The 122,601-nt window shown below is 43.2% G+C and overlaps 40 protein-coding genes across 40 annotated transcripts; 20 read left to right on the top strand and 20 right to left on the bottom strand.

Annotated features, from left to right (window-relative positions):
* Positions 1–3,412: 3,412 nt before the first annotated feature.
* Bfra_011338 (uncharacterized protein) lies at positions 3,413–3,781 on the top strand (the record flags this gene model as incomplete). The annotated part of the gene is made up of 2 exons (XM_037341666.1): positions 3,413–3,464; positions 3,564–3,781. 2 exons carry the CDS (start codon positions 3,413–3,415, stop codon positions 3,779–3,781), a joined length of 270 nt encoding a protein of 89 aa, XP_037188478.1.
* A 2,662-nt stretch (positions 3,782–6,443) lies between these two features.
* On the bottom strand, positions 6,444–8,213 carry Bfra_011337 (putative glucoamylase protein; the record flags this gene model as incomplete). Its single annotated transcript, XM_037341665.1, has 3 exons — positions 6,444–7,870; positions 7,927–8,135; positions 8,191–8,213. 3 exons carry the CDS (start codon positions 8,211–8,213, stop codon positions 6,444–6,446), a joined length of 1,659 nt encoding a protein of 552 aa, XP_037188477.1.
* Positions 8,214–9,548: 1,335 nt separating this feature from the next.
* Bfra_011336 (putative cytochrome p450 protein) lies at positions 9,549–11,331 on the bottom strand (the record flags this gene model as incomplete). Its single annotated transcript, XM_037341664.1, has 4 exons — positions 9,549–9,692; positions 9,755–10,331; positions 10,379–11,003; positions 11,058–11,331. The coding sequence occupies 4 exons, from the start codon at positions 11,329–11,331 to the stop codon at positions 9,549–9,551; spliced, it is 1,620 nt and encodes a 539-aa protein (XP_037188476.1).
* Positions 11,332–13,758: 2,427 nt separating this feature from the next.
* Bfra_011335 (putative 15-hydroxyprostaglandin dehydrogenase (nad(+)) protein) lies at positions 13,759–15,243 on the top strand (the record flags this gene model as incomplete). Its single annotated transcript, XM_037341663.1, has 2 exons — positions 13,759–14,291; positions 14,352–15,243. 2 exons carry the CDS (start codon positions 13,759–13,761, stop codon positions 15,241–15,243), a joined length of 1,425 nt encoding a protein of 474 aa, XP_037188475.1.
* A 4,363-nt stretch (positions 15,244–19,606) lies between these two features.
* On the bottom strand, positions 19,607–20,335 carry Bfra_011334 (uncharacterized protein; the record flags this gene model as incomplete). Its single annotated transcript, XM_037341662.1, has 1 exon — positions 19,607–20,335. The coding sequence occupies one exon, from the start codon at positions 20,333–20,335 to the stop codon at positions 19,607–19,609; it is 729 nt and encodes a 242-aa protein (XP_037188474.1).
* Positions 20,336–20,875: 540 nt separating this feature from the next.
* On the bottom strand, positions 20,876–21,577 carry Bfra_011333 (putative 54s ribosomal protein l24 protein; the record flags this gene model as incomplete). The annotated part of the gene is made up of 1 exon (XM_037341661.1): positions 20,876–21,577. The coding sequence occupies one exon, from the start codon at positions 21,575–21,577 to the stop codon at positions 20,876–20,878; it is 702 nt and encodes a 233-aa protein (XP_037188473.1).
* Positions 21,578–22,313: 736 nt separating this feature from the next.
* On the bottom strand, positions 22,314–23,003 carry Bfra_011332 (uncharacterized protein; the record flags this gene model as incomplete). Its single annotated transcript, XM_037341660.1, has 1 exon — positions 22,314–23,003. One exon carries the CDS (start codon positions 23,001–23,003, stop codon positions 22,314–22,316), a length of 690 nt encoding a protein of 229 aa, XP_037188472.1.
* Positions 23,004–23,343: 340 nt separating this feature from the next.
* Positions 23,344–24,078, top strand: Bfra_011331 (uncharacterized protein; the record flags this gene model as incomplete). The annotated part of the gene is made up of 1 exon (XM_037341659.1): positions 23,344–24,078. The coding sequence occupies one exon, from the start codon at positions 23,344–23,346 to the stop codon at positions 24,076–24,078; it is 735 nt and encodes a 244-aa protein (XP_037188471.1).
* Positions 24,079–25,334: 1,256 nt separating this feature from the next.
* Bfra_011330 (putative vacuolar morphogenesis protein) lies at positions 25,335–28,586 on the top strand (the record flags this gene model as incomplete). Its single annotated transcript, XM_037341658.1, has 4 exons — positions 25,335–25,416; positions 25,463–27,802; positions 27,855–27,963; positions 28,013–28,586. The coding sequence occupies 4 exons, from the start codon at positions 25,335–25,337 to the stop codon at positions 28,584–28,586; spliced, it is 3,105 nt and encodes a 1,034-aa protein (XP_037188470.1).
* Positions 28,587–28,689: 103 nt separating this feature from the next.
* Positions 28,690–29,049, bottom strand: Bfra_011329 (putative gon7 family protein; the record flags this gene model as incomplete). The annotated part of the gene is made up of 1 exon (XM_037341657.1): positions 28,690–29,049. The coding sequence occupies one exon, from the start codon at positions 29,047–29,049 to the stop codon at positions 28,690–28,692; it is 360 nt and encodes a 119-aa protein (XP_037188469.1).
* A 582-nt stretch (positions 29,050–29,631) lies between these two features.
* Bfra_011328 (uncharacterized protein) lies at positions 29,632–32,331 on the top strand (the record flags this gene model as incomplete). Its single annotated transcript, XM_037341656.1, has 3 exons — positions 29,632–30,622; positions 30,682–31,306; positions 31,359–32,331. The coding sequence occupies 3 exons, from the start codon at positions 29,632–29,634 to the stop codon at positions 32,329–32,331; spliced, it is 2,589 nt and encodes an 862-aa protein (XP_037188468.1).
* A 2,450-nt stretch (positions 32,332–34,781) lies between these two features.
* On the bottom strand, positions 34,782–37,392 carry Bfra_011327 (putative topoisomerase ii-associated protein pat1 protein; the record flags this gene model as incomplete). The annotated part of the gene is made up of 5 exons (XM_037341655.1): positions 34,782–35,234; positions 35,283–35,597; positions 35,653–36,636; positions 36,691–36,965; positions 37,086–37,392. The coding sequence occupies 5 exons, from the start codon at positions 37,390–37,392 to the stop codon at positions 34,782–34,784; spliced, it is 2,334 nt and encodes a 777-aa protein (XP_037188467.1).
* A 3,496-nt stretch (positions 37,393–40,888) lies between these two features.
* Bfra_011326 (putative l-aminoadipate-semialdehyde dehydrogenase large subunit protein) lies at positions 40,889–44,386 on the bottom strand (the record flags this gene model as incomplete). The annotated part of the gene is made up of 1 exon (XM_037341654.1): positions 40,889–44,386. The coding sequence occupies one exon, from the start codon at positions 44,384–44,386 to the stop codon at positions 40,889–40,891; it is 3,498 nt and encodes a 1,165-aa protein (XP_037188466.1).
* Positions 44,387–44,442: 56 nt separating this feature from the next.
* Positions 44,443–44,830, bottom strand: Bfra_011325 (uncharacterized protein; the record flags this gene model as incomplete). Its single annotated transcript, XM_037341653.1, has 3 exons — positions 44,443–44,458; positions 44,612–44,772; positions 44,825–44,830. The coding sequence occupies 3 exons, from the start codon at positions 44,828–44,830 to the stop codon at positions 44,443–44,445; spliced, it is 183 nt and encodes a 60-aa protein (XP_037188465.1).
* A 718-nt stretch (positions 44,831–45,548) lies between these two features.
* Bfra_011324 (uncharacterized protein) lies at positions 45,549–47,408 on the top strand (the record flags this gene model as incomplete). Its single annotated transcript, XM_037341652.1, has 1 exon — positions 45,549–47,408. One exon carries the CDS (start codon positions 45,549–45,551, stop codon positions 47,406–47,408), a length of 1,860 nt encoding a protein of 619 aa, XP_037188464.1.
* Positions 47,409–47,994: 586 nt separating this feature from the next.
* On the bottom strand, positions 47,995–48,668 carry Bfra_011323 (uncharacterized protein; the record flags this gene model as incomplete). Its single annotated transcript, XM_037341651.1, has 2 exons — positions 47,995–48,060; positions 48,129–48,668. The coding sequence occupies 2 exons, from the start codon at positions 48,666–48,668 to the stop codon at positions 47,995–47,997; spliced, it is 606 nt and encodes a 201-aa protein (XP_037188463.1).
* Positions 48,669–50,352: 1,684 nt separating this feature from the next.
* On the top strand, positions 50,353–51,589 carry Bfra_011322 (putative short-chain dehydrogenase reductase family protein). Its single transcript, XM_037341650.1, has 4 exons — positions 50,353–50,464; positions 50,575–51,013; positions 51,075–51,218; positions 51,271–51,589. Exons 1-4 carry the CDS (start codon positions 50,434–50,436, stop codon positions 51,554–51,556), a joined length of 900 nt encoding a protein of 299 aa, XP_037188462.1. The 5' UTR covers positions 50,353–50,433; the 3' UTR covers positions 51,557–51,589.
* A 565-nt stretch (positions 51,590–52,154) lies between these two features.
* On the bottom strand, positions 52,155–54,002 carry Bfra_011321 (putative 6-phosphogluconate dehydrogenase protein; the record flags this gene model as incomplete). The annotated part of the gene is made up of 3 exons (XM_037341649.1): positions 52,155–52,961; positions 53,021–53,704; positions 53,937–54,002. The coding sequence occupies 3 exons, from the start codon at positions 54,000–54,002 to the stop codon at positions 52,155–52,157; spliced, it is 1,557 nt and encodes a 518-aa protein (XP_037188461.1).
* A 913-nt stretch (positions 54,003–54,915) lies between these two features.
* On the top strand, positions 54,916–56,090 carry Bfra_011320 (putative galactose-proton symport protein). Its single transcript, XM_037341648.1, has 3 exons — positions 54,916–55,240; positions 55,310–55,432; positions 55,493–56,090. Exons 1-3 carry the CDS (start codon positions 55,100–55,102, stop codon positions 55,901–55,903), a joined length of 675 nt encoding a protein of 224 aa, XP_037188460.1. The 5' UTR covers positions 54,916–55,099; the 3' UTR covers positions 55,904–56,090.
* An 80-nt stretch (positions 56,091–56,170) lies between these two features.
* Bfra_011319 (uncharacterized protein) lies at positions 56,171–56,666 on the top strand (the record flags this gene model as incomplete). The annotated part of the gene is given in 3 exon segments (XM_037341647.1): positions 56,171–56,180; positions 56,199–56,284; positions 56,319–56,666. 3 exon segments carry the CDS (start codon positions 56,171–56,173, stop codon positions 56,664–56,666), a joined length of 444 nt encoding a protein of 147 aa, XP_037188459.1.
* Positions 56,667–57,159: 493 nt separating this feature from the next.
* On the bottom strand, positions 57,160–59,423 carry Bfra_011318 (uncharacterized protein; the record flags this gene model as incomplete). The annotated part of the gene is made up of 3 exons (XM_037341646.1): positions 57,160–58,295; positions 58,354–59,088; positions 59,318–59,423. 3 exons carry the CDS (start codon positions 59,421–59,423, stop codon positions 57,160–57,162), a joined length of 1,977 nt encoding a protein of 658 aa, XP_037188458.1.
* A 3,556-nt stretch (positions 59,424–62,979) lies between these two features.
* Bfra_011317 (uncharacterized protein) lies at positions 62,980–63,273 on the bottom strand (the record flags this gene model as incomplete). The annotated part of the gene is made up of 3 exons (XM_037341645.1): positions 62,980–63,128; positions 63,177–63,217; positions 63,251–63,273. 3 exons carry the CDS (start codon positions 63,271–63,273, stop codon positions 62,980–62,982), a joined length of 213 nt encoding a protein of 70 aa, XP_037188457.1.
* A 1,232-nt stretch (positions 63,274–64,505) lies between these two features.
* On the top strand, positions 64,506–65,737 carry Bfra_011316 (putative delta-aminolevulinic acid dehydratase protein; the record flags this gene model as incomplete). Its single annotated transcript, XM_037341644.1, has 2 exons — positions 64,506–64,775; positions 64,829–65,737. The coding sequence occupies 2 exons, from the start codon at positions 64,506–64,508 to the stop codon at positions 65,735–65,737; spliced, it is 1,179 nt and encodes a 392-aa protein (XP_037188456.1).
* A 495-nt stretch (positions 65,738–66,232) lies between these two features.
* Bfra_011315 (putative malonyl -acyl carrier protein transacylase protein) lies at positions 66,233–67,580 on the top strand (the record flags this gene model as incomplete). The annotated part of the gene is made up of 2 exons (XM_037341643.1): positions 66,233–66,422; positions 66,490–67,580. The coding sequence occupies 2 exons, from the start codon at positions 66,233–66,235 to the stop codon at positions 67,578–67,580; spliced, it is 1,281 nt and encodes a 426-aa protein (XP_037188455.1).
* A 514-nt stretch (positions 67,581–68,094) lies between these two features.
* Positions 68,095–68,908, top strand: Bfra_011314 (putative trafficking protein particle complex subunit 2-like; the record flags this gene model as incomplete). The annotated part of the gene is made up of 3 exons (XM_037341642.1): positions 68,095–68,142; positions 68,229–68,630; positions 68,741–68,908. The coding sequence occupies 3 exons, from the start codon at positions 68,095–68,097 to the stop codon at positions 68,906–68,908; spliced, it is 618 nt and encodes a 205-aa protein (XP_037188454.1).
* Positions 68,909–70,778: 1,870 nt separating this feature from the next.
* Bfra_011313 (putative dienelactone hydrolase protein) lies at positions 70,779–71,888 on the bottom strand (the record flags this gene model as incomplete). The annotated part of the gene is made up of 3 exons (XM_037341641.1): positions 70,779–71,617; positions 71,686–71,713; positions 71,763–71,888. 3 exons carry the CDS (start codon positions 71,886–71,888, stop codon positions 70,779–70,781), a joined length of 993 nt encoding a protein of 330 aa, XP_037188453.1.
* Positions 71,889–72,215: 327 nt separating this feature from the next.
* On the top strand, positions 72,216–74,274 carry Bfra_011312 (putative replication factor-a protein 1 protein; the record flags this gene model as incomplete). The annotated part of the gene is made up of 5 exons (XM_037341640.1): positions 72,216–72,256; positions 72,307–72,470; positions 72,535–72,625; positions 72,679–74,118; positions 74,181–74,274. The coding sequence occupies 5 exons, from the start codon at positions 72,216–72,218 to the stop codon at positions 74,272–74,274; spliced, it is 1,830 nt and encodes a 609-aa protein (XP_037188452.1).
* Positions 74,275–74,768: 494 nt separating this feature from the next.
* On the bottom strand, positions 74,769–76,360 carry Bfra_011311 (putative cop9 signalosome complex subunit 3 protein; the record flags this gene model as incomplete). The annotated part of the gene is made up of 3 exons (XM_037341639.1): positions 74,769–75,863; positions 75,920–76,138; positions 76,190–76,360. 3 exons carry the CDS (start codon positions 76,358–76,360, stop codon positions 74,769–74,771), a joined length of 1,485 nt encoding a protein of 494 aa, XP_037188451.1.
* Positions 76,361–76,865: 505 nt separating this feature from the next.
* Positions 76,866–78,317, top strand: Bfra_011310 (putative gamma-glutamyl phosphate reductase protein; the record flags this gene model as incomplete). Its single annotated transcript, XM_037341638.1, has 3 exons — positions 76,866–77,166; positions 77,218–77,379; positions 77,431–78,317. 3 exons carry the CDS (start codon positions 76,866–76,868, stop codon positions 78,315–78,317), a joined length of 1,350 nt encoding a protein of 449 aa, XP_037188450.1.
* Positions 78,318–79,175: 858 nt separating this feature from the next.
* On the top strand, positions 79,176–79,964 carry Bfra_011309 (uncharacterized protein; the record flags this gene model as incomplete). The annotated part of the gene is made up of 2 exons (XM_037341637.1): positions 79,176–79,227; positions 79,345–79,964. The coding sequence occupies 2 exons, from the start codon at positions 79,176–79,178 to the stop codon at positions 79,962–79,964; spliced, it is 672 nt and encodes a 223-aa protein (XP_037188449.1).
* Positions 79,965–84,745: 4,781 nt separating this feature from the next.
* Positions 84,746–87,468, bottom strand: Bfra_011308 (putative apses transcription factor protein; the record flags this gene model as incomplete). Its single annotated transcript, XM_037341636.1, has 4 exons — positions 84,746–86,114; positions 86,168–86,300; positions 86,348–87,201; positions 87,419–87,468. The coding sequence occupies 4 exons, from the start codon at positions 87,466–87,468 to the stop codon at positions 84,746–84,748; spliced, it is 2,406 nt and encodes an 801-aa protein (XP_037188448.1).
* Positions 87,469–92,687: 5,219 nt separating this feature from the next.
* Positions 92,688–93,209, bottom strand: Bfra_011307 (uncharacterized protein; the record flags this gene model as incomplete). The annotated part of the gene is made up of 3 exons (XM_037341635.1): positions 92,688–92,873; positions 92,967–92,980; positions 93,002–93,209. The coding sequence occupies 3 exons, from the start codon at positions 93,207–93,209 to the stop codon at positions 92,688–92,690; spliced, it is 408 nt and encodes a 135-aa protein (XP_037188447.1).
* An 853-nt stretch (positions 93,210–94,062) lies between these two features.
* Bfra_011306 (uncharacterized protein) lies at positions 94,063–94,420 on the top strand (the record flags this gene model as incomplete). Its single annotated transcript, XM_037341634.1, has 2 exons — positions 94,063–94,260; positions 94,412–94,420. 2 exons carry the CDS (start codon positions 94,063–94,065, stop codon positions 94,418–94,420), a joined length of 207 nt encoding a protein of 68 aa, XP_037188446.1.
* A 6,276-nt stretch (positions 94,421–100,696) lies between these two features.
* Positions 100,697–101,630, top strand: Bfra_011305 (putative brca1 c terminus domain-containing protein; the record flags this gene model as incomplete). The annotated part of the gene is made up of 3 exons (XM_037341633.1): positions 100,697–101,012; positions 101,092–101,440; positions 101,501–101,630. The coding sequence occupies 3 exons, from the start codon at positions 100,697–100,699 to the stop codon at positions 101,628–101,630; spliced, it is 795 nt and encodes a 264-aa protein (XP_037188445.1).
* A 926-nt stretch (positions 101,631–102,556) lies between these two features.
* Bfra_011304 (uncharacterized protein) lies at positions 102,557–104,866 on the top strand (the record flags this gene model as incomplete). The annotated part of the gene is made up of 1 exon (XM_037341632.1): positions 102,557–104,866. The coding sequence occupies one exon, from the start codon at positions 102,557–102,559 to the stop codon at positions 104,864–104,866; it is 2,310 nt and encodes a 769-aa protein (XP_037188444.1).
* Positions 104,867–108,243: 3,377 nt separating this feature from the next.
* Bfra_011303 (putative translation initiation factor protein) lies at positions 108,244–108,744 on the top strand (the record flags this gene model as incomplete). The annotated part of the gene is made up of 1 exon (XM_037341631.1): positions 108,244–108,744. The coding sequence occupies one exon, from the start codon at positions 108,244–108,246 to the stop codon at positions 108,742–108,744; it is 501 nt and encodes a 166-aa protein (XP_037188443.1).
* A 1,227-nt stretch (positions 108,745–109,971) lies between these two features.
* On the top strand, positions 109,972–110,637 carry Bfra_011302 (uncharacterized protein; the record flags this gene model as incomplete). Its single annotated transcript, XM_037341630.1, has 5 exons — positions 109,972–110,245; positions 110,300–110,319; positions 110,365–110,401; positions 110,464–110,543; positions 110,596–110,637. 5 exons carry the CDS (start codon positions 109,972–109,974, stop codon positions 110,635–110,637), a joined length of 453 nt encoding a protein of 150 aa, XP_037188442.1.
* Positions 110,638–114,778: 4,141 nt separating this feature from the next.
* On the bottom strand, positions 114,779–115,973 carry Bfra_011301 (putative nadh-ubiquinone oxidoreductase protein; the record flags this gene model as incomplete). The annotated part of the gene is made up of 3 exons (XM_037341629.1): positions 114,779–115,368; positions 115,595–115,802; positions 115,931–115,973. The coding sequence occupies 3 exons, from the start codon at positions 115,971–115,973 to the stop codon at positions 114,918–114,920; spliced, it is 702 nt and encodes a 233-aa protein (XP_037188441.1). The 3' UTR covers positions 114,779–114,917.
* A 944-nt stretch (positions 115,974–116,917) lies between these two features.
* On the bottom strand, positions 116,918–118,537 carry Bfra_011300 (putative cholinephosphate cytidylyltransferase protein; the record flags this gene model as incomplete). The annotated part of the gene is made up of 4 exons (XM_037341628.1): positions 116,918–117,118; positions 117,168–117,552; positions 117,602–117,952; positions 118,005–118,537. The coding sequence occupies 4 exons, from the start codon at positions 118,535–118,537 to the stop codon at positions 116,918–116,920; spliced, it is 1,470 nt and encodes a 489-aa protein (XP_037188440.1).
* Positions 118,538–120,312: 1,775 nt separating this feature from the next.
* On the bottom strand, positions 120,313–122,169 carry Bfra_011299 (putative protein phosphatase 2c protein; the record flags this gene model as incomplete). Its single annotated transcript, XM_037341627.1, has 7 exons — positions 120,313–120,653; positions 120,707–120,967; positions 121,021–121,227; positions 121,286–121,370; positions 121,420–121,493; positions 121,546–121,861; positions 122,134–122,169. The coding sequence occupies 7 exons, from the start codon at positions 122,167–122,169 to the stop codon at positions 120,313–120,315; spliced, it is 1,320 nt and encodes a 439-aa protein (XP_037188439.1).
* Between the last annotated feature and the right edge of the window lie 432 nt (positions 122,170–122,601).

Raw genomic sequence — 122,601 nt, 5'->3', positions numbered from 1 at the left:
CCTAAGCTTTATGCGGATTACAGCGTAGAATAGTTTATCCATGCGCCTGTGATATTCTGAGGGGCGTCACAAGTTATGTGATACCACGCTTTCAAATATCAATAGGTCGCGGATACAGCAACCAAGGTACTGGGAGTTTTTGACTGTTCTGAAATCCTATATTTATTGTTCCTAATAAAGAGTTGCTACGTGCTATGCGCGCCTAGGTCACTACAGACTGACTCTTTACTAGCGAAATTATTCAATAATACAGAACCCCAAAAGGGTCTATAGAGAATTACCTTCAAGGCTATGTTGGTCTTGCAACGCTAGTTTATTCATTTAATTTTTAGAGTTGCCACGTGCTATGCGCGCCAAAGGCCTATACAGACTTGCTCCTCAATCATTTGAATCTAACCTTAATTTCAGACTTATAGGCTCGAAGACCTCTAACTGATATCACCTGTAACACTCTAAAGGCTAATACAATAGGCAATTAAACATCACCGTCCTTTCATATTAACACTATAGAGGCTTTATTTTCAGGCTTTACAGTGTGAATGAGGCAGGCATAAGTGCCTATTATGTGTTGAAGCTCTTAGAAGAGTAAGTCTAATTAAAGAATTTTACTTTTCTTTGAGGCTTCAACCCACCCCATTCATATACCCATCGACTCCTTATCTGTAGATTTTCTACACACAATTGATTTTGTCGAAAAAAATAATTTCCGACAAATCATTTTACGTGCAAAATCGCTATTGATATTTTTTTCCCTAACAAAAAGGTTCCGAAAAATCACTCAAAGTGAGTACTTGGAAATTTTCATCAACTTCGTCGTCGCTCTTGATAAATGATACAGAACCCCTATAGGCTATACCTATACACCTAATGAGGCTCACCGGGTGCATTTCGATTATATTATAGGCTTCCACCTAGCCTAAGAGAAGGTCACCGGGAGCTATCGTAGGCTCTCAATGCCTAGAAGTAAGTCTGGAAAAAAGAATGAATCTTGCCAAAAGTCGACTATGCTCGTTGAATGAGGGCTTTCAAATGCTCTAGCTCTTGCAACTCAAGGGTCACTTTATTTTCTAGGCTTCAATAAGCTCTTTTACAGGGTTTCTTGTTTTCATTGCAAAGAGAATGAAAAGGGAATCTTAGCTGTGTATAATTCGTGTAGATTATATATATTATATTAATAAAATTAAAATCTTTCGACTTTTCACATTGTCCCATACAAAAAAGATTTCCGATAAATTATAATGATCACCGGTGAGCTTTTCTCCCGGTGATCTAATGCCATAGCCTGTAGCCAGGTTGTTGACCCTAAAGTTAAGCCTATAAGAAGCTCACCGGGAGTTAAATTAGATCTCTCAAAGCTTATAAGGGCCTATTCTCTATAACTCACGAAGTCCCGGTGAGGTTACCTATATCTTAGTGGTATTAAGATCGCTCCTGACCTAATTCCCTGTAGGAGAGCCTAACCCTGACCCCTAACCAAATTATTTAGAATATATTTTAAGGCTTAGAACTAGTTATTAGGGCCTCTATAGCCTATACTCATAGGGTTTTGATATTAAAACTAATAAAGGCTCACCGGGAGCTCACTGGGAACCGTGAATATATATTAAAATAACCTCACCGGGAACTAATATTTAATTCTACGAGGGTCACCGGGAGGGTACGTGGGGTGTATGAATAGGCTTTCACTCACTGTAAGCTACTCACCGGGAGCAATTTTTCGAAAAATCCACTGTGTTTTCCCCGAAAAATCGAAAATATTCAAAGAGAGAAGAAAAAATAAGAAAAATAGGAAAAATTCCGCCCAAGCCGACGCCCTCCCCCCCGTATCGAGCCCGGGGGTCACCGGGGATGATGTTGGAAACCATGTGTTTGAAACGGTGGCGGTTTTACTCCGCTCTGCCCTTCCCCCTCCCGCGCCCCAATACCCTCATCTTCGCCCCCGCTCTCGTTCTTACTTTCCTACTGCTCATTCCTCGCGCTTCTTTTGCCCCTCACTTTCTCTTCTATCCTCTTGCTTTTTTTCTCATTGCTCAATTCTAATATAGTATATAAAAGCTCTATTCTTACCTCTAATCTTAAAGTTATACTCGATCTCTAAATAAATCTTTAGAGAAACTACGAATGGTACTACACTATACTCATAATAGTATTTCTCGATCAATACACTTTAATCAAAAGGCTTTCGTTTACTTAGCTACAGACAGGACCATCTTATTTACGTTCGTTTAGTTATAAAATAATTGGAACTTTTGAGAAAAGAACTGAATACTAAATTTTTAAGACTGCGAACTACTCATTAGAATTCTAAACCGAAATATAAATACCTTAATAGTATTAACCTCTTTCTATATTTTATAAATAATTATTGTAATACTAATTTCTGAGAATTGCAACTACTTCTCACATACTCATTGACACTATCTTTACAGAAATACCGTATACAATTGGTTATTTAGGGTTTTTTGTTTTCCGATAAATCTTCGCTTCTCATTTTGTTATGGGTCGTGTCACGGTATACTGTCACGCTGAGGTGACCAATGGAACTGAAATTTTGGTTGGTCACGGTACTTTATCACATTACCGTGACCCGGAGCACGATCCTTGAGGCTTTGTCACGGTGTTTGTCACGGTAACCTCACCGTAAGCACAATAATCAAATGAGATAATGAAGCATCTTTCGCGGTGCCTCATAGAGTCTCATAATTTCGATCAACATTATTGATATTGAATCTCTGTCTTTTAATGAATCATGGTCCATAACAAACCTCCGATACACTTATTAACAACTATCGAAGTATTTTGATTGTAGTTGTTACAGCATATTTTACTCGGTTTTACGATCGAAAAAATGAGAACGGTGATAGGTCTCTAATATGCTACAAAGATAATTTCGCTATCATTCACGACTACGCTCTCATAAATACTGTTTGAAAAAGGTCGTAAGCTGTGAATGATACATATAAAACTTCAAAGTATTTCAAGTTTATCGTTACTCTTGTCTATATAATAAATTGGCGCGAGAATGATATGGAATTCTATCTAGGTAGTAACCCAACATGCCAGCATCACTATAATTTCACTATAGATAAGCCTGCTCAATCTCTCCATTTCAACACGCTTTTCATATTCGTCTTGAAATCCCTTCGACAGGAGAGTCTAGCTGTCGTCTTTTGAGGTCTACTACCAAATGTCAAGATATGTTTCTTTCATTACTATAACTTCGTGACACTTATGAGAACTTGAGTCATTATCAATGACTTAAGTTCACACCAACCATATCGTTGAAGTTTTACCTCCCTAACATCGTCCTAAATGAGTCGATCTATCCTCCCACTACATCCCATAGATAACCAGATCTCCCTGCATTCCAATCATCGGAACTTGGTTATAATATCACTGCTTGCCGAGGATCATGCCTGCAGACCACATATTCCTCACCCTCATTGCTGTCAAATACATCCAAGGTATTTCTAATCTATGCGTTTGATACTGAGAGTGATGAGACTCGTAGACCTCGATTGTGACAGGTATAAAATCCTTTCTGCTATGACGTCTTCATCTAGGCGGCGGACCTGGGGCGACGCGAAATCTGAATACTCCAGTTAGCCGTACCTCGGATTTCCTCCGTCTGCTATCTGCGAGCATCATAGCTTTAATTTTATTTGACCACGGTTTCCCCAAGCCGAATTATGCGGGTTTGGAATTCAGAGAAAATGAGGAAATCGTTGAGGGCAAGTTATCGAAACTGGTTAGAAGAGGAACCCGTTCGTTCGGCAGATAATGTATGAATTCGTAGGACAGTATTTTATATTATTGGGTCTAGATCGAAATGGTTAACTCACTGCGAAGAATGGCAGCGCTAATAGGGGAGGGAGGGAAACATGTGTAAGCTACAAGCGTTTGTTGCTCACATATTCAGAAGCTCAGCCAGAAGCATACCATTCGAGCCTTAACTTCTTGAAGACTACTTGTCAGTGCAAGTGAGTTCTCAATGCGAATCAAATACTATTGTTCCAATCCCCGTCGCGACTTCCCCGAACCCGACCGAATCAACTGGTCGTCTAGCTGCGAGTACAGAGATGCCAATGATCATATTATATATTGAGAGTATTTAATGATCGGTAGTTACGTGCCAGGGTTTGCGAAGAAATTGTTGATGTCGCAGATAGCGGACTCTCTGTTGAAGGGTTGTGAAAAGCCAACTGCATTTGAACGCGACTTTTACACGCGCGTCAAATTGTTTCTTTGCGACGATTCGATACGGAGATTGACATGCCAAGATTGGAAAGCATTGAATCTATCGTAATAAAGGTGCCAAAATGATGCAGCAAAGATTCGGGTTTAGTTGAAAGACGACAATTAGTCTCTGTTGTGGTGGTGATGTTGGCCATGGTGGGTAGTGGTGATTGTTGCAACTGAAATGCGGGGTAATTGCCACAGTTGGAAATGCCTCCAACTCATCTTGTGAGTTATTGTACACGGAAGTCATATATTATTGTTGCGACACTGATGTATAGAATAACAAGATAGATCACGTTACATCTCGCTCCCGTATACATATTGCATACATAACATCTCCTTGAAACAAAGTGAGATGAGCCCCTGAAAGTGTAGTGTTCCCTTTTGCACGAAGAGGGTAGATAAAATGCATTATAATAGTTAGCCCTTGCATATGTCTCATTCATACATATGTGTATACCTTGAAAATTCTGTCCTATAGTCGAATACAATTAATGTCCGGAATATTGCCCATCATCAAAAAGCCAGAATTTACGCTCTGGTTGAATTCTCGCAAAGGAATGCGGTCGCTAGGTTACTGTAGACATTTTGATAAAAGGGACTTCTGCATCACTCTTCATCCATTCATAGTTGGTAAATAGCTTTTGAAATTAGGTTCAGTGATTGATGGAAAATAAAGCTTACCTGGCATGCTACGCATCCCAATATACCTAATGTTGCTGTCTTCTATCATGACCTTGCTTATAGTAAGGATGATTTCATAGTTTCTGTGAAATAAGCTGCGTAATTAAGGGTGATTTTGAAGATGATCATATGTTCATGACCAGGATTGGCTCACGGTTGTATCTGAAATTCTTTGGCAATCTACAGCTCCAATGTACAGTCTTGATATTCGCCACAATCTAAGTTTAGATTGCAAGCATCGATTAAGACCTTCTCTGATTTTGTAGGTATTGGAGGTTTTGATTCAAATCATCAATTATACACCCCGAGTTTCTCAGATACTGTAGAAGTATAAGTATAATATATCCCCTATAACATTACACTGAGCTCATGAATTCCTTGAACTGGAAAGTTTCTCGCTTAGCAATAAAATCCTAAGGACAAATATATACCAGAATATGAATGCAATGCTTGTAAGACTATTATTTGATGTAAAGGCCTCGTCTAAGCTTCCTACCCAACCGCAGGTTTTGGATCTGGGAATTTCTTCCTTTTTGATGGATTTCTAGTCAAAATAATCTCATACTGTCCAGTCCGGATACTGCCTGCTCAGCATTTGGCTGTCTCATTGACATAGTCAATCTGCAAAGATTATTCTCACATGTTTCCTCTTCTCCTTTGACCATAGCTACAAGTTTGTGTTGTCACTTACCAACAAAAAAATGCAGACCCAGGATCTTCACATGCAAACCCCAGGTGACTGACTGACTGATCTGATGATCAATAAAGTGACTTGTTAAATCGAATCAGAAATTTTATTCGGTTTGCCACTTCTTTCGAGTATACAACCTTGGCAGCAGAATACTGCTCTCAGTAAAAGTTTCTATTGAACGGGGTTTCTTTTCGTTGCAGACTCTGTCCTGCCAGGGCCAGGAAGAAGAACTTCCTTACACACCATCGCTTCTGGTGATTTCTCACGATTAGAAAAGCAAACAGATCAATCTCAAGACGATTAACAAGAAATTCAGCCAACTATCTAGGTAGGTTGATTTTAATCAGCATCAGAATTCATTTGAAATACGGAAAAAGTGTTCTTACCCTGAGCCTCACGCTGACAATTCCACCGGGGAGAAGTTCATATATAACGCCTCTCCTTCTAATGAAGATGACTTCGTGAAAATAAGCCCCTACCCTGCGGCGTCTCACAACAATTATCACCTCAAAAGAGTCTAAATGAGTATTAGGACTATTATATCATCGATTCAAAAACAAATCGCGTGGCAACGGAAACCATGGTAATGAATGCATACACAGTGTGGCGACATCAATTGGATGGGAGAACCATTCGAGATTAATAATATTTAACGTGTTTCTCATCTTTTACCATTAGTCAATTTACCCATTCATTGGTACACATTATATACATACACATCGCTGGCCATTAAAATCATAACAAATCTGTACAACACTTCCGCGGAGACATCTCATCAAGACTACGGCACTCCCTGCCTGAACCAAGTCTGGTAAATTTCTGTCCCGCACTAAAGTAAAAAGAAACCAATAGGCGTGAGTCTGTTCCCAGCGCTCTTTGATGTCGTCGCACTAGCGGCACTACCAGTCACTGTACCAGTTCCCATTCCCGCGTCACTAGTCGAACCACTTTTCGTTCCAAAAGTTCCCTCTTCATTTTGAGGAAATGCAGTTGCGGATGATGTAGAATAAGTCCCCTTAACCCCACCAGCCGAGCATTTATCCGGCACTCCTTTGGCAATAGCAGATGCAGCTCCCCAACTAGGACCAAAATTTCCCTCTCTGGCTCGTTGCATGGTGAGGAAAGAGGCATAAGACCATGTAAGATCTACTGCACTTAAAGCAGTACCATTTTCGCGAGAAAATTGTTCGGCTAGTGCTCCGTCTTCTGGTGTGTATCTTTCGGCGATCGATACAAAACCATCTGCATAATCTTGCATGGCTTTGATGATATCCTTGAATTGACTCGAATCACTTGCAAATGTACCTGTCTGTATTCCGGGGACTAAGTCTGTGAAAAATTCATGACTAATGTCGGTCACGGTAATGCTTTCTGTGCTGTTATATGTCCATAGAGCATCATAAAGCTGTTCTGCTGCAGCGTATGTGCATATATACCATGGATTTCCTCCTTGGTAAACATCCTCAGCATAACGTCCGATAGCTGCAGCTTGTCCTGTTGATGCATTTGCATTGATAGTATAGATAGAGCGGAAAGAGTCGACCAATATTTTATGGTTTGCAAGAGCGCGGTCTGAACAAGGCTGGAAAGTTGTAGAATCACATCCCACAGCTTGATCAGGGTCAAAGGTATGTATCGAAGTCAAGATTGAATTACAATCCAATCCAGAACGATCATAAGTTGTTGATTGTACTTGGATGTTTGAATCAATGCTAGTTCCATTCCAATAATCCTGTAGCATGCACAGAACCTCGGGGGCTTGCTCCTCGCAGTCGTTACATGATTCTCCGAGGGCAGTGGCGAATTTTGCTCCTTCTACCAATGCTCGATGTTGAACCGCGGTGGTGAAAAAAGATGATCCATTAATTTCTTCCCATAAATCAAAGCCGGAGAAGTTCCAATACTGAGAAACATATGCCAAGTCGTTCCGAACAATTGGCCAGATAATCTCCTTGACCGTATCATTTTGTCCCAAGGTAAGGCGATCGTTACCAAATGAAATCAAAGCTATGGCACGTAAAGCTGGTCCATCACGTTGAGGGCGTCCCCATTCACCTAAAAATGCAGTTTCGTTGGTGTAATATTTTGGTTCTGCCAAACCTGCTCCTGTCGCTAAGTCTCCAGATGGATTCTCGACGGTTTGTAGTTTTGCCTGAGCAGTAACATAATCTTCAATAAGAGTTTGGAGGCTTGAATTGCCAATATCAATAAGATATTTGAAAGTCAAAGCCGAATCACGAGTCCAAGTGTAAAAGTCTAATCGAGATTGGTGTCAGCGTTACCTACCGAGCTTACGGTGTCGGTTGACTCACAATTAGGATCAACTGTACTTGGGCTTGCAACAACAATTCCGGCACTCGCACCCTGAGCTTTGGAACCATCGGGACCGATGTTATTTAGGATACCCTGAAGGGAGATCGGACTTTGAGCCGTCAAATAATTATCAACTGTACCCGTCGTACGTGTAGATAATTTGGGATGTTCAAGGCTTTTGGCCGAAGATAAAACCCCAGCCACAAATCTATTCAAATATCAGCACATTTCAAACGTACCAGGGATGAAAGGATACGACTTACGCAGTAGTTCGTTCCCACAGCATGGTTGTAGAGCAGATAGGATATTTGGAATTTAGGTATTGTAAGCAAGTTGTGGATATCAAATTCTGAAGGATGAGGATTGATTAAAAGCGCGCAACGATTGCCCGCGTGAGCCAATAAAATTTAGGAAAGAAGTTTCGAGTCCACAATTACCACTAATGTTATTGTTAAATGTTGTGGTCGGCGATATTCGATTCAACAAGAGAAGGAGTCAAACAGAAATGAATGTATGGTGAGAGGAAGTACTTGTAATCCTCCACCACAAGACATGCAATTGAGTTTATGTGCCAAAAAGAAAGGCTAATTATTATTTATTCTCGTTGTCATTATTGAAATTATTTGAAATGAAACAAAAGCTGGTGAAATTTGTCGATCTATCCACAAATTAGTCCCATAATGTTACTCCAGATTACCAGATCGACCCCCTGATGCATGCTTTAACCTGATCATAATTAGTATTGATACAGCAATATGATCTCGGAAATTACTCTGCGACTACTCTCTTTTGAAGTCGGTAAGAAGATGTAAATCACCACTTATCTCCTCACTCTCGTCGAATTCTAGTACCGGTGAAGATTTCTGAGATCGATAGAACAAGACATATGGTAAGAAACATCAAGAAATCAATTCTTCCCTCATGTGCGAATCGTGCCACCCAAATATTCCAGGGGGGTATTGAAATCACTTAGCGAATGCTGGGGCAGTTGGAACCCGAGTACTACGCTACATATTCATTACCCGTGCTTCCAACCGAGGGAAGCCTCCACAACTTTCCCCACGGCTCGTGGCACCACTTACTTCATCGACCTCGGGAGTTTTTGTGGATAGCGGAATGTATCTGACCGGTCAAGCTCTTAAAAGCTTGAGTCAATAATCGGATTGCACTCCACGAAGTGCTAGAGAGAAGGAGCATTTATTCTTTATCTTAGCTTTTCAACCAGGTTATGCCGGTTGCCCGTGTTCTGAATCCTTCAACTATATCTCGTACTTGTCACGTCATTAAAATGTTGATGCGGTATCGCCGTTGCATAAATCATACATAAGGTTACTGTGTGGCACAGAACTTAGAATTGGTTCTGAGTAAAAAGGTACGTTTTATTTTGGTGTGGGTGGTATTCATGTCTTGCTAGTTCACATAACGTGCTATTTATAAGGTTGTAATGCAGGAGTTGACATAATCGAGTTAAATAGCCTTACTACTAAGACTGCAAGGGGCTGATAAAGATCCCAGAAAAAACCAATCGTATATGCAACTTCAATCTTAGCTTGACTTCTAATAATCAAAACTTATTTACTCGTACGTTCGTCGTAACTTCTATTCCTTCCCTCTTGTAATCTCACCAAGTGAATCCAGGAATATCCCTTTTTTCAAGCTTCATCCAAATATCATCCCAATAAAACATAGCGCCAACCAGAATACGTTTTGGGGATGGAGTTTCTTTGCTTGAGAGGCACAGTCGTGGATTGAAGGCTCGGAAAAACTGTTTATTGTTAGTAATGGCCCAGACAGGTAACTAACGCGTCAGGAGTCAGGATTACTTACCATCAAAGGAGTCTTCATCAATTCAATCATTGCAAGATCCTTACCCAAACAACTTCGAGTACCATATCCGAAAGTAGCAAGATATTTATCAAAGACTTTGCCAGCTTCTCCATTGTTTTCCAACCATCTTTCAGGTCTGAATTCATCCGCGTCTTTTCCATAGACTGCCGGATCACGATTCGCCATGTAAGCAGTGCTGGTAACTTCAGTTCCAACTGGAATGGTTTTTCCATCGATTACAAGTGGAGCATGATCAGCTTGGACGAGACGAGGGAAGATATTAGGAGCCGATGGACATAAGCGCAAGGATTCTTTGACACAAGCAACGTAGTATGGACAATTCTTGGAAACTTCTGCCGCGGCCGGGACTGGGGTGGATAAGACACCACTGTCGAAAGCGGCGTCAATCTCAGCTACCATTTTAGCGTATACTGTAGGATTGGAAAGAAGGTAGGCCATCATCGCTCCCATGGTCGTTCCGGTAGTATCGGCACCGGCTGTGAACAATAACATACATTCGGCTCGGATGTGATCTTCGGTGAGTGGTTGACCTTGGGCATCGCGAGCCTCATAGAATCTGATTTGTTAGCCTTCTCTAAGACATAAAAGAGAGGGTTGTCATACGATTGTAGCAAGTCAACTCTGCCTTTGTCTTTTCCTCCCTCGGCAAGTTCCTTTTGTCTAGCTTTCATGATTCTGTTCGTCCATCTGATTAAGAACCCCATTCCTCCCTTATCCTTTTCACTAGAGACAAGGAATCGTCCAAGCCAAGTCTTCTTGATGAACTCAACGAAAGGATACATTCTGCCAACAATACCAAAGTAAAAAAATCCTTTATGGAGTTCTTCAATCAAATCATCAACGTCAGTAGCAGTATCCACAAATCCAAAAGCTTCTCCAAATCCAACCAAGCTGATGACATCAAATGCGGCAAAGGTTGCCCACCTCGACATATCAAAAGCTTTGTTTTGTTGAGCAAACATATCATTCAATTTTCTGATCCAAGCAATGATAATGTCGTCAATGAGAGGTTCATTCTTGACCATCTTAGACATCGAGTACGGTCCGGCGATTAATCGACGGAAGTGAGCATGATGCGAATGTTGTTGCATATTGAAGACTGATTCTCCTGGACCAAGTGCACCAGTAACGTACCATTTTGTCTTAACAGCTTGACGATGGTAAATTTGAGGTAGGGAAAGAGCTGATGGGATTAAGAGTTCGGTTGGTGATATTCGAAGAATGTTTGCTATGACTGCATTAGAACTGAAGATTATATGATCGGGTCAAAAGTTGTACACACTATTTTTTTCTTTGAGTAGGCGGTCATAAGTTTCCAATTCGATACCCCTGATGTTCTGATATGTGTGCCAAAGTCTGGTTACTGATCCCCAAAAGGGACCATCAAAATCTTTGAGAGGATGGAAATATCTGTAATAGACAATCTGGTATATGAATGGCACAAGAAAGGCAATGGCAAGACCGCCAGCCAAGTTCGGGCCCGTTAAGTATTGGCCGAATCTAGACGCAGGTGTGTCTATTCCGACAATCTTCGTAGTTCCGTTTAGAGCATCCATTTTGGTTGCTACCGGAGACAATAACAAATTGAGTAGAGTATAACAGTTGAAGAATACACAACTGAATGGAGATAAAGAATCTGTGTCCCTTTTGAAGAGTTGAACATATATATATATATGCGTGTGTGTGTGTGTATGTGTGCTTACAGTCTGGGCCTTCATCAAAATGAACTCGGCTCTTTTCCGCACACTGCTGACTATGCGTTCCAATTCTTTTTCTCTTCCATGCCAACCTCATGCTAGCCGAACCAAGATCTCCGGCCTCGCCAAACCCCACTTATATCTAATATCTCACCAAAATGCCAATAATTGCTGAACAAATAAACAGTAGTTCTGACCAGAGGGGTTTGCGGAATTGTAAACTATGCTCACATCATCCAGCCTGCTTCTTCCGCGGAGGCTCTCTCGATTTTTCAACGGGTGAAATGGTAAGAACCCCCGCAATCCCGTGCTCACGACTCCTTTGGAAACTGGGGGTAAGATCTCGCAACTTGCATCTCCGGATCAGTGATTCATTAGATTTCTGGGGTCATCCTGTTATCGATACTGATTTAGAAGCACTCAAGTTTATATCGAATAAAATTGCAGAAATAGTATATGTCCATTGCCTCTCAGACAGTATGCTGGGGCAGTGCGGAAATATTTTCATGCAATTCCGTGGAGAAGAACGGTGCATCATTCCAATTTATTCTTTCTCTAATAGATTAGAAGGCCTTTGAGCCCTATAGGGCTCAAAAAGGTCGAGTTTTGAACTATAGAAATTTGAAGTTGCACATGAATGGAGTTTGCAGTCAATATTTTAACCCTCAAACCTTAAACTGGTGTAACCAACTTAATTTGCCTTGGGGTGCATTCTGCCACGAGAAAACGTGAAAATCACGACTGAACCAAACGAACGGTGCTGATACAAGCATTTTTAATCAATCCAAGACTGCAAGAAGACATGCACCTGTATCCTCAATTGGCATTGATCATCTCGTAATACCAAAATATAAGGTGACATGCTGAGATGAGATGACGAGAAATTCCATGTAATTGACTCGTCAATAGAGACTAATGCTATCGTAATCCTTCTTATCATTACTCTCCTAATAATTCACGATTTGAACAATGTCCGCGGCAGTACACTCTCACATTGATCCAGCACTGCCGGAAAACGCAATGACTCTTGAGCGTTACGAGGAAATTTCCCGTAATTCCCCCATGAAGCCATCAGTCTAATGCAATGAGCCTCGAGATGTGATCTGCAAGATATAGAACTTTCTGAATGGCAGTGGTAGGTCTCCAATCTCTTATTCCTGACGAGCTGGTTGGACACTGAGATCCTGTCGCCACACTCACGGCATCTAACTTGCAGGAATACGAAAATTGCGAACGGCCTTCATGTCAAATTTCCTGCAATGCCCAGAAGTTTCATCAAATATTGTATCACTAATTATACGATAACCAAGGAATTCGACTCACAAACATCCTATGTGTTCGTCTCAGAGTAGACTATGGTTTGCCAAAAGCTTGAGTAAGTAAACATTCTCCGCGGTCTGCATTTTCCTCTTTAGGTAGTCTGCATTAGGTATCTCCACGGCCGGAATAGATTTCCCTGTTTAATTATGTACGCGCAGGAACAAGACATTATCTCAAAAGTCTTAGTCCATGCATGTGATGGTCAAGTCAACCAAACACAAAACACCCGGATGATTTTCTGAGTGTATTTCGCTGAATGATGCCATACCATAATAAGCGTGTACCGGAGTTAGTATTATATCTCTATTTCGTTCAAAAGTACTATGTAACCGGGCCTTTCTTGATAGGTTCGCTTCATCCTGTAAGGCTATAAACCTTCAAGGTTCATATTGCCCAATTTGGCAGTTTAATAATGAAGAAAAGTGGATACGCTAAATTCCGCACCGTAGTTACGGAAAGCATTTCTGCCATGCGTCTTTAGGATTTCAGGAGAATTAAACTATGGAGACGATTCAAGCGAATTAGCCAGCCGTTTTAGGTAGCATCGGAGTGGGAACGATTTGATACTACATCGCCAAGCATGGTACATCGTAACACTCGATACAGAAGATGTCAGGATAGTGCACTATTCTCCGTAGGAATAGAATGATACTGTGATAGAATTCCATTCATGACGCCTGCTAGCCAAATTGGGTAGAAATTGACATCTTAATGGTAACTCAGTAATGGCGGAATAGGAGTATAGCCTTATGGTATCGGCAATGTGAGAGAGTATTGAGACATCCATAAATATCCCCTTATCCTCCTTCGAAGTAACACTATCCATCCATTCAACAAGCTTCCAACAATCAACATTATCTATAAAGCATTAAGACGTCAGTCATTCACATCTTCTGAACATTAAACATTCTCCTAAACCAATATTCTCGGGTTTCTCATCCCATTCATCCTACAAATCTCTTCAAGATGTCAAACTTAGATTTGATCATAGCAAATACTCATTTATCCATTCTCTATCTATTTCCTGTTGCCATCTTTGGCCTCTTTCTCAATCTTTATCGCAAAGCTATCCTCGGAAGATCAAATCATCAAAAGTCACAAGCTGGTGATGCATATGCGGCTGTGGAAAAGACCACTATTTACGAGCCTCATGCTGCCCAAAACTCACTTCGAGATCTAATTGAGATCGATGGAGCTGGAACATGGCCTCCTACAACTGTATATGGTGATGCTTGGCCAGAAGTCCTTCGACCATTCCACGACATCTATCAAGCTATGGCACCTGCTCTATCAATTGCAGAACTTAGTGGCGATGATGTCAAGAACTTTCAACGATGCTTGGACTTCCGTGTACAGATGAGAACACTTTACAATGATCAAGTCAACATGGAAGAAGTAAAGGCCCTCTTAGATGCAGCAGAAAATGATGAGAGCGTTCTATCACGGGCAGCTTGGAATGGTCTCTTCGCTTGTATTGCCTTGTCCAGACACTCTTTCCGGTGAGTACCAATATTCTTTGTCGCACAAAAAAATGAAATTCTCGCTAACATTTACAAAAGATGGGGAACAATCCCCATAGTCAAACTTGCTCAGGAAGAAAAAGTCGTCGATTTCCCTGCCTGTCTCGACCTCGCATGGCCATACCTTAAGAGACGATACGGTGTCACATCTCAAGGTGGTAATGTCGCAAGTAACTACCTCTGCAACTTTGATGATAAAGATCAAATTGTCTACCCGATCAATCCCACAATGGACGATCTCATTCAATCTGCCGAATATCACTTTGGTCATGTCTTCCCTCACATTGAAAGAGAAGCTCTCCCAATCTACCATATGGTAACTAGAGCTATTCAACAATATTCTAATGGCGACCGCGTTGGCACCCTACAATCGCTCAAAGGAATCAACAAGGAATTGCGCACACCCCTCAAGACCTATTACGAAACCATGCATGAATCCAAGATTTCGCGAAAAGTTTGGATGCATTATGCACAAGGATTTCAAGGCTGGGCTGCAGGTGATATCGACCCTGTCACCGGAGAATATACTGAATACGACGGTCTGTCAGGTAACCAACTGTTATTACCGCAGATCATGGATGCTTTCTTAGGACTTGAGAGATACTTAAACGAGGAAAATACGCAACGCTACATGCCAAACTTACAACGCAAATTCCGTGAAACAATCGCTGAGCATAGCTTCCGTAATGAGGCTAAGACAAAAGGAAATGACGAGATCGAGGAACAAATGAACAACATTGTCAAGCAAATGAGAGTTTTCAGAACAGCGCACAGAGTTAGGGTCAAGCCATACTTGAGTGTACCCGCTCCAGAGCGTATGATCATGACAGCTGGAAAGTCTGTGCTGGAGAAGGGTGATGTTCATGATTACGAGTCTGCTATTGCACCTCTGGATAAGATGTTGAAGGATAGACTATTGGCCACAAAATAGATTAGATTGTGGTATGCTTTTCTCGTTCATTCAACGCCAAGACACAACAGGGTTACTCAAGCTCCAAAGTTACCTGTTCGCCTTACTATTTTCTTTTGTTTGTCGAGGTTGGCAGGGTAGGATGGCGCTTCTTTGGGTTTTTTCTCCTTCTGGATATATGTTAGGGTTAGGGAAATAGACAAAAACATTAATGCGATGATGATTTAAACCTCGAAAATCTGATAGCGGACACAATTGATTGGTGACTCCACTTGGCAATCCTCTGGTCATGGTATTCTCAAGGTACCAGTGGCATTGCACGGAATGAGTAGGTGAGGTATATCTGGCAGTCCTATGATTGGTGACTTCTACCTACAGTCCTGTCGTGGTGCTCTTTTTGAGCAGGCTCAAGGTGACATTGTTCCAAAGAAGCATGCATAACGTTACCATGTGAAAAAGATATCTAGAAGTAGGTATCTTAGATGAGGTTGATATTGAGATACCCCACTTTCATGTGGCACGACTTTGCCGCTCCGCCACATAAAGTAAATCTAGATGTAACCTTCACCCGGGATTCCCAAGTCTTATGTAATCCGCTCCCATCCATTTTTACCATCAAATGTAACTCCGGAAATGAAAAAATCCCAAATCCTATTCTTTTTGGAAACATTCCACTCTTTTTTGCTATACGCCTTTTGATAGGATTCTTTACATGTCAAGCTCGAATTATATGAAATTAATGGTATGAATACCCGGACATACCTACTTCGCCTGTGTAGTACGGCATAATTGATTCATCGTTGTGTGGGGTTGCACGTGTCAACACAAGACACTCTTGTCATCTGTTTGTTACTTCTTGGCAATGACCTGACGGCAGGACGATCGATGCAGAGCTGAACATCATTGGCAGTCTGTTTGAATGGACTTGGCGGGCCCATATGTATGAGCTTAATATCTTACTTTCAAAATCTCGGAATACCTTCAAATGTCCTCAAATCTCAAATTAGAATATCACCGACTACAGTAATCATTGGGTTGTCTTCCCTATTGCTTTGTCTTGCGCTGACAATCAAATCTCACCGAACCACATTGGGGCTCCAAGATTTTATGTTGATTAGCATGCATCTTGGTCTCCGGAGATATTCTTATGGATGCTGATGATGTATGACTAACTTCGTGATATTCGACCACTCTGCTGTATGATTGAGTGAGCTTACTCTAATCTTTGTCTGCTGAGCTGATAAAGGATTACGCATTTCATCAATGCTATAGTCCATTGTTTTGTAACGGCATTTTGACGCGGCATTCAAGACAGGATATTAGTAAGGTATTGCTTTTCACTCAATTCCGTACATCCGGCCTCCAAATTGGGATGGATTTAGCTCATTGTTTCCAGGGTTGAGTTCGAATACAGCTTCTTATGTCAAATCTCTTCTCGTTGGCATCATATTTTCTACCCCCCTTATTCTTATCTGCAGAAATGTAACAAAAAAAGTAAAATATATGAATGATTGGCTGATATCACGACCAGAATTACAAATGTGCAACAGAAGAACTAGAGAAATCCAAGGAATTTGTAGATGCAATAAAAGGAGTAATTTCCCAAATTTAAAATAAAATGTTACTTTGATCCGTGTCAAAACAAGACAGGCTCCCTCTCGATCGAATATCAGCTTTCGGACTTTGAGTGTGTGCATTATTTGATTTTCTCGAGCTTAAACGACATTACTTCAAGTTCACTCACAACGAAATCCAATCCTGCTGCAATGTTACATACATTGAATGAGGCATGGCAATTATAAGTCACTACTCTTCAAACCAGAAATAGTATAAACTGTGGGAAAGCGAGAGTCTTGTTGTTAAGATATGTTGAGCTTGTCGAAGATAGCACATTAGGTGATGAAGTGGGATGAAGTGATTTGGAGGATATGATAATATTGTTGTTGATGGAGATTGATGTAGGGTATGATCTCCTCCTTTTATATATTTGTGCTTGACACTCATCAGAGATGGATGCTAATGCATTCCATCCCATTAACTTGAGCTTTTCTGATTTTACATACTGGCTAACTCTATAACACTGAGTCTTTCAAGCGTATTTTTAGATTTGGGGTTTCTCTGCCGTCTACACCAAATTCGCATGGATAAGAGACACTTTACCTATTCAACATTTATTGTTTCGTTGAGATACAACTGCAACCTCCATCAAGTAGGTCACACACCTGAATTTTGCCGTGTATGGGAAATGACATAGCATGAAAGAGAGTAGTAAGCACCAACTTCACTATAGAGGCCTATGTTAGAGATTCTTTTTACACATACAAAAGATATTTGAGGCAAAATGTTGTATTGATGATTAAATTCACGCGAAGTGAGGTTGCGCCCGGGTGTTACTCTGCTCGAGGTTTGAGGTGTGATATAAAACATTCTTAAATGCCAATATCTGCTGTTGATTAATTTTCCTAATTGAACTTGATAGCGACATCTGTGAATGTCCAACCAAATGTATGACTTGAGGATGTATCATCTTTAGGTGCCTGGCTAAGTAAATGGTCACTCGTCAAGACCTTGGCTTGAACCACATAATACTTCCCAAACAGCTATTGGTAACTGGTGTGACACTTCTCGAAGAAAAAGAAACAGACTAGTGAGACTTCCATCGGATTAAATACCTAAATTATCCGGATTCTCGTGGATGTGGCAGGATTGCCCGAAGTCAATCATGATGAATTGGAATAAGCCCACGTCACACAGCATCATCCGGCAATCCTTAATTCTCCAAGACGTTGTACTAAAGACTTTTTATCCGTAGCTGATTTCAGGTCTACCGACACAGTAAATATAAAGATTTAGTCGTGCCTTTGGTGGCGTACTGCCGTTCGAGGCCCATTGTCTTCTAACGATTGAGATGGGGTAATCAGAAAATGGTAGTTCGACAGTTCTCTGATGCAATTCATGGTAGTCAATTGACGGGCTAGCTATTTAAAGATTTCAGGAAAAGGATAAAGTAAAGATTGAAATTTTCTGTCATTCATCCTTTCACACTACCCTAAACTACCGTTTTCTCCGTTGTCGAATTCCTATACTCTTCCAATCATACATTTCTTGTTATAAAAACCTTTAAGAAGCTTTGAGGAATATCAATCCGTACCAAACTCATCAGAAGAATGGACGAATGACTGCGACGATACACAGTATCTTTAAATGCCACTTTATTAGAGAATGGGAATCAAGATACCAAATGCCGAGAATCATGGCTTAGTCGAAACTCTAGTATCATCCAGCTAAACGGTCTTATTTTCCTATTCTATTTCGCAACTATTCTTAGGATGGTTAAAGATTTCCAGCCCCAGCTTCTCAAAATCCCAATGTAATTCATTGTGAGAAATTTTACATTCTCAGCACTAGCCGTGGGCTTTTCCCACTGACTGATATCAATATAGCTCTTGCCTTGAACGCAATAACATGGCAAGAACAAACATACGCCGAGACCAATGTACACCATGGCCCATCTTTAGGACGCCCTCGACCTGAGATTAATGCAGACTGGCACGAGCTCCTGACTGGTGTGCAGCAATAGACTTTCATAACTTTGATCGCTTGATACTATAAGCGTGTAGACAAGCTAATTTATCTAAAGCTTACAACGTCGAATTAGAACCCGAGATAATGCAACACTCTACCAGTCAAGATGAGGATGTGAAAGTTCCAGATAGCGACAGATATACAGGAACTCTTAACGTTTTTCATGAACTCCACGTTATTGTAAGTTCAAGTCATACCACATTCAACGCTTTTCAACAGATCAACGAAGATTCAAGAATGTCTTTATACCTACAGCTACCCTGAGGTATGCTGGACAGGTCTGAGCAAAAATGAACGGGAAGTAAATCGTATACACAATGATACTATCAACCTCAAATCCTTTTCGGTGATTCATCAACCAGAAACTATGGCAACATTGTCTTGATTTTCTCCGTCAGGCAGCTATGTATCATATGAATGGTCCGAAGGTAGCTTGATGCCAGTGACCAATCAATATATTGATCGGAAGAGATTGGATAACTGAAGTAAAGATAGATGTGTTGATATGATGGAGCCGGAGTGGCTGATGCACCCAACGAAGGGTAGCCTCGAGTTTTCACGAAATGAATTAGGAGTTCATTTTGACATGATTACAATTCCCGCTTATCCTGATAGAGATGGCGACAAAATTTGGTAGTCATATCAGTTCTGAACATCAAGATTGTGAAGTAAGTTTGTGAATAATGAGACCTGCAAAGACTTTCGCAAACTATATATAGACACACAGCCAATCATCAAGAGAGAAGTACGGGTTGAAATCGCCTAACCAGTTCACGTCTTAACTTCGATGTTAGCATTGCTAGACTCCATCAATGCTAACAAACCTCACGTGAACCTTCTCAGTAATCTCCACATTCTGTGGCTCCAAAGCCAACCCATCTACCATAGTCCTCTGATCCGCCCCTACGCCCCTTCTCGGCATCATCGCCGCGTATCCCTTTCTTTTCACTGCCTTAAGATTGGTCCCATTATCTCTAACTTCTGTCGCTGCGATTTTCCTGCCAAGAACCCTCGCATAATCATCCGCTTTACTAATCGCATCTTTGATTGCCTGTTCCCTCCCCATTATCCCAGTGGCCTTTTTTGTCTCCTCGGTCAAAGACCAACTAGCCGAGCGAATCTCTGCGTTGGGCATGATCAATATAGAACTCGCCACTTCAGCGAGCTTCTCAAAGTCTTGAAACGTGACTTCGAAATGTGAAGATGCTTCGTGAACACGAGCCCAAGGTTCGCCGTTAGAATCATAGTCTGGAGGCTGCCAAGAGCGCGTGCGAAGATTAGTCATGGAGTAAATAGTTACTGGAGGCTCTTGACTTGCAGCGTTGGAAGAATTCGAAGATTGTGATGGTTTTGTGGATAATTGCTTGAAGAGAGCTTGAAGATTATTGGATGCTTGGGTGACTGCCTCTGAAACCGATGTTTGTGAGGTGCCTTCCGATGTTACGGCAATGACTAAATTGCCACGTTCAGCTGGGAGTTGCACTTGTGAGGTGCCTTGAATGTGAATTTCGAGTGGTGATGCTGACATTTTGAGGAGCTAGATAATCTAATAGTGGTTGCTGTTAGATACTGGCAATGGCATAATAAGGGACTCCATCTCGCGGCTTTTATATTGGTCGGGGGAGTATCACGTGAAAGTATGACTCCTCGTATGTGGCAAAATGAATCACTGATCCCACAACTTTATGCTGAAGGATGCGGGGAAAGTCTAGTGATATTGACATGACTGTGATAGAGTGAGTCCTGACATGCAACACATGTCGATCTTCACCCTTTCCACTGCAAACTGATGGTCTCGCACTTGTGAGAATCCTATCATTTGTATGTCAATAATTCGATCTGGTAAAAATTAAAGCACATTTTGAACGAATGCCGGACCAGAAGGGAAAGTATCGGGGAGTATTCGCACTCCAAAGCGGTCGTTGTGACTGAGATGAGAACGAAACATCAAAGATTGAACATTGAAAATTTCAGACCCTTTCCGGTGTTATGCATCGTAGTTTTGCTTCGGGTATATACTTATACATGACAGATACTGATACATCCTGATCCTACATGGCCTTCGCGTCTATAAGATTGGCTTTCTCTCCTTGTACTGCTCTTCCGCCATGAAATTTTCCTCCACAATCTCAGATTCAGTAGCTTTTTGCGCCTCTTCATCTATAACGACCTCCTCATTCCTTGCCATAGCTGCATCATATTTCCTGACTTGCTCCATAACCTCTTCCTTCGTGATTCCAAACCCATTCTCATCCAAATGAACCTCTTCCTTCGGCGGCAATCCCATCTTCTCCCTTTGTGCCCTAAATCTCTCCTTGATAGTATCCGTCTGCATAATCCTCCATCTTAATTTCCAACCTCCCATTCCCAATTCCTTTATTCTCTGCGTCTTCTCCCCCAATAAATATTCATCCAATCCTCCCGCTTTATCGATCGTCCTCAGCACCTTTGTAGTTACTCTCAATTTTATTTGTCTCCCTAGACTTGGACTGTAGAGACGCTTCCTCTGCACATTGGGTCGCCAATGCCGTCTGGTCTTAATTTCATTCTTCTCCGAAACTATATTTCCATAACGAATCTTCTGGAGACCGTAAAGACCGAAATTGGATTGTTTGTAGAATTGCGAGGGGCCGTAAGGGTATGGCGGAACGTCTGCGTGCTCGACTGCTAGCCTTTGTTTTGTGGACTTTGCGAAGATGCGAGTAGTGGAGGTGAAGGTTCGTGTGAAAGAGCGGAAAAAGGAGGGGTGGATTGACGGGAGAATGGGCATGGTGGAGGAGGTGACGCGGGGCGCCGAATCTAATCGTGTATAGCGTCGATTCTCAGCTCGTATTGAGGTTGAATAGTCCCTGTGGCTAGGAGTTCATTAATGATTGACTTCGCGATAGAGTTGCAAAATTGCTTCTTCTGGCCGAGTATCAAATCCATCGTTTCGTTTGTCCCTTATCACCATAAATTTTAGTTCCGGATAAGATGTGAGCCTGAGGCCAAATGTTCAAAAATGTAGGTTTTTATTTCTACACGACCTTCATAGAGTTCAAGGCTACAAGAAACCCGACTCAATTCATTCACATGTTGTTTTATTCATTTCCTTCAAAGATTAGATGGTAGTACCTTCTTTGTGTATTTTTGCTTGAACGTATTCAACTCAAACACACGGTATCTTTTGTTTATATTGTATTTGTGTCTCAAGTGGTGATTATCAGATCCATTACTCAATCTCCGTTGATCACACCTTCAAAAATGACAGCCAGATTTTGCCTTGCTACCTTGGTAGCAATGCATTTAAATTCGCCCCAGTTATGAGGCTTCTCGCTGACCATGCTATTCATTCCCTGCCAAATTCGCGCGTTGTCCTATCCGATAGCCAAAAGGAACTCCCCAAGATCAAAATTACAATCTTATTTTTTCTGTCTAGGCAAGTAGACTTTTATTCTGCATGCCGACCAATCTGAAGACTTGCGCCATTATTCGTCTGCCGGGAGTCTTCGCACATCGATCGTTTCTCAATAAATCTCGAGCGTTGACAGTACCCTCGGAATGTTCCACTTGGGGTTCTCGCTGCGCTTGTATTCTTCCAAAATCTCCCGTGCCAGCTGAACCAGAAATTCCTCTCGTCTTCCATCCTTTCTCTGCATATAAATTGGTGAACCTTGTTCATAATCAATCCCTTGACTCGCTCTATATAATCTTTCAAAACAGGGGTTTCTGAAATCATATCCGAAGTCATAGATGAAGTTTTCAAGGGATGGTAACACTCTTGCTATAGTATTTCCGAACGAGTTGGGAAGCGTTTGCAGCCCCTCGTGACTAAGACTGTCTTCGTAGAATACGGCCATGGCGATATTGCGGACATCTTTCATAACTCTGCCCTCTGGTTTATCTCTGATCTGGGTCAAAGCATTTTTGATCCATTTCACCCAGCCTACTTCTACCAAAACTATGTCTATTCTCGGGTCGAAGACCACGATTCCCAGCCTCGGATAGCGGGCCAAATTGCTCTTGTGATATCCGAGATATGTTCTCCGTGAATCACAATTCACGAAGTATAGAGTATGCGGGCTGAATGTTCTGGGACGCCCATATCGTAAATGCTCCACTGGGACAATGTGCCCTTCTTGAGCCTCTAGTGCAAAATTCCATATATGAAGCTGTAACTCGATTGGGAGAAGAGCGAACTGTGGAAAGCTCGACATGATGCAATTGATTGTAGGTTAATTTTGATCGGAGGAAATTGAAGCATGAGAGAACTACCTGATATTTCACACTTTGACAGTTCCTTCCGCAGTAATTACTTATGGCAGTATGTAAACAAATAATGGTCACTCAATCAAAGATTCAACCGAGGGGTAAGAGGCGAAGGCTGAAGCTGACTGCTGCCGATTGCAGCTAATCCCTGTTAGTTTACTACCCCATCAAATCAGACCGACCAGCTTCACATGTATTTTCTTCTTTTGACGTACTTCCTCAAAGATTACAGCACATTCGTTATCAACTCATCTCCACCAAACATTCGCGGGAACAAGGCAACAGAGCATGCAGTTATTTTCCAATCTCCCGATTGAATTGCGCATCAAAATTTGGGAGCACGCTCTTCCTGGCGGGAGAAATATTGAGATCTATCCAACTTTCGTGAGTCGTAAAGAGATCGGATGGAGTGCTGTACATTGTAAATGCTCAGCTCGCTGTCATCGTCTGCCCTCTATAGCCCACGTCAATTCAGAAGCTCGAGCTGTATTTTTCCGCCACTTTGCTACTTGTTTCAACACGTACGTTCAATGGCAGAACGACACTATCCTCATTCAAAGTACATCGGTCATTAAACGCAACCTACCCCTCGATGCAGGCTCAAAGGAAATACAAGCATTAGACAGAATAGTTTCAGAAAGTCCGAGAAGCTCTGAATTGTCGTCCTTTGCCGTCACAGCAAACCGGTCATGGGCTCGTAATGGGTTACCCCACTTTTTGAAAGCATTCCAAATTTCGGAGCCGCAAAGGTCCCTCAACTTTGGAACTGCAATCCCCGAATTGCTACTCGTTGTGGGCTCCCAATTGCGCTACAAGGGGCGAAGAACTAGCTTCGATGGATTGAGATTGGATTTTTTTGATGATGACCCTATGGACCCCAATCAGCAACTGGAAAGACTCATAACAGAGAACGCCATGAGATCATGGCGGGATATATGGGAGAAGGAGGGGGATGGGACGCCACCACCGTTTCGAATGGTAACTTTCCGAAAAGGTGCCCCAAATTGCTTCAAGGACCTGTGATGATCGTCGGTTAAGGCAGGCACAGGTATCATGGCCTCTTATGTTTGACATTGCAGTTTCTCTTGCAAAAGCTGTATGTTAAGAATTTGAAATATCGATGGGGGCCAATAACTCAGTAGAACAAGTACTGTCTGTATCTTCAGCAATGAACGCTGGTATGCACGGGGTAATGATCGCTTATCCCCTCTCACCCTGTATCGTTTGAATGAAAACATAGGTCAATTGATCCCAGATTGTTACTATTGAGATCGAGATAAGCAACATGCTCACCGCGATCCTTAGTTTTTCTTTGCTCAAGCTACCTCGGTGGGTGTTCATTATGTTTACTGGGGTTGGTGAATAGATAAAAACTGCATTACTTGCTACTAAAGAGCAATTCCCACGTTTCCCTTCACATCTATTATCTAAGTGAAATGAATATCACATGAGAATAAAGCACCTGCGTTGAACCAAGTAACCACAAGCGCACAGGGAATTCTTGGGTCTAGCCCTGTGGATAGAGGATTCAGTATCACGGTTCCAATTGAAAGCTTGCTGTTGTGTGAAGCATCGTCACTCGATCAGAGAGAGGTGGTTTTCCTGCTAGGGTCCAGCACCTTATTTGCACACACTCTGATTGAGAAGAGTTCGAAGAAGCGAAGTGCACCTCACATTAGACCATTTGGAATTCCATCACCATCCATGCGCTGTGCCGTTTCGAGATAGGGCGGATTCGTTTGGATTGTTCAGTTGGAGCTGTGGAATTTCAGAGAGGAACAGAACATTCTACAAGGAATTCTAAATTTATTGCCGTACATGAGAGCTTATTAGTAAGTACCCAATCGTAAGAAGCAACCCTGCAGCATGTCTTCGGGCAGATACTGTGGCCCTTAAGCAGTGTTACTGTATAAATCGACATTCAGTGCGCCGTGGTTTGCAACAAACTACTGACAAACTCGTCAATTGTTTCAAGCTCAGTGACCCCAAAAAGTCTAACTCAATATGAGGTGTGGCATTTCAGCTGTGGTGAATCGTAACGTTTGCCTGAAAAAGGATGGCCGAATGGTGTTGGGTTTCCGGCAAAGTCTCGGTAAAACTACCCATCGTCATCTGTACTAGAGAGTTGAGAGGGTACAACACGAAAACAAAACTACATGCGCCAATGGATGAAAGAGCTCACAACCTGAATGGATATATGGAAATAATATGCACTGAAAATCGATGAATGGTGCCCCAGCTACAATTTTCATTTTATCTAAAGCTGGCTGTTAGACGCCATGCTTTCCGCCTTTACAGCTCGACCCATTGTTGAGCTTCGCCAACGAGACAAATCGAAGATCGAGTCCGTACTTGCATTTGGTAGGTCCGCAGCTCGAGCAGAGAGACTTCAACTGATACTTCATAGGCGATAGGTTACTAGTAGGTCTGAATACTGGCAGTTTACGCATATATCAAGTCAACGAAACTCCGGGCAATGTCGGTTTACTTCGAGAAGTCGAGAAGTTCTCTACTCGAGCAATAGAGCAACTCGCACGAATAAAAGAAGCCAACGTTTTGATATCTCTATCCAATTATTATGTGTCGATTCACGATTTACAGACATACGCTTTGCAGGAACAGTTGACGAGGACCAAAAATGCTTCCACTTTCGCCGTTACATCGAATATTGTCAAAGATCCAGCTACGGGGATACCAGAAATTATATCAAGACTTGCGGTAGCTGTCAAACGAAGGTTGTTAGTATGGTCATGGTATCAATCCGAGATATCATCCGAGACGACGGAGATAACGCTCGCAGAATCCATTCGAACCTTGACTTGGGCATCCGCTACCAAGATCATCTGCGGCATGAACTCTGGATATGTCATTGTAGATGTCAACACGCAAGAAGTCGAAGACATTGTTGGACCAGGGGCTATTGGAGGTGCGACCAGCAACCAAGGCGGTAGATTTGGTGGCATGGGCTCTGCAAGCATGGGTTACATGGGCCTCGGAGGCTATATACCTAAGCCATTGGCAACGAAACTGGCAGACGGAGAGATCCTGCTTGCAAAGGATATCAACTCCCTTTTTATTACGTCGGAAGGGAAACCAATGGAAAAAAGACAAATCCCTTGGCAGCCAGCGCCAGACGCTCTTGGGTATTCATATCCGTATATTATTACTCTTCAAGCGCCGTCTAAAGGAATACTTGAGGTTAGGAATCCAGACACCCTATCACTTTTGCAATCAATACCGCTCCCGAATGCAAATCAGCTTCATTTTCCACCTCCGAATATTAGCCTGGCACACGCTGGAAAGGGATTCCATGTGGCTAGCGAGCGATGTATATGGCGAATGGGTGCTACGGATTATGATTCTCAGATTGATGAGCTTGTAGCAAAAGGACGCTATGATGAATCATTGAGTATTCTTAATATGCTTGAAGATGCACTGCTGCATAACAAAACCGAACGGGTACAGCAGGTTGAAGCTCTCAAGTCGAAACTTTACTTTGATCAACAAATTGAGCAAGCTCAGGCTCTATTTAATCAACGCAGATATCGTGCAGCGATCGATATATTTATTGCTATTGAGGCACCTCCAGAACGTGTGATCAAGTTATACCCGAAGGCTATAGCCGGCGATCTCTCAATCGTCGAGGAGAATAACGGGGATATGGAAACAGACAACGACGAATCGAATGGTAGCGCAAACAGCGATTCTGATTCTAAAGAATCATTGAAACCAGCTGCAGTAAAGAAGTTGATCAAAAATCATCAGAAATCCAGCTCAGATACATCATCCGTCAGATCCTTCATGAGGCATGATAATTCAGACAATGACAATGCAAGTATCAAAGCAGTCCCTGTTGAAGATGGCCCGCTTGAGGGGAAAGACCTTATTACAGCGGCCAAGGAGCTAAATGCATTTCTTGTGGATGCGCGAACTAGATTGAAGAAGTTCCTAGATTCTGAGACTGGCAAGATAATCCCTCCTAGAGAAAATGGTCACGGAGGAACACCTGAACCGACGTTTGACTCCCTCTTGGCTGCTCCCGAATCTGAAACTGAAGCTGATCATGATCGGGAGCAAAAGTTGTTGGAAACAGCAAAATTGGTCGATACCACTCTTTTCCGCTCCTATATGCTATCGATGCCCAGTTTGGCGGGACCACTGTTTCGATTGCCGAATTTCTGTGACCCAGATGTGGTTAATGAGAAGCTCTTAGAGACTGGAAGATACAATGATCTTGTTGATTTCTTCCATGGCAAAAAACTGCATCGTCCTGCTCTTGAGCTTCTCAAGAAATTTGGCATGGGAGATGAAGAGAATGAAGAAGCACCAACACTATATGGACCTCAAAGAACTATCGGATATCTACAACACTTACCTCCCGAAATGATTGATTTGATTCTTGAATTTGCTGAATGGCCTCTACGAGCCGATCCCGATCTTGGTATGGAGATATTCCTAGCAGATACAGAGAATGCGGAAACGTTGCCGAGGGAGAGAGTCCTCAATTTCTTGCAGGAAATTGACATCAATCTCGAGATCAGGTATTTGGAGCATGTGATCAATGAACTCAATGATATGACGCCCGATTTTCATAATCGACTCGTTGGTGCATATATGCAAGAATTAAATCAACGTCAGGACAGAGATTCTGAGGAGTGGAAGGATTTGATGGGACGAATGGTATCGTTCTTGCGGTCGAGTAACATATATTCTTGTGGGAGAGCGTTTGGGTTGATAGACAGAGAAGGTTGGTGTCAATTGTCAAAGGTGCAGCGTAAAGTTATTAACATTCACCATAGATTCTCATTTCTACGAAGCTCAGGCTGTGGTCTTAAGTAACATGGGTTCACATAAACAGGCTCTCGAGATATATGTATTCAAGATCAAGGACTTTGAGAAGGCAGAGGAGTGAGTTCTGACACATCCTCGTTGAGATTGCTTATGCTAACATGCTCAGATATTGTAATCGGGTCCATATGAACCAAGAAGCTTCAACCTCATCGCCAATTCCTACCCATCGGGCTACCACATCCGAGTCGGATGACCCACTGCCTTCTATATACCACACCCTTCTTTCTTTATATTTGAAGCCACTACCCCCGTATAAACCGAACTGGCCACCTGCTTTGGAACTTCTATCCAGGCACGGATCCCGTCTGCCCGCATCCTCAACTCTTGATTTGATTCCGGAGAAGCTTCCCGTGGCAGAACTCGAATCATACTTCCGTGGTCGTATACGAGCGGCGAATTCGATTGTTAGTGAATCCCGAATTGTGGCAGGGTTGAGAAAGAGTGAAGTTGTGCGTGCACAAGCAACATTATTACTAGGGGATGGTTTACCAAATGGTCAGGGAGGAAGGAATAGAAGAGTCGTAGTAAGTGATGAGAGAGTATGCGGTGTTTGCCATAAGAGATTGGGAGGAAGTGTTATTGCGGTCTTGCCGGATAGTTCTGTTGTACATTATGGGTGTTTGAGTCGAGCGAATGTGCAACGCCCATCTTCGTCGCGGGGTTCGTGGGGAGGACGATGATATTTAGATTGTGTGAATGGTAACAGCTACATAGCGACGGAGTTTTTGGGGCAATCGGTAATGCAGCATCAAATATCGAATATTATAATCATGAAGAAACACTTCAATCTTCCTCTTCCACAACCTCTTCCCCATAATTGTCTTCTTCCTTGGCTTCATCAATTACCCCACCATGAACCTTTGATCCATCTGCACTTTCAGCTTCTCGTAGTTTATCTTCCTCCATTCGTGCAGTCAATTCCTTATTGATCCTTTCTTGCATTTCCCCTGTAGCTTTCCGTAATGACCCTAAATATGCGGTTCTCTCACTGACTTTGTCTGATGCAGGCGGCGTAGGTAATTCATGGACGTGCTCAAACTTTTCGTTGTTTGGGGAAGAATATGTTGCCAACAGGACTTGGTACGGAGTGTCAGATTCGGCCGCAGAGGCAGAAGTGGTGGTAGTTGTATCTGACATCGCCATTGTTTTTTGTTCCTTTGATTTTTGGGTAGGTATTCGCAGAATCATAAAGTGTTGTGGAGATCTTCTGTGATTCTTTCAATCGCTGTTTTGTTTCTTCAAGTTTTCGGATTTTATCTGGCGCCGGAGACCAGGTTTAGAATCCCCCGCGAAACTCCAAACAAAGTCCAAACTACGATTTTACGGGCTAGAATCAACAAATACGAAAGAGTAAGGAAAGCTTAAGCCTAAGTATTTGTAACATCACTACCCAGCCCGGTATCAGACATGGATTAAACTTGATAAGGTGATATTGATCAAATAATCCTACCGTCGCATTGGTATTCAACCCCATTCTTTAGATCCTTCTTCGATACTCATAACCTCCACAACCAACAACATCATTTTTAGATTCCATCGTCGAATCTACTTCTCTCTTTCATTCCTTCTCCTTTCTTCGTTTTTCGTTCTTCTTTCTTGACTTTCTTGCGGAAATGTTCAAGACACAGCGTTCGTTCGCTACAATTAACGCCCCGCTGTTGTACCCTGAAAGATACGGAAGACTAACGCAAAACATATAAAAGTCCCACTTCCAGCAAGACAACCATGTCACAGTCAACAGGGCCTTCTCTGCCAAGGGCACCAGGGAGCTTCTCTCCAATTGTGCAACAGTCCTCGTCGTCTCAAGGACCCCCACTGCGAAGAATTGAGTCCTCATCATCTGAAGATTTACCTCCACCTCCCTCCCTTGGCAGCAGAGTTCGTCCACAATCGCAGAATGCGCCTGCCCCTCCACGTCCTTTTTACGCCCAATCGACCAAGAGCAACTCAAGCACCACCAGCTTACAGAACTTCTCACGGCCAACACTCGCGCAAGTACGAACTGATATCGGTGGTACACCATTGAGGAATGCGTCGCCTCTTACTGCAATAGCTTCGAAATCATCCATCAGTGATTTTAAAGTTCACGGCCGCAAACATTCACAAACTCAAGGTTCTTTCGAAGCTTATTTACCAACTGCCGCATCATCCAATCTGGGAAGCATGTCGAATCTAAACACTGGACTTTCTGCGAGTCACGTAGCTGCTCAGGCTGCTATGCAACACCAAGGGCAGCATGCGCGCCAAAGGTCCCAGACTGTACCAACTCCTCAATTGGATACTTCATCGAATAGCTCTGGAAGCAGAAGACCTTCCAAGGGACCCATTTCACCACCGCTGTTAAGTTTGACGGAAGCTTCAGCTCCCAGGGATACTAGTTTTGGTGGGCAAGGATATCATAATGGATTACTTGGGGCAGGATCGAGTGTCGCTCAAACAGCTGCCAATGTTGTGTTTCCAAAGTCTTCTGGATCATCGCCAGCATTGACACCCACAGAATTTGAGCAACGAAATCTTGCTCATGTTCAAGCACAAGCACAAGCAAAGGCTCAAGCTCAAGCCCAGTTATTACAAGCGCAAGCGCAGTCACAAGCACAAGCTCAAGCCGAAAAACCTGCCAAAACGGAGAAGTCCAAAGTCAAATTGTTTTCGAGACCTGGAAAGATCGGCATAAGTAAGGATAAAGAAGCGAAATCCGGAGGTCTTCCAAGCCCCAGTATGGTTATTCCTATGTATCCAAGACATTAGTAAAACACTCAGCTAATAGTTGTACAGATGCTTCAGGCGCTCCGAGTATGTACAGCATGGCGAATTCTTCTTCGGCGACGATACGACCAGTCGATACATCACAACCAGAGAAAGAAAAAGACAAGGAGAAACATAAACATCATTTCCTGTCGCGGCAGAAACATAAGCTGAGCAGCAAAGACGATCATCATTTGCCATTGTCATCGGCGGCCTCGAATTCCAAACCCGTAGATCCAAGTGCGCCCAGTAGCTTGTATAACTTCAACCTTCCACCGAGTCCAGGCCCCACTTCTACAAGTTTTGCGAAAAGCATGAGTGGCCTAGATCTAAGACATGGAGGAAGGGCATTAAGAGAAAAGAAAAAAGAAGAGAAAAGCGAGACCTTGAGGGAAGGAGAATTATCATATCAAAATAGTAACGAATGGCCTGGGCCATCTAGTCTTGGTTCAGTAGGTGCATCATCATACTTAGGTCCTGCGGGAGCAGGCTATCCTTCTAGCCTTTATGGAGTTGACACAGCGGATTTGGGGAAGTATGGACTGAATAACATGGGAGCAGACGATGCATGGCCATTTTTGAAAGCAAAACTACTAGTCATATTCGAGGGCGAAGACTTAAGGTTGTGTGTGGAAGATCTCAATCGTCTAGTCACGTAAGTATTTATCAGCCCCTTGAAATTGTCCAATTTTCTAACAACAATCTAGTACCCATATTCAACGCTGTATACAAAAAAGATGCCCAAATCATGTTATAGAGGACTTGCAAGAGTTACTCGAAACAGGCTTCAGATCTCTTGACCAAACTTTGCGCCGAACCCCTGATGAACGCCTCATACCACACCTTGTAGAAATGTGGCTCTTTACTTTCACAACCGTCCTTCCTTACATGCAAGCCGTTTTTCTCCCGCTCGATCTCGAATTTTCTGGCCACGGACCCCTCATGTCACCAGAAGTAGCGCGCGAGACCTGGGGCGTCATCTCTTCATCTCAGTCCAACTCCTCTTCCAATATTCCTGCAGGTCGCGCTCTCGAAGTGCGCAAAATAGTACTTATAGCATACCGCGACACAGTAATCATTCCTCGTTACGAAACACTGAAAGGATTATTCTCTCGCCTCTCCCTCGATTCTATCAGTCTCAGCCTTCCAAACTCGGATATAAGATCCCCAAGTCCAGATAGTCAAGGAAGACCAGGAACAGCCATTAGTTTAGATCCGAGTCATGGATCTTATTCATCTCAAAATACCACGCTTTTAGGAGGCGGAAGTTCAGCGGGTGATAATTCTGGTTCACGTTCTCGAGCAATCTCGAATGTCAGTTATGGATCCGAACATTCTGCAGGTGGAGGTCTTGGTATTTCCGGAATGCCGCCTCCTCCAAGACCATTCACACCAAGTAGTACCCATCCAGCATTGACCTATGGATTGAGTGCGCGAGAAAGAAGACAGGCAAATGTAGAAGATTCGTCTAAGAAACTTACAGAAGCTGTGGGTAGAATGTTACAATGTGTGAGTGTGCTTAGTAGTGTGGGTATACGAGCGGGCAATGATTTAAGTCAGGAGAAGATGGAAGACTTGGGACGGGGTCTTAAGTTGAATTGGCTAGGGAGAGGAAGGACGGGGAGAAATAGGAGGGGGTTGGTGGGTGGGAGAGTGGGGCAACCGGGGGCGAATTTGTGATAAGTTATGAGTGTGCACAAGGAGGGTTTCAAGGCTACCTGGTGTTTGGTTCTCTCCTTTTTGGGTTGGTCATGATTGATGGATTGATGGGTAGGTCGGTATCTAGGTAAATACAGGATTTTTGAATTAGGTGTCTGGTGGGATCATGTCTTCTGGCATTGGAATCGGTCCCGGTATTGGTGGTTATGGGGGGTCACTATTTTAATTGCAATTTTCCATTGCTCTTATGGAAGATGGGTGCGAGACTGCACTCTCTAAATGGTTCGGCTGGCCTGCTTTGTTCATAGTTTGAATGGTGCGATTGAGTCTGGACTGTAAAATATGTTATTGGGAGGATACGATGGAACATGTGTATATATATGTATGAACATGATGAATTGAAAAATGAGAAAAATTGTATAGAAACTGATATTTTGCAGGAATTTGATGGGCTTGAGCGGTGTTTCAATACTTGCCCTTACATTTGCTGTGAATAGGTTGATAGCTTTGGGGATATTGAAAGAGATAAAAACACGCACCACCGGTGTTGTGACGTTCTATCCCCGCTCAGTTCAAAGCGATCTTGTCATCTTGAGCATTGATCATGCAATTGTTAATCCTCAAGCTCCCCCATAACCCCTGAGCCAACCTCAACTCTACTCAACTCCCAAATCCAAACGTTCAAACCATCAAATAACCTCCTCCATCCTTCCTCCCGCTTTCTCTTAACTTGCCTCATCCCGTCTTGCCTTCCCCTCTCCCCTCTCCCTTTTCCCGCACTCCTATCAACTCGCCAACTAAGCAAGCCCCTTCCCTCTCTCGACCCGGTTGTTTCAGAAATCCATACCTCTCAATTCCACTCCTGGAAAGAGTCCAAAAGACATTCAAATAACAACATTTCCTCCTTCATCCCGTTAATTTCTCCCCAACACAGTACCAACCAGCACAAATAATCAAGGGGCGAGCGATATCCGAGCCCGTACCAGGAGGTCCAGGAGAAGCGAGTAAGTGAGTGATAGCGGAAGTACAGCACGGAAGAGCTCGAGCATGCGATCTTTTTCTTCAAGTTTGAGATGCCCTTCTACTCATTTTCATCCAGGGCGCTGAGTGTTGTAGCGGCTTCGCGTTTTTACTCATTCGCATTGATCACATTTTAAATCTACTATGTTAATTTACTGAAATCCGGAAACGACCCGATTTCTCGTCGCCTAGTAGTAAACTTTCTCGTCATGATGTGGAGAATGTGAAGAATCCGTATGAATATACATGAGCAGAGCCTCTCTTATTTGAGAACATCTTGTGGGGCAATCTCAGATTACATGAGGAAGAAGAATATTTCTTGGACATATACCTGCTGAAGCCATCAGTGACTACTGGTAAACTATTCTCATTTGTAGCATGGTTGTCGGTTGAGGAGGGCGGTGGTCTATACTTGTTTAGTCGGATTATTGTGTATGATATTTTAGTGAATATGAGAACTGGAGAGATACTCAGGCTAGTGGCTTTCATGAACAATTTCAATGAGTACCCTCCTTTCAGATATTATTTCATCCAATAGATATCAAACGTAAATCATTTCGTGTTAACTTTGAAGGTATTTTGATTACTTGTTCATTCATCTTTCTAGTGTTTTATCATCACACTATACTATACTCCTTCCGAGTCTGTCATTGCACACTGGTCTCTTGTCTGACTTCTACACCATTTTATCACATTTGAGCTTCATTTCCATTCAATCACCTCGACTCTCTTCTCCGGCTCCACCCCTTTCTCCATCCACATACCACCTTGTTCATCTTTCCGTTTTCCAGCCCTCTCTCCCAGCTCCCCCTTCCAACAATTCACTTCGCTTCCAACCGCCTGCTCAAGTATCCATATTCTCCCACTACCCCCAAAACCCCAAGCCACGGGTATAGCATAGCAAAAAAAACAAAAAAATGCATCGCGACGTTTCCCGCCGCCTCTTGCATAGAAAAACACCCGACCCTCACACTAAAAATGTGAATAGTATACAAGGAATATTACCACCAAAACTAATGACAATCCCATTCCATTCCCATACCGTAGCCCAATATCCCATCCCAAAGAACCAAAATTTCGCCATTCTCCCTTTAGTAAAACGAAGCGTAAAAGAGATTCGGCAACACGCCAAGTACGTATGTAAAAGAGTTATGTAGGAACTGTTCTGTACGCCAACGCTTGTTAATATAGACTTGGTGCATTTCCCCACTGGTGAAAAGGCATGAAAATGAATGATAAATAATATGACAGACTGACAGCTTCCTCATGAAGCTTATGATTGACTGAAAAGCCAGAATGTAGTTTGGATGGTTGATTTATGTTGTCGGATGGAAGTATAGTCTCGGTGAGAATTCGCGAACCTCTGGTGACCACTCTCCTTCTAAAAATGTTCAGAGGTTGATTTGGTTTGATACGATTACAGTATGCTTCGTTGGGCTTTGGCAAATTTTTCAAACGGGATTTCCTTTTTGTCTCTTCGTTATGCGTGGACTAGGTTTGACGTTGTTTTTGCCTGTGCCATTGGCTTGTCCATCTTCTTCGGCCTTGACTGTACTTGGTCTTCTTCGTTTGTTACTCGCATTGGGACTTGTGTTTGCGCTTGGACCACTTGACGTAGTTCCATGCTGACTCTGTTGGAGCTGCATGCCTGGAGCTTGGGCTGGACTACCCATCATATGAGGTGATCCTTCTGGTATTTGTAAGTGTGCAGCTGCAGGAGAGGCACCAATCGGGAAATTAACCATTGCCGGTGTTCGTGGACCCGAGGGGTTTTGAGGACCACCGTTTGCTCCATTGCTATTCACTTGGGCCATGTATGCATCTATGGCTTTGTAGGGCGTAAGTGTTGGGTTTGTTTGCAAATAGCTCATTAAAGGATTCATTTGGGCCAAAACCTCATTCATCTAGGAATGTTAGAAAAATGGCGTGCCTAGGGTTTAGATTGAACATACCTCAAGAAATCGAAACACCATAGGTGTGATTCCAGTGTATTGAGTCAGTTTCGTGTCTGGTAGGTCGAAATCAGGAGGAGGATTTGGTGGAGATTTCATCATCTTTTGTTTCTTTTTGTTCATTTCAGGTGATGGTTTGCCATCAGGTCCATTGTTCATGGATTTCCAATCTTTTACCCAATTGTGAATTGGCCTTGCTCTGTCTATAGCCATGCTACGGGGAACATACTCCTGATGACTACGAGTCTCGAAATCGAGTAGCTCGAGCTTTTGATCCCCATCAAAATGAGCGCGAAGTATGCCATTTGAGACCAGCTAAATTCACTTAGTACAAAAACCTAAAACTTCATGGGATCAAACAATGACTTACGTGAGAGCCATCCTCAAACCAATAGACAAAACTCGAGTTTTGACTTTCAATGTAATGACCATTTAGCGGCAATTCCTTTTCAGTCCCTTTCTCAAAAATCATCTGCATGTTTGTAACACCACTTTCGAAATGGGTATGAAAGTATCTCGGCATCGCAGGTGATGTTATCTCGTACTGTTTCTCACGGACATTATCTTGAGGATTGTATGAATATGTGGAATAGCGTAGAACCCCGCCTCGGGAGAAGAATCTCTCCGCAAAGCTTCCCCAATATGCCAAGTCGTCCTTTTCTTTCATGGACTCGGCATTCAGCCGAGAAACGCCAGTCGCCTCATAAAAGCCTACCGGCTTGACAACCTTGCAAAAACCACCGAGATGGTCACTGAATTGTACCAATCGCATCAGGCATTGTCCCTTTAACTTCTCTCCTTGTCTAGTCTGCTGCTGCTGCTGTTGTTGTAGCATTGCGGCAGCGTGCTGTTGTTGTTGCTGCTGCTGCAGAGCACCCGTTGGTTGCTGAGCTTGGGCTTGCTGGGCTTGAGCTTGCTGGGCTTGAGCTTGTTGAGCTTGAGCCTGAATGGCTGCTTGGATAGCGGCCGGCGGTTGTGCTTGAGGTTGAGGTGTTGAGGCCGATTGAGGTGGCTGATTCTGAACCTGGGATTGGTTTTGGTTCTGTTGTTGGGATACAGCAGCGGCCGCCTGAGCCTGCGCTTGGGCTTGGGCCTGAGCTTGTTGGGCTTGAACCGCTTGAGCCTGAGCATGAGCTTGCTGCTGCTGCTGCTGTTGTTGTTGTTGCTGTTGTTGTTGTTGTTGGTGCTGTTGTTGTTGTTGTTGCTGTTGCTGCTGCTGCTGTTGTTGTTGTTGTTGTTGCGCAATGTGCAGTTGTTGCATTTGCTGGGCAGTCATCTGGGGATGTCCTGCTTGGCCATTCGGTCCATGATTTTGAGCATTTTGTTGATGCATTGCGAGCATCATCTGTTGAGTCTAACACATTAAAGTGTTAGTATATGAGTTGTAGGATTTGTGAATCACCCTTACCTGCTGATGTGCTTGTTGTTGATTAACGTTGTCTTGAGCCATCTGTTGTTGCTGGGCAAGATGTTGTGGTAGATTTACCGGGCGAGCCATTCCGGGGGTACCATGTCGCATTGCGAATTGAGCATTCATTTGATTTGGGTTCATTCCATGCATATTCACGGGCATTCCGTTTGGCATTCCACCACCGCTGTATTGCTGTTGTAGTTGGAGCTGGCGCTGCCTGGCTGCTTGTTGTTGTAACATTTGATGATGCATTAACTGCGGGTTTGCGTTCACTGGAAAGGATCATCGTTAGCATAACGAGGCGCTGAGGATAAGGTGCAGAGCACGACTTTGAAGCATCTATACAAAACACTGGAGAGAAAAGAAAACAGGTGATAGGAGGTCCGACTTACTCATCTGTTGTTGTTGTTGCTGCTGTTGGAACATTGCCGCTTGCGCCTGTTGATTTGGGTTCAAATGTTGTAAAGCATGTGCATTTGGTCCAGCACCAGGTGGCATACCAGCCATCATAGCACCAGCTTGAGTGACTTGAGGACCACCTGGACCAGAAACTCCCATGTGCATTTGTTGAGGCATACCTGGACCTGGTTGTCCTTGCTGACCCTGAGCATGAGGCATTCCCGCCATATGGCCTTGAGGAACGCCCTGATGTTGAAGTCCTGGATATGGTGAGTGTTGTTGTTGCAAACTCGTCATCATCTTGTTTAAGGTCGATTATCCACTGAATGTGGATATCGAACAATACGGATTAAGCAAGTAACATGCGCCTCGAGCCACAATTTCCACCTCCGCCGTTGTTCAATAGAACTATGTCTGCCACGATCTTCTGCTCGATTCACTCCACGGCCGAATGGATTCCTTCAATTGTCTCCTCGAATCTATGTCGTTGTCGTGGGGTGTTGAATACAATGTCGTCGCGAGTAATGAACAAACCAAACCCCGATCGCGCACGATAATCACACTAAAGTGGGTACTCTTTCTGAACCGCGAATGGTGTCGGGATTTCGAAATTCGAAAACAACAATATCACGACGAGTCGAGGTAATTTTGTGCAAATAATTATAGGGAAGTTTGATCGGTTGATGAGTACCCGTAATGAAAGTGCGACGATCAATGGCGTCTGGAAAAAGCCGCCGACAAGGCAAATAAATGATAAAAGATGTCAGGTAAAAGCCGTGTTTTTTGCCCCGTCCTGCCTTCAACCTCGCCGATATGTAATTCTTGGGAGAGACGGTAAATAGAATAATGAACAATGATTAATTAATTACTTTGGAACCACTACTATCTCTGAATGGTAGGGAAGGAGGTGAATTGCGCGAAGTTATAAAATGCAAAAGGAGAATCCGGGGGGATGAATAACCCTATACCTTCTGGGCCTTGCTTTTAGGAATCCTTGTGAAGTTGCGTGTGTGGTGTGGTGGTTGAGATAATTGTGATTCTGTGGTTCAGGTCGAGAAAGAGGACCCTGTCACGATGGGAATTTTGGGGGGGGGATCTAAGAGAAGACTGGTACAAGAAACTCCGATTATGTTATTGTGTGTGTGTACACTCTTCCGTAGCAGCTATGTATGTAGGTGAGGAGGAAGGTCCTAAGTATAGATGTCAGGGTGAGGTGTAGAGACCAGTTACGCAGTATGCTTCTGGTGTGTAGTGTATGACTGGAGGAAAAGGTGGGGAGGAGAAGGCATGACCCAATCATAGAAGAGGAGGATGAGATGGATAGCAAAGGTCACCGTACAGCATTTGTGTATTTTGATAATAGACTGCAAAGTCGAAAAAACACGTGGGATGTCAATGGATTAGGAGGTAGGCATATGAATCAACTATACGTATGTCTCAAGAAGAATCACGAGAAAGCCGATTCGGAGCGATCTCATGGATGATTACTTTGCAGACCTCGGAGCTGAATTTTGAAAAATGTATCAGATCTACTGGCACTTATTATTAGGTACGGGAAGATGAACAACAGCGAGTGGTCTCCGGGGCAAAGTTGATGCCATTGTAAAGTGTAGTAGTCATGTTGCTCTCTGCAGTTCGAGTACTTTGCAGAACAATAATCATTGTCGACCACCTTCGGTCAGTACTTACCTACCGGTATACATTTCACTTCGTCTGCTAACGTATGTCCCCTTGATTTTCCTCTCTTCTCTACGCATCTTTTTCGTTTGATCGCATGTAACCTACTCGATACGTTCAATTGCACATTTGACCGAAACGAGACACCGTACGCAAGAACTTTCTTCCTTTTCTCCTTGATATCAATCAGCTGGTTCCCACGTGCCAGCCGAAGAAAAAAGGTGGCAGGATTACAGCATACGACACTTCTTGTCTAAGCCGAGTGAAGAGTAGCTTCGCGTCATGTGATATGCACGCTAGAGCAATCCTAGTGCCATATCGGACATTCGCTTAAGAAAAGCTTTGACATCTCCAATATAAAAATTTATCTTCGATCGCGAAAGCTTCAAATTTTCTTTCCTCATATAACTTTTTCTATCTTCTATACATGACCTCCAGCAATTTTAAGATCACATCTTCATGATGATTCTCATTATCGCAATGGTCGCACATACATGATGGGCGTCAAACTCACTTAATAATGGTATGTCGGAATCCTTTCTCTTCTCTTTCGCATACCCCTCCAAATCTAATGATGACAATTTCAATCGATACTTCTTTTCCCAAATTAATCGACCATGATTAAAATTACGCTGTTCGAGAGATACCCACGGGTTGATCTTGTTACTTGCCAGTACATGTTGTCTGAAAGATTCTTCTTTCCACCCTACATTTGTTCGTCGTGGTGTCAGGAATGATTCACTGACCACCAAACAGATTTTTTCTCTTTCTAGCTTCCTTTTTTCTACGCGTAACGGATCGACATGCGCCAATGCAACATCAACAATCGCCGCACTCTTCTGCTGCGCAACCATGCGGCTCAAGATTCCGGGATTATGTTGTCATGGTTTAACGGCAATGCTTACAAGCATGCATGATACAATATGATTAATGCCGCAGCAAACCTTTTCGCGACGCAATTGCTATCTCATTTTGACGAACTAACAAACAGCACATTATTCTGCTTACACTCATCAAAGGTTAGTCTTGATCAATTTTTACACTTACACTTTCCCCCACGCTTCACTATGATGAAACACATACCACATTCGCAGTTTTCACTCGAGTCCTCGCCTTAGAACCTAAATAGAGGACAGATGAGGGTATATCTTCCTTGGATGTCTGATCAAAGCAATCAATCTATCATTTTATCACCGCAATATTTTGATGAACCCAAAGCTAACATTGCTTCAAAGACAGGACTCTTCTACACTTTATTGCATCGATTGGAACATTGGCACAGCCCTTGTATATATAGAATACACGAAATAATATAATGTTTATCAGCAATACAATCCGTTTCAATGTGCTCACCATGGCGCATACGCGCATCCTTTACCCTCTGCATCTTATAACACTTCCCAAACACTCTGGCCCTTACCCCCTTTCCCATCGTGGATCGGTTCAACCTGTGGTATAGGCCTATTTTTGGAGGAAGAAGATTGATTTTTCGTCCGATTACTCACCGAGGTATCTTGAATCCTTTCGGGGGTTGTGGATATTTTGGTCCATATCTTTTGGCCGACATACTTTGTTGCTCAGCGCAACTGTTAATAATTGCCATCAATCGCGACCTTCAATAATAAAAATACATAATCTCTGAACCACAACTCTCACTCTGAACTTGCCGTGACCAATTATGTGATGCACCTTGATTGAAAATTCCCTGCGATATAGATTGCTAACTCACCTTTCCATCCTCACCGTCCTCTACCACCAGAACTCGTGTGATGATTCAATTCGGCATTATAAAGTTAGCCCGTATGCTCTATGAACAATGGCGCTGTCATATGATCAAACATTGTCGTACACATCACCACTCTTAATCGAATTTTGCGAACCATAAAATGCGTCCAGGGATGTCGATTTCACTCTGGCCATAATTCCTCTCAGTTGAACTTCACATGAATATACGTATCTCCCCTACATAAGATTTTACTGAGCACAATATAAAGGAAAGGGACGCATTTTGAATACCCCAAAGAGTAGCTCTTCGATTTGTTTTTTGTCTTTATGCTCGCCCCCTATGAAACTGTAACTTCTCATCCATGTGAATGCAGATAGGAATCCAAATCTCCGCTTAAACCAATGCACCTCTTCCTCCAACTCTCAACAATGCAATCTTTTGCTCAGGACTAATTTTCACTTCCGGTAACTTCTTTCCCTTGCCCTCCTCCGGCAAACTCAAGAATCCAATGCCTGCCAAATAAGCAAGATAATTGCCCATGATGTTCTCGTCCAAATAACCACCTGCGCTTAAATCCTCACCCGTGAATTCTGCATCTGCTTTAAGTGACGCAGCGGCATTGACATCATCCATCTCTGGAGCAATGGTGTCAGCTGGAAGATCCGATGTAGCGAAATGGTAAAGAGGCATAAGTGCATGTTGTTCCTTCTCTGGATTGGTGTTTGCGGCGTATTCAACGAGTTTTTGACTCCAGACTGCATATTCGACTTCAGGGGCCTTATAACCATATGTTTCAAGTGTGGATAAGTATTGAGAGAATGTTAGTCTAGGATGACTTGTGACCTGGGCGACACCAAGTGGTGTTTTAGCCGGGTGAAGGGCGCAAGCTATAACGACGCGCGCGACGTGGTTGACAGGGACTTGATTAACTGTGTTGGAGATACGTGGACGGCAGGCGAGCTGAATACAACCTTTCGCCATACGGATTAGGAAGTCATCCGTGTTGGTTACGCCGGAGGTCTTATCACCAGTAATATAACCTGGTCGAACAACTGTGCCGCGGAGACCGCGGGAGCCGGCTGTGCGGACGAGATATTCGGCTACCCATTTTGATTGACCATAGCCTGTTCCGAGACCCTTTGCTGAACCGGAAAGATCGTCTTCTTCGGAGACAGCGACACCGGATCTTGATTGTTGGACGAAGTGGTCTGTGTCAAGGACAGAGGTAGATGAGACGAAGGAGAGACGTTTGGGAATACCAGTTGCGCAAAGGGAAAGAATGTCGAGAGTTCCCTTCACGTTTGCAGGCTTGAGATTTTGATATGGGTAGACCCAATGGACTTGGGCTCCATTATGAATGATAACATTTGCGGTCTCGGAGACAGTCTTCCAGTCTTCCGGGGAGAGACCTAGTTGGGGCTCCCCGAGGTTACCGACGACGCAGGAGATACGTGATGCCCAAGAAGGATCCCAAACTCCGTAGGCTTGGCAAGTTTGAATGACACGATCGAGAGCTGCCTTAGAATCAAGTGCTCGCACGTGAGCAATAACTTTGATAGGCTGAGAGCGGGAGAGGAGATCGCGCATCAGATAGGAACCGAGGAAACCAGTAGCGCCTGTAAGGAAGACGGTAAGAGGTGTGGTTGAAGTGATCTTCTCATCTGCTGAGGGGAATTTTGATGGGAGGGTTTTGGCAAGGGCATGAGCGTCTCCTTCATAATCCTCTGCAACTTCTACTTCTTCCTTCACATCGCCATCAGATGATGATCTACGTGCGATTTCTGCGGCGAATCCTTTCAATGTTGGGTTTCGGAATATGACGCTCATGTTGATGTTAATACCGGTCCACTTTTTATTGACCTTGAAGAGCATTTGTTGCGCCAAGATACTGTGGCCTCCAATATCGAAGAATGAATCATCAGGATTGATTGTTCTTTCATCGATAGTAGGAATCAATGATCCCCAGATGGCTGCAACCTCTTTCTCACTATCTGAAAGCTCGGAATATGCACCAACAGGTCTTGCTGCCTGTAATTGTGCAGCATCTGGAAATGGAAGCGCAGGCTTATCCTTTTTTCCATTTGGATTAAGAGGAAACTTCTCCAAAGGAATGATAACTTCTGGAATGGCGTAGGATGGCAGTTTAGTCTTGAGATACTTCTTGATATCTTCACCGAGAGGCCAAAATCTTCGAAGTCTTCCTTGGATTCCTTCACCACCGGAAGTATCATCCTCGAGACCTAATTGCTCTAACCATTGCGCCCACTTTTGCATATCAGGTACGATATAGCTGACAAGTGTTTGTTCTTCATCCTTATTTCTTCTGACCAATGTGACATTATCCATAACCATGACATGATCTGAGAGGTATTTGTCGATTTCACCAAGTTCGATTCTGAAGCCACGAATCTTGACCTGATCATCTGCACGACCAACACATTCTACGTCGCCAGTTTGAGTATATCGGCCCAAATCACCTGATCGATACATTCGATCTCTTGGACCCTTATAAAATTCTCTCCAAGGTTCTTCAGATAAGGATTTTGCGTTCTTTGCATCTTCCTCGGCCCACTTGGAGTTATCAACAAACCAACTGTCGACAAATTTGGCCTTGTTGAGTTCATCACTTCCAAGATAACCTTCAGCAAGTCCAGCAGCTCGAACGTAAATCTCGCCAATCTCTCCAATTTCACAGATGCGGTTTCGATTTTCGCGATCAACGATGAGTAATTGCACGTCCTTCATTCCCTTGCCAGCTGGAATCACATTTCCCATATTCTCTAAATATTGTGGATCCGAAGCTCGACTTGGGATCTCGTAGTAACTGACTGCACGCTGCGTTTCAGTTGTTCCGTACATGTTCACAATGAACACATTTGGTGCCAATTTCTGAAGTGCCTTACAATCTCTCTTGATCAGAATATCTCCGACGAAAAAGGAGTGATGAAGAGCGGGAAATTCAGCGCTAGCCCCACCCACTAAAATTTGACCCATTGCGGGTGTCAAATGAGTAACGGTGGCACCGTGCTCTCTCATCCATTCAGCCAATCTTTCATGTTGAATATCATCCTTGGATGGAACCAGTAATTGAGCACCAAGGAAGAGAGGTGTGAAGATATCTCTTTGAATAGGATCATGAGCAATTCCACTTAACATTGTGAACTTGTCATTCTTGGACAAGCCAAATCTCTCAGCCATCCAGTCAAAGTAATATGCAAGAGAGTAATGTCTTCCTCGAACGCCCTTGGGACGACCTTCCGAGCCGGAGGTGAATGACAAAGTTGGGGTAGAATCGGGTCCAACAACAACACCAGGACTCTTAGCCTTCAAAGATTGTTGGCCTTGGAAGGCATCCTTCCCTTGATCATCTCCACCGACCAAAGTTCCATCGTCCTTCAACTCGAGACCGGGGATGTAGGTCTTTAAATCCAGATTTTCGGCGATGAAATTGCGTACTTTCTCCGTCAACTCTCCGGCTTCTCTGGTAGCTTTGTCGATAACAACCAAAGCTCTTGGTCTTGCGACATCAAGGTAGATGTTTTGGCGATCAGGAGGATATGAAGGGTCAATAACTGAGAATATAGCACCGGCTTTCAAGATACCCATGACAGTGACAACCAAGTCCACACCACGGTAACTATATGACATGACGACTTCATTTCGTTGAACTCCGCTCTCCACCAAATGATGAGCTAGGATATTTGAAGCTTCGTTGATTTGTCGGTAGGTGAATTCTCTCCTTGGGGAAGTAGCCGAGGAAGTTTCCACAACACAAAGTCTATCAGGATGAGCTTCAGCGTTTGCAGTGAAGATATCTTGAATAGCACCACGGAAAGCAGACCAATGAAGGTCTGATGTTGGATCTGGCAATTCGAAGTTTGTTGATGCCATGTTTGTTAGGTTTTCTGGAATGGTGGGGTTTGGAGGGGTAAAAGTTGCGCAAGATTTTAAACAATGCTTGAACTGTTTAGATATGAGAAGGATTTCAACTACCTACGTCAAATCAAAACAGGCTCCAAGTACCGTTTATATGCGTTTCTATCCTCGAACTTTGTATGGTTGAATCAACGTATTCTTGGGGGAGTTGAATCAGTCGTTGAGAGGTTTCCGTGATACTGTTGGGAGTATGAATCACTGGCAAGTTTTGAGAGAAAATCAATCGATGTATCCGGAAAGTGACAGGATGTGTTTGGGGGGGTGAATTGGGAAGTGGCTTGAGAGAAAAGAGAGAAGAAGAATGGGGAAGAAGGATAGAGATCTCTAAAGATCTTCTTCGGCTTTTATACAAAATTCGATTGTATGGAGAAAAGAATTGGGAGTCACACATACATGCATCCATCAATTTTCTGCCACTGCTCCAACACCGAAAAGTTCAGCCGAAGATCAACCCGCATTTTTCACTTCCCAATATGCCAAGTGCAGAAATCTAATTCCGTCATCGGACCATCACGTGGTCATCGTCAATACGTATTGCGCACCTTTCACCCCTGCCATTGAGATCTTCAAAGGAATGGAGAAAGGAGAAAGGAGAAAAGTTAATCCATCCCTTCGCTGTCCCGATAGAGCCAATCAAATGAGACGCGACCCTTGATTTCTGTGGGGGTACATGTTCCACTTTAATTATTGGTCGGTGGCTCAAAATAGACTTGGACTTGGAACCAAGACACATTATTCTTCTCCTATCTAAAATCATTCGAATGTCAAACATCTCCATTCTCGATTCCCGACAACTTTAATACTTTATTTCAATTTCTGTCCTTTCTCCACACTGTCTTCTTTCTTAACTTCTAACATCCGCAAACTTCACTCCCTTGGCAGGTGAATCTGTCCCAGCTAAGACTTTCCTCCCAAGAAAGTCTAGGATTTGAAGAAAGTCCTTCATTGTACGTACTTGCGTTTGATACCCAGTCGGTATACGTCAGCTCACATAGAAGACAACTTTCATCAATCTTTTCGAGTCCAGACTTATCATTCGATTTTTCAATGCGGTCCTAGAAAGCATTGGTCTTCTTATTTAATAGATAATCTTTTTGTCTCTATTCTCTTTTTCATAATGCCTGTTCAACGAACCTTCTTTGGGACACCCATACCTCATGTCCCTCCTCGTCGCATGGCCGTTCTTCTCGGCACCATTGCAGTTTTCGCTGTTATTACACTAGTATTTACTCTGCCCAACTCGATACCATCCGGCCCATCACTCGGCAGATTTACAGACCATCGCATGTCATTACCCAAACTTCCCAAACAATTGCCTTCACCGAGTATCCTCAATCCATTCCGACAAGCAGCACATGCTCCACCGGTTCAGAAGAATAGTGAATACGGCGAATCGAAATGGCATGCTAATTGGAATTGGCTGAGTCCATTTTCATCATCGGTGACTTTAGACGAAAATCGATCCCTACTACCACCTCTCGTTGAACGTCCAACCATTTATACATACTACGATCATACAATAGAAAAGGACAATGAGTTGAAAGATGCGGAGAATGCACTCTTGGTCACTTGGAGACGGGCATGGTGGGCGCAAGGCTTTAAACCCATTATTTTGAGCCCTGCAGAAGCCATGAACAATCCATTATATCCCGAATTACAACGACTTGAAGTCGAAAATTCCTTGAAAACAGATCTGACGAGATGGTTAGCTTGGGAAAACATGGGAACCGGATTACTTTGCAATTACCTCACGCTTCCAATGGGTCCTTACGAAGACCAAACTCTGAGTTATTTGAGAAGAGGAGTATATCCATTATTGACGAGATATGAAAAAATGGGAAGTGGTATCTTTGCAGGATCCAAGGCGGATATTACAGCAGCTGTCAAAGCGGCTTTAGCAAACCCAAGTTTGAAAGATGCCAAAGATTTTATTAGTGCTGTCCCAACAGATACTTTCAAGATCGATCCTTCTCATGATTCCTTGGCTTTCTATCAGACCAAAACTCTCGAGGAGAAATATCCACAAGTTGCGAAAGAGTATGAAGGGAATAAAGCAGCGGGTATGAAATTATTGAACAATCTGATGATATCTCATCTTCATCAAACATGGCAAAACATCTTTACCAAAGGAATTTCCGTCGTTAAACCGGAACCAGAACATATGTCATATGTTGTTGAACCAGCTTTACAACTCGCTGAATATCTTGCACAATGCCCCGATTCGCCAATGCCAGCATCTTGCCCTCCAAATCGACCAAAGTGCAAGCCATGTGTCGCTTCGTCTCCGATGACAATTACTACCCCTGCTTTCTACCGCAATACATCAGGTCTTTATACTATCGGAACTGTTCCCCATCCTTACACAATGTCTACATTGACCAGCTTCCAAGAAAGTATTGATGTTCCGTGGATCAGACGAGAGTCTCCTCGTGATGCTTGGCTCTCAACACTTACCAAAGAACTTCTCGGTACAGGTGTTTCGGGTACTCCACGAATCATTAAATTTAAAGAGGCAGTCGCTAGTCCTCATGGAACATCCCATTCCCTCTGGCTCACAGCCGAGAAGGAAGTTCCCTCGGATCTAGACTGGCATTTCGGCTTCACCATCCCTCGCAATGCAACCGACACGGGAAAATCAGAAACTCCAGTCCCAGGTCCAGAACGTAGACCAAAACCAGTTCACGATCCAAAAGACGGGCCAATACCCACTGAGGAGGATAAGAATAAGGAAGCACTTTTGTTGGAAAAAGCAAAAGCATTTGGTGGGAGCACTGTAAAGGAGGATTTGAAGATTAGGGGGGCTGTTGAGGCGTGGAACCTAGCCGATACAGAAGCGTGGAGATTTGCGAGGGCTTTTCTAGCGAGATCAAGAGTCGAGAGGTTAAAGTGGGAAGAGGAGGAGAAGAAATATGCTGGTGGTGCGGGGGCTGAGAGGGGAAAAGAGAGTGGATGGGGCAGATGGTTTGACGATAAATAGATGTATCGTTGAGAATTTGAAGGTTTCCGTAGTGGATGGATGTATACAAAGAAAGTCTTTCATGTTTTATGATGCGCTTGAGCGAATCGAAGCGACATGTGCATGTCAATGTTTTTTTTTTTTACGGTACAATGGATAGATGTGGGGATATCACTCGGAGTTTAGGGGTATGCAGAGCATTTGTATACCAATATCATGTCAATATGAATGTCAGTCAGTTCCAGCGTTCACATTAAACGAAATATTTTAATTTTCAGCAAAACATGTTATTTCATTGCAAATCAAATAGACTCGATAATTTTACAGTGATGTGATACTTTATTGATATTCCTTTAGATATAGAATCCCGCTCGCTACGCTAAAACGTTCACTTCAACTTCATTAACAGCAAAAAACTTCCATCTCCTCCACTCCACTCTGGGTATCGCCGTATCCACTTATATCCATATAATACAATCGGTCGTTCGTAATTCGTGATGCATGTATGCGATTATTCATCCATCCATGCGTCCATGCGTGTGAAAAGGTAAAAAGGGTATAGTATAGTACAATGTGATGTAATGTAAGGTAAGAGGGACAAGGTAATTTAATATGCAACAGTGTGATGACTACCCTTTCCATCAGTTCCTCTCATTCTGCGGGTTCCGGCTGCCTGTTTTCATTGTTAGTACATACTCCTTGTGAAAGTAGTAAGAGTGGAGTTATATATGTATATCATACCTTCAAGCCAGGTCTCCTGGTCAAACTTCCTCTCAATTTCAAAAGCGCGCCGCTGATCTTGTCACCGACGCTGGGCTTGCGGTGGTGGTGGTGGACGGGCTGCGCGGTGACGCCGGCGCGACGACGTCCACCCCATGTGCGTTGTTTGCGATGATGGGTGCTGTGAGTGGTGGTGTTTTCGTAGGTGCGACGGTGGGTTTTGGCACCGCGGAGACGGGAGAAGAGGGAGGGTTTGGTGGTGACGGTTGTAGTTGTGTGGGCCATTTTGAGAGTTAGGTCTTGTTTTGGTGTGGTGGTGGTGGGTGTTTGGGGTAGTGTGTGGATTTGTGAAAGAGGTGACGGCTGTGTTTGTGTATATTCTTGCGATATTGGTATCGAAGTAGTAGATTGATTTGGAGTGGTTCGATAGGTTTTGATGAAAGAAGATAGAGTTCTTAATGCAGCTTTATCAGGCAATTGGTCGTCGTTTTTGATTCTTGGTACGATTTGTGTTTGTGAAGATGATGTTAATGGTATGGGAATTGGAACATGAGGGGACATGTCGGATGTTTTTATAGAAAGCGTTTGATGAGCGTAGGAGTTCCTGGATTCAAGGAAAATGTGGGTTGAGGGACTTCAAACTGGGAAAAAGCGTTGCAATCTCGATTTAATTTTGGCAACAGTGGTGAATGGGTGATATTGAGAGAAGTGATCATCTATGTGATGTACATATGACGGCAAAGCAAGTTGTCAATGTAGATAAGGAAATATCCAGGTATCAAGTCGTGGTCGATTTCACGTCATTTTGGAAGGGATTAAAGAAATTCAGGCGAATGAGACGGAAGCAAGTTGTCTCAGGAGGATTATTTTCCGGAATCTTTGTATGAAAGTGGATAAATTAGGTTGGAAATTGCTGGGGAAAGGGTCTTGGCTGACGGTACTTCTGTCCTAGCACTCAAAAGAATTTTCAGGGTCCTAAGGCTCATGAGGTTTAACTTGCCTGGTAGACAGAAATGACAGGATGGTTGATGGTTGATGGTTGATGGTTGATGCCTTTTCGGATTGGGTGAGAATCGAGAGAGAAACTTGATTTGGAGAAGGATTGGGAATGACGTCGGTTGGTTGTGGCGGGTGGCTGTGCTGAGAAACATTTGTGGCTGGTGCTGAACATATTGGGCGAAGGATGCAGGATGATGGAAAAGAAGATTATGAATGGGGAAAAGAGAGCGAGAACCAAGAACCTGAGGAAATAACAATCAAATGTACCAACAGAAACTGGCAGGCAAGATATAGATAGATAGATGCGGATACAGACGCAGATACATATACAAACACAAATACCAATACCAATGAACAACGCAAAGAACTGAGCACAGAATTCGTTATTGAGACTATGTAGATGATAGCAATAATACTTCCATTAGCAGCTCAACATATCTGAACGGCAACCCCAAACCTAGATGCGGACTCATTTCATGACTACATGAGGTAGAGGGACCTACTTAAGTCATTGCATAAGTAGCCATCCAATAGCTGTGGGAGTATAAGATATTTGCCTAAAAGCATGCGGATTTGTACATCGAGTACGGGCTCGGTAGAGAGAGAGATCTTGACATTCGTTTCAATATGCCCCTCTGAACTGTCATGTATCAAAGATGATCATGATCAATCCGTGCAAGATGGAAACGGGGGACATCTGGATCTCTTATACTTCAACAGTAAAAGGTTAAATGGATCGCAATCCAGTAATCAGTCGTCAATTTTAGATGGCATTTCACAATCTCGATGTTCATCCGATTAGCCAAGCCTTCTCGGTAATGCTTCCGGCTCGACCCCCTCGATTACGTAGAAAGGCAAAGTCCGATCGATGTAGGTTAAAGCTCACGCCGACTTTCTGAACCAATGAACTCATGTGCATCTAAATTCTTACCTCACTTACCCATCATGAGCGACTATTCTCGATCCCATAAAACTCCTTACATCATTGATCTCGACTCGAAAGGACCGAAAATCTGTAGGAGCTACCCCTCCATTGAGTATCAAGCATTGATATCATAATGTGCTTAACCAATCGTCCTCTTTTTATATGGAGTGTCTCGGAGCTTTTGGTCCCTATTCTGATCGAGAAATGCATGGTGATCGTCAGATAGCTTTTGGAGAAGGTGCATCATACTGTTGATGGGTATAAGAAAAGATGAAGTTCTGCGTAAACTGGTTGAGGATTCTTTTTCCATAGACAATCATCCTTTAATCACTTTGATACCATCAAATTCAATCATCAAACTCACTCAATCCACCCCATCTAAACACATTCAAACGATTCAATATGTCTGCAAGCAAGGGTCATTTCGAACAGGGTACGTTATGAAGATACCCCCAATTCCCCTCATGCTCGGCTCGACAAACTTCCAATACCCCTCACACCACCGTATCACTTCAACAATGTACTAACAGGAATATCTTACAGGTCATCAACCTCCCGTATCCCACCAATCATCCGCTCCAGGTCAACAAACCGAATTGCCAAAAGAAGCCATCAACGACCAACTCCCCACAGACGATGGAGGCTACCAACCATATCTCGCCGCCGGGAAACTAAAGGGCAAGAAAGCCTTCATCACCGGTGGAGATAGTGGAATTGGTCGTGCCGTTGCCATTTTATATGCTATGGAAGGAGCAGAAAGTTCCATCATCTACACACCTGAAGAAGAAAAAGATGCACAAGAAACCAAGAAGTTGGTTGAGGCCAAAGGAGGAAAGATCCATTTGTTCTCTGCAGATTTGAAGAGCCAACAGGCTTGTAAAAATGTAGTCGAAAAAGCTAAGGAGGCGATGGGAAGAATTAACATTTTGGTCCTGAATCATGGTACTCAGATGATGGTGGAGACTATTGATGAGTTAACTGAGTATGTTTTAACCTCCCCTCCTACTTGGAAAATTTGTACATGATGCTAATGATGGAAATAGAGAGCAATGGATTAACACTTTTGATGTCAACATCCATCCATTCTTCTTCCTTTCCAAATACGTCCTCCCACAAATGTCCCGCGGTGACACAATCATCACCTGCGCTTCCGTAAACCCATACGTCGGTCGTCCAGATCTTCTCGAGTAAGTTTTCCCACTCCTCCTTTCTTCAAGCCCACCACTAACAACTCCCCAGCTATACTTCCACCAAAGGTGCCATCGTAGCCTTCACCCGCGCCCTTTCCAACCAACAAATCAGCAAGGGTATCCGCGTCAACGCCGTCTGTCCCGGTCCCATCTGGACCCCTCTTATCCCCGCAACGATGAACGAGAAAGCACAAAAAGAATTCACATCTCCCATGGGTCGTCCCGGCCAGCCATCAGAATGCGCCACTTGTTTTGTATTCTTGGCGAGTGCGGATAGTAGTTTTATTAGTGGACAGAGTTTGCACCCTAATGGAGGTGTGCAGGTTGGTTCTTAGACGAATGCGAGGCTTGTGGTTAATGAATGAGGGGTTATGATATTAACATAATGAAATATTACTTCTATAAATACTTAATCACCTATTCTATGAAATTCCGTGAAAAATGTCTTATCTCTCGTGTGTAATCCTCAAGATATCTAATCCCATACCCAAATCATCAAGTTGGGCTACACCACCTTTATTCTCGGCAGGCGACCTAGCTTCCTCCCTCTATTTCCAAAATCCAAGTTCTCAACTTCGACTTCATTCACCAACGGCGATATGGCTTGTGAGGAAGTTCAAATAGATTTTGTATCCAATGACTATTTGATAACTGTTTACGGTGTACATGTATGTTATCACGAAGGCTCGGCGAAGCAGGTGATTTGTTATGCAATTCATATTATATCAACACTCAGAAGTCTAAACTTCTAGTAAAATGCTCTCGGATCGATCGTAAATTTCTATCTCGTTTTACAAATTACAGTTTTATATAATGAATTGTGCTCATACCCATAAATTCAAGCCTATAATATTATATCCCCCTTATCCTATCCTATCCTATCTCATCCCATCCTCATTCTTTCACACCTCCCCCTTGCACCTCCCCCACAAGCTAAGCTTTCTTCCACTCAAAATGTCTCCTCCCAGTCTCCGGTTCCCCCACCTCATCATCCAATTTCTTACTATCAAACATGTGTTTCCCAAAATAATCCAACTCCGCCTCGTAGAACTGCGTCGGCAATTCCATGTTCCCGCTGTATTTGAGATACTCCAATGTAGCTGAGATACTCGGCGTGATGGCATTATGTTCTACGCCTTTGAGTACGATGCGCTTAAGGGGTTCAAATCCGGAGGTTAGTTCGGAGACGATGGGAGAGGCGTAGAGAAGGTCTGGGGTTTCTGATTTGGTGGAAGAGGAGGAAGAAGTGTAGATTTGAGAGAGGAGAGAAGAGATGTGGTCGCTTTGAATGATACAGCCCGCGCGCCAGATCTTGACGATATTGCTATAGTCGATATTCCATTTATTCTGACGGTTGGCTTTATCGATGATACTCATGCCTTGGACATAAGACGCCAGACAGGTTGTGTAAACTGCTTTTCTTAAATCCTCTATGATACTTTCTTTCTCCTGCTCATTCTTAAGCGTGATTTTCGAGGGTTTAAATGAATCGTGGAATGCTTCATTGACCTGTTGTCTATGTCCTCGATAGGCTGATACGATGCGGAGATAGTGGGCTGTGGAGAGAGTTGGAGCTGGCACGTGAAGAGAAGTGGCTTGGGTGTTGGACCAGATGCCGGTTCCTTCTGATCCATCGATGTCTTGGACAACTTTGTCTTGGACATCTGCTAGGACATGGTTTCCGGATTTATCTTTTTGTTCGCAGATGTCAGCGCCGATTTTTACGAGGAAGGTGTTTTTCTTTTAATCTCGGTTAGCCGGGAAAATTGACGGAATATAGGATTGAGAACAACACATACCAATTCCCCTTCAGCGGACCACTTTTCAAACACCTTCCCAATATCATCATATTTCATTCCCAGATGTTTATTCATAAAGGTCCACGCTTCGCTAATCGCACTCATCATTCCATGCTCAATTCCATTGTGAATCATTTTCACATAATGTCCCGCACCACCTTCTCCAATTCTCGCTACACACGGTGTTCCATCCTTCGCTTTCGCAGCCATTTTCTCCAATAAAGGCATGACGGTGTTCAAAGCTTGTTCTTGACCTCCGGGACACATACTCGGTCCTCGTCTGGCAGCTTGGTAGCCTCCAGATACACCACATCCTATATAATACACACCTTGTGCGACCAATTTTCCCTGTCTCCGTTGTGTATTATTCCAATTCTCATTCGAGCAATCGATTATTATATCTCCCTTCTCGAGATATGGATGAAGTCCCTCGACGACCGTATCGCCTACTGTTCCATGTGGTAGGGAAAAGAAGATGACTTTTGGAGAAGAGAGGGAGTCACAGAGAGAGTCGTACTCGGTATGTTTGGATAGAGTTCCAGAAGTGATATTTTGGTCTTTGGCGGATTGGATGAGGGAATCAACGGTGGAAGAGGAGGGGTCTTGAACAGAAACTGAGATTCCTTTTTCAGCGAGGAGAAGTGTCATTCCTCCTCCCATGGAGCCGGCTCCTATCATTCCTACCTGTGGACTGTTAGATGCGTTTTGAAGATTGAAACAGGAAGTGACAACTTGCCTTTGTGATTTCCATGGTGACTGGGGTTGCTTCTGTGGCGGGGTGGATATAGTAACTTTGTTGATATGAGAGGTATGAGAGTACAAACCAATAAGTTGAACAGAAATATTTGAGAGAGATATCAAGAAGATACATCAAACTTATCTATCCAATTTCTAATCTAGCTAGAAGACTACCTACATTGAATGGAGGACGCCTACGTAGGATGACAGGACCTCTTCTCCGAAGCACCAAAACGTCACTCATTATGACGTAGACGTGTATTTTATTAAGCCAATTAATATTGAGTAGTCGGGCCTACCTTCTGATGCTTTAGAAAACCAGATGCATCTCGATATCAATGCTCACAAACGATGAGTTGTGTGCTCTTCCTCCTTTGAATACCCAATCGGGAGCCATTGAAATATATATAAAATGCCAAGATCAAGTATGTATGATATGTTTGTTTTATCGACGTCACTTGAGATGAGAGGATGCTTATGTAATACAGTACATACATCCAGCGGTGATCTTGTAACTTACCCCTTCATTTGGGAAACGAGTGCATATGATCAACCCCACTCTTTGGACGGAAATACAACCTACATAATTATCAGCAAATATGGACATCTATACGTATGTATAACCTCGACCTCATTCCCTCCAAATTTACCTTGTTCCCTTCATCACTCTCTAAGCAAATCAGCTCGCAATGTTCCCCATTATTCAAAACACGAATGATCGCCATAGAATTCTCCATCTCTACCGGCAATTCAGAAATACCTCGGTTCACATCTCGAATTTGGCCCCGCGAAAAGGCGGGTACCTGACATCTTTCTCATGCGTATTCTGCGTAGGGCTTTGAAATGTTGATTCACATAAGGTAACCATAAAAGGTAAAGGAACTGCGTTTCTCATAAGGCTGTTTATTACTGGATAGATCAAGTGCTTAGGACTACTTGAGATGTGTCACATATATTTATAAACACGCCAGAAGGTAAAAGATCCTTCTGGCCGATGAGCGAGATGTGGTAAGCTGGGGCTAGTGGTAATGGCAGTGGGAGGTACGGACGAAGCTTTTATGTATAGTAATTTGACAATTGGCATGTGTTAAGATCTTCCTTTCTGTCTTTCTTTCTTCGATTCGATTCCTTCTTCCTCCTTGACAGAAAACAATACCATTCAATCCAACAACAGATTCTCTACAAAGAAAATCTACCCAGTACCTTCCATAGCGATTGAAAGAGAGGAGCAATTGTCCTTCAATAAATCAGCAAGCCCGTCCAAACCCCACCATAAATAACCTCAGAATTCCCCAATCCGGAATTCCTACAAGCCCCTCCAAACCCCTCAAATCCCCAAAGATGGCACCCGTCAAACCCTTTTGGTCTCAGCCTTCTCACCCACATGTTCAAGAAGTCATCTACGGCGAAGATGAAAATGGATATACCACAAAATCCATCTCCAAAGTTTCTCTTCCTCCTTTTGCTGTTTTTGCAAAATTGGTATTTTCCCCCACCAACATAACTACTACCCGAATCCAAGTCTTGAGTAATTGCTAACCACAATCGCAGGAATTTCCACCATGTACCGACGCCCCAGAAGCTACTTATGCCACTGTCCAAACAGACACAAACACCCATTTGAATCTCAATTCGGACTTATTGTATATCAATCATTCTTGTGAACCTTCTCTCGTATGTTTTCTCTTCCCACTCTTCTTCCCTCCCCAGTCCTCCTCTAAATCATCCCCATAGATCTTCGACGTGCAAAACCGCACCATTCTCACCTCCCACACTGGCCTCACTGTAGGCCAAGAACTAACTTTCTTCTACCCTTCCACCGAATGGTCCATGTCCCAGCCATTTCCCTGCAACTGTGCTACTCCCTCTTGCGTAGGAGAGATCAGTGGTGCGGGACAGATGAGCGCTAAAGCCTTAGAGGGAAAATGGTTGAGCGCTCATATTAGACGGGCATTAGAGGAGAAGAGGAATGGGAATGGAATCGGTAACGTGATGAAGAATGGAGAGAAAAATGTCAATGGAAAATTGAACGGCGTTAATGGGAAAATGTCAAATGGAGAAGTTAATGGAGAGGGGGAAATCAATGGAAGACGAGGCGTCACGAGTAGGGAAATGAGCGGAGAGATGGGTGGAGATACTTTGTAGAATATGGGGGGGTGATTGAGAGGAGGTTTCCTTGCGTTCTGGTTTTTGATTTTTGGCTTTTTAGTGTTTTGTCCTTCAACAGGATCATGCGAGTTTGGTATGTTGGGATTTAACATCCTGTTGGTATTGCATCATATTATATCGTCATACAACTTTGTTATTTAGCAAACTACACATTTGATTTTCTTCTGCCTATCTATGTACTGTGATGCAACCCGAGTAAGTGTCCCTCATGAGGATGGAGATACAAAGCCCCAGTTCCACATCATGCCATTCAGTAGCCATATACGATAAGGCGAGCCTAACGAAAATCAAAAACAATATAATGCAAATGTTGTTGAAGTAAACCCTTCCTGTTTGAAAGCCTATTCGTCATCGTTCGTAAGTGAGTGTGGTCCAACTGGTCAGCAAGTAGCCAACCTTGTTGTTCCCAAACCCTATGCCATGTGGTATATCAATTGTCAACGAAGTCTCAGATAAGAAACATATCGTCAACTGTGTACCAGATGCTGTGCGATCAAGTCCCACCTTGAAAGCCGTCAAATATCCACCACGATACCCGCCTAAAGCACTCGTCCCAAATTCCGAAGCACAATCTTTCATAATCCTCCTGCATATTCTCCTATCTCCCCTGCAAATTAAGTATCCATTCAAACATTATCCCCATTCCCAATTGAACAGACCAGATGTGAAAATCGAGCTGACCATTTGTCCACACCATTATCTCACAACCCTGACCAACCTGGCAAGATATGATTTATAAAAAAAGCACCAAAGAAAACATGAAAAGGCAAAAACAAGCTTGTGAACATCGTCCTGAGTCATTGGCACATCCTTTCGTATCGTACAATCAATTATTATCCTCCAACCATATAAGCAAGGTACGGCATTGAGATGAAATTAGAACCAAAGCAAGTCGATCAACTCTGACGATAGCTCATAGAAGCACACAAGTGCTGGTGATTCTGAGCTAAAAGTCGTCTAAGCAAGGCCGTCTACTATGTCAAAAAGAGAAACATCAAGAGCATAAGAAAACAATCGCATAAGTAATGGATCGGGTAATAACAGCACAACTCCGAATCGAGAAAACTGCAAGGAAATCGTAGGGTATCGTAACAACGTGTAGATTGAACCTAGTGAAGGTATAGGAAATCGTAGTCGAATCAGTTCTAGTAATGTCTCATGCCGACATCATACATAGTTTCGTCCCATCTGAAAAATTAAAATCCTTGGTTAGCAAAAGGGAGATAAAATTTTCAAAACTCAATCAGATCACCATTGCCCACATTATCGTAAAATGTCTGGGGTGGAGAAGATTCTTGAACTGACTGTAATTCATCCACATCCATCATCGAGTCATCTTGGTCCATTAGATTTCTAGGCTGAGCAGAAGCTCTTACCTCCAAACCTTCAACGCCAAAGGTTGGGGATGACTGACTCAACGACATTGGCGTAGACAAGAGATTAATTAGAGGCAAAGATGCCGACGCTCTAGATAACACTCGTGGGCTCTGTGACAACTCTTCTGTCTCCGCTTCACATTCATGACTTTGCTCATCTTCGTCGGAAGTAAGCAGTCCTTCCAAGAGCTCCTTATGTTCTTGATCGTCGGTCTTACGCTTTTCCCGTGAAGCAAAAGTTGCTTTGTTGATATCTTTACTATCCTTATGCTTGTGGCTACGGTAGTGAATAGGTTCTGGGTCGGGGAAATATGGAAGACGCCTGCTTAATTCTTCCAATCTTGCCTTGCTGGGAGATGGGTTTTTCTTCCACTTTCGATTGAGAGGAGCAAAGCCTGAATCACTTGTAGATCCGGATAGTGATTGCACAACAGCGACAAAGTTGTTGACTGTCTTCTCTCTTAACAATCCAACGTGCTGAACGAGATTGCGAAGATGCTCAGGCTGGGCCTGATCTTTAGGTTTCATTGGGCTACCTTCTAGCATGCCTTGATAAATTTCGCTATCCTCGGCAAACGTGTTGTGGTCGAGGACAGACGGTGAGCCTGCATCCACTTTGTGCATTCTCCTAGTTCTGTCTGGATCAGTATGGTTACACACTAGCCGCAATCTTGGTGTCGATTGGGCTAAGGGACTAGAAGTGAGTAGTGAGTCCAGATCATCGAAGTCTGTGTTGCTTTGGTGGACTGAAGACTTCTTATTTGTGCGATCGAGAATTGAAAATTCCAGCGCCGATCCAGTTTCAGGCATCTGGCTACTGAAGGTCGAAGGTTGCATAACTTGCTCACTTGAACTTGGTGACTCGGTAAATGGGTCTGTGAGTGCCGAATTCTGACTGTGGAAAGATCTTACATCACTGTTGAGTGGCTTCCTGGGGATTCTGAGATTCCCTGTCATCTCTTGCAGCTTAGAGTTTTCTTTCAAATTTTGGACTATTAGAGAGAATCAGTTTCGCCAATCTTGGATAAAAGAGATCATCATTCAAACTACCTTCATTAAGTCTCAGGTCTGTGCCACTAAGAGATTCCGGGCGTCTATCAGGTTGTTCTTGGATTGTTTGTGAGTTGACGAAGGGTGGTTGAACCAAATACTTCTCTTGACTATTATCATTCTTTCTACGGCGAAAGCTTCCTTGTAATACGTTTTTAACCTTAAGAAAAGCCCCGGCCTTTAATCTTCTCTTTTTTTCGACGACCAAAGTATTTATCGATCCTAACTGAAGTTCCTCCATTGCCTTGAAAGTTTGCGCAACAGAAGAATTGATTGCATTCGGATCGGAAGGGTTGACAACTAAGCGTGATTGCTCGTCAAGACCGCCAGATGTCCGAATAATTGGTCCTTTGGGGAATCTTCGTGTTTGAGACTCCTTGGTTGGGCTTCTACGACGAGATGTCTTATTTAACGCGGATTGTCTCTTGGACGATTTCCTAGGAATAGGTGGCGCTGAACTCTTCCTTGAGTGTAATGAAGGTTTGGTGGTCCCATTAGAGAAGTCAGTGTCGGTGACCGTACTCTTACCGGTGATACACATCTCATTTTCACTGAAATTGAGACTGGGCAATTGTGGTAGGGTGTTCTCGGTGATTGTGGGTATATCGTGTCGCTCATTAACGGCAATCTCATCTATCGATCCACCACTGTCTTCATTCGGGGCTTCTCTGACTGGTTGCTGTTCTTCAGTGCCGGCCGGAGAGTGAAAAGCCGCTAACTGGCGCGTGCTTGACTCTGTTGATAACTTTATATTAGCTTCACTTCCAAGTTGATGGCATCTAAGGTAACTTGAGAAGCACAGTAAGTTCGAATCGAACTAATGGACGGTTTGGAACTTTGGATGCCCAAGCGTGGTTGGAGACGTGGGGACACAATAAAAACATGAAAGTGGAGTACAGCCGTGTCAATGGATTGATACTTCAGGTGTAACTTCAGGTGTGAGAAAATAGAGTAAATCACTTACCTCTCTTGCTAGCTCTATTCTTCTTTGCTTTGATTTGTTGGTTGTTTCTAAGAGAAGCGAACGAGCCCATCAGAGCATTTTTCTTCTTCTTCCCATAAGTCTCCATGGTGGAGAATTACGGAGGTTTGTTGTGGACGAAAAATCGATCGTATACGGGATGCGATAAATTAAAGTCGGAAATGGTAGATAGAGGTGGTGCCAGTGGTGGCTAGATACTGTTGGTAGTGAATGTTAGCTAAGGCAAGATCGACGGAGCTTGAAATTGATGGCAGCGAAGGAAGGAGGGAACGGATGAAGGGGTAGCGTAAATATTAATTAAAATCGGATGAACACCTTCAGAGATCCATTTATCGTGCAAATGTTGCTCATTGATTGTCAGCTTGATAATGATGCTCGCCAAAAGTGCAGAGAAGAAAGTAAGATTTCGTTCGTTATAGGATCGAACGCTTCAAGATTCAAGTTCGAAGGACAAAAACAACAATGATTGATTGTGCGATATCAGCGCAAGTCTCTTGTGCTCATTATATCGCAGAATCCACTGATAGCAATGGGGTTGTTCAAGTGAGGATGGGGAATGGAGGAGTAGGGGTGAGATTGACGCGATCTTACCTCAAAAGAGTTGGGCGATTATCTTTGATGGAAGCCGTAAAAGTAGCACTTTCGTCTTATCAGTTTAGCAGTAGATTTAGAAATGTGATAGCTTTGCTGCGCATTTGACAATAAAAGTTGTGCTGAGAAGTTGATATGGTAACGGGTGTAGGGTTTGACAAGGCGAGGAGAATGTTTCGACGGCGTGGGGTAAGGTGATTTTGACAACCAAGTAATATGAACTAAGGTGCCCAGCCGGGTATGTGCTTGACGGGAATATTCAAGGGCAAAACTCAAATTTGATAGCAGTGAGGCCCGGGTAAGGGAATAGTGTAAAGAATGTACTCCAACCAAAAATATTACCTGTCTTGAAGCCCCGATTAGATGAGAGTATTTTTACACTGTTCTATCAATAAAGAAAAAGTGCAAGACGACCTGAGAAAGATGCCAACTTGGTTATGGTGCCAAAAAAGTATACAGACACTAAGCAGAAAGCTTTCCAGAGCACTTTCGTTACTAGGCTGACTTACCCAAAACTATTGTTGAAGGGGGACCAAACCTTGGAAACAAAGCTACCTATCTTGTTGTACCTATCTAGAGGATCAGCAGTATTCTGTTTTGTTTTGAAGTAACTGGAATCAACAACTAATGGAATTCCATTTCGTTGTGAGCACAAGAAAGGCTGCATACCTTATACATCTACAGCAGCATTATTACTGTGAACCAGCTAAAGCAACCGCTGTATTCTTCGACACCCTTTTGAAGAAGCTCTAAACAGGTTGAACAACGCCAGATCCCACAGCAGTAGCTTGGGTATCGATTTATGATTATCTGCGGCAACTCATAGAATCCTGGACACCCCTCCGCAGAATCAGGAGAAGACCGAAGACCTATGGAGCCACTGCAATATCCCTTTGAGTTAAATTGGCTGCAATGGTTGTTGGCATATCTAGTATCTCTCGGCAGAGCTTGAAAGAATACCGCGCAGCGTTTGAAGCCTTCCTAGGATCGTAGATTCTCTCTGGAAAGAAGGAATACCGTCTACTGGTCCAAAGGCAATGGCGCACAATGAGGTAGATCGAGGCCTAACCCCTTCTGCAAGTATCTTCATACTATATCATATGTATGTAGTGGATATATAGCTAACCAAAGTATCATACGATAGAGAAACGCTCAACAGCTACATGTGTATTCCCACACCCTGTAGTAGCAACAGCAGCCACATCCCCAGAGACAGCTTTGTTTCAACGAGCAACAATCAGGTAGCACAATATCCGGAGAGGCATTACACCCTATAGCAACATTCTCAGGAGGGGCAATAAGTTCTTTGCTGAAACATGATTAACAGCAATTGAATCAACAAATAAATCCATTTATACACCCAGCTCTCTACATCTACTTCTGATCCGTCATTTTGGACACTGACCGACTTGATCGTGCAGATACTTCACGATGAAATAACCACACAATATTCACACCGTCATCAACCATACTATCACACTATCATTTGATTGCGTGGCTACTGCGCGCTTTCAAAGGTTAGGAGTGTTGCCAATATTTCTTCAAGCTTTCCCAGACCCATTCGCACTTCCCATCAGTATGAGATAACTAGCTGACACTCAAATTCTACCAGAAACCCTCCCTCGCTCTACCCCGACTAGAGTTCATATTATACTTTGCATTAGGAGCAGGCTATCTAACGATCTCCAACCTTGAATCGTCGATCAAAATGTATCGGACAACTACCCAGCTTTTATGTTCCGCCACGTATACAATAAGCCGTCGAAATACCTGACACACAGTCTCATATAAGCGCATAACAAAGCAAAGATATAATGTCTGGAAGCCCTTATCTCGCGACCACATATACTCCTGCAGCGAAGAAACAAACAATTGTTAGGACTTTACACTTGAAAGGAGCTCTGCAAACTCCAAGCAAATTTATTTGCGTTGAAGGATAATTGATATATACAGTGGGCATTCTTTTCACGACTTCTCCTTTGAGACTTGGGTGCGGCACATGCGATACTTCTACTCGAATTATTCCTGTCCATTGGGCACAGCAGACATTACACAGACTCAACTAAGAACCAAAGCCAGTTCATCATATTGTACAATTGAGGGGCGACCTCTGTCTCTAGGGTTCCAAATTTCTTGTAACTATTGAAAGAAACATGGAAAAAGTACTTTTATGTTTAATCCATGCAGAATTTTCTAAATTTCAACGCCAACCTGGTACACCCAACCCCATTGAAGAACTCCACATGAACTAACCAATTGCCCAATGTTTTATGCTAAACTTATCTTCAGGAAAAACTCATCAGGCTTTGGACTGATGCATTCATGGGTAGCAATTTACTACTCAAAGGACATGTGCTAGTACTGCATCTCTTATTATGATATAAACATCCAAATACATCTGTCTCTTCAGAGCTATTCACATCTAGACAAAAATGGATATTGTCATTGTTTGTGTTGGTTACTCGACCCCTAATTACGCGAGTTCTTCAATTCTGCCATCTGACCTCTGATTCGAAGAGGCAGAAAGTGAGTGCTTGGACCAAGCTCTTCAGTTTTACACTTCAGCTGGCCTGACCATTCACACAACATCTTTTGTACCCTTGGCCAAAGGAAAACCTTGCAATCATTTACTGGATGATATACAAATTAAGTTGTTGTTTACTTCTGTTCTACCTTTGTCTTTCTATGCTGTCATGCCAGTATAAATGGCTAGTTGCTAAACTATAATTCTCTCTCTCAACTTCTGTCTCAATCCGCACACAGCTTTTGGAAGTAGAATACTTAAGCATGTATTTATTGAGTTTTGTTGAGTTATCCACATCAGACCATCATACTGTACACTGCCAACTTGCAACCCTGTGGCTTGATTTACTCGACTACCTTTTGGTGGTTGTAACAATCCCCATGCTGTACTTGACAAAACGCTCTCCCATTCAAAACTTTGAATCCGACAAGCTTTAGAACCTTATACACAGAACCCTTACGCTTAGAGTGCACGTATCATCATGTTTTTCCACTGCTTGAAGTGTAGCTTCTAGAGCACCAACAAGTAATCATGTTAAGCTTTGATTAGGAGTAAGTGCTCTTGTATTAGGGAACATCAAACCCCCATTCTCACCAAAGTGCCACTGCATAACTGGGGCTATCAAACATGTTGCTAAGTGCCTGTCATTAATGGGTATAACATTCTTGAAACCAGACCCTAGACCACATTGCAGGAGTGGCAGATATGTTAAGAGAGTAAACAAACCAAAATTGCTACTCCGACGTTCACCAGAATGTAACAGAGTACTACACTAGCTATTATCTGATTTGCGGGGAAACAAGCGAATGATGGAGAAAAGCATTATTATTTTTTGCGCGGCTGGCATGTTGGTACATGGCTATCATATTATTCCCATTTCAATGATGTTCCAACGATTGCGCCATTTGACCCATGCTCTCAATACACATTCAGTAAGTGGGAGTGCTTACTCCGCCAAAGCTGCTCCGGTAATGTATCTCCGGAAACGATTTTCCGCGGAGACTTTCCAGACGTAGGAACAGGAGCACTCCTCAAGTGCTGACAATGCGCCCAAGGGGCATGCTGGCACATATCATTGGGTTGTGTTAAGCTGAGAGTTTCTGGGCTTGATACCACCGCCGCCGAGCCAAGACATGTGAAAATTGAAGGATGGGACCCGAGACTATCGAGCCATGTGGATGGGCTATTCTCTCTTATATTGACGACAATTGATATGGCTAGGAAAGTATACGAAACATGTGCGGAATGTCAGACCGGAGCTCGGAATAGGGTATCTCGTTTTTGTGGATTAAGGTTGTTTTGATTTGTATTCGGCTTTGATTCGGATTGTTTGCACAAATGTGGTAATATTATTGTCATCACTACGGTGAACTGTAAAGCTATCTACCACTTGGGTATTCTCGAGTCAGGTCTTGGGCTTTGAATGCCTTATTCTACTATGTGCACCGGTGACCTTGGACAGTAGGATTTCACCCCTTTCATGTTCATTCCTTGACAAATATGACAATATATTAATAGGGACGGAACCATCAAGTTTACTTCTTTCTTCCTCTATCAAATCAAAAACAAGAGACAACATTTGTCATCTGAAACTTTCAGATCTACTCAGCTACTCGGCCACCGTAGTTATCAGCTGAATCACCTTATCGATTATTGGATAACATCAACATGGATGGCATTATTGGATTGCCCACTGAGATGTTCGAAACACGGAGTGTCTAGTAATCATGTTCGGAATCTGTTCCATTTGAAAATTATTTCACACATGTCACATCTTTATAAGATCTCCAGAAACTTCCCTTTCAATTCACTATTTTCATGCGAAGTTTTTGATTCATTATCTTTGTTATAAGCTTTCATCCAATCATAATTGTGGAATTCATAAACCACACGATTTTACCCGACTCCGTAATTTTTTAACTTTCATATCTCGGTCTGGATCATAACCTCCGTCCTCCGCCACCTTCACACAGTTTATATCAACTCGGATCTGCACTCTTTAACATCCATCATTCAACGCTCAATACATTCACAATCCTTCACTGTATACCCAACATGTCGTTCTCTAGTCTCGTACAGGATTTGTCATTCAGAGATGCCGCCAGCGAGCGACGACCACCAATTCGAGGACCTGGATCCGTTTCGACTTATGATGATCGTGCATCATATGTTTCCAGGGCCGACTCTCACGTCTCTAGAGCCAGGTCGTACGCAAGTACTGCTGCCACTAGCGTGAGCATATCTGGAGATATTGGTAGTCAACTGCACGGTGGTTACTGTCATCCTTTGGCAAGATCATGGCAGGCTGAGAGACAACTGACCAAGGTAAGATCTGCATTACTATGTACATCTCTTTCAGCTTCTGACAATAATCGCAGTCAATGCTTATCTACCCCTTATTCATTTCCGACATTGAAGACGAAGAAACTCTTATTCCTTCCCTACCCGATCAACACCGCCGAGGCATCAACAAAGTTGTTCCATTCTTAGAACCTCTTATTCGCAAGGGTTTGAGATCTGTTATATTATTCGGTGTACCGATTGCGCCCAATGTCAAAGATGCTCTTGGAACAGCTGCAGATGACCCACAAGGTCCAGTCATTGCTACAATTCGACTCCTCCGTCAAAGATTCCCGCAACTATTCATCGTTGCAGATGTCTGCCTTTGCGAATATACCTCCCACGGACATTGCGGTATCTTAAGGGACGATGGTAGTCTCAACAATCAGTTATCCGTCGATCGCGTTTCGGACGTCGCAATCGCATATGCTCAAGCTGGTGCTCATTGTGTAGCTCCTTCAGATATGAATGATGGTCGCATTCGTGCTATCAAGCTTAAATTGATCGAGGAGGGTATTGCACACAGAGTCGTCTTGATGTCATATGCTGCCAAGTTCTCTGGTTGTCTGTATGGGCCATTCCGTGATGCAGCTGGTTCTGTTCCTTCATTTGGAGACCGAAAATGTTATCAATTACCACCAGGAGGTCGCGGTCTTGCTCGCAGAGCCATTGAAAGAGATATCGGTGAAGGTGCAGACATTATCATGGTCAAGCCAGCAAGTCAGTATCTTGACATTATTAGTGACGCAAAGGAGATTGGAAAGAATATGCCTGTTGCGGCATATCAAGTTAGTGGAGAATTTGCGATGATTCATGCTGGAGCTAAGGCTGGAGTTTTTGACTTGAAGACAATGGCGATTGAATCTTCTGAGGGTATTTTGAGAGCCGGTGCGACCATCATCGTCAGCTATTTCACACCACAATTCCTTGACTGGCTTGAATCATAGACGGGGTTATTATAGATTATTGGATCACTCGGCGCATTTGTCTAGGCTTGTAAACGGTGTTTGGGATACGATATTAATGAAGGGACTGGGAAATGGAGTTAGACAAAAATGCTGTCAGAATACCATGAATTTAATGCTACACTTAAGAACTCGACTTTACTATAACTCACTGCATCACATCTCTAACCAATGTCCCTATGATTCACTCTTGCTGTAGCGACTTAGATTTTTATATACCATCAACCCTGTCAAGTCCTTGGCTAGTGGGGTCCCCTTATTCCTCGGCCGATTGCGGGGATCCTTGATCGGCTAAAATGGTCCGGATGGAAGGGCTGCGTAGCTTTGTGCCGAAGACAGCCTCGTGAAGCTTGTGTTAAAGCTTCGAAGCTGTGAGTCAATCAAACCTTTAAATATTCGGAATCTTTGGGTCATGATCTTCAGCATCTTAACTTGATCTCCATTCATTTGTTCCGTGTAAACTCTAGAAATCCAGCAATGAAGTGTTTTGCGCCCCGGCGCATATCAAGTCGTTCGACTTCCTTTCTTGAAGATTGCGCATCGAATACAAACAAGACACTTTATCCTGCTACAACATATCGATTACGACTTTCGGCGCAAAGAAAAGAGAAGCGATATGCTTCATTTAATAAATCTTCGAGGCCAAAAACTGCGCTGTTCTTTCCTGGTACGATCGCATGATGTCGCATGTTTGTAGTGATGTTGGTTTGTTCGTATCCACTAACAATCAACAGGTCAAGGAGTCCAAAGAGTCGGAATGTTAACGCCATGGCTCGAAGCTTTTCCCGCTACCGCCGGCCCCATAGTCGAAGAAATCGATGATCTTCTAGGCTACAAACTCTCATCCATAATAGCAAATGGACCCAATAGTACCCTGACAGCTACGGGCAATGCGCAACCTGCTATTATGGCGTCTTCCATCTTGATTTTACGAGTTTTAGAACGAGAATTTGGCTTCAAGACACACGAGCGAGTTGATTTTACGTTGGGACATTCTTTGGGTGAATTCGCTGCGTTGGTTGTTGGTGGATATGTGGAGTTTGAAGATAGTTTGTACCTCGTGCGCAAACGGGCTGAAATCATGGCCGAGTGTTCGCGGAGAGCAAGCGCAGAACATGGAGGTGAATATGGGATGGTAGCTTTGGTCACGGAACCTGATCACCTCTCTTCTTTAATCGAAGCTATACACCAATTTCTAGGTCATATTTCTGCGGGTTCAAAGTCTGAAAGTGCGGAGGTCCCTCCTATTCAACAAGTACTAATTGCGAACATGAATAGCAAGAATCAGATTGTTTTGAGCGGGAATATTGGGAGGATAAAGGAATTATTGACACATTTGAGACAATTTGGAGGGCATGATCCTAGGGCCGTTAGGTTGAAGAGTGACAGTCCTTTTCATAGTCCATTGATGAGGCCTGCGGCAAAGTCTATGTTGAAATTATTGGAGGGGAAAAGTAGGGTAAAGGGAAAAGAAGACAAGGACTTATTGATATTCCCTGGGACAATGGATTGCATAAGTAATGTCAGTGCAAGGCCGTTCCAAAGTAAAGAGGAATTGAAGGACCTGTGGTCGAGAAGTTGTGTCGAGACTGTCAGATGGTGGGATTCAATCAAATACTTGGACCAGGAGAAGAAAGTTCGGAGGTGGATTGGTATTGGTCCAGGGAAAGTTGGGAGAAATTTGGTGGGCAAAGAAGTTGGGATGAGGGGGATGGATACCTTAAAGGGAGGCGGGGTCTGGGGTATCAGTGACCCGAAAGAGATTGAGGAAGCTTTGAAAGCTTTGGATGAGACGGAATCCCTTGGTGTGGAGGAATTGAAGTGATCAGCTGCTTGCAATCTATGTTTCTTTCTTCTCAGGGGGATTCATTAGGAGGAGAGACTAAGCCGTCTATAATATACAGGAGGAAAGTATTGGAAGGATACAGCGAGTTCGAAAAATTAATGGCGTGGAGGTGTTTTTCTAATTTGAGCGAGCGCATTTGCACATCTTAATTAGAAGTCTCATGGCGAGGCTACGAGGCTGGATGGATTATACAATACCCAATAAGTACTGTTATGAATATTTATACATTATTAATATTCCTTGAAGTTCTCGCCGTAAATCTGAATCCTACACTAAACCAATCAGCTGTAAATGTATGTTGGAACTCGCAAATCTAAATATTTCTTGCTTCACTATCGCGCAGACCGCAGCCTTGCGGTTCTCGGCAAACTACAATTGCATGTCCCATCGCAAATCGCATCGCATTACAACTTCACTCCCTATAACCTATTAAATCACCCACGCTCTTCGTTCAATCGAGAGACATACAGTGAAGAATCGCATACCTTCAACTATGACAACCATTCCTTCAATAGCCTGTCTAGGCGTCATAGGCAAGAATGTACGTTGTCCATCCTCCTTCCTACTCCTCTCATCCCCATCCCCTCCAAATTTCATACGTAGATTTCAATCCACTAACACCTCTAGAACAATCCTCTCCATATCTCTATCTTCCCACCTCACTCACCACCCTACCCAACATCCTCCTCTACCTCCACCCCCACCAAATCCACACCTGCCGTCCACGAATCCTTGCGTACACCTCTCCAGTACTCGCTTCTGCTCAGTTCCACGCTCGACATATTTGATTCGCGGAGTCGCGTTTCGGGGAGCAATTTAACGGGGGACTTGGGGCTGCTGTACGCGGTGGATGAGAGGTTAGCGGCGTATGGGTTTGAGACGAATACGGGGGTTAGGTTTGTCGTTTTTGTGGATGGGAGGGGGAGGGTTGTGAGGAATATGGGGGGGAATGGTGGGGGGAATGGCGGGAATGGGAATACAGAGGGGGGTGTGGGGGGAGGAGGGGTGAGAGAAGGGGATATCAAGAGTGTGAGTTTTGAGTTTTGAGTTTTGTTTTCTCGCTGATTGGCAGGGGAAGAGGAGAGGAGAGAGATCTGGAAGGGGAAAGTTTCGAGAGAGAATGCTAATAGTGCAAATAGATATTCAAGGCGATGCAAGCGGCATATATCCGGCTCCTACAAAATCCATTCTACGATCCAGATGAACATTGTCCAGTTAATGGGAAGGGCGGGAAGAAGATTGTTAGCAGGAAGTTTGTGGAGGATATGAGGAGGATTGGAGAGGGCTGGGTGCCGGGGAGTGTTTGATGAGCTGGCCGTGTACCCGGGGAAGTTTGGGGTCTTGAATAAAGAAGGAGAATATGGTATCGATAATATGCACATACGCACACAGAGAGATGTAGAGGAAGCGAGAAAGACAATTGCATAGGAGCAAACCTTGGAGTCGGGGGCTTTTCACATTGAGACGATTAGCATGGATGGAGTTTGGGGAATTATGTGAGTATTGCTAGCTGGTACAAATCAATACTCTATAAATATCATGTTTTTTGCTCATGCATATTTGCTTCAAGGTCGTGGATGACCCTCCAGCTCCATTGTGAGAACTGGTATGATCTCTTTATGAAGCGAAGCAAGCGCTTGAGCTTTTTCACTCAAGTATTTCTATAATCTTGAGCGAATCCCTGGGAGAATCAGCGAGTAGCTGGAGCCTGGATTGAACTAGATATTCCGTTGTTTCCCAGATGTTTCTGGGAAGATAAGTAGAATACTTTCTCGGTGGATCTCACACATTTTTCTGGCATACTGTAAACAGGAAATTCTATTATGCGCATCTATCTACTTCTATTAGCAATCAAGGTCTTCTGATGAGAGCAGAGTGTAGACATTTAACATAAATACAACAGGATGCACAACCGCCAAACCCGAAGCGGGAGATCTCTCCCCCCTAAAAAGTTTCATATATGTCGAGTATCTCACAGGGCATTGGGTGATTTGTTGACCTTAGACCGATACCGAATTTTATGTTAATGTCAGGTGCAGCGCTGAAAAATGTGGATTGTTGCGATGCCCATTACGTTTCTTGTTATTTCCTCCTGTGCCAGACAGGTAGTTCGAGGCTTGAACAGGACGCCAGAGTTTACAATCCTCCAAACCGCTTGAAGACGCAATAAGAACATCAGCAACTGTAGCTGTTACGACTTTGCCCTCTTATAATTAGAATTCCAGCCATATTCTCTCCACTTCCACTTTCACTTGCACCTCCAATATCCCACTCCAGCCGAACAACCACAACCAAATATCATTAGTGCATCTTTACGAAAGGTAATTCTCTCACCTCCTAATTTTATTTTAAAAACAATCTCCTCTCTTCTTCTTTTCCCCTAACACTTCCATTCCCTAACACCACTCGCCCATCCTCACCACTGTTGCATCCAAATCAGAACCATTTCTACAGGATCTAGATCTCGCTTGTATTCATCGTCCCAGGAAGGAGAATAAGAACGCAGCTAGAAAGGCATATACCGGTGCTTTACTATATATTGAGGATTTGAAGAGAGATAGATAATAACAGCATAAATCAATACCTGTCAATTTCTATTTTCTTACAAGTTCCAGATGGGGACAATGCGGATTATAGTATGTATATATTTCGCGCTTCGAGTTTGGCGGGTATGTATTTTGTTGCGTTTATGTTATATACGCCGAGGAGAGAATACTCAAGGAATATACCCATGAAAATGATCTAAAGTAAGAGTGCTCATAAGTGTGGCAAGCTAGGTATTTGCTGGTGCTATCTCATATTTGGGACCCTGTCCATACATGAAGAATCCTATTATAGCAAGACTGCAAATACGTGTATTCTTCCTTAAAATCGAAGGGACAGTAGATAATCTCTAGCATGGGACTTTAATAGGGAAAACAAATTAGGGGCTAGCCATATTGGGGAGATTTTGTGAAAATGAGCTCGAACGACAGTAGAATACCCATTGGCGAATTGACACAAAATTGAATGTGCAAGTTAAGATTTCATTTCATAGCATACTTTACTGAGTTGCTTCGTAAACATTGTGATGTGTTACCATCCTAAAACTTAAGTCAAAACCTTGAGCCATAGCTCGTAACAGCAAGCCATCATCGGCAACACCAAACACCTTCGTATACGCCGAGTAAAGAGAACTTAATGTGCTTTCAACCATGCCAAAATTTGATCGTATGCCTCAGCTTGTGCTTGCTTGATGTTCAATTGCTCGTAATCACCAAATACGGCAAACCCATGAGGAACTCCCGAATATGTCTTAAATTCATGTTCGATGTTGTTCTCATTCAGGTATGTCTTCCCAACTTCTTGAACGTCATCGGAAAACAATTGATCATCTTCGACACAAACAAATGCCAGTGGAACTTTGGTTCCTTCCCAATCCTCCTTGCCGACTAATGTTGCGTGAGCGATTGCGCCAGCCTTGATATACGGTCCTTTCTTTTCAACGGCGGCTTCCTCATCTTTCGCCGGTTGTTGACCCCAGTGAACGGCATCTGATTTCTCGCCTGCAAGTAACAAAGTCATTCTTCCACCTAAGCAATAGCCGACAGAATAGATTCCTCCACCATTCGCTACTGCATCTGCGAACTCGTCCTTTGCGGCTTCGATAACTTTATGGATAATCGGTAGAATCTTTTCGGGTGTTTGTCTTGCGAGCCACATGTCTGCCAAGAAACTCTTTGCTGTCTCCGCGGCGTGCATCTTCAACTTTTCAATCAAAGAAGGATCCTTATCTTCGGCATACGTTACGGAACCAGGCAATGGGTCGTTATGGAACATGTCCGGCATGATAACGAGGAAACCTTCACCAGCGAATTTATCGGCTTGAATTTGATTATTGACAGAATGCATGCCTGTAGCACCCGTAAGAAGTAGTAAGAGTTTCGATGGCGCATGAGGATATTCGCTGGGCTTGGAAATGTAAACGTCGACCCCTCCAAGTTGTGTAGTTTCTCCAGATGAACTTTGTCCGGCAGCTGTTTTCGTTAGTAATTGATTTCTGCATTTTCTAGAAGATGCAGAATGAATGCGCAAAAATACTAACGTGTTGGTCTATCCTTTACACAGTGCTCCTTGTAAAAGTTAGTAATATTCTTCCCATTCAGTGTCTCAAAGACGTACACCCAAACTCGCACCGCTTTGCGCTGGAGTATCCCCTGGAATCGGGCTTGGTTCGACTTGAGGAACCTCTTTTGAGTCCTCCATAGCATCGCTCTCTGGAGCTCTGGTAGCCGTCTCTTCAGCCATATTGTATGTAGTTCTGAATGTTTGTGGGATAATGTTGTTCTGTCAACAAGGAAATGTATCGACGATATTTGGGCACTGAAGCTTGGCGGCGGGCGGGAGGCCACGTGAAGAGGGGCGGATGATAAAGAGCGGGGAGGCTTCGTGTTAGCGTGATATAATTAGGCTGCTAGCGCGGCGAAGCACGTTCCAAGACGCGTGAAATTCTAAAATCAATTTACACGAACCGCGACTCATCGTCAGTAAGGAAAAGTTGACAAGTCAACAAATCAAATACTTGGTATACATTTATTTTCAGTAGACCCAAGAATAACAAAGTCGTTGATAATAATGGAAGTTGCAAAAGCTCAAATTACTCAAGGTGCATTGAAGTAAGTATTACATTCATTCAAACCGTCTTTCCATTGCTAATTCTTGAAAGTGCTATCTTCAATGATACTGATCGAGTAACAAAAGACTTTCCGGTACCAGTATGTCAGGTAGTACAAGTTAAACCTATGGGTGCGGGTGTAGATGGACAAGCCGAAAGATTCAGACTTGTCGTGAGCGACATCCAAAACTTTGTACAGTGCATGCTTGCCACTCGTAAGTAAAACTCATGTTCTTCTACTTAAACTTTGCGAGAGCTATTTAACTGATGGCGAATTAGAGGCAAACCATGTCATACACGACGGAAAGTTGACAAAAGGCTGCTTCATTCGTCTGAAGAACTATCAGGCGAATGAAGTCAAAGGAAAAAGGTTAGTAGACTTAGATGCCCTAATAAGAAGTCGGTGCCTAATGCTGCTCTTAGAATTTTGATTATTCTCGATATCGATGTCATCGAAAGCTTGGGCACTATGGAAAAGATTGGAGAACCAACCGCAGTCAAGGTCGAGGAGGACGTTAAGCCAGCAAATACTAGCATTGCCGGAAGTGGTTTCTACGGAAACAAACCCCAACCTCAACAGCCTGCAGCCCAAGATCGTGCACTCCCATCCCGCAACGGACCCTCTAGCTCCTCATCACACGCCACTATATATCCCATTGAGTCTTTGTCGCCATATGCCCACAAATGGACAATCAAAGCAAGAGTTACAAGCAAGTCGGATATCAGAACATGGTCCAAGCCGAATAGTGAAGGAAAGCTCTTCAGCGTCAATCTTCTCGATGAGAGTGGCGAGATTAAGGCTACGGGTTTCAACGAACAGTGCGATGCTTTATATGATATTTTTCAGGAAGGCAGCGTCTATTATATTACGAGTCCGTGTCGTGTTCAAATCGCCAAGAAGCAATTCTCCAACATAAATAATGATTACGAGCTTATGTTCGAACGAGATACTCTGGTAGAGAAAGCGGAAGACCAAGATAATGTCCCTCAAGTACGATATAACTTTTCCAACATTGGAGAGTTACAGTCTATTGAGAAAGACAGCACAGTCGATCTCATCGCTGTGCTCAAGGAAGTTGGAGAGATCTCAGAAATTACGTCGAAGACGACGAGTAAACCCTATAGCAAAAGGGAGTTGACATTGGTTGACGAGACTGGATATTCTGTACGATTGACTATATGGGGCAAGACGGCAACCTCTTTTGATGCCAGTCCAGAGTCGGTCGTGGCTTTCAAGGGTGTCAAAGTTTCTGATTTCGGTGGTAGAAGTTTGAGTCTGCTATCTTCTGGCTCGATGACCTTTGACCCAGATATCCAAGACGCACACAGACTCAAAGGGTGGTATGACTCCCAAGGTCGTACTTCTAACTTTGCCTCTCATAGCAATTTGGCCAGCGCCGGAGCAGCAGGAGGCCGCCAAGATCCCGTCAAGACCATCGCTCAAGTTAAGGACGAAGGTCTTGGAATGTCTGAGGAGAACACAGACTACTTCTCTTCTAGAGCCACCGTCGTCTACATTAAACAAGACAACTTCTGCTACCCAGCTTGTCTCAACGAGAACTGCAACAAGAAAGTCGTTGACCAAAATGATGGCACCTGGCGTTGCGAGAAATGTAATCAAAGCCATCCTAAACCCGAATATCGCTATATTCTCTCCTTGAACGTCAACGACCACACCGGTCAAATGTGGCTAACGGCATTTGACGAAGTGGGAAAACTGGTCATGGGAAAGAGTGCAGATGAGCTGATGGAGCTGAAAGAAAATGATCCACCAGCTATGGAGAGAGTGTTTGAGGATGCAAATTGCAAGATGATGACATTCAAGGTTCGATGCAAAACTGACACTTATCAAGATCAAGCAAGGTATGTCAATTCTGATCCCATACATATTAGTCTTGTGTATATGCGACTGACTATTACCACAGGGTCCGATATTCAGTCATTTTAGCCTCAGCTGTAAATTACGCTGCTGATGCTCTGAAATTGGCGGAGTTGATCAAGGCGTACAATATTGATTAGATGTATATGGCTTGACATGTAGTGATTATGGTCTGAGAAAAATAATGATGGCGTGGGAGAGGCAAGAGACTTATTATCAATCGCCATGATGAGTTTGATTATGGTACTTCACACTGTTTGGCGTTGCGCAGTCAATGCTCGTGTCATGTTTCAATATCATGATAGAGATTTGCACGAAGAATATGAAAAAAATATTACCACAAATAATGCATGTTTATTTGCTTGCTTACTTGCTTACTTGATTTAAGATTCATAGATTCATTTTCTCTATTTCATAGATTCATTCCTATCGTATCTTCATAAGACGCCACCTGCCCATACGCCACTGCTTTCGATTTCTTCGAAAGGCTTTACTGTGTATCACAACCCGTCCATTGCCTAGAGCAAACATCGCTTTTCGCGATTGATCCATGTCGCGTCTTCCTAAAGAAAGAAAACAAACCCCACTTTGTGAGGAACCACTAAATATTCTCGCTACACCTGAATTAAACTCACTATGTCTCCATCATTATATCCTCGTCCTCAATTATAGAGTTCCAGTCCAAAGGTTCTGCTGGTCCACCAGCGCTGGCAGCATTTTTCAGCTTCAACTGGGCCTTCTGAGCACTATCGATATATCGCTTGTCATGTGTCAAAACTCTATCCGTGACTTTGATTTGTTTGGCTAATGATTGGATACGTCGAGTCGACGCCACTAAATCATTTTGAACTTGGGTCTCCGAAAGGACGGGTCCGGTTGGCGAGAACGTAATGACTGCATGGCCAGATTGATCTCGAATCATAGTTGCAGGCAAAGTGCCTTCGGCGATCATGCTCTGTATAAGATCTTCAATCTGTTTGATTGAAGTCAACTTTGCACCAGTTTCTGCGCTCATCGTAAGACTCATGATATCTGCAGCTCCAATTTTCGAATAGACGTTGGCAAGATTACGGATCTGAAACTTTTGATAAGCAGCCAGAACACAGCAGATTAAACCGAAATTAGCATCATCAGACCATATTTGTCGACCAAATTCGGCCTCGCTCTTTAATCGTGCCGCTGATCCAGTTTCAAAGATACCGGCAATAGCTTCGTATGGTTTCGCAATAATGTGGTATGTTTTAGCGGCAGCCGCAGAAGTGGTTTTTGGAAGTTGGAGGACCTTTCCATATTGAAGAAGTCCAACGAGTAACCATTTTTTATATGCCTCGACCATGACAAGGCTCACGCTATTATCATTTGATGGATATATTATAGCATTCTCCAACATCTCCAATGCAGCGTCCCATCGTTGCAAACCAATATAGATTGATCCACTGAAATAAAAATACTCTAGAATCTCGAGAGGATTTAGTTTGGTGGAAAAGCTCGATTTGATTGTCACATAGGATTGTGCAGGTAGGTCGACTTCGCAAAGATAACGTGTGTATGAAACTGGTTGTTTGGCAGGTATATAAAGGATAGGTTTGTCAATAAGTTCTGTAATGGCAGCAAAATAACGTGTTTGGAGAGCCAATCGGACAAGATATGTATGGTTTGAGGTAAGGACCGATCCTGAGGGGTCGATTCGAAGTATGGCTTCCCGAATTGGGGGGATGGCAGCACCTGGCTATGCGAACTTTAGTATTATTTTTCTCCCATGACACAAGATATATTTCTACGCACCTGACGTTGTTCCGAAGCAACTTGCGCTACAAATTCTATGACATCTTGTATCTCTTTACCAAGGTATCGAATCTGCCTCTTATCGAAACTATGTAAAAAGGCTGTCGCCTTCTCCCATAAGTCATTGACGTTGATCCCCTTCTCGCCTTTATGAGCTGCGGCGATGTGGGCTCTTAGAACGTAGATGTATGGGACTGTATTTAATGAGGGGTTGATCACCTATAACGAACTTATCAGCTTATGCCCGACCACAATTTTGACTCTGCGCACATCTAAAGGACTTTCATCACCCGCAGTCGACTGTAACAATGTCTTATCGGAGGTCTTCTTTAAACTATCGATTTGTGATGTGATGCCAGTGTCATATTGCAAATCCGTGAGAGGTACCAAGGGCGCTGGATGAGGAGGAAACAAAAGCATGCGGGAGAGGAAATTGTCCATTCTGAAAGTAAAGTATGCGACCGGATAATGAGCGTTTGTGGGAAGTCACTCGATCGATTAATAGGTACACAGCTTTGAACTGATCTGGGATGGATGCCGTATGGAATAGATGAGGCTATCTCAAATTTGACTTCAGGAACGTCAAAGGTAGCTTTAGTATACTATCTTTGAGTCCCAATTCTATAGGTATCAGGTGAATTTGAGAGACGAAGTTGCGAGAGGCTGCGATGTTGCCTTGGAGCTTCTGGAGCTCCCACTTGTTTGTGGGGTTGATACACGCTAGCGGCCGTCTGCTCCGGTCAAAATCACGTGGTATCAAAATTTCCAGAAATCAGTCATCGCATTTAGGGTGGAACAAAGGCATTCATTGTCTTGTTATCAACACTTCGTCGAGTAAAAGTATAACACCTTCTTGAATTCTTGACAAAGTTTAAGTGTTGTAGCCTCGAATTATCTCTTCTAAAGGCCTCCGTCTTTTTTTCTTCTTCGAATTTCGCAAATCCCCATGTCTCTCACAAACGCAACCCCAGCAGAAGCTGCGAGCGGGGCTAAAACTGCTTCTCACGTTCTAGCTACACTTCCAACAGCCTCTAGAAATGCAGCTCTGACGGCTATTCATGATGCACTTCTACAAAATAAAGCAGATATTCTAGCAGCCAATGCCCGAGATCTCGAATTGGCTCGAAAAGAAGCCAAAAGTGGTCGTTTAAGCTTAAGTATAGTCTCGAGATTGGATTTGGGAAAGAAGGGAAAATATGAGGATATGTTGAAGGGAATTCTGGATGTCAGAGATCTTGACGACCCTGGTATTGACAAATTTTCCTATAAAGTGAATGAGCGCTGATTATTTCATACAGTTGGAAAAGTTACATTGCGAACACGACTTGATGATGGTCTAGATCTCGAGCGAGTGTCGTGCCCTATTGGAGTCCTTCTGATTATCTTCGAGGCACGTCCAGAAGTCATCGCAAATATTGCCTCATTAGCAATCAAATCTGGAAACGCCGCCATCTTGAAGGGTACGACAAAACATTCATGCAGTCGTTCAAATGAAAGCTAATGTTTTACAGGTGGAAAAGAATCTACTGAATCTTTCATTGCCATCTCTACGGTAATCTCAGCAGCTTTACAGTCGACAGAAGTTCCTGCAGCTGCGATCCAATTAGTTACCACCAGGGACGTAATTCCTCAATTATTGGCATTGGACCAATATATTGATCTCGTTATCCCAAGAGGTTCGAACGAATTGGTCAGATATATCAAGGAAAATACCAAAATTCCAGTCATGGGTCACGCAGATGGCCTTTGCTCGATATATCTTGAAAAAACGGCTGACCCAGCAATGGCAACAAGGGTTATCGTTGATTCGAAAACTTCATATCCAGCCGCATGCAATAGCGTGGAGACTTTACTCGTTGAGCAAGCAGCTCTCGAGACAATTCTCCCCCAAGTTGCAGAAGCGCTATTAGAGAAGGGCGTTTGTCTACTATGTGATGCTTCGAGTAAATCAGCTCTTACATCAAGACTTCCTTCTGATCAAGCAGTACGCCTCGAAGATGCAGTTGAAAGTGATTTCGACACGGAGCATTTATCCCTTGTTCTTGCCATCAAAACTGTTTCTAATCTCAACGAAGTCATCTCACATATCAACATTCATGGTTCTCATCACACAGATGTGATACTCACGTCATCTTCTGATCTCGCCGAGCGATTTATGGCTGGCGTTGACTCAGCAGGAGTTTTCTGGAATACCTCCAGTCGCATGGCTGATGGTATGCGCTTTGGCTTCGGTACCGAAGTAGGAATATCAACAAACAAGATCCATGCACGGGGACCAGTCGGTTTGGAAGGTCTTATGATCTACAAATATAAAATTCGCGGCAATGGTCAAATGTCCGTTGAGTATGGTGAGGGAGAGGGTCAAAAAAGGTTTAAGCATGAAAATCTCTCGATATAGTTTACTTATCGCATCATAAAAGGTACTCATGTTTGCAAATCCAGGCGTATATCTTTCTTGGCGCATTCGCGTCCTGTACATTTTTGATTGTTGATACTTGAGGTGTCTGAGAAACTTGAGACGAGCCCATATACATGGATTTGAACAGTTGAACGTGTGATAGTGTGCGTCTCTTCTCTTCGCCTTCTTAAACCTCCAAGAATTTGGCCCAAACACCATTTCCCCACTTATCCTGTCACGGTATCAACTTCCTCTCATCTCTTGGCGTATCTATCGGTACTACCTTCCCAAACCCGCCAATCTCTTGGGTTTCGTCTTGAAAAGTCAATATTGTTTCCGGGATCTCCTCTTAAGCTTTATGCAATTTTTCTTTGAATTCTTCCAAGTGGATTGACTGGTGGGTACGATCTCGGTACGCATGTGCATGCTCGGTAACTTAAAACGAACGACCCCTGAAGCCCCTTGACACAAACCATGTAACAAGATCACTTTTACCCAATAATACTCAATTCTTGGGATGACGTTTTGATGTTTCCCATATCATCTTTCGGTGGTCAAGCTTTTCTACCTATGTCTTTGAGATATGTGAATCTGAAAATATGGGGGTATTAATCTGTTTGTCACTTATAAAGCATCGAGCGTTACTGGACCCTCCCTTGGCGTTTAAGCTTAGAGAGGAAGATTGTTTAAAATCTGAGCTTCTCCCGTGGATTTTTGATGGCTACGGCCGGCCGCGGATTACTTCAGGGAAGAGTCTTAGATATTTTCAATTCGATCAAGTTGTAATATTTTTTGAGAAAATAATTTTGAAAAGGAAAAGTTGTCGAAAGAAAAATGTTGTTTTCTAATTTATTTATGATGGCGGGATTGGGGGCCGTTGTCTCTGCGAGGGCGGTTGAGAAGAATGAACGTAAGTAGTTGGCGAATTTCTGTTCAGTCCAGCTTCTCTTCAATTGATAATTCCTGGGACTTTCCTCCCATTTACAAGACATCAACAGTATAACCAGAAGCTAACAAATTTATTTAGGATCATTTCAACGACCCATGAATGACCCCTCATTACCTCGTCCAACTCCCTCCTCTCCTCAATCCTGCATTTTTAAGCCATCTCTTCCAATGCCACCGGTCTCCTTCACATCCACTCTACCCACATCTCTTCATCATCACCTCCCGAATGTCCTCCTCTCTCACTCATTCTTCAACTCAAACCTACCAACTTCTTCTGGCTCCACCGCCCCCATGATCTCGACTCTTTCTCTTTCCGAAGTAACGGGCGACTCCTCTCTTCAAGGGATCTTCCTCGGCCTCGTCTACACTTCCATCGACAAATCTACCTCTGAGCCTCCTCCTGACTCTCTTCCCAAATCTCAAGTATCAAAACCAAAAGTAAAGCCCCATTGCCGCCCTCAATCTCCCAAACCTAAAGCGGATGAACAAGATGATTTCGACAAGTCATGGGGCCATATCAATAATCACGAGATTCGATCGCCGATTTTGTCAGTGCCGCAGTCAAGCCCGTCTACGGAGATGAGAAGGTGTTTCACCGAGGCGGTGGAGGGAGTTAGGGAGAGTGGGTTGGTGGAGGGGACGCTGAAGTTTCCTAAAGAAGGGGGCAAATTACGATTTTTGATTTGGAGGGTTGATTGAATGGTATAGGTTGGGTTGAGAATATTTCATTCTGGTGGGATACTTTTTTTGTGAACAGAGGATATAGCGAATGGATAAGGGGCTGGAGATTCGAATGTTAGAGGCGTTAAAGGCTGGATTGGAGTTCGGGCATTCATGTCATCCCTTCCATTTCAATTTATATGATGTGCACGGGACAAAGCGAGATGAACTATGATGAGCAATCTTGTGTAATTGTTAAGCGCCTCGAACAACTGCTGGGAAATGAATTACCTCATGGACTTTGCACAAACTGTTACTAGACATATAGTTTGTGTCCAAGGAAGATATAAATGAACTTCACACTGTACCACGATAGGGACAACAATCCAAGGCTTCACTTCCGATGAGTTACCATTAAACTTTCGTAAGTAAATATATACATACGGTTACCAACCGTCAGTACTTGATCAGGTTGAGAAGAATTAGAAAAGTCTAGACAGATCAAAATGAACGAGGAAAAAGATCAAGTCTCGATAATACAACCCATATTAGAATAAGATTGAAGTAGACAGACAGTTAGCCGTGAAGTTTTTTTGAACTAATTAATCCACTAGTTCTGTATTATTATCTCCTTCGCTACTCGCCTAAGATCCACTCGCTGCTTGCAATCCTCGAATATCTCATTCTTCGCTCTATAGATGTGCCATGTGACTTCTGTTTGAGAATAGAATGCAAGAATAAAGGCGGGGCAATGCCAGAACTATGATTCAAGATAGGATTAAAGCAATGAATCTTCCTTGTCAAAAATCTCTAACTGGGCGGTTTCTTGACTCGGTGACGTATCAGAAAATGAACAAGCTTGTACTCGCTTCGTCAAACAATGCCGGGTTGTGATTTACTTTGCGAATTCTTAGAGCCTGCAACAGGATTCAATAATGACAACTACATGCGTACACACGTCGTCTAAAATGAAATAACGCGATTACTTTGACCATCGCCCATCATCATCATCACCGTCTATCTCATTTCACTATCACTTGCTCCACTATCACGCTCCTCTCCACAAATCTCAATCCAACACCCTTGCTATCTCGACGTTCGAATCTTTGATCTAATTCATAACATTCACATTGCAGGGCAAAAGAGATCCCCTACGCTTTGTTGGAGTAACTGGAGGTATTCCTATCTAATCTAATAGCTAATTTCATACCTCTCCCAAACTCATGAGGAACAGATACTGATATACAGACGATTATCTGTGAGGCTTCGTGAAAATCAAAGAGATTGGGGGAGGATATGCACTAGCTTCCTCAATTTCTTCCCACTAGAAGAGAGTTCCAATCTCGGAACTCGTAGTGGGCTCGGGTGAGGCTTGTCACTTGTGCATATTGGTGGTTGTGGTTGCTTCTGCTGGTATTAGGTACTGGGTGCTGGGTGCTGGGTGCTGGACATCAAATGGTGTACAATTGGCCAGAGAGCGGTAATTATATAAAAAGAAAAGAAAGAGGGAAAGAACGGATATTTTTCATGAGAGGAGATGGGAAAAAAGAAGTTTGAACAGAGATGAGCTTGTAAAACTTCTTGCTTCCTCTATTGCCTCTCAGTAGACGAGTTCCACCGCTGTAGCTTCCACATGTTTTCAAGTACATCGTATACCCTCTTCCCTTTCCCTCTTCCTCTCAAATACCAATAAACCCATAACCTCAACTTCCACTTTCAACTCATTCCAACTTTTTCACCAGTCTCCTATTCATATATCCAGTCGCCCTCAAAAACCAAGAAATTCTCAAATAAACTCCCCTATCCACTAGAATTTCTCACGCTTCGAAGTTCGAACCCCGATTCTCGATCCTACTTCTTCCTCTTTCCACTCTATCAATGTATATTTAAATACCGATCCCCTTTGCAGGATTTCCCACGCAGCAATCAAACAGAAACCCCGTACAATATCTAAGAACCATACAATCCACTGATCAAATCCTCAAGAACGAAGATTTAGCATATCCCGAGAGACGATTTCAAGCTCGACGTAGGCACATACACAAAGAATAGAACTTAGAAGCGACCCCTAAGTTCTAACTAAACGAAAAGAGAGACAACATCATCGGCATCTAGTCTACTAGATATATCTCCAGTTACAATTGCCACAACAATCTCCGAGAATTATCAGGAAATGAGCAAATGATGATTTTATGGAAAGATGATAATACCCATCTAACCGTGTGCGTTGTCATTTCATCTGTAGCATATATACTGGTATAAGATCATAAAATTATAAACACAAAACAATAAATTCTCAATCCACAATCTGAGACCTAAATTACCTAAATACATTACACAGATTCTCCAAATCCACAAATACCAAAGAGTACATCTCACCTATTTATCCGTCTTTCACAATACCTCCAGATCAATGAACACCCTGAAAATTCACCACAACATAACATCACCCAAACCCCCAGATTCTCAGAAAAGTAAACAAGAGTATTCGAGTAATTCTTAAAACTCTGATCCTTCCTTCCTCCCTTCGCTTACACTTACCTACCTATCTAAAGTATCCTTACTTCCTTGATACCGCATTTCAAAACCTCCATAGATACTCAGAAGAAGTAGGACGTGATATTCACATCCACCTACACAGTTACCATTTACGTTCACCTACCCACCCCCGCTGCCGCCTCGCTTCTTCCATTCAATCTAGTCCTCACCATCTCACTTCCATCTCACTTCCACTTTCGTTTTACCTCTCGAAAACAAAAATACCCCACCCGGGGCCATTCATCTCCATTCATCTCCATCCGCGAATCATCCATCCATCTCCTTTTAACATATCAACATATCAACACATCAACATATCAACACATCAACATATACATTCTCACTGAATAATTTTGCGCGCAGCCTCCTCTCCTCTCATCTATCTTGACACCCTTACACATTGACATCTATATACCTCCTTCCTATTAACATCAACACTCCAGATTTCTCATCTCTATACACCCATCCATCCATACCCCCCTCCCCTCTCCTCTCCTCCCCTTCATTTCCATTTCCATTCCATCCTCATCTCATACACATCTCCCATTCTCAACCCCCTACACGCAACCCGCGTATCACACACATATCACATCCTACACCCTACATACAGTACATCCCAAACACCATCTATGCCTCCCCTCTCCCCTCTCCCTCTCCCTCTCCATTCCCAGCCATACCCATCAAAGTTCAAACGGCGAACCACACAAGTTAGCCCACCTATCCTATTCTCCCCCCTCCATCTAAATCACACATCTCGTTCCTGATTCCTCACCATCATCCTCATCCTCATCCTCATCCTCGCCCCCACACCCACACCCACACCCACACCCACTCTCTCATCTCATCTATCGTCTCCCATCTTCAATCTCCCCATATACATATTCATTATACATCACTCAACCATTCATTTCAGAGTCAAGTCAACTATACATAGATGCATCCATACATCCATCTATGAGAGTATAGATTACAAACATCACAAAAAACCAAGTAAAATCTTCATCTCCATTTTCATTTCCACTTGGAGTTATCCCACAATGTCATCCCATTATCCCGCATCACTTTTCAAATCCATTGCCTCACATAACATTACATCAAAGACAAAAGGAGAATTCACATTTCACTCACATCATCACATCAAATCACACATCCTCATAATTTCCTCTGAAGAAAATATTCATCAACAACTTTTAAATTTTTGTATCTTGTTCAGTTCAGTTCCAGTTGAATTCCAATAATACCCCCGAACCTATCCATTCATACCATCCATCCATCTTCATCGTAAAGTCATATCATTCAACCATTCCCATTCCATTCATCCCGATCACCGTTAACCCATTTGCGTCTAGAATTAGTTACAAAACATTCAAGCTTCGCACCTTTTCCACACATTCCATTGATATGGCGTTCATCCATTGGGATAATCATCATCCCACGGTAGAATCCATTTCATCCCCTCCCCCATCAAGCCCAAGAAAACTCACAACTGCAACAACTAACAAGATAAGCAAGGAAATGGTCATAAATCATAATAATAATGTGTGTAAACGTTAAGCTCAAGAAGAGCTCAACAAAAAGCAAAGAAACCAGAAGTCGGTCCAGGAAAGAAAAGCCGAAAACATTAAACAAAATTATTATCTGTTCAGTGGTCCAGTTTTCCTTCTCTATTCATCCTTCCCGACATCATAAGAAAAATATTGAGACAGGTTCCTCGGCGCTGTAAATATCGAATAGAAAATGGCCCCATTCATTATCTTGGTCGTCCGTCTGAACGAAAGCAAATCATTTAAGCCTTTCCCATGGACGAAAAACACAAAAAGCCCAAATCCCAAATATTTCATGTCGACGCCTAGAGTGTCATTAATAGGCGTGTTTCGTTTTTTAGTTCTCGAGTGTAAAATGAAAAACCCCAAGTAAATAAATCCCGCTTGCATGTGTATATCTTTGGGATCATTTCTCAACAGATTATTTCCTCTCCCATGTTTGCATAGCGTAAATTCGTTAAAGCCGTTTCGATGATCCACATTAGGGTCATCTAAAAATTTCAGTCATAAACTCATCGTCATTCCAGGTTCAAATAATTTGCTGAATCTATGTTCGGCGAATACAAAGACAATCGTGAAGATAAAAAAGAAATTTTCTTTCAAAGAGTGTGCTTGTGATTGTCGAGAATGCTTTTGTGGCGCGAGCCAAGAATAAAAAAAAAACAGTAGATCATGATGAGAAAGATCAGATCACTGGAAGAAAGTGCAAAAATATGCGTCCAAAATCATCGATTCGAGTTACCGGCGTCTTTGAGCAATGGTCGATTGAGCTCGGTTGAGTCCTGGATTGTAAGATGGTCCAGAAACTGAACCCTCACGGATCGTTTTACGTCTCTTCAAGCCATCAGCATCGGCCATTCCTGGACCTCTACTGGATGGTCGACCATCGTCATCATCATCTCTGCCACGCTTGTTACTCCCAGGGGCACCATTCATGATATTTTGCTGACCGGCATAACCATTAGACATTGAAGCTCCAAGATCTGATTGTGGTGCGTAAACGTCACCACCTGTGCTGCCATTAGCTGTACCACGTTCTTGACTGACGACATTATACAAATTACTCGAAGGTGGTTGGATTCGCGGAGGTGTACTGTAACCACCTTGCTGTTGAGCATAGTATGTTTGTGGTGCCGATGCCGTTCTAGGAGTTGCTCGTCCGGAAGCTGGATTATTTGGTGAGCCAGTCATCTCTGGTGACAAATGGGTGTGTTCACCTGTTATTGATCCTACGGCTGGGCCATTCGAGTAATTGTATGGCCGACGACTTGAATCGTAGTTACCCTGGCTGTCATGAGTGTATTCACCGCCATCATGATCTTGATCATGCTCTTCCTCAACTTGGCCATTTCCTTGGTGATGAATCATTCCATTTGAATCCTTTGGTTCATGATGTTGGGGCTCAGCGTCTGGTGCTCTCGCCAATGGTGGACCCATTTCATTCTTGATGTATGAATTTGGCTGTTGCGAGTATTGAGGCATGCTTTGTTGAGGTGGTGGAGCCTGGGCGTAAGCATTCTGTGGCGGGGGTGCTTGGGAGTACATCTGTCTCGAGTCGTAAGGTTGTTGAGTTTGTTGATATTGTTGCATCGATTGAACCGCAGTTCCGGGAGGAGTGGTAGCTGGAGTTGTTGGCATTGAGCGAGCATTACTTAATCCAGTGTCAATTGACAGGGGATTGGTACCTTGCACATTGCCCATGGATTGCCCAGGCCACTGAAAATTGCCGTTAGAATTGTCCATACTGCCCATTACACTAGATGCACTTGTGGGAGGGGTGGGGAATGTGTGTGATCTTTCGAGAGCAGGACGACCAACATTTGGATGAGGAGCAAGGGAATGCTGTGGACCTGGAAGGGGAGCGCCAATTGAGTTAGCCATTGAGTGATGGTGATGTTGGTGTAATGAAGGCAAACCAGGTGCTTGTGGGTTCCGCATTTGGTTTTGCTCATTCTTTCGACGTTCTGCGGCTGCCATTACTGCATTCGTTCGTGTCTGATTCGTTGGGTGGTACAAAAGAGCGCCAATATTGTGAACAAATAGAGGATACAATAATTCCGTAATCTTTTCCTTGTTTGCAAAATCCAATGCACGCTCAAAAGGAATCCTAATATTTTGGTTAGATATGCACGTGCACCTAAGCTGTCAAATTTTGCTTACCAAACACCCTTTAAATGCATAGGACCGATTTTCACAACGTGTCTCATTTTTTCACTCTTCAGGATACCATCTCGTCGTCCACGAGTCATACCTGCAACGTTCAACAATTTCGTGCCATTAATCATGTGATTATCTTGCCTAGTTAGCACAATTTGATTGAATTGAGAGAGCCAAGCTTACCTTCACGTCTAGCCACGCAAACACCCTTTGCCTCTACTTGAAAGCACAAACTACCCTCATCTTCCCAGAGGGTTGCTGTCACTCTGGGCTTCATTCCTGGTGGGGCAACCTGGCCAGTTTGGTCAAATTGTTGTGGTCCACCATAACCTTGGCTCGGCATGCCAGGTTGAGTGGTCATTGCTGGAAGTGGTAGAACGTTGCCTTGGCCACCCATTGACCCGGGAATTTGAGCCGATTGCGGGGATTGAAGTCCATTGCCATAGTATTGACCGTATGGTGCTTGCTGCGCGGGGGGATAATGTGGGGGTCCAGGTTGAAGCAGAGGTGGCTGATGTTGAGGATATTGACTCAATGCACCGGATGTGGCAGTCTGGGGTGGTGGTTGTTGACCAGCCGACATGTGTGGAGGATAATACATATCTTGAGGACCGTGATTCATGTTGTTTTGATATGGCTCTTGGCTGTAAGAGTATGCTGGGTTTGAAGGTGGTGTGCTGTAAGATCCCTGAGGTAGAGAGACAGGTAGACCACTGCTAGCTTGAGTGGGAGAAGGGGTTTTGGGTCCGTTTGAGGAACTCGCTGTGGTATAAGATGAATGAGAACCTCCGTTCAAGATTGAGGAAGATCCAAGTGAGCTAAGTGAACCAACCCGGGGAGATGAAGTACCAGACGAATATGCCTGTTGCGGCGGTGGCAAAGGCAGAGCGGGCAACCTTTCATTCACGTACAGAGGTCGCTGCGCGGCGTGATGATTGTAATATGGTACTTCGGAAGGCCCCCGGGTTTGCACTTGCGATATCGACGGAAGATCCAGTTTTTCGGTTGGAATGATCAAGTCCTGAAAGGACAATGATCTGGCAGACTCAATAAAGGGTCTTCCGAGAAGAGATGTAGAATTTCACGTTAGACGACAAGATTTAACTTGTGGTCTATTCGCGTGTGCGGGTAAAATGGGCAACTTTTTTTTTTGGAGAAAGATGAAAGTTGCTGAACCAAGGATGGAAGAATGATGCTTGGGTATATTGACAGGCTATCGTCAATGTGAGAAATCAAAACAGTCACTGCTTTTACAACGAGCGCGAAAGTAATAGGTCGTTTATTTTTCGTGAAAGAAGATGCATATGCCAAAGATGCAGAAGCAGAAGGATCTTGTAAAACCTCAAAAAAGACTCGAAAAAGAAGACGTTTGGCTCGTAGAAGTCGTTACAAAAGGACTTGAAGCTTTGTTAATCCAATTGAGGTGCGATTGAAGCTCCACGACAGGATCGTTGGCAGTTACGCGAACCTGCAGGTATGTATGCTTGTGCTTGTCGCTTCTTTGGAAGGAATCTGATCCGTGCTTAGATTCGAGGATGCGAACGTAAAAAAAATCGTGAAGCTCGTAGAATATTTCGCGGGATAGAGAAGATTCAAAGTGCAGTGGAGTTTACTGTGCAAGAGGCGTGATGTGTACTTGTGGATAGGCTGTATGTCGGTCAAAAGAATCGAGGATATTTGCCAACTCTAATGCAGGTACATCAGTCAGCGCTGCAGCAATTGCTATGAGAAACGATGCGCAAATCTACACGATGGGTGGTGAATGGGGGAGGTGGAGGGACGAGGTGGATGGAGAGAAGCGGGAAGCACTGAACATTGAAGATTGAGCATTGGAACAATGAGGTACATACCTTTTGTTTGAACTTTTCTTGGATTTTCCTTTTTTTCCTTTTCGTTTTCCATGCACCTCTTTGAGGTATAAGAAATGGGGAGGTCGGAAAAGGGAGGATGAGAGAGTGGATTGGAGAGTTTTAAAAAAAAAGGCGCGGAGGGAGAGAAGAATAGCAACGAGGGAGGAGGTTGGGCGGTGGTGATGTGTGAGAGTGAGTGGTGGAGGTGGGTTTGTGGAAAGTTTAAGGGTATTGGTTGAACAGGATAGTCTTAACGAGAGTGTATGGGTTGGTGAGAGTAGCTATAGCCGTAGCCGTAGAAAAATAGATTGAATGGATGAGGTAAGGTGTGTCAAAGTGGTCAAGGTATGGGTTGAGTGTTTTGAGGTAGTAAGGTAGTAATCGAAGTGGGTGAGTAGAGTGGAGCAGAGGAGAAATAGAGGAGAGTAGTTAAATTTAAGTGTAAGTGTAGAGTGAGTAGAATGAAGTAATAAGTGAAGCTAGCTGGGAGGGAAGCTAGCGCATGAATAAATAAATAATAAATAAAATAATAATAATAATAATAATAATCAGAATCGTGATGATGATCAAATTTAGATAAAACAGCCAGAGATGGAGAAGAAGTTTATCTAATTAGTCGTTGATGACGAGAGGAGGTCGATGGGTCGATGAATAGATAAATAGATAGATAGATGAATAGATGAATAGATGATTGAAGAGGAGGAGGAGGAGGAGGAGGATAATGTAAATAGATAATCTTTAATGTCGATAGATAGTCAATAAAAGAGTAGAGACATGCAATACAAGAACAATGTTCTTCTTGTTCTCTTGTTCTGCGTGTGCCTATGTCTCTTCTTCTCTTTTCCCTTCTTTGCCTTGGCTGGCTGGTCCTTGTAGAAGATGCAATGTTTTGGTGTGTAGTACAGTAAGGAAGAGTGGAAGCGTGCGGGTGGAATCGTTATGAAGGGTTATGAAAATAAAGTGTTCGATTTCTTGGTGGACCTGATGGTAAGATAATGAATGATAATGGTAGTGGAGACAGTCTTCAACTTGTTTCCCTTCTCTTGATTTGTGGAGTGAAGGGGTGGTGGAGTGGAGTTGAAATTTGGAGTTGTTGATTCTTGTCTCTCTCTCTCTCTCTCTCTTTTCGAGGCGTTCTGAGGTTTCTCTTTCCTTTCTTAGATGCTTTCTCCCTCTCTTCCTCACCCTCTTCTCAGTTCAATTGGTTGATACAATACTGTTCTTCTCTCCCTCTATCTCTTCTGCTGTTTCTCCCTCTTTCTCTTTCTCTCTCTCTCTCTCTCTCAAAGTCTCAGACTCTCAGTATTTACTGCCCTTTGGTGTAAACTTTGGATCTGGACTGGGTACTTTCGAAAGTGGATGTTTGAGGCCGTAGCGATCCCGGAATGAAGCTAAGGGTGGTGTGGACGTGTGAATATGTGAACACCACAGCGCCCAAATATCTTGCGCTAAAGTAGGACTTTTCTATACGGACGTCGGAAGAAGCGAATGAGCTAGAGTGAAGTTTAATCTTTGTTGATGAGAGAGATCATGTTCAAGACGCTTGTTTACATGATGTTTATATGATATTTACTTGAAGTCTGGGATTCATAATGATGTGACATGATATGGTATGATCTCAGCGGTTTAATCTGGTTTAATCTGGGTTAATTTGGTTTTACTCTGGTCTGTTCTGGTGTATAGGAATGAAGGACAATTTGACTCTCATCCAAGTCTGCTGCTGCTTCTGCCTCTCACGGCTCCATCATCATACTTCACTGCCATATCATCCAGATAAAGTTTCCACTTTTAGTTTAACCTTTGCATAAGAGATATCATTTTTCTTTCCATTTCTTTCCCTTCCCTTCACCTCACGACTCTCTTCTCCTCTGGGCCAGATCCTAGTCAAGCTTCACTCGAGGATCCAAGAGGCGATAACTACAACCTTACCTTACCAGCCTTCCTTGTAAAACATTGATAATAAATTGTAGATAATAAAAAGTTATCGCTCGTTTTCTGCCATATTGCTAAATTAGCGTGGACATTAGAGTTTCTTAGTTGGGTAGTAGTTGTCTCCCTAGTCGTCCCTAGTCGATCTATCATCTATCTAATGGGCTGCGTCGCTCCTCCGAAAGATCAAAGCTCTTTCTTTCTTTCTTTCGCATCCATCCATCCCCTAGTACATCGCGCCAATTCTTAAACCTTGTACAAAAACTGGGGTGGTTGGACAGCACAATGGTTGTTACTCTAAACGAAGGCTGCGAGGATTGGTCCGACCGAATTAGAAGAAGAAGAAGAAAAGGGAGGAACGCAACGAGAGAGAAGTAACAGGTGAGCGAGTGAGTTGACTGAGTGAGGTGACTGAGTGACAAGCCAACAAGTGGCTCAATTATACATCCTAGACCCGGTACCTACCTAGACATGATCCAATCTTGAACCTCCTTCTTAGATAGTTGAGGTTTATGAATTTATGAATACCGAATATCCTACAATACGAATTCTTATGTTGATATTCCAAACCATCCTGCATACATATGACACCCAGAGATACCGATTCAGTACCATCCACGTCTTTCTTCAATACCTAGGTACCGGTACATTAATCATGGTTACCCGTAGTGCTTGGTGTTGTTGTACTTTTTACTCTATTTTGCTGCGTTGGTTGTGTTCGACTTGTATCGTGGGGTATCTCGAAAATGTGAACGTGATAGCTCTTAATCCCTACCTTTGTCTGCTCTACGTGCCGAGTACATCGTACCTTTTACCTATCGAGGACTAAATCATCACGGACTTGACAAGAGAACATGATACAAACAATGAACGGACAAAAGATGCGAGGTGGCAGTATGGGGCCAATCCATCCATCAAAAGTGGCAGAGTCGCAGAGTGGCCGTGACCGTGGCCCATGAGTTCTGGCCGCTTGAAAACAATGGATACCAAATACAAGGATTCGGGAAAGGCTGGCTGGTTCTCGATTGAGAGAAAAAAAAGAAAGGAAAAAAACAAGTATGAATTGAAACGAGGGTTTTTAATGTGTGATCGCTGACGGCCCAGTGATGATTGGATGATATTGATAGCAGCCGTTCCGGTCCCCAATTATCCATGGTGATCAATTAACTGGATGAAATGAATGTGAGGGAGGACGAGGACGAGGGAGAGGAAGAGTTATTTTTACTTTCCCCTTCCGATGCTTGTGTTGAGAAGATGGTGTTGGTGTTGGTGGTGTGGTCGTTGGTATTTTTATTATTGTTTTTTTTTTTTACCTGACGCCGATGAAGGGGCAGTAATGGTGTTCAAGTCTATTCTCCTGGTGGGTGAAGGCGGGGATGTGAATGTGAACGTGAATGTGAATGTCATCGTGAATTGCTCTCGACTTCTTCCGAATCCCAAAGGGAATCCGATCAGAATATGAAATATCGATGCCTACCTTACCTACTTACACTGACACAGTAATGAATTGCACAAAAGAGATGTTCAAATTCGGATGTAAAGAAAGGCTGCTTTAAGCATACGCAGGATACCTTCGGATCTTCGCCTTCTACGGTAGCTGATCTGTTCTTCAAAATCCTAGACGAAACCTTTCAAAACGAAAAAAGAAGATGAAAAAAAAAGTGGCCAGGGCAATGATAAGCCGCTTGAACCCAAGAAAAGACGGAACAGCGATGGTGATGATGAAGGTGATGATGATCTGATGCGAGTGTTTGCTGGTGGGGCATCTTTTGTGGTGGTTCACAGTTGAGTTGAATCAAATCAAATCAAATCAAATCAAATCAGATTAATACCGGTACATGGATGATGGAGAAAGTGGCGAGCCCGTTCTTTCTCTTCTGTCTATTCCTACATCCGAATTATGATGGATGATCTTGCTTGACGAATGGATCTCACATACCATACCGCATTCAATGTTAACCAGGGAATTAACTTTCTTCAACAGCCATCCAAACTCACTCCAAGCATTCTTCTTTGCATTTGAACCTTGCCTTACCGATCAAGCCTGCATCGCATTACCTGCTGCAACGTTTTCCCTCCTGGCGGCGGCGGCGTAGACGTCTCCTTCCGTAGCTAAATGAAGACATCCTGTGTATCTATTGTATATTGCCCTTTCTCAAAGAACCCCCAACCCTCAACCCCCAACCCTCAACCCCCAACCACATCATACACCACACACTACATTGTACATACCTACCACCTACGACCTACACCTTGCTGCCGCGCAAGAAAAGTTAAAATTGAGCTGAGCCCTGGCAACCATTCCATTATTGGAGGGGCCGAAATGCACTCCAGACTTTTTCATTCAGAACGAAAGCACCGTGCCCCAATTCTGCACAGATTCGTTCTGCACATTTCCGGGAGCGAGATGTACGGAGGAAGGAAAGTGATGAAAAATTCCTATCGGAAATTTTATGCTGATGCTCATGCTGGTGCTCATGCTCACCATGCTTATACTTCACAAATGGCTCATGCTTCATGCCCATCCAATTGTCCGACCTGTGTCCTGTGCGGTGGCTGGGCTTGATTCTTTCAAGCTTGATCGCTGTGCTGGAAGGGAAAGGGTTCGGTAGGTTACTGCGATGCACTCTACAAGCTTGTTCCGCCTGCAAGACGGGATCTCCTGCTTTTGCATATCGTTTCTCTTTGATCCCGTCCCCCCTTTTTTACTACGGTCTATCCTTGAAGGCAGAATAGCTTGAGCTTCAAGCTTGCTTGGAAGTTGGAGCTTGAGCTTGGGTCATCAATATCTCGTGGATATGAAGGCAACACCAGTCACCAGTGCACAACAACACCCCATCGAGGACCACCACCACACAGTGGCACATATGCACAGATGGGAGATCAATGGTACTGCCGGCATAGCATGGCATGGCATTGACAAATACTACCTAGGTAATAACATTGAAATTATGTAACGTAACCCCGTGACCTCTTTAGTATTAGTATTTGATGAGACCAAGCATTCATGTATTCATTCATACAGTGCTAATTTTATCTATAAACTCTAACTTCTAACCTCCGTATCTACCGATGAGAAACACGAGCCGCTGAACCAGTCCCAACCGCCGTCTTCTTTGCATAAAATTTGAGAATCTTCCGTTCCTTATCACGACATTTGCCAGATCTGCCACCAGCGCGATCGCATGTCTAGCTTCGAGCGCCTCATGAGCACTACTTTCGACTTTTGTGATGCACTGGTTCTCGGACTTTTCCAGCCTTTTCATCATATCCTATTCTCCTATAAGTCCTTGATCATACAGCATCTGAGTATCATTATTCCTATTGCGTTCTTTGACACTGTCTGAACTACTCGGCGGTATGCTCCGTTAACAATGCTCCGTCTTCCGTGTGAATATCTCGTAGATAATGCGATGCGTTTATCGGTTACACATGCGTTAATTACCTAACCCCTTCATGATTGCTCATCCCTAACGAGAATGTCCGATAATTCACGGACTGATCGGAGCGAGCCTTGGATTTGGTTGGGATCACTAAAATGGCTAGGTTTGGCTTAGCTTTAGCTAAATGATATCTAGGGTCATACGCCACGGGAATTCGTTTTTACGACTCATGGAATATATTCCTCCCCTTAGTCTCCTTTACTAGAAGGGAGACCCTAAGATTTAGTGGAAAGGGAAGTACGGGACAATTTCGATATCAGCCTCGGCTCCCGGACGATATTTTCGTAACCATGGCGGCTTGCACGAAGTAGCATCCTTCTTTCAAAGCGGCTTAAACATGATAGTATATCCTCAAGGTTCTTACGGTTCTCAACCGGGTAGACGGTGGGGCGTTTCAATTGTCAATAGATGAAGAGGGGGAAAGAGGAGTTGTATCCCTAATGTGATGAGAGAGTGGTAATTATTGATCATTGAGGTATCGATGGTCTCATACTTGGAGAGTGACATTGATTGATTATCAATATAGTAACTCAACGACAATCGATGAAACCACCAACCACAAATTAATAACCCTCTCCTTGGAAAGAAGATTATCCAAAGGGATCCATTGAGGCATCAGGGAAGTCTAGATGAGGGGAGCCGTTCTATCAAGCCAGTAAAGTATCTCATAACAAGTATGTTGAGATTTAAAGCGGCATCAATTGTAACTTTCCTCCTGCCACTTTTGCAACATCCACATATCACGCCTTCGGCTCTTTTTCCCGCCACTTTACCACCATCAGCTTTTTTTCTCTATCCCAAATTAGATATATCAAATACTGTTGTCAACTTGTTGAGAAGGAAGGTCTCAAAGCCAAGGTTCTTGAGAACCGCCGTAAGTTACTCTATCTGTCAACTCTGTAAACCGGGTTGTAACCCTTCATCAGTACCGAGTAATGTAGTCGTTCGGATCATTTACTAATTTCACATAGACAACAACACGATAGTATGATCATACTCTATCTATTCTTCAACGATGCCGACAGGCTACATGAAATTGACGGCGATATTACCTATTTATTAACCTGTCTCTGCAAGGATGGGGATGCCATCCGGTTTCCCCATTAGTAATGTAACACAGCGTGCACCGAAATGGGCAATTCGATGTTCTTGGTCTTGTCATCTTCCAAGACTCAAGAGCAAGGTTTCAAGGTCAACAGCAAGGTTGGTGAATTACAACTGAAGCCGGAACAATGGCCGAATTAAACGGTCATCGGTGTCATTCAAAAACGAGTGGTCTTTGCGATAATAAAGATGCTGCCCCGTTCCACCCTTACTAGTATACATATGCTACAATGACAGGCTTCAGAGCAAGCATGTTGAACGCAGGGTTCCTTCCGATGTGAAAGGGAACTCCCTTCTTCTTTGCTTCTCCCGTGAGAAGTTACGCTTGGTCACAATGAATCTAGCAATTGAGAGGCTCAAGCTGCCATGCCAGTGTCCGCATAGGAAGATTCTTTCCTCAACAGATAATCCGAAAGATGGGAGATGGTAAAGCTGCATGCTTCAAACAAAATCATACATACATACCTACATTGATTCGCATTGGCAATGGAACCTCTGACACGGCTTACTTCCAGATTGCATTTTGTTTGCTTACAAGTTACAAACCAACAATCCATGTACCGACATGCGCGAGTCAGGGTTGCAGGTGAGATTCTAGATCCCTTTCATATTAATTGTCTATCCAAAATTGAATGCATTCCATCTCCAGACAACAGACATCATGATAAAAATGTTATCATTTTAATATCGGGAACGAATCGGCAACACACGAGCTGATTTGCAATGAAGCCCCAAGGACATATACTGTTGGATGAATGTTCAAAGGGTGGGGATGCTGTCTCAAAGCTCAAGATGACATCTAGGGTTTTCGAGCTCGTGAGTCGTGACCCAGGAACCTCGTCACACTTCATCTCGATAACACAATCGTGGACGAAGGAGACTGGTGGAACGAGCACCTTGTCAGTCTCGAAGTTAGCCATGTTTCCTCCCAGCCAACATTTTCACATTGTCAATCCGCCTCGAATTTAAAAGAGTCATCGGAGAGATATGAAATCAATTTTGTATCACATTTCCACACGGTGAGAAGGAAATAGTGAGATCTCGAAGTTGGGAGGCCAGTCAGCCAGCCTTCCGCGACCCCGACGCAAGGAACGGTGCGAAAATAGTGCACAGCATGTGATACCGTTACTAGAACTTTTTGTATCTGTAGTCATGTATTTTTACTCATATTGGGTTTCAATCATCAATTATCTGGAGAAACTTATCATGTGCTTTCAACTCTTTGAGACGAGACCAAACGAAGCTTCCCAGCTCACTTGCGTCATCACGCATACATGCGTATCGATATCTAGATCTTGATTCTTAAGGTTTGATTAATTACTGACAGCTTGATCTTTTTGGGGCAATTCTTGCGTAAAATGATGTCGATCTATTTATCTCTAAAGATTTATCTTCATGTACTCTGTATGTACTCTGTATGTATGTATGTATGTATGTACACATCGCAAATCCATGAACCCGCCGATTTGCGGAGGCAGACGATGGAGATCTTTTCATTTCTGTAAGAGCAGTTCTACAACAATCGGTTATGTCTGCTGGTTAATGGAACAATGCGGCTCTCCGAGACAGGTATTTTATGCCATGCTATGATGCGATTTTATGTTGTACAATGAACTGGAAATTGTATGCAGATAGGGAGGAAGGGAAGGGTATGAGACGAGGAAGAGGGATCCAAATTGCACCTTCAGAATTTACTCAATTGGGATGGATCATTCGGACCGCATGTGAAAATTCAATGGCACCAAACCGATAGGAATCCGAAAGATAAATTTCTGGATTCTGGATTCCGATTCATACTGGTATCAGTGTAAAACTCACGAGTCACGTTGTCTTACACTTTCAATTCTTTGTATAGACTATCCAAAATCCATTGGCAATACGTGACCCACGTATACCCATGAACTTCTTTTCACCGCCTCTCGCGAACACGACCCCAGTCACCTTGCTCCGCATCCAATTGGCCCCGTTTTACCTTTTTCCTTCCCCCAGTCTCCGTGCAGCAGCCTGTGAGCAGCCGCTGCGCATGCAGGATGCAAGTGTTATGAAGGCAAGGGCCACCAGAAAATTTCGGCATCAGACCCTGCAGAGTTTTTGTGCGCAGTCTGCTAGTATGGCTATCCCTGTTGGATGAGATGAACGAAGGAAGGAGGGGAAACTTAATACTGCTTGTTGGATGCTTGCTTATCGCGACGGGCGTCATCGAGCATTATCTGGCATGTCTCTGTTTGTGAATCTTTCTTCGTGATTCAGTTAGTAGGCAACTTCAAACTATTCCTAACCTTCTCTCATGAGTTCAAAAGCCCAACAAATAAGGAACAATTCCCCTTAACCCATCACGCAAGACCGAAAAATCCTTATTCATAGTACATACGTACCTACCTACCTTATCCTCTCCTCCAATAACCACACTCCATAAGGCTAGTCCCCTTTTTCACTTTTCTGCACACGCGGAAAACGGTCCGTCTTACACCATTTCCAGCATCCCTGTCCTGTGTCGTTCTTGGCCTGCTTGTCTCCAATCAATTCATCCTACACGATTATGGTCTGTATGTAACGAGAAACGCACAACATCGAGAAGCAGCAAGCCCAAAGATGCGCTAACGCAAGCCCCATGGTGAAAATCCCGAAGCGAGGCTTTCCCAAAGCGTGTCACCGAGTAGGAATTACTGCTTCTTTGGGACTGGGGTGTATTGTTTTGTGGTTTTGGAGTGGCTTTTTGTTTTTTTTCTGTCTGGAGGGAATAAGAAAAGACTAGGGATGATCATGGATGGAAGGCGAGAAGAGCGAAAAAGGCTCGGTCTACGACGTGGTGAATGGTGATTGGGGTAACGTTGTTCAAAGCGAGGACGAGAGCGAGTTTTTTTCATACTCCGTAGACTTAGAGCCTATCCGCGAGTCTAGAGGGGAGGAAAGGTGTGTTCTAATTTCTGTGATCGACACTCGTTGAGGGGGTTTTGGGATGTTGTTCATGTTGTTCATGTTCATATGATAATGAGAAAAGATTGATCTGGGAGGGTAAGGTGGGGGGTGGGACGAAATGAGTAATGAATGTGAGTCTCGAAAAGAGAGGAAGCCACTTGATTTGAGCATCTCGGGAGTCTAATTGAAGTTCGAGATTTTCAATGTTTGGATCTGGATTCTGGAGATGCAAGTTTACAGTGTACTGTACAGTTGTTGTGCATGCATACGGAGTAGGTACTGGATCGTGCAAAAAGCTTAGACTATCACGACGGAGTGTGTATATACGTACGATATTGACATTTGCCCGCCGAAACTATAATGCCGATGCGGTATAGATCAACAACCTAGCTTGATGATGGGACTACGCACTACACTGCGCTGCTGCACCGCGCTGAGCGTATAAATTCTTGGCGAGAATGGGAATCGTAGGACAAAGCTTGAACCCTAGACGCCAGAATTCATCCCTGGAGGGGGAGGGGGTTCCTCATTGTGTATGGTTCATGATTGAATACTGAATAAAAAGTCATTCATAGCTACAGTATGATAAGAATCCACATCCAACATCTAATCATTCAACGAACTATACTATCGCAAGTTATTATTGATCTAGGTCTAGTGGTAAACCATAAAGAGAATTGATTAATTTATTCTTTTCTTTTCAGAAGCAAAAGAGTGCTAACGTTAGCGGGGAACGGAGAAAAGGCCGTTTGATTTTTCTTTTCTTTTTCTCTTGTGTTGGCGATCAGAATGAGGTGGATGGCGTCTCTTAGCGTCTTCTACACCGCCTTTTTGTGGTTGAGAACCTAGAGAGGGCGAATGAGGGGTTCTCGCTCTAGCGACAACGAACCTTGAAAAAACGACTTTTTTTTTCATTGTGCTATCGTTATCGATGACTGATGGATTCCCTGGGGCATCCAATTGATGGCTTTGAATTTGGAATACGACTAGGTCGATTTTTTGTCCCGATAATAACATAACATGGTGACTTGGAAACTTGGAAGAGCTATTTTCTTATCTCACTACTTTAGTCCAGCTACCAGAGATAGTTCTAGTACGGTAATAACAAGACAGCCAAATCTTATGGGGATTGGGAAGGACCTTTTGGATATCGAAGCACCACGCTTGATTGATTGTATGTCAGCTTCTAGAGACCCATGAAGCTAAAGTCTCATGGGGTTGTAGACAAGGGCTGAAGTAAAAACAAAGAAAGAAAGAGACCAGAAATTTTATACAAAAAGTTATGAAAGTACACATATTGAGCCCGAGAATCGGTTGCAAATGAAAAAACCACAAACCCCAACGCTGCTGACACACAGTCGATCAAAACAATCAAAATCAAATATAGCCTTAATGTGGTATCAATATATTGCAATTCCTCAAGACCCAGTACGTGCTTACCCTCGCAGGGTAGTACCCTTCTAACCCCAACAAAACCATTCGGAGATACTCCATATGTAAGGACCAAGAACTTCACATGGGAAGGACGTTGAAGGGAGTGGTACTTGCATCTTACAGTGGTGAAAGGAAATATATGTCCGCGAAAACGGGAGTATCCGTTCCCATGTCATGTCCCTAAAACCTCAAACCAACCCGCGCCATACATACATACCTACCTACATCAGTCCAGACTCGCCATGTCAATCCGTAAATGTTCTCGTGACTCTCACATGGTTGGAAAGATGTGCACATTTTGACCTCTCGGACTCAACCCCCAATTTGGTACAACCCTCGTGTCCCAAAAGATGCAATTCTAGGATTGATGTATATTGCTCGCGCATAATTTTTTAAATGAACTGAGTGTTTTGTATAACCCCAATAGCGGCTCATCCAGGATATGATTACACTATCAACCGGTAGAAAAAGAGTTAACAGGGTGTTGTTGATAGAGGTGATGTTTGCTAATGACCGGAAAACGGCTGTTAAATTCAAAGATGGAAGTACAAAACATGTATGTAAATAAAGAGCAGACACGGCACGCAGGATAGAAAAGGCATGTGAGGAAGGAACTACGCACGCCACTCACTTGATTGCATTGAATGGAAATAGGAACTTGCAGAACTGGGAAATGCACGATTGGATACTTTTCGTATTTCGGCTTTTTCTGAAGGACGCACCAGCCATCCATCTGAGGAATGAACAAAAAGACGCACGACATAGTTGCAGCTTTCAAATTACATGGAGAGTACAGTAGGCACTGTGCTGTAACGATCGTGCATCAAGCCGGCTGCTGTTCTGCGAGGCGAGGCGAACGGGTACTTGCTGCTTGCATATCCTATCCTATGCTCTCCTTATCCCAGTGCCTCCTTCATGTAACCAAGATATGTTTTAATGAAAAGATTTGGAAGGGCAAAGGAAGTGGCAAAGTAAAGACCAAATGAAAGAGATGTCAAATTTGAATTCAATTTAGTAACATATTGAAAGTTCATTTGAAGGAATTGCGGAAGCTCTTTTGCCTTGCTCAACCAAGCATTTCGAGACGAAGAGGGGGAGAATTTAGAGGTATCGGATGATATTGAAATTTGAAGGAATCATCGGATTGTAATGCATGATCGGGGATGTTGCTTCCTAGGGTATGACTGATTCTCGCTCAACCTTGAATTTTGATGAACACCATACACATCAACTAATTTTTTTTATCATCTATTTTTCAAAACATGATGTGATCGCCCATCAATCATCCCGTATCCGTTCGAAACTTCGAAGTTACTGTAGTTCTTGAATGGAGACATCGGAGAAGAGGATTTTCTTGTGCGAATTTGGTGAAACAGACAGAGTACATGGCGTTTACTTGAAGTGATGAACTGGTTTCGGAAGAGGGAGATTGTTGTCTTGAGACTGGATTGGGGGCTAATTGATTCCTGGATTGTAGAGATCTAGCCAGTCTATCAATGGAGTGGTTCACGTGATCAGGCGTTTTGGGCGCGCCTTCTGTAACTGTATCAACGCATTCGCGCTTGTTAATGTTTTCCTTTACATCCCGCGTTTGGAAGTCAAAATCAACGACGAATGGATATGTGGATAGCATGAACTGTACAGTTGAAATATCTGGATTATGAAATGTTACTGACTAACCGTATGAGTTCAGTGATTCCATACGGCAACAAGTAAAGTGCGATATTTCTTTGTTTGAATAGATTATTATGATCCCTGAATCTCTTCGACTCGCAAACTTTACGGAAAGGATATACGCAAGCAAGTATAGGCTCAAGGATAGCCTGATCTACAATCTTTACGAGAAAACAAGCATGGCACCCCCAAAACCGCAAATACCTCCGGCGGCAGAACCAGTATTTGGTGCCCATTTTGATGCGTGGAATTCATCAGCGACAGGTCATCAACGGGCAGAGAATAAGATAGGTGGTTCTACAGGATGGAGAGAATCTCGAGCATCGAAGCTAGGCCACCAGTTCAAGTCTGGTGGTACAGGTGGCAAAAGGATCTCCGACAAAGTTGGGGCAGGATCTGAAGACTGGGATGAGAAAGCGAACGCCTTGATTCCAAAAGAAGTCAAGGCAAGGGCAAGACGAAGTGTCAGCGACACGTTAGTGGGGAAGCCAGGCTGTATGTTTTGTTGTCCCTTTCAAGTTCCCTGTCCGATGCTACCATATATACTTTGTTGATGCTTGTCTTTCCCATTTAGTGCCGATGAGCGCCGAAGAACGACTGATGGAGATGCGGAAACTCGAAGATGAAACTAAAGTGGAAGAGGACGATCTAGCTCGAAAGTCTAGAGGCATCTTTGATGAGCTGGTCATCTACATAAACGGTAGTACATATCCAATGGTCTCGGACCACAAGCTCAAGCAGTTGCTGGCAGAGAATGGAGCACGAATGTCGATGCATCTGGGCAGGCGACAAGTCACCCACGTTATCTTGGGCAAACCTTCTGGTGTAGGAAGTGGAGCTGGAGGTGGTTTAGCTGGGGGAAAGTTGGAGAAAGAGATACGAAGGATTGGTGGTTGTGGAGTTAAATATGTCGGTGTAGAATGGTATGGGCCTTCTGGTATCCCCTGTTAGCATATTCATACTAATATTTCTGGCAAATACAGGGTATTAGAAAGTATTAAGGCAGGAAAGAGACTTGCCGAGACGCGGTTCTCGAATCTGAAGGTAGCTCCGAAAAGCCAGCGGAGCGTTTATGGCATGTTCAAGAATACGGCCAATGCCGACGTGGATTAACAATTGACGCTAAGGACACCGAGTGGGCAAGCGAATTGTTCATGCTTCCCAAACTTTTTTTGCTCAAGTCTAGTTTTCGAGTCTTGAGAGGTATGTCATTGAGGTCAATGCATATGGTATGTATGATGTATCTATATATATATGGCATGGATGCCATATTCGGCTGTCTGCTTGCTTCTACGGCGTTGTGTTAGGAATTGAGGTGCATCCTGGGTGGCTGCATAGCATCTGCGATGGGAATAGGGAATATCATTTGGGAGGTCTAGAGGCGTTTAGTAAGATTCTGGAAAAGGCTGTACCATGACATAATTTGATATTACAGTAATTAAGGAACGTCAATCACATCCGCCTTCATCATGCTGTCTCGTCATGCATGTTTGAGTGATGTACTTCCAAAGAACGGCAAGAACACACTTAACAATGACACTTTCCTCATCACCCTCATCACCCTCATACAAGCATCCAGTTTCTTTGAAGTGAAGTATCTTCTCAGATCTAACAGTGTTTCTCAGCTCACTCAGTGAGAAACACTCGAATGTCGAGAACGGAGGCGGTGACAATGGTTTCTTGAATCTATGGCCTAGTATCATTCATTTGTGACCAGAATTGATATATCTAAATGTATTCAAAACACAATGATTGTCCTATTGAATCCTTTAGTCCAGGAGTTCCGACAACATATAAGGTTTGAAGTTATTGACAATTTTGAATGTCCATTCTGAAAGTAGAAATGGTAGATTCAATTGTCCCAAATATCGGAACGGCGAATAGTTTACCGATGCACGTTGCCCCGTAAACAGAAAAATCCACCATTCACAACACATCATACGAAAAGGTTTATCCACCACCGCACAATATCTCAAACATTATATGATCACTGACTCAAAAGATACACTATCACAATCACGAACAAAGAGAGTTAGCAAATGGCGGAACCCCTTTCGGATTTATCCAGCACCAATATCAATACTGGAAGCCCATCAGTTGTTAGCAATACAAACTACACCATGTCTGAAGATACCAGCTTTACAGAAAACACTCCTATGAGTGGGAGCGTGGGGAGTCCACCAAGTTCGCCCTTCGTCGATGCGACACACGATGCGACAGATCCGAGTAAGGAGAACATCTCTCCTATTAAGAAACAAATGTTGGCGTCGAGGAATTCAATTGATGGAGACCATATGTCACCCCTGAAGCTATTGAAGAGCCAGGCCTCACCCACCAAATCATCAGATGGCACACGCAGTCCGAGAAAGATGTCGACACCCATGAGATTCCCTGTGAAGCCTACCACTGCTACACCTTCGCCTTTGAAGTCGCCTGACCCGCCGGTTGTCGTTGAGCATGAAATGGACCTAGATGACCCAGCACTAAGGGATAATGAAGGACTTACGAAAGCGATCGAGATATTGGAAGAAGACGATGATGATAATGATAACGAAGAGGGGCAAACGATGAACGAAACTTTTGCATATATAGGTACTGGTAGCGCTACTAGCGCTTCAGAGAAAGATGCGCACAATTTGATGGACGATACAATGGTCAGCACATTCAGCGAATTTTCCGCTATGCCAGATCTGACGACGTTTTCGAAACTGGGACATACCAGCCCGAACTTCCCATCAATGGGTGCACCAACACCGAGACAAAATCATCGATTCAGTACCCCGGCTACGGCGCGCAGGCAAGTGAATACATCTGAGGAATTTTCGCCAGCACCATACGGGCATAGAAATGTTAAAAGTAAAGATGATGGGAATACCACTAACCTTCTTGACTTTACCGCACAAATGAATGGGTTCAACGGTCGCGGTCCCTCACCTTCAAGGAATAGGATGTCAATGTCACCTTCGAAAACTTCTGCACCTGAACATTGGTATGGGCCAAGTACTGCCGCGACACCTAAATCAAACCGTATGAGCAACCTACTCGATTTCGATATTCCTCCTGCCCCTACACCTAGAAGTTTACCTTCAATTACACCCAGAGAAATTGAGAGATTGAAATCAGACTTCTTATCAGAGATTAGTAACTTGAAAGCTACGTTGAGTGGCAAGGAAGCTGAATTGCAGTTCATGAAAACGGCCGTTGGAGACGCTGAAAAGAGAGTTGGGGAGAGTCAGGAACAACTACGGGAAGAACGAAATATACAAGATCAACTGGCGGCCGAGAAAGAGGAGTGGGAGAAGAGGGGTCGGGAAATGGAAGCTGTGTTGAGGAACGTTAGAGAAGAAATGGTTCAAACAGAGCAAGAACGTGAGGAATTAGATGGTCGATTAGAGGAAAGTGAGAGAAGAAGAGAAATGGCGGAGATTATGGCTCAAGAGGCGCAGAGGAATTTAGCGGCTATGCGTGCTGGAAAAACTACACCTGGAGCTACTTCGCCCCCTATCGAAACGCCTTTGAAATCGCCAACAGAATGCCACTGCGGAGGTCGAACTGTCGAACTTGCGGTCGAGAAAGTATCTAGAGAGTTGCATTCCCTCTACAAAGAGAAGCACGAAACTAAAGTCCAAGCTCTCAAGAAAAGTTATGAACGTCGTTGGGATAAGAAGGTTAAAGAATTGGAAGCTACTGTTGAGGATCTCACCAAGGAGAATGAAGAATTGAAGTTGGGCGGCAATACCACGACAACTAGAGCGGAACCTTTAGCAGAAGATATCGAACAACAAGCAGCACGCGATGCAAGAACCAAGGAATTGGAGGCGGAACTCGAGGGCCTAGGCATAGAAATCAAGAGTGTCAGGGAAGACAACGATGATCTCCGACACATGCTTGAAGAGGAAAGAGCCGAGAAGACTAAGCTGGTTCAGGCTGTTGATGAAATGATTCCAATGATCGCTATGTTCGACGATATGGTTGCGAAAAATCTTGAGGAGGAAAAGAAGGCTGTTCCAACTCGAGCATCTCCAATCCCAGAAACACCCGCCTCGCAAAAGAAACAACATGTTTTTGAAAGCCAAATGAAGAGCCCTACTTTAGCGAGAACAAGCAGTGTTACTCGACCAAGTGGGTTAAGAGCGCCAAGTGCGGCTGGAGGAAGTAGGATCGGCAGAGGTGGAATTGGTATGGGAATGGGAATGGGAATAGGAGGTGCGGCAGGAAGGGAGAGAAAAGGAAGTCATGGGAGTGTGGCTAGTCAAGGGAGTAGACCAGGCAGTGGTCTTTCGGGCAGAACTAGTAGCAATTTATTGAGTAGTATCGATAAAATGGGAGGGGGAGGGTATGGTCGTTAATTCTATATCTCGGAGGGATTGAATTGGAGGGAAATGGGTAGTAGGCTCTTGGGGCTAGTTTGGTTTGGTGCTTGTATATTCTTCTTGGTGAAAATTCTGTGATGGATTATTGTGGTTAGGTTGGAATGCTTCAGGGGGAGAAGCGAAGGGGGTGATGGATTGGTGAAGATACGAAATAATGATTGGGTGGCGTGCTATGGGTATGGATATGGATGGATGGATGGATGGTAGTTGCATACCAATGAAAGCTCGACTGCTTGTCATATCTGGTTTATTTTATAGTGGCGGCTGGTTGGCGCCTGGGCGTTGGCGGCATTTGCACCGCGCTAGGGGAGGCTAGTTTCATTAATAAATTGGTTTATATCTGTGCTTGTTCTCGTTATTTTGATGAGGTGCTATGATGTGATTCGATGGATTATGATGAGGTAGGATGGAATGGAGAGTTGGGTGTTTCCGAAACTGTCCTCCTGTTACACATGTATAATATTCAGCGTTTTCATTAATAATTTGGGAGTCGAATATAAGCACGCTGTGTGCGTGAGCTAGAGAGCATAAAATTAGTTCTTGCAAGTTCAGGTTTAGTGGTGAGATCAGAAACAGGGGAGTGACTAAAGTTCATCCTTGAGTTGTGCAGTGGATGGGTATGTTGAATTACATTTTCGAAGAGCAGAAAGATATACAGACCATTGAATTCGTATTGTGAATAAATCAACTGGGTGGTGAGGTTATTGGCAGAGCGGGATGGGAAGAACGGCGGTTCCAATGATTTATGTACTGGGAATGATGATAAGGTCAGAGGTGGAATGGTGTGCGATGACGTGAGATATTATTGCCAGTCATTAAATGTAGTATTCATGGTTCCATTCTCCCATTTTACCAATATGAGTGTGATTGATATCAAGATTATACCATATGATCTGTATCTTCCTCTTGGAATCCCAACCTCATCTCACCTTAACACAGAAGCTACAATATATGACAAATTCAGAGGTTGGAATTTACAGGCCTTTTTTATTACCACCTCTCTTAGTTCTGCGATAGTACCATTTTCTTTATGGTTCGAGGTCGCTGTAAATGGGGTGATAAGAATGGAGAGTTGAGAGTGAGGTAGTTGAAACTATACGTGCTGTAATTAGTGTTCTCCGGATTCGGTAGTATGGGAAGCATGAAAGTGTAGATGATCCAAAAATTTGAGATCCTGAAGGGAGATGCGGAAGTATATCTTGTCTAAAAGTTAGCAGTGTATAGGACTCGATTCGCATGACATAAAACTACACTAGTCTTCTATGATGTTGGAAATTTGGGACGTAGATGTCGGTTGATGAAGGGGTTACTTTAGAAAGTTATGGATGTTTTTATGGATAACTAGAAGGATCAAAGTGTTTGTAAGTCCAGCATAATATTTTAGTTCACACTTTCGTCATTGTTTTTGATCATTATGATTCAAGTTCTCGGCCCCTCTTTCACAATCCAAATACCAGAATTTGCAAGTCTTCATCTCCAAGGGATACACGTTATACCGCCGGAATATCGCGCGTAGATCTGCATCTCAATCAGTGACACCGGATGAATGATTGCCACTTCTTTAAATTCTTGATTTCTTGAGTGTAGTCTAGTACGAATAAAAAAGGTTTATAGATTTCTCGTGCTGAAGAAAATTAGGGATGTGAAGCTGAACTATGGGATACATGAAAGTTTCTGTGATAATTTACTTAGTGATACCGCGAGAGATCGAATTACTTTAGGAAATAACGTTCGAAAAGGTCGTGGGGTGTATATCAAGGGATTTACGGGCCGATGCGCATCCGAATGCGGTGAGAGTAGAGGTTCTGGTCCCTGAACTAACTAACTATTAGCATGGAACAGGACTAGAAGTCGGATCCAGGAATATACGGGAACTAGAGGTAGACTGGAATTACTAAGAAGACTAGGGAATTCTCAAAAGCGGTGTACATATGGTGGGGTGGGCAAAGCTAAGAAGACAGCTGAGGAATATAAAGGGGTTGCAATAGCCGAGTGACGGGTTGGGGGAAAATATTGGGATTGGGACTGGGAGCATATTCATTTGATGAAATTTTTTATGTTTGATACTGGCTATTTTATATGATCTAAGAGTGAGCTTCAAATTTTATCCTACCAATTGGATTCCAAGAATTGTTCGGCGGAGTTGCTGCCAGGGTCGGTAGTCGTGACCGCAAAATGTGTTATACCTTACTTGATTCTCCGGTGATTTGTGTGAATCTACTTAAGCATAACCAATTTACTGATGAGTTCCAGGCAAAATATTTGTGCAGCATAAGCCGTATCAAAGATCCAAGAGGACGCGAATAGGATGCATTGGGTTTAGGTTTCCTATTTAACCGCAAAGTTACGATTTCTTGTAGGACGTGGTAGTTATTAGAACCCATGGTACACGAGTTTAGAAACACACATAGGATCGTATTTTGCATATGAATTGATGCTTGTTGGGCGTCCACAACATTGTTTGAATTGCCCCGGAGACAAGGGGTAAGTAGTGCGCGCAAACTCGTAAGCTAGAGACAGCTTGTAACAGAAGATTACGTTCCTCCCACCGCTTATACTTAAAGGAGTTCGGTCAGCTCAGGGAGTCTATAGTTTTAGGTCGATTCTAGTCAATATTCGGCTGCGATTAGGCAATATTGATGGGCGAGATAATTGAAAAGAGATTATCTCGAGACGTTGTGTAGGAGTTAACTTCGCAGCTGTCGATTTGGGTCACGAGGTAATGGTATTGTCGTTTTCTTGAGATACTATTCTTGCATTCTCTAGGAATTCTGCAAGGGTAATGATGTGAAATTCAAGGCTTTGAGCTTTGAATGATATGAAACGTAGGCTCCTACTTATATATCGGAGATTGATATTGCCAGACTTCGAATTGGCTTTGGTTGATGGATCCCGGATATATAGGATTCTAGAATTCCCAAGTAAGCGAATTCTATTCTCTTACAACATTTGGTACCACGAATCTTCAATTCAGGTCAATTTCAAATAGATCGATTCACTTTTCTATGTATATGGCCAAAAAATATTGAGGCTTCCTTCGAATCTATAGCGTGGGCGATAAGTGAGATTAATCTCTCATAACAATTCATCATGGGCACACGGTGAAATTTCCTTGGATAAATTCATTCTCATAGTTGAGACAAAGAAACTTGTCGACAGATACAAAACAATCTTGGAGATCTGATTGAACAATAGCATTGATATTTTAATCTGCAGCAGAATGACTACTCGTAAATTCTATAAAAGCCAGCTCTCCGACAACTCTTAAGAAATATTCTTATCATTCATACATTCATCTACTCATCATAACACACCACAGCCAATCCACTAACTTCCCCCACAAAATCTTCAACATGTCGCAACTTAGCGTTCCCAAAGACAACATCTTCAGAACCAAGACTAGGAACAAGACCAAGAAGGTCAGGAAGAACAAGATCCAGATCCAGATCCAAATCACACAGCTTCCCGAGACCCCATACTTAGAGATTTCACCTCAAACGGATGAACCCCAGTCCTTCGACCCATTCGCGGAATCAGAAGAGGTCGATCCCAAACAAGCCACGCAAGTTCACGTTCGTGCTCAACAAACTCAAGTACGAGCTAAGATCGGTAGAGATGGAAAGAGAAAGCCACATTGGGTCACCACCGTCGAAGGACTTCCTGAGAAGTTCGAGAAGAAAAAGATCGTCCGACACTTCAAGGAGGCCCTCGCGTGCGCGGGCAATATTGTTGAAGACGAGACTTGGGGTGAAGTGATCCAATTACAGGGAGATTGTAGGGAGGTCGTCTTTAAGTTTCTAACTGGAAACCCAGGGTTGGAGTTGAGTGAGAGTGTTGTTATGATTCATGGATAGATTCAGAAGATTATTTTCTCGCTGGTCGAGAAATAATAGGTGAGAGGTAGTCCTTTCATTTTTAATCGTTGATCTAAGTACAATAAATCGAAACATTTTCTTTGTTGTTTGTTGAATATGAATGAATCAAATACCCTTTCGAGTGAGAGGGAAATGTAAGAGGTTTTTGTCCATCAAAAAACAAGTTTCCTATGTGAATGTGATACTATGATTACAACAAAATCTGTGCCTCTTCTTTCCTTGAGCTGCTGACCTGACTGCGAGATACGAGCTCTGTGAACTACGTGATGCTAATGTCTTTGTTTGGCAGATTGTTCAATCTTTATCCTTCTAGTTCCTTTGCGTATGAGCGGATTGACCTCGAGAAACCTTTGTGTACTAATGAGCATAGTCACTCAGTATTTGTATTCCGTTCGCAAAATATGATTGAAGAGTCCACGAGACAAGGAAATCTACGGGTGAGTGGTAGTCGCTAATGGTCAACTTCCCTCTAGTTCAGTGAATTCCCCATACCACCCACAATATACTGCATTGTAGTTTCTTTAATCGAAGTCATGGTGGTCGGGAAAGAAAAGAGACATGTTTTTCAAAAGAGAGGAAGTCATGGAAAGAGAGAGCACTCAACACAAAAACAGAACTACGATATATGGTAATCTTGAGCTGTCACCTTCACCTTCTTTCCTCTACCAAGAGAAAATTTCTATGGACTCAGTACCAATAAACGTTTGTTCATATGCTTAACCTTTGTAACTGAACTAATTAGCTGCTCAAGCTTCCAATTAGTGCTGAATAAATGAAAGAGATAAATATATGAAACTCACAAGAGTCCTCACAATCCTATTGTATGGCATCAATAGAGGAAATGAAAATTACAGGCATTGTTGGAGTTCCATGTCCCTTCACATGGCTGTTATTGCTCGGCTTAGTTGGTGTTTACCATCAGGCAATTTTCACTAGCTTCATAGAAGTCATTGTCATCAAAGCTATCTCTCTTGAATGTTGCTACCGCTAACTTCGCCACTTCCCATGATTTCTTTATTACCAAAACATAATTGATATGATTTTCTCAAGAATCTCATGAATCTCTCCAGGTGATTCAGAAATTTCGTAGAAGACTTTCAACTCTTTCAATCAAGAAGATTCAACCACATTACCTTGCCGCAAAATTGCTCTGTTCAATTTTATTGCAACACTCTCAGACTCTCACTTCATTCGAATTCAACAAACATGGCGCGAATTGCCGAAGTATTAAGGCAGATAGGTGCAGGTACACAATCCCTCGCTATCCATATGTCAGATCAACCAAAATCTGTCCTTGAGAAAATCCCAAGCTTAATCCCTCCACCGGGAACAGTATCAAATTTTCAGCACCGAGCATCCAGACGAGAAAGCGTCATAGTGGTTTCTACCTTATTAATGACTCCAGGATCCATCTGTATATGTATTCGGGCGTGGGCCAAATTTGTGACTGTTCGTCCAGTAAAATTACTTTGGAGTGATTGTAAGATTTGTCCTCTCTGTATGATACGGAATTAAAAAACCAATTGAAGCTCAGTGACTATTTCTCTAAGCTTTGTACGTAGTGTTTCTCGATTAGATTTTTGAACGCTAACTACATAGCTTTTGGCGATAGCTGCATATGTCACTACAATTTTAAGTGCGTCTTATTATAAATCTACATCTTCTTGACCTTGATAAAAAAAACTGATCTCAAAATAGCCGTTACCCCTGGAGGGATCACTGGTTACCACCAATATGACGTTCCCCTGTCCGCAATATTTACTAACCGCAGCATAATTGTATGTCTTTTAACTTCTTCTATTCTCATTTCACCGAAATAAAAATTTCTAGTTCATGCTTTTATCACAATGCTCACTCAAATGTAGCCATTGAGTCTAACTTATATCATCAACCCCACAACTCTGGGTCTCGTCAAACTCACTCTCTTCATTACTTATGTAGAAATATTCTTCACCGAGAGCTGGGTCAAAATAGCTTGTACAATCGGTGCTATCATATCTTCAGTCTTTTACACGATCCATCTAATTCTGGCATTGATCTGGGGGATCCCGCGTCATGGTGTACTGTGGAGACATCAAATATTGTCCGATTCTTTCTTCCGCATGCAAACGTTAAGTTTACCTCGGGCTATTGTGGCCTTCATAATTGATATATATTTAATTATAATGCCATTGATTGCTGTCACTAAGTTAAAACTAACGCCGAAAAAGAAAATTGGCGTGGGGTTGATATTCGCTACGGGATTCATGTAAGTTCAAAACCTATCCATGAGGGGGAAGGCGTACTGACAGATGATTGGTGCTACCATTGAATCGATTCTGAGTATCATTTATCGGTTAATAATTGACGATAACGATGATCTATTATGGAATCTTGCAGGTGTTGCACTTGTCAGGTAAGGAAATCCTAAGCACGTAAATTCATGCGTAACTAATGATTCCGAACTTTCAGTCTGCTTGAAATATTTCTCGGTATCTTCATAGCTTGCACAATAGATATCTCAAGATTCATCTGCATGTATAGAGGGAAATTCAAAGACATAAGCTGCTCGTTACTATCCTGTTCTGGCTGCAGAAACACAATAAAGACTAGAAAGATGCGAAAATTAACAAAGTCAAAAGATAATATTTCCGAAGATGGTTTTCAGAGAGATGGAAATAAACATGATGAGAAACCTATAAAGCTATATCCTGGGTTCGATATCTCGGAAACACTTCCCGCGTCTGCTTCTGATAATTCAGAGACGCCTAGATCGTTGAACGGGAACGAGATGCCACGACGAGTAGTTTTGGCGTCGGGGTTCTGGATACGAGGCTCATTTTGTAGTATATGATCTGCGAATTAGCTGAGTCTGTTCGATCAAGTATGATAACCTTTGGGTAACGTACATCTTTTTACTCAACATCTGCTGGTTCTGCTTCGACCTTCGGAACTCGCTTAGATATAACCTACAATTGTCCATTATACTTGGTGGGATTCTTTATGGCAGCTCTTCTTCTTTTGGAGAACTCTTAAACTACGCTTCCTAGCATAGAAATATCTTTGTTGTGTAATATAAGCATATAATGCAGGACTGCCACTGTCATTTAAGCAACCTACAGTCTTTTTGTCGTCAATTTTTTATTCTCGGATCTTATCATTGAATCAATTTACGAGTACAAAGTCAACTTCCAAACTCTAAAGAGTAGTTTCAGATACGTTTCAGGCTATATAAAAGTCACCAATTTGGTTGTTCGTCATCAGCGTCATCATCTGAGGAGAGAAATACAAATCCCTTACACCCTTTCCACATCCAACTTTCGTGGTTTAAATACACTAACTTTTGAGAAAATCGCAAAAAATCAAGCGAGTAGACTTGATCGTGCTATTTCCCTGTCTTGACCATTGCAATCACGCCCCTTCCTCTACCAGGCTAGATAAGAGTTCTTCGAAGTCTCGGTATTCCGATTAGATTTTGTATGTAAATACTACTCTTCAAGAGTGGGAAGGAAACCAAAGAAATGTGAATGACTGGAGTATCGACGTATGACATAGTCACATTATCTTGGAATTGGGCTCTCGATGATGCGGTACTCGTTTTACTTATTGGGGGTTTTGCCCACAGTATTGGTTCTGTGTTGTAGAGAGGAACCCAAATTCGTGCCCATTCAAAGAAGCATGTAATATCACCGCTGTCATTGTATTCTTAATACAAGATAGGCTGTTGTTGCTTCTATCATGTACTTCTTGTCATTTACCAAGTCAAGGGACGAGAAAATCTCCGCTTGGCCTCCCAAACATTATCTGCACTTCGGCTTATGAAACATATCTCATATTATTCAGTTCTTCTAGCCAGCAGTGACCCCATCACGATATTGCATCTCCTTTGTCTATCCTCCTCTTGCTATTCACATACAATTGTACGTATCCTCTCACCAGCAATTCTTGGAAGAAAAAGTTGATACGAAAACACAGTTTTGACTACACTTTATCTTTTCCTGTGCTGAAAACCAAAGAACTGAACAAGATATGTCATCTGTAACTCGTGAACTTTTGGGTATAAATACATCCATCAGGTCTGAATCCCAACATCCAAATACAAACTCCAACCTGGAAATCTGTCACAATGTGGATTCTAATAATCGATATTCTTGCATCATCTCTTGAATTCTCGATTCTCATTTCTTATTATAAAGTTTCTTCCCAAGTGTAGCCCGCTTGTATACTCAGACCAACTGTCAAGATTCCTATTGTCATTTCGATTTCCATGACAAGATTTAAGGTTTGCCGTTGCTAGCAATTCCTCTTCACCGAGTTAATATTACCTATTCTCGTTACTTATTACCAGAGTCTCTGAGTTCGTAACCTTCCTGTTTCGACGGATATCGTCTAGTGCTATACTTCAAGCTTCATGATGGTTACCGGGAAGATCGCTTTTTGGCTGTTCTTCCCTTACCACTCCCTCTTTTTCGCCTGTGTATGGTTTTACATACACCAGAAACATCTCCCCAGTTCCTCATTATCAACTCCATCCCAGAGAATCCCTCGCTGAGCAATGATGTCGAAAGAGTGAATATCCGAACCCGACTCCCGGAAATCTTGCACTAGCTCATCCATCACCAATTCCACCCTCAGATATAAAAGCATACCGATCCCCAGAAGATTCTTAAGTAAAAACCGCCCACGCGTATCAACACTGTCGTTTAGGATTTCCCATTCTGGAGCCCGCATACATGCTCTAAACTCTAATTCGGTATCAAATTCCATGGTTGGGTCAAGACTTCGACTTCGACTTCGACTTCGACTTCCGGGTTTTCACCGTCAATTCATCATTTAGGCAACACAAAAACAATGGCGGTAGTTACTTAACAAAAGTGACAGCGAGAAAAGAGATTGCTGTCATATTCTCAACTGGAATATATCTTTCGTCGCCACAGATAGATAATACGTACCTAGTACAGCTAATCGATTTCCGACTCTCATCCCAACATTGATCAACACCACAGGAGATCTTTCCATATCGTACATACCCACCCGTCGATGTAGATGTACCTCAACAAATCCATCTTATCGTCCCTAAAAGCATAGATATCTCTGCAACTACCTCCTTTCATTGCATCTTTATCCCCAAGTCACGTACCACTTATACAAACCCCGTCCCCAGCTCCCACCCATTTCTCCTCGTCGACCCCGCCATTTCAATGTTATTCACTTGTTCTTCTCACAACACTTTGTTTTTAGACATATTCCTGCACTCATTCTCCATCCCTCATCTATTCACCCTTCATCACACCACCTCTCATCTCACTCTCCCCCAGAATCTAATCCCATCCACCCATCAATCCATTCACCCATCCGCTTACCCACACCCCTTCAAATCAACCCTTTTCACCCTCTCCACCCCCTCCACACCTTCTTAATCCATCTCACCCCCATCTCCCCATCCTCCCCTCTCCCTACCCAACCCCCAATCTCCAACCCCCAATTTTCAATTTCCAATTTGCAAAACACAAAACACAAAACAGAAAGCATATACACAGCACACAATACAGCCTAGCCATCATATCCAGCATATCCAGCATATCCACCATGGCCGACATAGCTACTATAACCACCCATTCACCCAGCCAATCCATCTCAGTTTTCAAATCTCATTTTTCAGATCTCAGATTCCAGATTTCCAAATTCTACCTCCTACCTCCTACCTCCCAATCCCTAACCTCATACCTACACAGACAGCACCAAAGTAGATTCATTCACCCACTCATCCAACCATATCATAGGTACTTCACACTTACAACAATACCATAGCAGTACACCCCCCTTCCCAACTCCACAGCCCAACTAACAACGGCAAAGCGAAAAACAAGTAAAACCCCATTTCGATCACATCCAAATCCAAAATCAAACCATCAAACATTTTGTCCTCACGTGAACTGTATCAACAATCAACAGATTTTTCAATTCCATTGTATTTTCCCTTTCTCAAATAAAAAATGACGAAAACTCCCAGTGGACTATGTACATTTTGTACAGACTCTTGAACCCACCCCACCCCATTGTCATCCGCATATTCATCCATCAATCCGTCTATCCATCCATCTGCAATCTAAATCAAGCAGTCATGAAATTCTCCAACCTCTCCACCTCTCCAACCACACCATCTCAACCATCTACTTTCTGTACCACATCCTCGTAATCTTCGTATGTCTCATCTTCTTCTGCAATTGGAAGATTCCATACATAAGTGCCTCACTAGTTGGCGGACAACCTGGCACATAAATATCGACCGGAACAATACGATCACAACCTCTTGTAACACTATAACTGTAATGATAATACCCTCCACCATTCGCACAACTTCCCATACTAATCACCCATCTTGGATCTGGCATTTGATCATACACTTGACGAAGAGCAGGAGCCATCTTATTGGTCAAAGTACCAGCCACAATCATAACATCGGATTGACGAGGAGAAGCACGGAAAATGATACCAAGACGATCTTGATCGTAACGTGGGGTTGAGAGATGCATCATTTCGACGGCGCAGCAGGCGAGTCCGAAGGTCATGGGCCAGAGAGATCCTTGTCGTGCCCAATTGGCAATTTGATCAAGTGTGGTTCTGTTTGCGTAGTGTTAGCTTTTGTTCTCGTATTCCCTTTTTTGGTCGCCACTCCAGTGGAAAGGTCCCGAAACACAACAAAAGTCCCAAGTAAAGCGAACACTCCAAACAAACGTATCTCTAGCGTTTCCTCTGCCATTACTCCCAATCACATTACTTTCGAACAGCCCGCCCAACTCCCTCCATACACCCATCAGACAACCCCCAGATATAAAATCAAACTCACAAAGCATATTGCATAACACCCTTCTTGCCCTCTTGACTAGGAAGAAGCACTTCTCTTCTCTCCTTTCCTGTAACACTCAGTTTGAGATTTCCTCTATCCGCTGGATGTCTAGTTTCCATTGCCTGAACTTGTGCTTGGGCTGGTTTAGTTGCGCTGTTGGAGATTGCTGCTAGGGATCGATAAGGGAGGAGGGATGAGGCGGGCTTGGCTATTCATTGTGTTAGCATTGGGTATATAGTATAGTTGATGCGATGGATCAGTATAGAAATGCATGATTAGTTTCGCCATCAATATATTGGTAGCGAAGAGCCAGAGAAGGGTATAAGCAAAACAAACCTCTCAATACCATTGCCCCCGCAGATCGTGTAGTCTTGAACATTTTGCTCGTCTTGCCTGTCTCGTCCGTCTTCTTCTTTGGAGTCTTGTTAAATCTCCCTCCTTTCAATTAATTCAATTGAGAATAACACAAGGAAAGGAAAAATAGAGGGGAGAGGTCGGTGTCGGGAATCCCGTAGCGTTCTGAGGTTACCAGTAAGTCGTCGATGTCACTAAGGTTCAAATTATTGATCTCGGTTGATTAATTCAAAACTGGTGATTGGTCGAGATCACGTGGCTGATTTGTGCTATCCTTATGCTTGCCGCCACCACCAAATCATTGAGACGAGAGTTTCAAGATATTGTAGATCGACAAACGTGATTTTAGCATCCGGATTGTAAGAATTGGACATGGTAATTTAAATTCACAAAAACCATTCATACGAAAAAAACTTCAGTCAAGCTTCCAAATCAATGTTATCATCTTAAGATTTTGTCTATCCAAAAGTCCAAACCATTGCAATTCCACCATCATTTTCCATTAAACCCATTTCTTTTCCATTAACTCTAGCAACATAATGATAAAAATACAAAGTGAGTAGAATCAAACACAAAGACTAAGCGTCGGACCATATTTCTTCTGGCCGAACATACCTAGGTGGTAGGTATATAACAATCTCCTTTCGCGCTTCCTGGGCATCATACCTATGCAATTCAGACATTCGCTCCAACACACCAACAGCCATGCCACTCTGCTTGGAAAAGCTTACCCTAAGCTCCGAAAATGATATCACCACGACCTTTAGTATTTGCTCGGACTTCAATACCTGAATCTCTGCCCGACCATCCCACAAAACTTGCTGAATACCCTTACATAGGTATGTATATAGCACAACAACACAACAAGGTATGTACTACAAAATAAAAAATCGAACACACAAAACAAAATGAAAGACTTTTGAATTGAAGTCCTGTATACCCTGCGTCATGCCAAAGGCCAATCCACAATTATTGACCAGATTTCTTAGCATTTTCCGCCATAGCCGCATCAATTTGTGCATCGACTTGTTCTTCATCAACTTCATTTTCATCGGATTTGAAATTTTCCTTTTCGCTTCTACCACGTGGTGAAAGTCTCTCATCACTTTCCTCTTCACTGCTTTCACTTCCTTGTAAACTATCACGATTGGTTTGACGACTTCGAGTCATCTAGAAGATAAAGTTAGCTTAAGTAGATAGTGAGAATTGATTAACATACCCATGATCGTACACCACCAATAAGACCTAAACTATATCCTGTTGCAAAATCACTACCCGGACCTGGACTATCATTTCTTGGAATTTCCAGGCGGCGTGTAAGATGTTGTAGAGCAGATGGGCTTGTGAGGGATCCGGTACTATTTCCTTCGAAACTGTGCATGCGTGCAGGACTGCCGGGACGACTGGATTGCCAGAATTGTTTCAATTCCTTGCCCAATTCTTGACCAGTAGTACTCCAATTCGTTCGGATAGCTTCTCTCATCTCGGCAACATGACGTTTTAGATCGAGTTCATTCTTTTTGAGCCATGATACGTTAAGCTCCTGTCTTGTTGTACCCCGCTTGAATTGACGTGCAATATATTTCTCATAATCTCGAACAATCCTGCGTAAATGTTAGTAGTGATTTGGGAAACAGAGAATCAAAGACATACTTTGTGATGATACCAGTCGTGCTGACACCCTCAGTTCTCTGTGTAACCAAGAATTTTCCTTGTTCTTTGATTGGTTTGTAAATGTCGTCTCCCTCATCAGCTCCATATGGAAGATCGTCATGCGCAACGTAATCAATCCTTTTCTCTGCTAGAAACTCTGGAGTAACAATCCATGGGCAGTTCTCAACAACCTCGTCCACCCATTTGCAATGTCTTACAGTCTCGGCTCGCTCTTGCCCAGATAGAACTGTAAGTCCTTTTCTCTTGTGTGTTTCCGCATCTCCTGTAACTCCAACCAACAAATAAACGTCTGGGAATGCTTTTTTAGCTTGCTCAAGCTGTCGCATATGTCTGCCATGAATTAGTTACAACTTCCAAGTCCCGTAGTTTATAGAATACATACCCAAGATGAAATAAATCAAACACACCATCCGCATAAACACGAACTGGTCTGTCAGCCGGGGGTGGATTAGTTTTATATCCAACTGGATCTGTCAATTTTCCAATTGGTGGTGGGGCCATTGATTGTGTGGCTTCTTCTTTCTCTCCCTCTTGTTCTGGCACTTCTTCATCTCCTTTGGAGATGCTTTTTCTTCCTTTCTTTCCAACTCTGTTCGCAATGTCTGTGCTACCTTCAGTTGTGTCCGATGGTTCACCTGGATCTCGCGCATTGTCGGATCCATTAACTGCTACTTTCTCGTGTGTAGATGAGCGAAGACGTTTGGCGGGTGGGTTTTGAGAGTCCATGGAGATAGTCTTCTTGTGACTTGAGCTACGTGTTTCTCTGGTTTCTGGAGCTGTGGATTCTCCATCTTCACCAGATGCATCTCTTGATGAATTTTGTAATTGATCGAGTGTTGAGGATTTCTTGGATGATGAAGCAGTAGCAGTACGCTTTCTCTTTCCTACACTTCCGCCAGATGATGGAGAAGACATTTTGAGATTTTAAGTTTCAATCTGAAAAATAGAGTCGACTGACAGAGATGGGGATTGAGACAAGTCGATTATAAGCTTTCGCGTTTTTGTGTTTAAATTGTAGGTGGTGTACAGTGCTGTGCTGCGCTGCGCTGTAGGTAGTAGTTCTTTGACAATTGGAGGAGCTTCCGGAATTTAAATAATTTTGACCAGGGTTTAGTTAGAGGTGGTTGACCGTTGATGTAATCTTTCTTTTAGTATCAATGCAAAGAAAGCTTTGGAGATTTGAGAAGGTATGTATGTAAATAGATATCACGACGACGATGTAAATAAAAAAAGAGTTGTGCTTTCTTTCTCTGGAGAAGAAAAATCAAAAGTTTATGTAAATTTGATGAACATTGAACATAAACATAATACAAGTTCGTAATAATTGTTTTGAATGGAATTGTCTTGTTGTCCTCACATAAAGCTAGTTTTAAACTAATTTATTGCTAGGTAGGTAGGCAGGAGGCAGGTAGGGACTTATTCTGTCTCTTCTTCTCTTGAAAATTAATAAACCAGGTTTCTCATGAATGAGGCGTTACTTAAATTTCCAAATAAAGCCGGGAATTTCGACATCGTCATTCCAATTGCTATCGTCAAGATCAAGTAAGAGTACGCACGTGCGACGCTAAGAGAATGTGAGTGATCGATTGGTTGTGAGGGATTAGGTAATCGTATAAAATCAAATCCCTCGAGGATCTACCTGTGTCCTCGTCGGTCGATAATAACAAGAAACAAGAACAAAGAGACGGTGAACTTTCCTCCCTCTCAAGTCTCTCAAATCCTCTCCCATTTGCATCTCACCTGCCCAACCCACCAACATTATCAAACCATGACTTGAAAGCATTTTTTCACTCTGCAGTTCCGCCCGTTCGTGGGGTAACTAACTAGGAAGGAAAGCTCGGAAACTTCTATATCATTGCAGTGTTATCATTGACCGCATCTCTTAGTCTCAAGGGTAAAACATACTCTTTCTCCACTTCAAAGCTGTGACCTATGATCTATTGCCCCCATCTACTGCAGTGCAACGGGTCCAATCCAAGCACGAAGCAATGCCAACGATTCGATTCCATTCGATTAGACACTTCATCACTCTACTAGCTATCTATTCGCTACGTCTTTGGAGCCACCTTGCGGCGTAAAAGAGGGGACCATCTGCAACTTAACAAACCTGCGAACATGCAAACACATTCAATTTAGAAACATTAGATGAACTCGTAAACGCTTTGGTCAGGAGGATGTCAATTGATAATTTTCAAGGTACATTGAAACTCGGCCTTAGTCTAGAGACCCTTCCTATAAGAGATCTGTAATGTAAAATTGAAGAAGAGAAAGAAACGGACTCATGATCATGATAATATGACTCGCTGCGTATGAAGATCGTAAGTTCAGAAAATTTCATGTCGAAGGAGAAGCCACCACACCCTGGGCATCTCTATCATCTTTACTAGATATAAAGTTTTCATGACCTTTATACCTTCCCCACTCCATACTCCCTATTTCCTCCCAGCAGTGATGAAGATTTCCAGGAGACATTGCAATGCGTGGATTTATCTCACGTTATGCTTATAAAAATGCACACAATTCGCAACCCCTTCTATTCCAGATACGGTCGCAAAAATAGTCATTCATCAAGATGAATCTGGTTTGCATAATTTCTCGAGTCATTAACATCTTCACTTCAACATCCTCCCCTTCCTTCGTCTTTCACTTCATAAATCTTGAAAGATATACCAATTATACCCAAATTACTCCTACTTCTCTTCCGCCTTGCTCGATTTTGGTAAAACTTCGTCTACGACTGCCTGATACTTTGGCTCTTTCGGGTCAATCTTTTCGGGTAAGGCATCGGATTCGGGAACTTCGGATTGAGGCTGTCCCTTTGGGACCTGGCTGGCGAGGTCCTTGTCTTCCTCACTGTGATCGAACATTTCTGTATCATCGGAATCAGTGAGGACTTCTGTACCATCTCCAAGAAGAATGATCCGTCCACGTGGGTTCCCACCGAAAGACTTAAGCTTCTGGTCCATATCAACATCATATCCACTGTCACTATCATCAAAGTTATGATGAACACCAGGTCCACGGAATTCAGCTATTAAATGTGTTAGGAAATATGCTAGTATTGGATATCAGCGGAGTACTTGCCATACTCCGGAGGGGCACATGGACCATCTCCATTCGCAACACGCTTTGCAATTTCGTCGTACCACTCTTCCTTAGTCTTGCCGTTCAAGAGACCGATAACAATCATCGTCATGTTATCACAACCAACACCACCAGTTTCCGAATTGGATGCTAAACAGTTATCCATCATGTTCTCGCAGATTTTAGATAAATCTTGCTTGGCAACAATGCCTCGTCGAACAAACTCAATAACAGCCTGGGATGATTGGCAATCCCAGATACCTAAAGATCGAGTTAGCCTCGTTGTTCTCCACGACTCGTCGTAAGCTACTGACCATCACAAGCGACCACTAAAAACTCGTCATCGTCTGTAATATCGTGTACGGTAACATCGGGGAATGCAGTGACGATTTGCTGCTCAGGCGAAAGCTCTGCGCTCTTTTTGAATTCAAAGTCACCAATGGCTCTTGATAATGCAAGGTTGCCATTGACACGACCAAAATCGACAAAGCCTCCAGCCGCATTAATTCTGGCTTTTTCGCCTGCACAGGTATATATTAGTATTTTGTGCAGTCCATCGCCAATATCATAAGAAGCTACCTTCGTTTTGCGGCTTGTGGTCGAATGACAGAGGCTTGGCGCGACCCTTGACTCCTAAAACACTTCTTGAGTCTCCGGCGTTTCCCTTATGAACAGTAAGCATATTTCGGTATCTTTTGCCTCATGTAACATACCACATAGATCTTCTTGTGCGAAATTATGCCAACGGATGCGGTACAGCCAGAAACTTCCTCCTCGTATCTTGGATCTATAACTCAAATCAGTAACCCTGTATGGTAGAAGGAGAATGTTGTTCTAACCCATCAAGATTGCTCTGTCTGTTGCAAGGAAGCCATCCTTCAGAGCTTGTTCAATATCACCCTTTTGGAATGCTTCCTGTTTTGCGATGATCTGGTGTATATTTTCTCCTGCAAAAAGTGCTACCCGGTCTCCTCCATGTCCATCGTAAACACCGAAGAATGAGAGTCTGCTATCGATTGGAGCTGGCTTCAATTCCTGTCCTTTTGTATGTTGTAAATCGAGGATAGTCGCGTGCGCGTCCTCCATGCTGATTCTCCATCCCTGCATGGAAGAGACACCATAAAGTAATCTCTCATCGCCTCCGATAGCTGAATGCTAATAGAGAAAGCCATGTTAGTAACGATAAGCAGCGGTGGCAGAAAGACCTTGGTGGTGGAATTGCAGCTGAAAATCGAGTCTTCCCGGGATATTTTTGCAGGAAGGTTGTGCTCATTGAACAAATAACATAGAGTCTCTATATCACTGCGCGACGCAGAAGTATTTCAACACCAGCATGTAATACCAGGTATGCGGTATCTTGGCATGAAAGACCGGCGCCCACAATGACACAGTAAACAGATAAAGCGAACAAAGATAAACAAACATACCTTCTCCACGACGGGCTCCGAAAGAGTCTGACCCATCTTGAAGATAGATCTAAAACCTTTCTACAGAAATCCAACAAACAATTCAGATCCTTCTCTCAACAATATTTCGAGATCTTCGAGTGGTGTTCCTTGACAGAGATTGCAAAGAGGTATGGGTGGGATGCGGGGTCGTAATTTTCTTGGTAGGGAAGGCGGAAGAGGATATAGATAGAATGAATACCTTGGTATTATCTATAAGAAAGATAATTATCGAGATTGAAAATCTTATTTAATGGGAATGTAAAGATTTGGTAGAATTGTCTTTATTCTTTTGTAGATCGCGTGCAGTTTTTTGGAGGAGGGAAAGAGAAAGGTGATGTTACTAAAAATGACGCTTTCTTTGCCTTTTCCTGCCTTGCCTTGCCTCTTTGCCTTTGGCTTGCTGTGTTAACGAATACACTGGGCAGAAGAGCAAAGAACGCTAAGGGA

Source organism: Botrytis fragariae, assembly GCF_013461495.1.
Source record: "Botrytis fragariae strain BVB16 chromosome Unknown tig00000225, whole genome shotgun sequence".
NCBI classification, from domain to species: domain Eukaryota; kingdom Fungi; phylum Ascomycota; class Leotiomycetes; order Helotiales; family Sclerotiniaceae; genus Botrytis; species Botrytis fragariae.
The sequence above is the reverse complement of the archived record's forward strand: the minus strand, read 5'-3'. Positions and strand labels throughout refer to the sequence as shown.

Coding starts and splice junctions, on each gene's coding strand:
- Bfra_011322 (XM_037341650.1), top strand. CDS start 50,434: ATGTCTGCAAGCAAGGGTCATTTCGAACAGG. Junction 50,465..50,574: donor CAAGGGTCATTTCGAACAGG/GTACGTTATGAA, acceptor AATATCTTACAG/GTCATCAACCTCCCGTATCC. Junction 51,219..51,270: donor GGTCGTCCAGATCTTCTCGA/GTAAGTTTTCCC, acceptor ACAACTCCCCAG/CTATACTTCCACCAAAGGTG.
- Bfra_011320 (XM_037341648.1), top strand. CDS start 55,100: ATGGCACCCGTCAAACCCTTTTGGTCTCAGCCTTCTCACCCACATGTT. Junction 55,241..55,309: donor TTGCTGTTTTTGCAAAATTG/GTATTTTCCCCC, acceptor CCACAATCGCAG/GAATTTCCACCATGTACCGA. Junction 55,433..55,492: donor ATTCTTGTGAACCTTCTCTC/GTATGTTTTCTC, acceptor TCATCCCCATAG/ATCTTCGACGTGCAAAACCG.